The 144,179-nt window shown below is 29.3% G+C and overlaps 5 protein-coding genes and 1 long non-coding RNA gene across 6 annotated transcripts; 3 read left to right on the forward strand and 3 right to left on the reverse strand.

Moving 5' to 3' along the window:
- Positions 1 to 1,959: 1,959 nt before the first annotated feature.
- LOC123294084 (polycystic kidney disease 2-like 2 protein) lies at positions 1,960 to 8,860 on the forward strand. Its single transcript, XM_044875165.1, has 9 exons — positions 1,960 to 2,097; positions 4,002 to 4,100; positions 4,830 to 4,996; positions 5,183 to 5,413; positions 5,639 to 5,867; positions 7,365 to 7,467; positions 8,366 to 8,470; positions 8,568 to 8,664; positions 8,764 to 8,860. The coding sequence occupies exons 1-9, from the start codon at positions 1,960 to 1,962 to the stop codon at positions 8,858 to 8,860; spliced, it is 1,266 nt and encodes a 421-aa protein (XP_044731100.1).
- A 483-nt stretch (positions 8,861 to 9,343) lies between these two features.
- On the reverse strand, positions 9,344 to 14,961 carry LOC123294094 (polycystin-2-like). Its single transcript, XM_044875176.1, has 9 exons — positions 14,948 to 14,961; positions 14,502 to 14,625; positions 14,042 to 14,284; positions 13,723 to 13,812; positions 13,487 to 13,639; positions 12,226 to 12,419; positions 10,402 to 10,541; positions 9,902 to 9,983; positions 9,344 to 9,437 (listed from the first exon to the last, which is right to left on the reverse strand). Exons 1-9 carry the CDS (start codon positions 14,959 to 14,961, stop codon positions 9,344 to 9,346), a joined length of 1,134 nt encoding a protein of 377 aa, XP_044731111.1.
- Positions 14,962 to 16,134: 1,173 nt separating this feature from the next.
- Positions 16,135 to 18,087, reverse strand: LOC123294100. Its single transcript, XM_044875189.1, has 4 exons — positions 17,763 to 18,087; positions 16,989 to 17,102; positions 16,769 to 16,923; positions 16,135 to 16,149 (listed from the first exon to the last, which is right to left on the reverse strand). The coding sequence occupies exons 1-4, from the start codon at positions 18,085 to 18,087 to the stop codon at positions 16,135 to 16,137; spliced, it is 609 nt and encodes a 202-aa protein (XP_044731124.1).
- An 835-nt stretch (positions 18,088 to 18,922) lies between these two features.
- LOC123303479 lies at positions 18,923 to 23,575 on the forward strand. Its single transcript, XM_044886284.1, has 7 exons — positions 18,923 to 19,061; positions 19,217 to 19,482; positions 19,691 to 19,926; positions 20,504 to 20,729; positions 21,570 to 22,287; positions 22,478 to 22,697; positions 23,487 to 23,575. Exons 1-7 carry the CDS (start codon positions 19,022 to 19,024, stop codon positions 23,545 to 23,547), a joined length of 1,767 nt encoding a protein of 588 aa, XP_044742219.1. The 5' UTR covers positions 18,923 to 19,021; the 3' UTR covers positions 23,548 to 23,575.
- Positions 23,576 to 30,075: 6,500 nt separating this feature from the next.
- Positions 30,076 to 30,683, forward strand: LOC123306143. Its single transcript, XR_006536888.1, has 3 exons — positions 30,076 to 30,236; positions 30,341 to 30,504; positions 30,593 to 30,683. It is a non-coding gene; the product is annotated as an uncharacterized LOC123306143 (long non-coding RNA).
- Positions 30,684 to 41,980: 11,297 nt separating this feature from the next.
- Positions 41,981 to 100,296, reverse strand: LOC123294110. The gene is made up of 2 exons (XM_044875201.1): positions 100,132 to 100,296; positions 41,981 to 42,829 (listed from the first exon to the last, which is right to left on the reverse strand). Exons 1-2 carry the CDS (start codon positions 100,294 to 100,296, stop codon positions 41,981 to 41,983), a joined length of 1,014 nt encoding a protein of 337 aa, XP_044731136.1.
- Positions 100,297 to 144,179: the final 43,883 nt, after the last annotated feature.

Raw genomic sequence — 144,179 nt, forward strand, 5'->3', positions numbered from 1 at the left:
GAAAAGAATTAGCTCAAAAAGGACTATCACCAAAATTACGTGATTGCATCCATGAAAATAAATCGACAGATCCTTCAAATGCATTACAAAATCGATGTCGTAAAATTACTACCCCTACAAAATTAAATCAATCTGCTTGTGTATCAGCTAAAAAAAATTTAACCAACCAAAAAAAATGTATTAGTAAACAATTTTCATTTGAAACAACCACACGAAAATCTGATCAGTCTTCAAATACATGTCCTTGTAGTAGAGCAAATTGTATAAAATTCAAACAAATAACGTGACCATCATATTTATTTTCTTATAATAAAAGAAAAACAAAGGATAACTTTTCTTGATTCATGTCTCATTCGAAGTATTGAATACATAATTGCCAACATAATTAGAATGTGAAAAAATTCACGGCAATTTGGCTCAAAAAATTGTATTTGTATAAACAATCACATATATGTGTTCTGATGCACCAAGCATTAAAAAGGCAGAATTACGGTTTGTGGGACTCTAACTAAAAATACATAATCAAAAGAAGGATCTCAGTTTGAGTCTAAATTCATCCTTCCATCATTTTATTAATATTAAGAAGAAAAAATAACTTTTAAATGGTATGAAATCTACAGTTCATGGTAAGGATTTGGTGAAGAAGTTAGCAAGTAAGAAAATAATGAAATGGGATAATTGAGCGAAAACAAATCGTAAACAATCCACATTAGAGATAATATATACTCAATAATAATTATACTAAAAGAATAAATAATGAAAATTAAAAAAATTGATCTTGTAATTCGTATAAACACGACATTTGATACTTTAAGAAATATCATAAGCATGTTAAAATATTCTCATATAAATTCAGGAAAATATGAACTTAAAATAATTGATAGTTTTATTTTGCTATTTTTTCCACAATTTGTTTCTCAAATAATGTACCCGCGTTAACAGAACAGTGCTGTTGTTTTTTGTAAGCAAATAAATAAATAAAATTTGTGTATTTGATTTTTTAAGTTCATTTATTATATGTTTGCAATCGTACTTGAATCATAACCAAGAACACTCTCGATCAAATTACTTTTTAAAGAAAGAAAAAATCAAAATCTGTTCATCCGTTTAAGACCTACGATACCACAGACAGGTACACAAACACGTTAAGCTTATAACGCCCCTCTTTTTAGTCGGGGGTTAAATATATTTTATTGAGAATTTTAAGGAAATTCATATATTAGCTTTGTTTCAAGGAAGCATTTGCAAACAGAATTTTTATTCATCCATGTCTTGTAGTTGAAGGAGTTAATTTGAATAGACTTTTTTCACATTTTTTTTTCTTTATTTTAAATGAAAGTAAATGTCTTGATAAATGGGCAAATTTTTTCCCCCGATTTTTTTGAAGCCATTTGACCGAGAAAACAGACAATGAAAATCATTAAAATTCAAATTGGCGAAAACGATCCGGAAACGCACGATGTTACACGAAGGTTAGTTTGACGTCATTTAAAGTTGATAATAGTGATATATTAATACAACTGTTGACACTGTTTTATTGTCATTGCTTGTCGGATTGACATCACAGATCTCGTGTGCGGTGAAGCCAAAAAAAAAATCGTTTTAAAATATTTCAAATATTGTGACTTTTTAACAATTTTTTTCATAGTGTTTTTATTGTTAAAAATGCGTAATATTTAAGTTACAGGCTCTACTCGACCTATATTTTTCATATAAAATTATCAAAAAGCATTTCTGTTTTTCATGAAAAAGTTCTATTCACAGATTATAATTTTTATTTATGTAATAAACTTATAATCTGTGTTTGAATTTTAATTACGCGCATAATTGGTCCATTTTTTATAGGTACAGGCTGTATTTAGATCTAGATATCGTCGATTTTTCAACGAATTTCCGCATTCTTATCAAAATGCCTAGTAACACAAAATATTTGCATTGAAAAATAAATTTCTTTTGACAATGGCTGATGAATCTGAAAACCAGGATGAATCTAAAGATAAAATGGAAGTAGATGATAGTTCTCTAACTTCCACAGACGAAAGCTTTTCAATTGAGTCTGACAAACCATCGTACAAGGAAAAACCAACACAACGTTCTGTAAAAAATAGTAGGTGACAGTTAATAAGACATTTTATAGAATATTAAGTACCTATTCTTTTTTTGAGGTGATAATAATTGAGCTTTTGTTTTCTTTTTTGCAGTTTTTTGGCCCACAGACCAAATTGGGTTATCATATGAAATTGATGGTGCTCTATTGAAAACACATTTGACTGCGTTTTTTCTAGTAGGAATATTCATGATTGTTTTAATATATGGTAAATGTTTACTAATAAGTATTATCAAAGATAATAAATCCGAGCTCTAGAATTTTTCGAAATAAGTTTCGATTTTTGCCCCAGTTTCCTAGATCTTTTTTTAAAATTATTATCGGTATGAGTTAGCTAATCGTAATTACTTTTATGGATAGCGTATGTTACTCAGTGTTTATTTGGTGACCGTTTGGATAAGCTTATAGACCTTTTTCATGAAAAACAGAAATGCTTTTTGATATTTTTTATGAAAATATAGGTCGAGTAGAGCCTGTAACTCAAAAATTACGCTTTTTTAACAATAAAAACACAAATTGTTAAAAAGTCACAATATTTGAAATATTTTAAAACGATTTTTTTTGACTCCACCGAACACGTGATCTGTGATGACAATCCGACAAGCAATGACAATAAAACAGTGTCAACAGTTGTATTAATATATCACTATTATCAACTTTAAATGACGTCAAACCAACCTTCGTGTAACATCATGTGTTTCCGGATCGTTTTCGCCAATTTGAATTTTAATGATTTTCATTGTATATTTTCTCGGCTTCAAAAAAATAGGGGAAAAAAATTAGCCCATTTATCAAGACATTTACTTTCATTTAAAAAAAAGACAAAAAAAAATGGGAAAAAGGTCTATTCATACCGATGATGACTACTTGGTAGTCGAAATATGTATTTATATAATTAAAAAATTGATCTAGGAAATCGGAGCAATAATCCAAACACTTATTTCGTATACTAATGGAATGTTTGTGTATACAATCAAACCTCGTCAGTTACAGTTTTTATAACAAATATTTATAATTAATTGAATCTGTTGTAGTAATTCATTCAGAATTTAGTCAAGCAATGTATGATATGAATTCAGTAATGAACACTCGTTTTGGTTTAAAGAATTTTACAGTTGACAATGAAATATACTTTCTGAAAGATGTTGCAATTTTTGACCATGTTTATTTGGTAATATAATTAAATTTAACTTGTTTACGTTTACTATTCACACCGTGCGAGAGTTTTATAGGAGGCGTTTCCATGGTCACGATACACTGCTTTAATTATACAATTGTATGGATGCATATATAATTGTATGGATTGCATTTATGACTTACATTGAAAATTTAATATTATTGTCTCACAAATTTAAATAAATAATTATGATAATTTACATTTAAAAAATAATATTTGTGCAATTTGATTTCTTCTTTTCACAATTTTTAATGCATTAAGTTTAATTAATTAATGTTTTTCAATAATTTTTTTATTTGACATTTTCTATAACATTAACATGTAAAGAACAGCAAATTAGTCATAACAGCCTCCTTTATCGCCAAAATTTTTCACTGGAAGCACTGGCATCGATTTTATTGTCCCTACCATGACTACGCACACAACAAATAGCGCAGTAAAAATAAAAATAGGGGGAGGGAGGGAAAATGTTCATTAATTTAAGTATGCAATTTTCAAATGTTACAAAGGGACGTTATAACTTTTGTGGAGACCTTTCTGTAAAACACTGCACATTTTCTAAAAAAGTTGATTTTCTTACTTTTTGAAGTGGGTCATTGCTCCGAGCTTGAGTATATCCACTGCTGAAATTTTAATTCTTTTTAATTTCGAAAACCAATAAATTTACACCATTATTTTAAATAATAATAATCTAATATTCCTTATTTCTACATTTAGTATTTGTCTAAAATATTGGAAGAAGGACCATGGCTAGATTTGCGTGTAAAAAAGAAAGATCCCATAATTTATTTAATGGGTATATTAGAACTACGTCAGGTAAAATCTTAATAATAAGTTCTTATTATTAATTTTATTTATTATAGTCTGGTTTAGATAGAATTGATATCTATAACCTCCTCTATCTCCGAATATGAAAGGAATTTTAAAAAGTCTCGAGAATTTGATCTACAATTCTCTCTAATTTCTTTAGTTTTTGGCCCCGCTCTAAAATATATAAAAATCTGCACCCTGCTTGATTTAGTTTCAATTTTTTTGCTATTATTTATTGGTTTATTTATTGGCTATTATATGTTGGTGTACCCTAAAGGCGATGAGATTCAATTTGCTAGCCAACAAAAGCACTAATTAATTTTCGTACAAATTGAAGATACTTCTTGAAATGTCAAAAGGAACCACTTTTAATGATTATGCATATGTCAACGTAATATTGTAATTTCCGCCAGATTGTAAACTGGTTACAAAAAACTACTCCACCTAGCGTTAACTCAACATCTTTTCACGAAAATATACTCATTGCGTTATGTTTAGTTGGTCTGAGACGATTTAGCACGGCTTTTGGCGGTTTGTGACCCTTCTTTGACACTTATATTTAAGATTGTACTTGAAAGATGCGAGACTTAAAAATGTTACTCGTAACGCCCTTAGAATCTTCATACTGAATATGGTTCGGATTACCTCTGAGTGAATTTGTCCAATGAAGTGGTTTGCAATTATTTCGGAATACCATACATCGTTCAAAAATATAACAGTTTATATTATTAACAGGTACGAATACAAGATGAGACTTGTGAAATTGACGAGCGAATTCAAAACTCAACTGGTTTGATAAAATGCTTCGGAGAATTTGAATTAAAATATGAAGAAACGCATGATGTGCCCATAAAGGATCTAGAAATAAACGATCAACAAATATCTGACAATTATGATTTACCGTAAATTTCACTTTTATTGTAATTTATTATTAATCTAGGCGTTTGACGATTGGTGATAAAGCCTCTTTTCGTAGCCTTTGGATGCCCATGACTGCATCAAAGTTTTTTTAACGATTTATAACGTTTTGGAGCCAATTTTCTATTGACTCTAAAATAATATAAAAAATTTAATCCTTTTTGTTTTAGATTTAAATATCAAGAACAAAACCCAAATATTCCATTATATCAAGGAAAATTTGCTACATATCCACCTGGAGGATATGTTCTAACTCTACCACGGGCTCACTGGGCACAGAAAGCTGCTGTGGATAAATTGCTTTTCCTAAAGCGAAATAATTGGTTAAATCGTAAAACCCGGGCTGTCTTTCTTGATGCAGTTATATATTGCCCAAATACAAATTTAATGAGTTCTGTCAAGTAAGTCGATTTTACTCTTGTAAGTAACATTCCATAACGTTATTGTATTTGCAATAAAATCAGCGGCTCTAGAATTTGTTTTCTCTAAATCCATATCTCTACTGCCAGAATTTCAACAGCTGTGTCTAGAAAAGGACGCTTTCGTAGCTGTTATAACTTGGCCCTCCTGTTGAACTTGAACCATCTTTGTGTATTTAAATTCTTATACGTTTCATTTATCTGCAGATTAGTTTTTGAAGTATCACCAGCCGGTGGAGTGACAGCCCTCTTATATGTACGAACTGCACAAATTTTTTTATTTGTTAACGCATCTGATTACATTAATTTGGCATGCATTGTTTTCTTAACAATTTGCGTTGTTTACTTCATTGTTGAAGAAGTTCGAGAACTGTTTTACTTTAAATTAGACTATTTTTATTATTTTTCTTCCGTAATTGATTTGGGCCTAATTTTTGTAAGTATTTTAATTTATTTGTACTATTCCACGTATTCAAAAATATGGGATAACTCAAAACTATCGTAGTAGAATGATATAGACTAGAAAATTCTTAGAAGAAATATAACATATAATTACTTGTCGAAAAATTCTATATTTTAGAACATTGCGAACGAATATTTATTTTTTATTTTTTGCAATTTTGTTTATAATATAAACTTCAATTAGAGAAGACTATTTATCGTTTTTTATCTTTTGAAAAAAAAGGATATATAAATTTAAACTACCTCGAATAAAAACTTTAATAATTTTACAGCTATATGTATAAAAAGGAAAAGAAAAAGGAAATATTAAAACTTTTATAACTTAAAAAATATTTATAATTTTAGAGCTATATTATGAGCATTTTCTACTTTGCACAAGTTGCAGCGCAAGTAAATCAACGTGTGCAAGAAGTAGTGGAGTATGAACACTATATACCATTCGAAGATATTATAATTAGTAAACAATTTCATAGTCATTGCTTACTAGTTACATTGTTTTTTGCGATATTAAAAATAACAAGATATTTTCCACGGTTTGGAATTCTACATTTATTTACAAAATCTGTCAAACAGGTATACAAATTTATTTTCAATGTCTAGTTCATGTTGTCAATGTAAGCTTGATATATGTGTTCGGCACCCATTCGGATATTTTAGGGAATAAGGGAGTTCGTCAAACATGACACAATGCAGGAGCGAGTAGGTATACCCTTTTATACAGAAAAAAATAATCAATTTTTTACAGTCTGTCAATGAAAAAAGTCAATTTCCGAGAAAAGCTTTTCACTTGTTTAAAAATTCGTATCAAAGGATGTAGATTCTAAAAAAATGAAGAAATAATTCCAGAAATTACTATATAAATGTTTCTGCTTTTTAAAACTTATCAAATTTATTAAAAAGTAATGCAAGCACTCCATTGTTTATTTTAACTTGTTTTTATATATTTTCAGTCGAAAAAGATACTTATTTGGTCAGGATTTCTTTTTTTCTTCTTTAATTGGGTTTTTATACATACTGGATTCATTCTTTTTGGAAGTTTTGTAAGTAATTCTTTATAGTATTTTATTTTCACCTAAAATCACCGTGGAGCGAAAATTGAGTGGAACAAAAAAAAACACGCTTCTTTTACTGTTTTTGCTATATACGTGGCAAGTGGCCTATCGAAAACAGGAATTGGCAAGTGATCTACGAGACAAAACAGTTTGGGAACCACAGATCTAAATAAATGGACAGTATGGAGATCGTAGAGATCAATTCGCGAAATTTAATACCAAATAACGTCAACTCAAAATTTTGCATCTCTTAATTTGAGGAATCTCTCTTTGCTCTCATTTGCTCTGACAACTTTAGCTAGTATAACGTTCGAGTCAAGATCCATTAACAGCAGACCAAGCTCGCATAGTTGAAAGTTGGTGAATTTTTGAGTACATTAATCTCGCTGATAATATGAACTGTTCTTTAATTTTTTTAGCTAGAAGAATATTCATCATTATACAATACATGTATTACACTCATACGATATTTCATGTTTTTGGGTGATTATAGATTACTATGGCAACATAATCCGTTGGTTGGTAAATTATATTTTTTTTCATTTATCAGCTTGAACTATTGGTTGCAAGGAGTAAGTCTAAAATTTTCAGTTTAAGAAGTGTAAAATTTTACATTTCTATGCTAATTCACCTCATTTACAAAGCGTTCACGAAATATCTCACACAAATAGTATTTTCTTTATTTTACAGAAATTTTTATTAATTATTATATATCAATCGTATCTGGTATTCCACACAAGATTATTTTCTGTTCGGGGTATGGTTTTATATCGTTTATTGTGTGGTCTATGTGTTCATTTTTGTCATAAACGTAAATTGGATAAATTAATTGCGAGCATGTGTATACCGAAAGAACATTTAACATTCGAAGATGTCAATACCGTTTTAAAAGTGTATGTAATTTTAATAGCTATTTCTATGAAGGTAGGAATTTAAATTGGGCAAAGTATTTTATCGACCTTTTCACTGAGGAACAGTTTATAATTTATTACATTAGACTATAACCCAAATAGGATAGGGATTGTTCGCTTCTTACCACAAAACAAGCGAATGTTCGACTAGACTATTATTTGACTTGCATCGACATGAAACTTTATATGAAACACAAAGTGTTCGTCAATTGGCGAAAACTAGACGAATGCTCGAGTATTCATTATTCGATGTTCTCGAAATATGGAATATGTGACGCGTCCTTAAACAAAGTTTTAAGATGTATTTATATAAGAGCTGTACAAGCTGCAGCTACAGTCTAAATCCGTTTGCCAGCCTTACACTTTCCATTGCTATCTTCACTGATATTTCGAGGTTGTTTTCCAGCTTTCTCCCAAAGGAGAACTTGGAAACAATTTATTGTGTAACAGAAGAATTGTCAAGTAACACAATTCTAATTAATTTTTCAGGTTTGGTTTTACAAAATTAGAAAGAAATTTATTATTTAAGATGTACACACTTGATTTAAAACAAACAGTAAATGCTAATGAATTGCCGCTATTAATTTCTAATATAATTAAAACACAAGTTGAAGGTATTAATTAACTTTAATCGATCGGGCGATTACAGTCCATTTTGAACATGTCCTAATACAAAAAATCATAATTCTAATTTAATAATTATGACCGTAGATTATGAGAAACATGCAACAGCTAAAGAATCCGAAGACAAGCAAAAACTTTTGATGGAACGTGACGACGAATATACGCCAAAACTTGGTGTAGAAGTGTAAGTCATAGTTTCAAAACTGCTATGAGACCAAAACATTTCATTGTTAACTCCAGCTAATTTTAGTTTGAGTGAAATTAATAAGTTTTATTGCTTTAGTATTGCAACGGAACTTAATCGTCTTGAAACGTACATGGATAAGTTAGAAGAGCAAGTTGAAGCATTGGATTGCCATTTCTTTGAGCGAAATAGATGAGCATGATTATATAGACAAAATCAGAATGTTTAATCTTAATTAAATAATAATAAAAAGTTAATTTTATAATAAAACTTGAATTTTTTTTAAATTATGTAATTGATTTTACAAAGGGTCTGTGTTTCACCTGTATGCATGTTTCTATACGCATGATTTTCACAGAAACATTTTTGGTAAGGTAATCACTATATTTAGTAGAATGTTTTAGAATAAAATAAATCAACTTCAAATCAAACAAGGTTCTATTTTTTTTTTTTTTTTTTTTTAATCTTAAGGTTTAATAAGACACCGTGCATGAGATTTATTTCAGAAGTTTCAATGGTAATGACACACTAAAGTAATTAAAGTAGGTAATCCACTCTATATTTATTATATTTTTTTTAATAAAATATTAAATAAAAATATAATAAAATAAAAATAAAAGTAAAATATAAAATATTAAATACGATAAATAAAAAAATTAAATACGATTCATTTTTGATATTATTTATCCAATTTTAATGGATCTGGACATTCTTCTTTGATAACCTGTCGTGGTTGTAACATACATTTACCAATACGTGCTGTTGCTAAAGTTCTTGTAGTTTTTTCAAATAAAATTTCTGCTTGAATTTCTAAGTTTTTCATTTGTTTCACTAACCTAAAATAAGATTTTCATTTTATTATTTTGATTCCTCCATCGAAATCATTATTTCGATCACATGGGTTCACAGTAGCACTTATTATTTACAAAGAGAGTCAGTCTTCTCTCTAAAGTTAATTAATAATAAAAAACTTAACACTAAAGTCTGACTGGAAAAGATAAATAGTAGAGTTTTCAGCATCTTAGCCCTTTAGCGACTTGATTTGAGTTATCCTTATTTGACTTAAGAAACAAAAATTAAAATTACGATCACACCGATCAAACGCAAGACACTGTTCCAATCCTCTACAAAAAGGTGGAGACAGCTGCGGCAATTTTCAATCTGACAACAATTGTTAACAGACTTTGCACGTTCATACATTTAAGATTATGGAAAATTGATTAAGCTTTTAACTTACGCATTATATTGTTTAGTATATAATGGCTTTCGTTTTTCATTTTTGTTACAATCATCTAATTCAGCTCCACGTAACTCGTCATCTGTTAAATACAAGCATTAATTGGATATTTCAATTCTCTCAAATATATTCGATATAAGTATATTACATAGGAGAGAAGGAGGGGGGCAAATTCAGGTAACAAAATCTTATGAATATTCATAGAAAAAAACAGTACAGAATTAGCCCCGTATAAAGAGTACACCTGCCTAAGCGTAAAAAAAATTTTTGATTATAGAACGTTCATACACGATAAAAAGACTGGCAATGGATTAACCATGCCTAAAAATATATGATGGAATGCGTTGACTTGAAAAAAGAAAGGTGAAAGATTTAGGTAAAATTTTTAATTGCGGTCATAGCAGATAAATGCAGAGGCGGAGTTTCACGAAGGCTAAAAACGGGGCTTCTAGATTCTCCTCACCTATTGGGATTGAAATAAAAGTTAATAAATAAAATACCATTTTTCTTGACATCAGTTTGAATTTCTTCAATTACATTCCACAATATTTTGGAGACATACTCTGGGTCACTGGTTTGCTTTTCATTTAATTTATATTTAATTTGAAATAAATCTATTTCAGGATCAGTAAAGTTTAAACTAAAAAAAATTTATTTTATTTTAAAAAATGTTTTAAATACTCCTCTGATTAAATAGCATTATCGCCGGCATTTAATAAAAATTATGGTTTTTTTAAGGAGGATCCCTCACCAGTAATAGAAAAAAATAAATTAGTAAAAAATGATCCAAATTTTTAGTATGTTGTAGTTAACGATACATATTATTAAATAAAGAAAAAATTTGGATATCTTATCGATCAATTAAGAGAGTAATTCTTAATTAAAAATACACTAAATAACATAATCATCCTCATATCATGCTATGTTATTTAGTGTATTTTTAATTAATTAATTACTCTCTTAATTGATCGATAAGATACCCAATTTTTTTTTTGATTTAATAATATGTATTATTAAATCAAATATTATTTTTTTCTATTACTGGTGAGGGATCCTCCTTAATCATATTTTTTAAAAGAAAAAAAGCTTTATAAGATATTTTTTGCATAGGACTATTGAGGTTACTTAAAATGCATAGGACTATTTAGGTTACTATGGCGGCTTATTAACCAATTAGCTGAAAATATTTATGTGCAATGAGATTACTTAATTGAATTCAAAACAGTATTCAAAAAAAAACACATTTTTGTTGCCGTTCACGCAAAGCAATGGCGTATCCCTATACTTTATGCCGGTTCTGGACTTAAGTAACTATTCGTTGTGTGCGTAGTCATGGTAGGGACAATAAAATCGATGCCAGCACTTCCAGTGAAAAATTTTGGCGTTAAAGGGGGCTGTTATGACTAATTTGCAGTTCTTTACATGTTAGTGTTATAGAAATGTCAAATTAAAATTATTGTAAAACACGAATTAATTAAACTTAATGCATTAAAAATTGTGAAAATAAGAAATCAAATTGCACAAATATTATTTTTCTAATGCAAATTATCATAATTATTTATTTAAATTTGAGAGACAATAATATTAAATTTTCAATGAAAGTCATAAATGCAATCCATACAATTATATATGCATCCATACAATTCTATAATTAAAGTAGTGTATCGTTACCATGGAAACGAAACTCACGCACGGAGCGAATAGTAACAAAAAACATTTGATTATGTAAAATAACAAGTGAAAACAAACAATTGACTGAGTTAATTGTTGAAATACCATGCATAGTCAGTGTTGATTTCTTTATCACATTACACATACAAACATGTGACACATAACATAACTGATAATCAAGTATAGTACATATTATAAAATTTCCGCCTAATTGGCGCCCTCACGGGTAAACAGTGATGTTTACGAAAAAATGTTTCAAACAAAAGTTGTTTAATTTTTGATAAGGAACATTTTTTACATTTAAACTTTTGTTCTATCTCTAACGGTTTACAAGATGACCCAATTGACCTATGATGCTCATTTACGAACTTGACCTCACTTTACGTACGTCCTGAGTACGCTGTAAAAATTTCAGCTCGATATCTTTTTTCGTTTTTAAGTTATCGTGTCCACAGATGGACGGACGGACGGACGGACAACCGGAAATGGACTAATTAGGTGATTTTATGAACACCTATGACAAAATTTTTTTCCTAGCATCATTATTTTTAAGCGTTACAAACTTGGGACTAAACTTAATACACTATGTATATTTCATATATACATGTATATAAATGTAATGGTATAAAAATAATGAGACCAAATTCACTTACATGTCCAAGGAATCCAACAGTTCATCCGTTGTAATATTATCAACAGGTAAAACTTTTTTCTTTTTTCGGCTAAAATAATGTTTTAATCGCGTACACCAAGAACAACACATTCCACCAGCAGTTGGCCCACGTTTAATAACAACTTCCGATTCATTTATTGTATAGAAATTAAATAGAATGGCTAATAAAAGTGCCTGTCCAAAAAAAAAACACAAAACATTAAAATTTAAAACTAAACACAAAGCACTAACATATTTTTATTATATTAAATTAAATTTTTACATTTATTTCAAATTTTTGTGTACTTATAAGTCAAAGTCCCTCATATATGATACTTTTAATATCTTTTGCTATCTCAACACATTATACCACTTAACTTATGAGGGTGAGAATGTACACTTCAATGGAAAACGCACATTACGTTATTCATTTGAACAAACAGAAAGAAACGAAAAAATTTTACAGAAGTCGTGTCTCGGAACCCAAGTCTTCTAAATATCCGGACTAGCATGTAGCCAACTTTGTCACTCCTGTTCTGCCTGTTCTATTGATATTCTGACTAAAACAGCAGTGATGGAATTGGCTATGTCCTAGATCGGATAACTAAATGACCCGGGTTCGAATACCGGCTTCTGTGTAATTTTTTATTTTTTCGTATCTTTCTATTTGTTCAAAAAAAAAACAAAAAAAAAAACAAAAAAAAAAACAAAACATTTGATTTGTGTTTTTCTTTACAAATATGTATTTTCTCAGTAGGTCTTATTAATTTTGACAAAGCTGTCAAAAACTACTTTTGTTATTATGTAATTAGTAAATGAAATTTGGTTATTAATTTTTTCGATTTTTTTTTTAGTGAAAGCGAAAGGCCTATACCTACTGTACCTACCCCCCTGACAACGTTGCTTCCTTCTAAGATCTGTGCACCGCGATAGTAAAAAATGTACTTTTCACTAGGTCACCCAGCTGATCATTTTCATTGAATTAAAAGATTATAAAACGATTATAGAATGCGTTAATATATTTAGTTATTTTGTATTATTGTGTTTAAAGCGTGATTTTGAGTTTTGACAGCTGATTCCTTTGTAGAGTTCGTTCAACTTCAAACCAAAGTGACACTGAACAAGAGAGAGTGTAGATACGGGTGCACATTATATAATTTGCAATTTACTGTTAAGTGTTTTTCTTGTAAATTTTGTACTTTGATCGCGTTGTGTGTTTTTAAAATTAAATTTGAAAATTGATCAAACTAGAAATAACTTACCATCATATAGCCGACCATGTAAAATAAGAGAAGTAGCACGTACAAAAGACCTAATTTACCACGTATATTGATTAATTCTTCAAAGTCAATGTATCCAAAATTGAAACGAACTATAGCCAAACAGGATGCATAAAAAGTGGAATAGGATTCATGCTTAAATAAAATAGACAATTAAATTTATTGAGTAACAATTGATGTTTTGAATTTTTACAAAAATAAAATTATATGGAACTTACATATGTTCCAAATAACAAGTATCCAAATTGGGCAAATGCAATAAAAGCAGTTCCATATCGAAATGCAAATGCAATTAATGTACTTCCTGCCTAAGAATTATAATATAAATGAAAAATTAAGAAGAAATGTAACAATGTTTGAATCCCCTACATGTAACAAGTCTTAGTTAAGTGTTGCATGTTTATAATAATATGTTATCGAAAAATTAAGAAGTTTCTATTCGCATAAGTTTTTCAAATTATACCATTTTATAAGGTCTTGTTGTTATAACTCGAACCAGCCAGTAAAATAACATATTATAAACGAAAAGTGACATACCTGACCTAATGTACGCGAGAATCGATCATTATGACCAAAATATATTGAGTAACGAATTATTTTTAAACAGCTAAAAAACAACAACCAGCACATAGATTCATCGTATGCTAATTCACTTCTAACTACATTATCTAATCGGAAAACTGCTCCAGGGAAATATGAAGGCGTACTAAAATATTCATCTGTACGATATTTTAATTCGCTCATTCCATTGAATAGATTCACTTGTGCAGCAATTCCAGACTGTACAACAAAAAAGTTTAATTCAATGTAATAAAAAAAAAAACGTTATGACATCCATAATTTTGAGACCAACTCAAAACCATATTATGCTTTAAAAATTTGCAATACATACTATAATAATTGCTATATCAACCCATGACCAAAATTTAATTATATATTTCCAACCAAAAAATGCAATTTCTCGTATTTCTTGAATTATAAATATGATCAAAAATGCACAAATTGCAATCATTAAACCCAGCATAAAGTAATCTTTGGCAGTTTGCAAATGATACACACGTATTATATTCAATTGCAAAGATGGCAATATTCCACCTTCTGGGAGATATTCAAATATTATTCTGAAAATTGTAAATATATAAATTGCTAAAAATATTTTTGATCTGATGTACCATTACGAAATATAAGGCAATTAAAAAAAATCATCAACCCTATCATCAATAAAATAACACAGCGACTTACATACTAAAAATATAATAAAACTAACTTTAATGAGTAGGAGAACATCTAAGCCATATGTATATTTTTTTACAGATAGGGTCACAGTAATTCGGCAACTTCTATACTTAAAACATAATTTTAATGAAAGGGAGAATATCTTTAGCAAGATTAAATTTTAAAAAAGCTATAAAAAAAAAAATATTTTTTACTTCACAAACTTACTTGGCTTGTCCCATCATTCGAACGCTTGGATTATAATTTAATAGTTCAATAATTACAGCACGACTTTCTCTTCGAATCCAACCACTCGCATGTAGTATAGCATTCAAATATGTATTATGATCTTCAGCGGTCAAATTTACACCTGTCGTTGATGATTCAAAGGCACTTATATAATTTGTACAAAAACCACCACTTCCTGGATAATTTGATCTTATACCATGGACAGGATTATTGTATTCATTATCAGGCTCCGTATATTCAAATCTATTACATAAAAAAAGCAAAGTTGACAAAATTTAAAACAGAAACTGTATGGAAAATAATTTTTGGTACATTTCCATATGATTTTCAGTCACCTTACGGTCGCTATCTCGCGCTATTAAGGGGGGGGGGGTAAAAGACTTAATGGGTAGTATCAGATTAGATGGTATGGTTCGGCGGATTTCCACCGTGGATGAATAATCGAAATGCTTCGTAGTCTAGAGGTCAGAGTTTCACAGTTGCTTACAAAAAAATAGTAAAAATTTAGTTACATACGGTTCTATTCTAAATGCTGCAAATGTTGTCGCAGTTAATGCTTCGTAGCGTGGTTTAATCATACGTTTATCACTTTTTGATTCAGTATACTCTCCATAACATTTATTCATATGCAACACTTTTTTAAATATCTCAGGAACAGTACAAGAATCATTGGGCATTCTAAACTATAACATCAATTAAAGAAATACTATTTTTACAGTGCCACAGTGCATAATGGTTCTATTAAGCGATGTCTTTGGCGAACGCATTCTATTCCGAAAAAAAATTCCATACCTCCATTTTCACTGGATCAAGCGTTCTTTTTCTTTTGAGACAATTTAAAGACTGTTTCTTTCGGAACAATTTAAGGAAAGTGTGTAAGCATATATAATCATAAGGTATAGATCTCGCTCATATTTTCCCCGATTTTTTGATAATTCCTATTGTTTAGGTATAATTCGAAAATATCGATAATAGCTAATGAAAAATTTACTTAACGAATAATTAATTTTTTTTAAATTTCACTGTACCTGACGAAGTTGTATGCCTCCTATAATGTGATTAAAGTCTCTGATATGCAGAGCTCGTTTCTCATATGCTCGTTTATAGAAATAATCCATAAACTCGGAAAATATAAATGTATCATTTAAAAACTAAAAAGATAATTATTAGAATTCATCAGTCTGTTGTAAAAATTAAAATTTAAGCAGCAATTTTTTATCTTTTTACTCCCTCCTTGCTCCTTTAAAATAATTCGAGATTATATACCAAAAAGTAGTTTTATATCCAAATCGAATGATTCAAATGTGAAAGAATGGATAGGATTTTAAAATCTCATTTTCTCTTTATTAAAAGGAAAAGATATGTCACTTATTTCTACATATTTTTAACAAACAAGATCGTAGATAGCGTTTTTAATAATTTTCAGTAGTTCCGCAGCTTCTCTGTAAATGCTCTAGTTGAAATTTGGGACATGTAAATGAGTTAGTTACAAGGCCTAAAAACGGGCGTGTTTAGCACTTATAAATGAATTTTATTAAGAACGGGAGCAGATTAAAAAATTTTAAAAATAGCAAGTGTATCACGTGATGCTAAAGTTAGCGATCTTGTTTGATAGTTAAATTCCCGATTGAAACGTAAAATATTCGTACGGAACCCAACCCATGTTAGTTAAAGTATTTTGGTCTGAGAAGCGAATCCGACTTCACCAATTTTTTTTAAATTTTGTAAACACTTCAATTTTCAAATGAGCATCCCTGTATATATTAAAACCAGAATAATTGCGGCAGTGATTATATTTACCCGAAACATTTGTTTCTGGGTAAAAATTTGGTCAAAACTTTCTATTTTCTCTGAAGAAGAAAGTCCATGTCTATAATTTTGTGGTCTTCCAATCAGATTACGTCTTAAATATTGTCCATAATGGTATTTTCCGTGCACATTCAAGTTTACTATAACTGAAATTTAATAAAAAACTTTTTTCAAACCATGCAATTCAAAAATGGGCTGAATTTTTACTAACCGATAAGTATAACAATTACGAACAATGTATAGATCAATAGTTCTCCCAAAGCCGTTTCAACTGCCTTTTGTGTTCGTGGAAACAAACTTGCTATTTCTGTAGTTAACCATGAAACTAAATCGAAAAAATTGTAAAATGTACGTATTTTAGTTTTAAAATTTATAACGATGGACTAAAAAAGTAGCCCTTTTCATGTGCCCTACAATACAAGTTACTTTCGCCTGCAATGATGGCCCTATAGTGTGCCTCTAACTGAATTTGAAAAAGCAACCTCCACATAGCCAAAGTAAAAATGTCAATTGGTCTGATAATTTTACATAAGTTTATGAGAGCCTAAATATAACTTATCATTGACCCGATGAAAAATAATGCCATTAAACGTTTTGGAGCTCAACTTTTAACCTGTGAAAAATCGGGTTATCCCCCGAAACGATTATCTCTACAAAAATGTTACAAGTATGTATTCTATATTGCCTATATCGATTTCGATTTTTGATAATAGACCTTTTCATCATGTCATATGCGCAAGTACAGAGTTTATTTTTTCGTACTGACAGCAATAAGTAGGACTAAGATAGAAGATATTTGTTATGCATTTTATCACATTGGTTATAAATCATTTAGTACGAAACAAATGTGAATCGTGATTTTAAAATGAAAAGCCCTATACAAATAACATGTGTTTTTAGAGATTCATTGTACTCATATTATGGACGACCTTACACTTAAACGAAATTCGAAGAAATTTTGCGAATCTATCATTATTTAATCTACCTCCCCTAAATTGTTGTTTAGGTGTTTCTAAATGCTGGTATTGAGGTCCAGCCATGAAAGATCCAAATGAAGCTTCTCCAGCCATTCTTAATTTGCACGATTTTTTCTTCTTTCGTATACGTTGTACTTTAGTTGTTGTTTCAGTTTTAACAGTGTAAACATCAACCTCTTGTTGAGGGATTATCCTTCGAACAAAAGAAACTGATGATTGCGTCCGGTTTGCACTAGCTGTCGCAATTGTGCTAGTACCTTCTCCAAAGCGTTCGATTCTTGATAAGGATTTTTCCTCATTGTTTCTTATTTTCCTTGATGGGGGCCGAGACATTTCACTATGTTTTTTATTCAAAATATTCAAAAATGAAATATTATTTGTTAAATTCTATAAAAACTTTATACTTTTACAGTTATAAAAATTAGTCAACATATTTCAAAAATCAATAAAATATCAATATTATACAATGATTGTATTTTTTTTTTTAAATCAAGTAAGCTATTTCCGGTATCTGACATGTTAGTTCATCGTTTATAAATGATGGGTCATAAAATTCAAATTTTGAAATAAAATAAAATAAAAAATTTTAATTTTGATCCTTTTGGATTGAATTTTTCCAAAAATTACGCTCAAATTCGTATAACGTATTTCCAATTGTATAGATTTCATAATAAAAAATCGATAGATTTCATAATAAAACAATCTACTGGTATTCGAGCTCGAGATCTATGTGGGAATTTTCAAAAACTTTCAATTAATACAACCCTCAGTGTCAATGTTGTTGGTTTTTAAAAGGCAATTTGTATTCTTAGCTCAGGCATGATATTTGAATGATCCAGGTCTTTTCGTTTGAGAAAAATGATCATCATATTTGGTTGGACAATATCACCTCTCTATTACATATATTGAGTTAAAGAAGCATCTGCCATAGCCATTATACCAAACAAAATTAAATGTCATAGTTGTTTTTATTTACTTACTGAAATTTAACATATGCAATAATTTACTCATAGATGGGTAAATAAACACTTGATGATAATTTGTATTTAATATTCTCCTCCCTACCGTATTATAAGTGATACGGCCATGATGCTCATGGAATATTTGATTAACATTAAGATCGACTATCAACATGTGCTGCCAACTATGTGTAATGTCAAACTATACTTTAAACGTCAGGGTCTATTAACCAATTTATAATTTTTAAATAAATTATAATAACTTTGCTTATGTATTTTTATGTTAAAAATTACTTTAAACAATCATCATGTGGAAGTGCCATAAATGTGGCAAGCCAGTTTATTTTGGTACGTAATAATTTAAAAATTACTTTCATTCTTTCAAAAGATCATTCACCTCTTTATTTGTTTCATTTTGAATGCTTTATCAACTGTTTGAATTTTAATTGAAATTAATGCAAACATAGAACGTAGAAAAAATAATGATTTATGTTAAATTTTAGCTGAACGAAAACAGTCGTTAGGATATGATTGGCATCCAGAATGTTTACGCTGTGAGGAGTGCGGTAAACGTTTAAATCCTGGACAACATGCAGAGCATAAAGGTGTACCGTACTGTCATGTACCATGTTATGGTGCTTTATTTGGTCCACAATTATTTGGGCATGGTACTCGAGTCGAATCTCATAAAAGTTTTGGGCAAAATAAATTTACGCGTGCTAATACTGGACCAATATTGCCTAGGAGTCATTTAGAATCTAAATTAAAGGTATTGTAAGATATTAAATTTAAAACGTAAAAGTCTGTTAATATAAAGGATAATTTGTACTCAAAAAAACTCGATTTGATCATTTAATATACAGTTTTCGAGATATCACAGAGAAAATTTTAAGACCACGGTTATTTGATTATCTATTTAACCCTTAAGGTCGTTACATAAATGTGTTCTTTTACAATGTTTTTTCATTTTGTGTTAGGTATTTAATCAATTTTATGATGGTCGAGCTTTAGAAATACGTAGTCGTGAAGTAAATGGTCGATTGGTGTTAGAAGGTGCTTTAAGAATACATTGGGGTGTACGTGGCCTTATACATTTAAAAGAAGATGACGATCAACGTACAGTTGTTACTGTACGTAAACGAAACTCATGTCGAATTTCAACTAATATGGGAAATGACGCAGATGTACCAATTTTCAATTCCAATAACGAAAAGTATGAGTTTTCCAACAATAAGTCTTTTATATACAGAATGGGGTAAAGCTCTATCAGTACACTGGAAATAATATTTCAATTTTTGATTTAGCTAAACTTACCTTACTTAGTCTGCTCTGTTTGGAAGCTAGGTGAGCCTTAAGCTGAAATTTAGAAGTTGATTTTTTTTAATAATTTAAAATGGTGTACGCGATTTTGATTCTTAGATAATACCAGGAATAATTGAATATTATTTTACGTGGCCCACGTCATATATTGTACCTTCTTCCCATGAGCTCACTAAATTTAAATTTCATATTTATAATCCTTTTATTTTTATTGGCGTACAAATTTAGATAGCCTTAGTACTAAGATCCCCCCACATTCTACGCCAATGAATTTACATTAATCATGATAAAATTTAACAAATACATAATTTCAATTTTACGACCGCTTAGGTCCTAAACGGAGCAACTCTACAACAAGTTAAGTTAGGCTAAATCAATTTATTTGAACGTGCACTAAAACGGTAGAGCAATGTCCCAACCTTTTAGAAGCATCCTGTATAATTTTTAATACTAATTTATTTTTCATTTAGATCGAATTTAGAAAATAAGGAAATCACAATCAATAATTTAGATCAAGATATTGCCGATCTGTCAATTGCACAAGATACGGAAGATAATTCATCAGTTACAACGGATGCAACAGATACAGCAGATACATCGTTAGATACATCATCTAATTGTGTAAAAAGTTATACGTTACCACCAAAATTGGATATTAAAAATATGGAATGGGATGAACTAGATGATCTTTTACAAGTATGTCTTTAAAATATTTCACGTCCCGAAAGAATTTTTAATTTTTTAATTGCCTTGATGGCTAGGCGGAGAACACGTTGAACGACTACCAGTCTCAACTTCTTTGTCACTATTCAGTTCTTACCATATTTGGACTACTTTGAGTCAGCCGTTCTTTGACGGCCTCTCCGTCCGTTAACGCCAAAGCAGTCTCGCTGTTCTTAAATAGCTTTTTTTTTATCAGGGGTTAATTAAATCAACAGTGTTCTTATTTATATTTCAAAGAAATCGATTCAGTTTGGAGAGAACTACAAGGAAAAAACCGAATTTGTCAGAGGTTTTTTTAAATTTTGTAAATTTTTTCTTGTGGCTAGTTTATAAGCGTATTCGTTGTGTGCGTAGTCATCGTAGAGACAATAAAATCGATGCCAGCGCTTCCAGTGGAAAATTTTGGCGATAAAGGACGCTGTTATGACTAATTCACATGCAATTCTTTACATGTTAATGTTATAGCAAATGTCAAATAAAATTATTGAAAAACACTAATTAATCAAACTTAATGCATTAAAAATTGTGAAAATAAGAAATCAAATTGCACAAATATTATTTTTCAAATGTAAATTATCATAATTATTTCTTTAAATTTGTGGGACAATAATATTAAATTTTCAATGAAAGTCATAAATGCAATCCATACAATTATATATGCATTCATACAATTCTATAATTAAAGTAGTGTATCGTTACCATGGAAACGCCTCCAATAAAACTCACGCACGGTGCGAATAAGAGACTTATGTGGTGTTCGCATCAGATTTTGTTTAATATAAAATATAAATTTAATGAATCATTTTAATTTAGGTTGAACGTAAAGTCGAAACATCATCAAAATTGTATCAAACAATGCCCGTATTAAAGTCATCATCACAGTCTTCCAATTGTTCACCAACACAAAGCAGTTCATTTGAATCACCAACAATAAGCAGTGATTTAAGTGATGACATTAGTCCTAGTGATCAGAGTTCCAGTTTATTGGAACTTAACGGATGTGGTACATTAAAACGTATCAAAAATTATGAGAAAAAAATTGAAAAACAGAATTCATTGGACGGTGGCGTAGGCACAATCGCATATCAAAAATTAGATAATATCAATATGTCAATTAGTCAAGATGATAGTTGGATCGAAAAAGGATTGAATCGTTCAATGTCGGGACCAGATTGTTTGGAGCGTAGTCGAACTCAACAAGATTCTGATACGGATTGCGATGAGAGTTTATCACAGGAAACAGTTAGTTTGAATAATGAACATATTTCAAAACCACGACACGGATCAACTGCAATTCGTAGACGGCCCGGGGCACGTCGTTCACGTACGAAATTAAAACGACGTTGTTCAATTAATGGGCATTTTTATGATCGTGAAACGAGTATATTTACACCGCCACATGGAAGTCAAATGAGTGTGTGGGTTACATCGTTAGTAAATACACAAGAAGTTATTAACTTGATGTTGGAAAAATACAAGGTTGATAGTGATCCGGAAAATTTTGCTCTGTTTGTCGTTAGAGATAATGGAGGTGAGTTTATAATTTTGTTTTTGGCTAATCTATCTATTTTCTTGGGCCATAATAGTGGCAAACAAAGTTTCCAAGACACGGTGGGTACTAAATTAGTGTGCTTAATTACCTATAATATGTAATAACTCGAAGGTGACCCTTTCGAAGGTGACTAAAACTTATATTATTTAATTTAAATTTCTTTTTATAGAACAACGTCGCTTAAAAGATGATGAATATCCGTTGCTTGTAAGAGTTTTGTTGGGACCACATGAAGATGTTGCAAAATTATTTATATTCGATAGGCATAATTCGGATGAAGTGAGTTCTGAAGTCGCACAATTTTTAAATTTATCTGTAGTTGAATGTCGTGCAATTCTACAACAATATCGTGTACAAGAAGAACGTGAAATTCAGCGAATAATTTCCAAGTAAGTATAATCGATTTTCTATTACCCACCATACACTATGATTTGTAGTAAACCATCAATAAATAGACGAAAATTAATTGAATCGAAGAAACTTTCAACCAGCTTTTATCTATACATCTGAAAATAACAGAATTTTGAAAATAGGGAATATTCATGAAATTTAAATTTGGTTCAAATATTTTTCTTCCGTAACTTTAATGACTGGACATTTCAACTAAACCATTATTTTAGTAATTAATATCTTTTTAATTACTTAAAATTAATTAATAAATGTACAAATTCAGTGAGAGCATTTAAAAATTTCTAAAACGAAAATTCAAATTTTTATACGGACGTGACATCAAAGTACGTGAAATGTCGATTTTTGACAGTTCAACGTCATCAACAGAGAGCGCCAAAAAACTGCGTTTAAATATCTCAAAATTATAATGTATTTTAAAAATTTTTTTATACTTAAATACAGCATTTTTAAGCAGTATTTATATTTTTGACATTGTTATAATGATGTAAACAATGAATTAAAAATATAAAAAAAATACATGAATATTCCCTATTGATTGATGTTGGGATTGATGTTGTTTTTGTCGTCGCCCTCTCAAATAAACGGCTTCTTTTTTGTCTTAAATAATTTTGCTTCCCCTTGTGATGTCTTTCTCGTACAAATTTGTCTTTCCTCTCTTTCCCCGAGGCCCCTAGTAGCAAGTTAAGTAGCCACATAGACAGTTGCCTAAAACCATACACCGTTCCAACCCCTTGAATTCAAATTAAATTATAATAATTTTATTTTAGATATCAAGAAACTAAGAAACGTATCAAACAGAGGATGGAAGAATTAAAAGTGAGATTGTGATTTAACTCAAATGAATTACATTATAAGACTTGATAATTTTCATTAATTTTTTTTAAAAATAATTATATAATATGAAAATTCCCGAAATATAGATGGTATATATTTAGTATTTTTAAGAATTAAGAATAACTAAAGGAAAATGGAATAATTAACAAAGTAATAAATTTTTTACAGTAACGTCATTTGTAAAAAAAAATAAATATTTTTTTACATCACTAATAAAATTTTTTGATAATTTTATAGTCTTGAGATATAATAATGAGCTTTTCTCTCAATAGAGAATTTTTGTTCTACTTATAAAATGCTTTACATGCAAATGGAAATGTTTGTATAATGTCTAGGAAAATATGTGGCGCAGTTAAAAAAATTTTTAAATTTCAAACAGATATTCCTCAGCGAAAAACGATTGGATCTTAATGAAATATGTATCATCCGATAGCTTGTAATTTCTAGTTTTTGAATAATATTTCAAACATTTTTATTATTCCTTAATATTGTCATTTAACATTTGGACAGATATTTTTCGATTTAACGTCAAAAATCGATCCAACATGACGTTTTTCTCCGACTGCCCCAATCGCCAAATGAACCCGATTTTTGAATTTTATGGGTCAAAGTTACCTTATAAACTGAGTTTTATCAAATTCCGAAACAAAAAAATTTTTTAATAATTTTTCGATTTTTTCTAAGGGGTAACCCTTAAAAAAATCCCAAAAAATCGACATTAATTTTTCGTTTCCAATTACGATAAAACTCATTATATAAAATAATTTTGGCCCAAAAAATCGGGTTCATTTAACATTTGGACAGATATTTTTCGATTTAACGTCAAAAATCGATCCAAAATACGACGGATATATATTTCATTCAGTTTCAATCAATGTTCGCCAAGATATACCTTTTTTTTAAGTGCGCCACTTTTTTTTTGTGGAACAGTATATAGTCACAAATACAAATCCAAAGTAATAGTTAAGGTTATACAGGCACTACCGTCTTTTATCGATAAGAATCTAAATTTTAATATTATTAATGAATAATGAATACATCAAATTATATTTTTGAGATAGATCTGACCTTTAGTTATAGTAAAAGTAATTATTAACAATTGAATAATATTTAACATATAGTAAATAGGAAGTATCGTATGAAACGCACATTTTTCATCAATTTTTACCATAAGTGCTATAAATAATAGTTTTTAGGCTCAAATTTACCTTAATCAACTATCTTAGAATCTATAAAAATTATAAAAAATGTATTCTAAAGTTTAGGTTTAAGGATATTCTGATATAGATAGTTGAAAATTCGTATATTCGCATAGTTTATGGTAGAAATATAATTACCTAGGCCTTATTTCGACTTAGTGATTAAATAACCACTTTGCTTTAAAAATATCGTACAACTTTAAAAATCTGAATAATACTTTTTGGCTACTCTTTAATAAATATGACTGTAGTGTCCGTATAATTTAAACTTTAAAGTATCAACCGATATCTTCGATTTCGAAAATCTTTCGATATTGATTTCAACTAAAATCGGATAATTTCTCATTTATTTTTAAACATTATTTTGGTACTATAACAGATGTCTATTTTTCAGGAGGTAATTTAATAACGGTAAATAAAAAAAATCAAGATACATTTTACAGTTAAAAGTCTTTCATTGAATGCTATTTTGTTATTTTATTTATTGGAATTCAATTTCTATAATAATTCTTTAGGCAAAAAATATCTGGAATTATTAATATGAACGATTAAACGATTTTTATACGCGCTCTGTTCTTCGGTATCTACTTCAAAGAATTTTATTTTATACAGTTACGGAAACAACAAAAAGTCAAATGGGGCTAAACATGAATATGATGATTCATCGATGATATTCGTGCGTTTTTGCCTTAATGAACTGTTTTTCTGTGCCATGTTAAAAAAAAACCCGAAATTGTTTTTTCATAGTAGTTTCAACCGTATGTCATTCGAGAACGATTTTCATGGTGAACCGATCAACGACTATCGAAGAAAACTATGACAGTTATTTCGACTTTTAAGTAACTCATTTGATGTCGTTTTTTCCAATACTATTTAACTCTTCGCAAACTCGTGAAACGTAAATAAACTGATTCAGAAGACGTTTCTAATGTTAGCAAATCGGCTCACGAAGTTGTCAAGGAAAAAATCGTTACAAACATATAAGGTGTAATAATATAGCCAGACGTTATAATCAAAATTGTTTTCAAATCGCACTCATAGGCATGACAATGGGTATTACCTCCATTTTTGAAAAAACGTCATTTTTATCGTTTTATAAACCAAAACCAACTACTAATACAGTAAAATACCCTAGTAAAAGTTATTAATTTACGAAAAAGAATTCCGATACTTGTTTGATAAGATAATTTTGATAGTATTGCTAAATAAAATTTTCTTAACAGTAAAATGTGTACTGATTTTTCTAAAATTAATTAACAACTAATAAATTGGGGTGCTAGTTGTTCTTAAACACAATAAAATCGTATAGTAATGAATATATGTAGAAAATTGAAAACACTGACCACTAATAGTGTATGTCAATCGAATATAATACTAAACCCAATCATGTAAACACTTAGTTTTTAATAAGCAATGTAACTGATGAGAATTGTAAGAAAAATCACAAATTTTACAAACAAAAAAGAAAAAAGAAATTTTTTTAAATTTTATATATAATTTTAAGAAAGTTGTACATTGTAGGGTATTTATGTTAGAAATTTTCTACAGCCCTCTAGAATTTAGATAAATAATGTAAATTTGAATAGATTTTGTGTCTAGATAATTTACGTGTCGCGTCCCTACGTGTTGCTCCTTTCTTTGTTTTTAAAATATGTTCAACATTTTGTTTCAAAACTGAAATGAAAATTTACTCCATTGTATGTGTAGGGTAAAAAAGTTTGAACTTAAACTTTAGGTTACAAAATAATTGTATATAATTTATATGTATTAACTATTATGTATCAATAACCTGTTGCAAAATGAATGTCTCAATTAATTTTTGTTTTTATCTTTTAAATGAGATGTTGGGCTAAGACGAACTTACAAATAGACCTTTTTCACATTTTTTTTTTTTTAAATGGAAGTAAATGTCTTGATTAATGGGCTAATTTTTTTTCCCGATTTTTTTGAAGCCATATGACCGAGAAAACAGACAATGAAAATCATTAAAATTCAAATTGGCGAAAACGCTCCGGAAACACACGATGTTACACGAAGGTTGGTTTGACGTCATTTAAAGTTGATAATAGTGATATATTAATACAACTGTTGACACTGTTTTATTGTCATTGCTTGTCGGATTGACCTCACAGATCACGTGTGCGGTGGAGCCAAAAAAAATCAAATTTCAAATATTTCTAATACTTTTTAACAATTTTTTTCATAGTGTTTTTATTGTTAAAAATGTGTTATTTTTGAGTTACAGGCTCTACTCGACCTATATTTTCATAAAAAATTATCAAAAAGCATTTCTGTTTTTCATGAAAAAGGTCTATTGCTTGTATAGAAACTTCCATTTTTATCAAATTTTACAATACTATCGGTACAAGGCATAGAAGTCGGTTAAAAAAAAGTTATATTAGTACCATTTCTGCCAACGTGAATACATATTAATCGGTGTGACTATTCGTACGTACGCGGGCATGGGTAACTCGTGGATCTCGGGGTGAATGCAAGGCCCAAAAAATCCGCAGACCCGTACTAGCTCGACCCCGTGTAAACGGGTACGTGCGAATAGTCACTCCGATGATTAATTCTTAAAACTTGTGCTCTGAGTAAAATCAATTTCAGTTCATTAAAGCAGCCTCTAGTCAACTTTGAATATCTGTTCTCTACAATGTACAACTATGTTAACCATAAAATTGGAGTATAATTTTGCATTGTGATCAAGTGGAGGGGATCATCTCACACGATATTCGATATATTTTAATTTTTTTGCTTTATTTTTAATGCAATTGTTATTTTGTAATAGCATTTTCAAAATTTTTGAATTTTGCTTTTATTTCGATTAATACATTACCTACAATATAATTTTTATATAAACTTCAAAAAAACTGATGTTAATTGTTATGTTACAAAAAGTTGAAAATAAAAACTAAAATATTTTTAAACTTTTTTAAATGTTTTTTATTTGTTTTAAATTAATTCTTAGCAAATTGATGTAAATTTCAGCGCGCAAAGAGACCTCAAAGAGACTTGCAATTTCGTTACAAATCTAAATGTAGGTATTCAACAAACTAGACAAGTAGTGATGTACCGGATCAGCAAAATTGTAAAACCGTGTATATGCACACGAATTTTGTTTCAAAGTTTCTTTATTTCAAAACTATATAATTTCAAAAATCAATATGGATATTGATCTTTTATTTGTGGCATATATCCGCGGACAGGGATACGAACTTCCGACACATCACTACCTAAAAGCAATTAGACTAAACTCCAGAGTAAACGAATTATGTTGGTATAACAAAGGGTAATTTTCTAAAGCTAAATCATCTATTGATAACTGGGAGTTGCAACCCGACAACTGGCGATAGTAATTCGTACTAATTAAAATAGAAAGTGGGCCCGTTTTCAGTAGTTCCAATTTACACTGCTAGATGGCAAGATTTGTACTTACCATTTTTAAAGGACATTCAAAATATTCAAATTCAAATTAGATAAATCCCGCCAACTAGCGATACATTCGCACTAATTAAAACGGGAAGTGAGTCGCTTTTTCAGTATTTCTGATTTAGACCACCAGGTCACTTGCCATTTATCAATAGGCAACAATTAAATTTTTATATAAACACGTATAGCATAGTCTGGCGTAAAAGAAAATTATTTTTCGGAGAACTATTTCTTTTCGAGTAACGATTGAAACCATTTTATAATTTGTTCTAACAATAAATGTTGAATACAATAGATGGCGCAATACTTGTAAGTGAAATCAAAAAATATAGAAACATATGCCACAATATAGTTAGCGTGGAATATTAATAAAATTTATTAAATCATATATCAAAAAATTGCTCTCTAAATGCTCCATCAGATTCCAAAATTGCTCCAATTATTAAATTATCAATTAATTAAATATTTGCAATTAAAAATACAAAATTTTATTTTCCAATATCTCAGTAAATTGATAGTTTTTCCTAACGTTTTTGCTATCAATAAATTGCTCCCGTTTATTTCTTTCGGGATATAACAATAACGATTTATAAATATCTATTATTTTTGCATAATTAATTAAAATTAATAATTGCAATTCAAACAGGTATGTGATGACGTCATTCACAAGGGGAATGTCATAAACTGGGGGGAGCGGGAAGGGAAAGAAAAACAAAAAAGAAATAATAATAGAAAGTAAATAATTAGATGTATCAGTGAAAAATATCAAAAAATTGCTCCGTAAATACTCTTTCAGATTCCAAAGTTGCTCCAGTCATATAATTAATATGTAATTAAATATTTTCAATTAAAAATACAAAATTTTACATACACAAAGGGGATGGGGGGGAAGCATGAAAATATATAACAATAGATTGTAGTTATTATCTATGGTAATGGTATTTGTTTTATTTAATTAAATATTAAAAGAAAATAAACTATCATATGTATCAGCGGAAAGTATCAAAAAATTGCTCCGTAAATACTCTTTCAGATTCCAAAGTTGCTCCAGTTATATAATTAATATGTAATTAAATATTTTCAATTAAAAATACAAAATTTTACATACACAAGGGGAATGGGGGGAAGCATGAACATATATTACAATAGATTGTAGTTATTATCTATGGTTATGATATTTGTTTTATTTAATTAAATATTAAAAGAAAATAAACAATCATATGTATCAGCGGAAAGTATCAAAAAATTGCTCCGTAAATACTCTTTCAGATTCCAAAGTTGCTCCAGTTATATAATTAATATGTAATTAAATATTTTCAATTAAAAATACAAAATTTTACATACACAAAGGGGATGGGGGGGAAGCATGAAAATATATAACAATAGATTGTAGTTATTATCTATGGTAATGGTATTTGTTTTATTTAATTAAATATTAAAAGAAAATAAACTATCATATGTATCAGCGGAAAGTATCAAAAAATTGCTCCGTAAATACTCTTTCAGATTCCAAAGTTGCTCCAGTTATATAATTAATATGTAATTAAATATTTTTAATTAAAAATACAAAATTTTACATACACAAGGGGAATGGGGGGAAGCATGAACATATATTACAATAGATTGTAGTTATTATCTATGGTTATGATATTTGTTTTATTTAATTAAATATTAAAAGAAAATAAACAATCATATGTATCAGCGGAAAGTATTAAAAAATTGCTCCGTAAATACTCTTTCAGATTCCAAAGTTGCTCCAGTTATATAATTAATATGTAATTGAATATTTTCAATTAAAAATACAAAATTTTACATAAACAAGGGGAATGGGGGGAAGCATGAAAATATATAACGATGGATTGTAGTTATCATAGAATATATAATGGTAGTTATTATCTATGGCTGTGATATTTGTTTATTTAATTTTTTTTTTGAGGTTAATTATATCATTTTTATTCCCCGTTGTATTTTGATTAAAACATTTTTAATTTAAATAATGTTTCAATAAGTTACTTGAAGAATAATTATTTATTGTAAAGATGGTTGTAAAAGGTGAGTCGACAAACCTTTATTTGTTTACATAAATTATCGACGTCTTAGGTTACTTGTTTATAAACTCATTTTATTTATATATAATAATATTGTTGAATTTTCAGTTTTCAGATACAAATATTGGCAAGCAGTTGGACTAAAATTATATTTCTAAAAAGAGATCAATCATCGAGATGATATTGAATCCGGACAATTCCTATAACTCGCCGATGTACCTATTAATCCGAATGTTGAATGGAAACCTATGGAAATATCTGACCAAGGCATTGTAATTACTAATTTCTCATGTTTTCTATCATTAGTATGTTTTATTGCGTAGAATTAGTTTTAATTTTTATTATTATTACTTTTTTCAGTTATGAAAATACTGATTCGCCAAAACACTTACGGAATAGCTGACCGAGCACTTTTTATGGATTTTCAATGTTTTATTAAATAAATTAAAGGTGGAAATAATATTATATAAATCTATTGAAAATAAATTATTTTTATTTTAGAAGTAAATTATTTATGTACATATCAAGTGAAAACAAATAAACATATTATTAATAAACAAACATATTAATTACATTTTACATTTTTTTACATTAAATTTTACATTTCGGTCCGCTCAAAATAATAATAATGCTTTTGCGAGAACTTATTCAAAGTCTCGGAAGTGCCAAAGTTGAGATAATTAACGCTATATATACATAAAAAACGATTTTTGCCCAATATTTCAACACCAACTGGATGAAAAAAAGGTTCCATCAAAATTGTCGAAAATTTTTTTTCCTAAGTAAAATTTAGAATAAAAAATTGTGACATCTCAAGTCATTTTAATATTTAATTAAATAAAACAAATACCATAACCATAGATAATAACTACAATCTAATGTTATATATTTTCATGTTTCCCCCCATTCCCCTTGTGTATGTAAAATTTTGTATTTTTAATTGAAAATATTTAATTACATATTAATTATATAACTGGAGCAACTTTGGAATCTGAAAGAGTATTTACGGAGCAATTTTTTGATACTTTCCGCTGATACATATGATTGTTTATTTTCTTTTAATATTTAATTAAATAAAACAAATATCATAACCATAGATAATAACTACAATCTATCGTAATATATGTTCATGTTACCCCCCCATTCCCCTTGTTTATGTAAAATTTTGTATTTTTAATTGAAAATATTTAATTACATATTAATTATATAACTGGAGCAACTTTGGAATCTGAAAGAGTATTTACGGAGCAATTTTTTGATACTTTCCGCTGATACATATGATAGTTTATTTTCTTTTAATATTTAATTAAATAAAACAAATACCATTACCATAGATAATAACTACAATCTATTGTTATATATTTTCATGCTTCCCCCCCATCCCCTTTGTGTATGTAAAATTTTGTATTTTTAATTGAAAATATTTAATTACATATTAATTATATGACTGGAGCAACTTTGGAATCTGAAAGAGTATTTACGGAGCAATTTTTTGATATTTTTCACTGATACATCTAATTATTTACTTTCTATTATTATTTCTTTTTTGTTTTTCTTTCCCTTCCCGCTCCCCCCAGTTTATGACATTCCCCTTGTGAATGACGTCATCACATACCTGTTTGAATTGCAATTATTAATTTTAATTAATTATGCAAAAATAATAGATATTTATAAATCGTTATTGTTATATCCCGAAAGAAATAAACGGGAGCAATTTATTGATAGCAAAAACGTTAGGAAAAACTATCAATTTACTGAGATATTGGAAAATAAAATTTTGTATTTTTAATTGCAAATATTTAATTAATTGATAATTTAATAATTGGAGCAATTTTGGAATCTGATGGAGCATTTAGAGAGCAATTTTTTGATATATGATTTAATAAATTTTATTAATATTCCACGCTAACTATATTGTGGTGAAACATATAGAAAATCACTATTCCATTGTTCGTGTCTCTACAATTTGTGAAAACCAGAAGGCAATAGTAGGTACTTAAACAAATAAATGTTGTTTTTAGATTCCTTTCAATTAGATATGAATTATAATATATATTATAATTAGATATGAAGTTAATTATTATTTAATTTTGTAATATAAATTAATTATCAAGTTTCATGAGTGAAATAATAATAAAATTATCAATTTTGTAAAATGCCAACAGATGGCTTTCACAATAATTGTTATTGGAATCAAATAGAATCGCAGAGTACTAACTAACTGTAACCGGTCTGTTAAGGTCGCCTCAAAATACGAAATAAATTAATACATATATCTAATTGTAAGTTTCAAAGATTTAGCGTAAATATCACAGCTATCAACTATTTTAGAAATATCTTTTTTATAGAAGAGGATTTAAAAATTGAAAATTTTCAGGGGTGCATTTTTGAAAAATAAGTTTCTTATCAAAGTTTGGTCACTTGGAGGGAAAAATATATTATGGATATCAGTTTTTACGCTTCTTTCTTTCTTTCTCTTAATGAAGCTATTGTTTGAAAACTTTTTTCAAATTCCCATTTTTTTAATTTTTAATATCTTAATATGAGGAAACTTACAACTTGATTTAATTTCGAAAAATTTAGATTATTTAAGATTTCGAGTATTAATGTAAACTTACCTCTATTTTTTCCTTTATGACGATTAAATTTGGATGGAGTAGGTATCATTTATTCAGGAAATAAAAAAACCACAATTAGAAACAAATTTTACAAATGTTTTTATTAATATTCATTAAGTATTATTAATAAATTGGATACAATAATTATTTCATTTTAACAATGGAAACAATAATCAATTTTAAAAATATTTTTTGTAAATTAAAATAATTTGCATTTTTTTTTTAATAAAATTATCATATAATATGAATTAATTAATAATATATTATAAAAATATCTTTTTTTTTATTTTTTCCATAAACATTTTCAAATTAGAAATGAGATCATTATTTTTATAAACTTTACATAGGCTATAGGTACAATTAGTACAGGCGCTAATAGCGGTTCAACGGGCACTAAAAAGGGATTATTCGTGATATACATATAATTTTCAACTAGTATAATCAATTTTTGATAGTTTTAGACTCGTCTGCTCGGTCAATCACTTCACTCTTTGTTAAATCAAAAGTTCACAGAAGAATGTTTTTCCTAAATGAAGCCGTTTTTGAGATATAAACTGTAGAATTACATTAGACTGCCTCTTACAAAATTTTTTTGGTGAAATATTTCGTTTCCCTGGGTAGTTATATATGATTCTATCTTGCTTAGAATTAACAAGCAAAAAATACATTTTTTTAAATTTTGGGATGAGATATATCGAAAATGACTTAATTTAGGAATAAATCCTTCTGAGAACTCTCGATTTAATATACTGTCAGATATTGACAGAAAAAAATAATCCATTTTTTACAGTCTGCCAATCCAATAGGATGAAGGGACTTTTTGCAATCTCCGAAAAAGTCATAGGAAAACCACAAAAATCGATTCTACGGGATCAAGACATACAGTTACTGGTTTTTACCTCGAGAAAACTTGCTAGTATCCATAGAATCGCTACTAGCGTCTGGAGTAATAAGGTTGTAGTGTGATATTAACAATTATTTTAGAGTTAATTAGGGTTCAATTACATAATGGTTTGTAAATGTTAAGCTGCACACATTTTCATAACAATTAACAAGTAGGTATTTTATTATAAACAATAAGCTTTACAGTTTAATATTACAAACGGGCTTTACAAAGTGGTAATATACAAAAATTTTATGTACAACTTGGAACATATAGAAGCACGTTTTAAAACGATTTTAACATGAATACTTAGTTTTAATTTTATACAATAAACATCTTTTAATTGTTTATATTTAAATATTAAATAAACTTAAAACGTTCAAATTTAAAAAAAATATTTAACTAAAAACTTAATTTTTAAAAAATATTTTAATCTCAATAAATATCTATTAATTAATAAGTAGGGACATGGATGCACACTTTAGTAAAGTCTTTTTTCTATGTCTATGAGGTCATTACAAACCTTATATTACTGTAAAAAATTATACGAAATATTTCTTAGGCCAATTTCCATGCCTCTGGTAATAAACGTGAAAAACAAGTCTTACCTTGTCTTAACTTAAATCGCAAAGTCAACCAAAATTTTGCGTCTTTTGACTATTTACCGTAATTAAGATGAGAAATAAAAACTTTTCATGCAGTATTTTGACGATATCTCAAAAATTATCCGCTTAATCAATAAATTAATCCGATTTGTGCACTTTTTGTGTTAAAATTACCCCGTGAAAGAAAGTTTCGTTAAATTCCAAAAAAAATTTTTTTGGTAATTTTTCGATTTTTCCATAGGGGTGCCTCTAAAATTGCAAAAAAATCGGTGGAAAATGTTTTCGACTTGGATGTAAATCACTCAATTTTAATTGATCGCGTGTGGTTACTTTATTTAACTTCTATTAGTATTAGGCTATTATCAGCATTATTATTTTTATAATCTTTTCAATTTAGAAAATAACTAGATTCATCGGAATGTAGTAAATTCCAATATTTACCAGAATTTTATACAAAAAATTTTTACTTACACAACAATATCAATGCATTATTATTGAATACACAGCCATAAAAACGAATTCAATTATTAGCTTAAATTTTTATTCAAACATTTATGATTGTAGACATTTTCATTATAAATTACGATTTCGTTTTGTTTTATCCAGAATGTTAAGATAGTATAGCAGTATCGAGGGTTATAGTTAAGAGCACAGTTCCCTTAGTTAAGAAAAAATTAGATTTTTGGTATCCACGTTTGAGATAAATTTAATTAAAATTATGCAAAATACAAGAGTTCTGATGATGGTCTTTGTTCATTGTTTAGCGTACTTTTACCGGTGTATGTATGCCCAATTGCCAAAGTATATCCCATTGTAAACAAGTGAAAACAAACAATTGACTGAGTTACTTGCTGAAATAACATGTATAGACAGTTTTGATGACGTAATCGTTTGTTTTTTTGTTGTCACGTAAATAAAGAAAGATTTTCACTCTTAAATAGCCACACACACATAACTGATATTCCCATACTACAAAATTTTCACCTAATTAGCTCCCTCGTGGGTAAACAGTGATGTATACAAGAAAATGTTTCGAACAAAAGTTGTTTATTTTTTATAAGGGACATTTTTTACATTTAAACATTTGTTTTATCTCTAACGGTTTACAAAATGGGTCCATTGCTCATTTACAAACTCGACCTCACTTTTTACATCTTAAGCACACTATAAAAATTTCAGCTTGATATCTTTTTTCGTTTTTGAGTAATCGTGATGACAGACGGACAGACAGGCAGACAACAGACAGACATTCGGAAATGGACTAATTAGGTGATTCTATGAACACCTAAACCAAAATTTTTTTCGTAACTTCAATATTTTTAAGCGTTACAAACTTAGGACTAAACTTAATATACTATGTATATTTCATATACATGGTATAATTTTATAATAGATGAAAATATTTTTGCTGATTTGATTAGAGTAACATGACTTCGATACTGCTATATTACCTTAAGAAATTACTATAATAAAAAAAAAACCAAGTATGATGTTAAGAAATTACTATAATAAAAAAATACCAAAAATGATGTTAAGAAATTACTATAATAAAAAAAAATACCAAGTATTTTTTATCTTTGTTAAACACGCTATTTCACAAAGATATAAAAGATATTTCGCACTTTTTACTAGAATATCTTTGTGATATTCTGTCCGTATTTAATTTAACAGGAACGAATCGTCATTTAATAAGAAAAGGATTCCTTATTTAAACAAAACTTGCGAATAATATGTATAGAGACAATACTATAGAGCTGCAAAGTCACCGCCAAACGGTTGATCGCAGTAGAGAGAGACAGATAAAGTAGGCGTGTATAGCTGTAGAGAGCTATGCGCGACAGTTATCTTCGTCTCTCTTATACGCCTACAATTTCTGCTTCTTTCTAGCTCTCTCACTGAGGTCAATAATTCACTTATTGCATTTCATATGTCTACACAGCTCTATGGTATTATCTCTATGATAATTTGCCTATTTTTGTATGTCACAGCCTTCTAAAATCCAAACTATTAAAAAAGCCTAGCCTAGAATCTTGAATACCAAATTTGGTTTTTATAAATGATGCAGCCAATGAATAAATTTTTTCCTGTTTGTTTATTGCCATACTGTGATGATATTTTAATGTTGACAATAAACAAACGTAAGCCTTAAAAATTATCTGATACCCGCCCACTTCGATTGACAGTTTTATGAGCATCCGCATTGTAGGTTTTATGAGCATCCTCATTGAAGAAGCAGGTAGCATTTATTTTTAATTATCTACTAAATTTTACTATTTGTTACATTTGAATGACTTTCTGTAAGCATAAATTGCATTAAAATGTTCGCACGATCGAAATCTGTATTGTCTTTATTCAAAATTCAAAGATTATTTCTGGTAAGAAAATTTTATACGGTGATATTTCTTATAAAGGTATTTTTTCATAGCTAGAACCTCAGTGAAAACTGTTTAATATTTAAAAAATTATTTTTTTAAGCGCCATGCGTAGGGCCGGATTAAACATTTGAGGGACCCTGGATGGAAAATCATAGGGGCCTCTATGGTAATTATCTTTACAGTAAATTTTATTTTTATTTGTTATAAGCCCCCTGATTTATGTAGGTTTGGATATCTACGATTGCAGATCGCATGCTCGCTTATTCTATCAGCCATTTGCTGATTGATTTTTTTACATTTGATTGCTGGGGGCCCCCAGAACACTCGGAGGCCCTGGGTCTACGCCCAGTCGTGCCCATGCATTAGTGCCCTGGCTATGCGTGAAAACATTTCGTTGGTATATTTTATTAGCTTCTTTTTGCAATACAATTTTAGCGCAGTGATAGTTTTGACAGAGCTATTGTTTTTACAGGTTCTGTAATGTTAACACGGACTTTATTGTATTCGATGAAAACAGATTACATAACTATTCCTTTAAAATAAACTAACTGGAACTATGAAATGCAACAATTCTGATGCATTCAAAGTGATTACTAAGTTACTATATCTTTTCAAGGTTTATTTCAGATACATAAATTTCAGAAAGTGTAAAAGAGCTTTCAATATTTTTGTTGACATACCTTCATGTACATACACAAAAAAATTACATTTTCTGACATTAATTAAAAAGATAGTTCCGAAATGAATCTGAAAAAGATTAAATATTATAATGTTTTTGTTAACAAATATCCTATTTTCATTGAAAATGTCATGTGTCGTAAGGGTAGGAATGAATATGTATTAAATATGATACACAGGTACAATCTGACTCTCAAGGGATATTATCAAAAAAACAAACTTTTGATAAACATTTTTTCATTAGTACAAACAACGGCTGTATAATATTTGTATACCTATATATTAAATTTGACATTTCTTGTAAAAAATATGTAATTTATGATAAAAATCATTGAAGAAAATACTAGGTGTGTTCGATCAAAAATACTGGCCAGTAAAGAAAATTTAATATATTTTTTGTAACTGAACGAGGGTTCGGTTTCGGCAAAAAAATAGTTAGAAGAATTAAACCACTAGTTTTAGTGGTAAAACCACTGAGTTGGCAACACTGCGATTGCATCGAATTTTCAAACACACCCTTAGTAGAAAATACGTAAATACATGCAAAATTTTTAATTTATTTCCCGCGTGTTTTCTTTTTGCGACCGAATTCCGTCCCAAATAAACGGCGTCCATCCTCTGCTAAAGGTTCTAGTAGAGCTATAAAGGAAATGGGGGCTGTGCTTAAAGGCTTTTTAAACATATTCATATTTATTTTTAGAAACGAAAACCAATATGTTTTCCTCGCTCCATCTAAGGACAAAAACAAAAAGAGAAGAAGTTATGTCAGATACAAAATTACACATTATTAAAAGCTGACAACTGTTGCTTTATTCTTTACAAAGCTTTTGATAAAAAAAAAACAGAGCACTAACATAAATCACATACGAAAATGAAGTTGACTTTTAACAATGTTATTATGAACACAATAATTTGAAACTCATTGAAATTAGAATACAAAATTTAAATACGAAAATCTGAATTAAGTAGCTAAAACGACATTTTGCCTTCAGGAAAAAAAACTTACAAATTTCTTCCAGAATTTACACTTAGTGTTTTATTATCTTTAACAAGTATGTATTCCATAAAACTTAATTCTTTGTTTTCCTACAATGTTGTAAAAATGTTTTGTTTGAACTATGTGCACGGTAAGAGTATACAAGTTTGTAGTGAAATAATGTGTAATTTTAACTCTAACTAGTTAGATAATCGAGAAATATTTTTGAATTTATGGCAATTTTTTTAGGCTTTTGTGTAGTTTGAATTTTTGACAGTTTATTAATTCAAAAGTTAAAAAGGGGTAGCTGTTACTTTTTTCGTAGTATAAATTTCATTTCTTTCTTAGCATGTATCGATTTATCAACCGATTAGCTAATTTAATTTACCCGGTTGACCTAAGCAAATTATCTCAGATGGTGGCATACTTCAGATTTTTTAATATACAGCCTAATACCATGTGTTACAAAATCTACGATGCATGCAAATTTCAATGTATTTAGCATAATGTACAGATATTACTCGAAGGAATACTGCCGCACAGATGTATAATCATATGCAAATTTAACATAATAGAATAAATTTTAACATATAATAAATTAGGTCTCCATCGAAGCACATATTTCGTCAAAATTTGATATTTTATTGGTTCAAAACAAACAGAGCTCATACAAAAAAGTAGTTTTTAATAAATAAAATAACAAAATTAAAGATTTTAAAAATCAATTTTAAAGATTTACTACGAAATTCACTGAGCATTCATAAAGAGGAATGTTGTGTCCGTTTAATGGTGATGAATTCACAAAAGACCGATAGGTGACAAGCGACGGGGGTAATCGAAAATTTTTTTAAGGAAATCACGATTGAATCATAGATTTGTCAATACTCAATATACTTCATATGCCAAGTTCATTCTACAATCTTTGTCGTTTAACGTTAGTCGTTCTTCGGTGTTAATCCAGCATTATTATACGCCTATGAAGCATGCAGCTAGTAAAATTATTAATAAGTTGCAGACATTTACAAAAAAATGTCATTTTATGTTTTTTTACAAGAAAAATCTGGAAATGACGATTAATTATGTAAAATATGTTCGATTAGTTATATGTAAACTATTATGTCTACTTAGAATTAAGTATTTACATTTTTTTTTTCAAATACTTAGAAAAATTCTTACGATAATCATCATTTTTTTTTATGATTAGGTATTAATAAATTAAATATTAATTTAGTTACGTAATGTGTTCATTTATTACCGCCATATAATCGTTATAATCGTGAATATTTTAAGATTAAATTGATTAATAATCGCTTTATGTTTATTACGTACTTTTTGATCTGAACAAATAAAAAAACGAAAAAAGTTATACAAAAGCCGGGATTCAAACTCGGGTCCTCTACTCCACCATTTCTGTTCAATGTAAGTGTCTCAAATTATATAACTCAAAGCTGTTTGTTAAGTTTAAGTTTTGTAATTTATTCGTGTGTGGTGTGGTTAGATTGTATGATTTGTGCAGACCAAAACGCTCAAATCAATCTCCATCTTAATCCTCATTTTCCTCATACATTTTCGTTAAAATTTTCAAAAAAGTGTTATCAAGGTGAAAATCGATGATTATAAATTACTTCTAACGTTATAAAACAGTTACGATTTTTCAAATGGAGAAACATAAATTTTGTAAATAGCTTGAAAACTACAAAAGTAAATTTATTTCGCTTCGTGGAAACCCTAATTATAGCTAAAAGGTTGTAGGAGATGTAAACTACTTTAGTAGGAGACTATGATTGGAAACAGTCATCTGCGGTTTCAACGTAATCGATTCTAATAATTGTGTACCTAATTACTAAAACCAGTTTTTACTAGAATGTAAAAGATTTTGTTTCGTTATAAAATTAAAATAAAAGTTTAAATAACTTAGATTATTTAATTATTCAACTGCGGTTATTAAAAGTTTAAATGATTGAAATAGAATTATACAAAAAATTTTTGCATACTTTTCGCAACGATTAAAATTAGCGAGCTGTTTGAAAAATATTATAATTCTTTATTTCTTGCTAACTTATTAATTGCTTATTTCGCCATAAATACACGTGCCTTGGCTGTGAATCACAAAAAGTTGAAGAGTTATTTGCGCACATTCTCAGTAGAAATATTTATTATTGTATGTCTAACGAAAATCAGTTCAAACTAAGGAGTTGACTAGTTTATATTAGTGACAAAAGGTCAATGCTGAAAATAGATTCGACTTTTGAATGATAAATGGTAATCTTTCTAAACCTATAGTGAAGACAAACTTCACAACTGAAAAGGTTGCAAGTGCAGTTCTAAAATAGAACGCTTAACAAAATTATCCGCATAAATATATGTACCTATGGCCAGGTTAGATACTATAGTTCAGAAAAGTTGTCTAAAAACAAAGAGAGCGAGGTTTTGGTTAAATCGTAAAACGCAGCACTTAAGGGTCCTCCCTCCGAGATAGCAAGGGGCACAATCTTCCTCCAAAATAAATACTTTTTGATAGGTAGTAACATTTCTTCACTTTAATAACAATTTTCTAATCGAATGCGAAAAGTACCTCTGAATAATGATCTAGGCATTCGTAAAATCAAACTAATGCTAACTTTTTTTTTCAAACTCCATAATTCAAAATATCTTCAAGAAAAAAAGTTGTTAAGAGTTATTTTTCTTAATATTTTTGGCCATATTCATCTTTCATGAAAAATCAATATTCACAGAGACAATTGGCTGCGCTTTTAAAATTTAATGTAGCGGGCTACTTTAAAAAAAATTTATTCGGTATTCGATGTATCGCAATCAAGAAGACTAGAAAAGAAAAAAGATAACTCTACGGTTTGAGTGGGCCCATGTGCTCCCCGCACTTGTAAGTTCGCTATCATTATGATAGATATCATCATGATATTTATTTAATATCTACGTCGTGAGATACAATCAGCGCCGCCAAATTCAGATACGCGAACTTACAAGTGCCAGGCGTATATGGGCACATCGAATGCATTGCCCGAAATTCAGAGTTAACTCTCCTCTTTTCTAGTCTTCTTAAATAATTGTATCTTCTCAAATGATGCTTGGAAATATTCTACTATACGCAGTTCTATACGCCGATATCATGGATTTTCACTATTTACACCCTGTGTAGTCTGAATGTTAGTGTAGGATATTTTACACTTAAACAAGTGAAATTTACAAAATTTAAAAAGCCCCTGACAAATATTTTGGGTGTGGAACCCTAAACTCGCACTTGAAGCATAGCTAAGAACACACTCCATTAAATTGCTTTTCAAACAAAACAGAAAAATAAAAAATCGGTTCATCCGTTTAGGAGCTACGATGCCACAGACAAACAGACATATACTCATAGAGGTCAAACTTATAACACCCCTTTAACAAGGGTTAAAAAGAACAGATTATGCCATAACCTGTAAAAAGACAGCGCTTTCTTAATGCACTTTGATACACTGGATTAAAACTGTAAATCTGTAGGTACATGTACTTTATCTTGTCAAAAAGAACATGGCCTAAAATTCCAGTTTTGACAGTAGTAGGAATAATTTATGCTTATATACATTAATTAAATTATACAATCCAAAAACAATTAAATAATAGTTCGATTTAATTCACCCATATATTTCACTAAATCTGTTGAACTAAATTCAGCTTCATCTAAATCTTGTAAACTAGAATTACTTATTGTATTTGCACTATTATTACCGCTATCACCACCATTGGTAACACTAATCGTATGCTGTGGTGTAATATTTAAGCCATGCTCACACTGTTGCGAATGTGTATGAAATATCGAACGTAAATGATGGGCTAACGTTACAAAACTAATCGGTGATTTCCTCTTCTTCAATAATTGTCGGTTGGACTTTTTTTTTACTACAATACTGCTCAATGGTCGACCAAATTTTGTCACTTTTATAATATCTGTTGTACTTGTACCACTTGGTTCCATCATTAGCGTGGTTGATTGATATGTGGGTATTTTACTCATTGTGGTTATAGATGTCGCACGTGATAATGTTTCTGAATTGTGCCGTTGTAAACTAGCGCTGCTTGTATTAACTATGGTACTACACTTGGTTAAACGACGATGTTCGGGCATTGAATGTAATTGAAATAGTAAATCTTCTTTACTAGATGTTGTTGTCTCAGAACGTGATAATGGTTGATTGAATTCGGAGAGATTATCTGTGTTATGATGTCGATGTAATGGATGATGGTGATGATTATGATTCATTGATTGTAATCGTATTGAATTATCGTGTTCGAGTATCATTACTGGTTCAGAATGTACGGAATGATTCTCTTTTGATATTGAATTATTTTGGTGTCGTCGTAAAGATGAGGCTTGATAACGATGAAGTGAACTGTATGTAGGACGTCGAGTTGTGTAATGACCGCCACGATGACGTCGATCACATAATTGAGACAAAGTGTTCTGAAACAAATTAGAGAAAAATATTATTAGATAGTTCGATTGTATAATCAATTTTCATACAAATTTTATGATATGATGCCAGTCTATAAAATCTTATTTGATGTATTGGAAGTAAATAAAACAAAACGTTTAAATTCATTTTTATTAAAGATAAAAAGCCATGAGCAGTAAAGCTCTGCCACTAAAGTCATATTTCCCTCTCATTATATATTCCTTCTTAAAAGATGCCTTTCAATGAAATGAAATTTATTAGGAAACATCAACAAAAGGTACATCCTTGAAATTCATCCTTCATACCGTTTTTCAATTTTCTAGTTCAAATGCATAAAATTATCGAAAAAAACGGGTTTTCTTCTGACAAACTTCTCCTCTATCCAATAGGGTATTCTACTATGTTTGAAAAAGTACTTCAAAATGTTGATTTTCCTAATAAAAAGCCACAAAAAAATATATTTCGGCAAAATAAACACGCTTTCTTGCCATAGAATTAAATTAACTTTTAAATCTCTTCTATTATCGCAAAAACGTTATCAGTCATTTTTGTGATGTAATATTGGTAAAAACAACAATCGTGCATGTAATTATTATACCTATGTATAAATAAAGTTGATGGTAATATAATCTCCAAACACTATGAAAGCCATCAACAAATTAGTATTTAATGTATATTATTTTTGCCTATATGATGTCACATCATGGCGGCTTGTGTTTGGTCACGTGATATACAGATTAAAAATTACGACTTTTACATTGAATAATATAAAACAATAATGTGCTTTTATGACCCAAAATCAGAATATTTAAGTATATTTTTACATAAATAATTTTTATAAAATTTCATAATTTATTTTTCACAAAATTTTTCTTTTTTGTTTTTTAACTATTGTAATAAAATACAAGTATTATTCTTTTTTGTTGTTGCCTATACATAATTTTGATGAACTGAAGTGGATGAAAAAAAGTTGAATATCATTTATTTTACTAAAGCTCTTACATTTACTTAGAATTATTTGAGGACATACTTAAGTTATACATATACAGTAGAATCTCGATAAGTTAAAGTCCAAGGGAAACACAAAATATTTTAAGTTATAGAGGTTTTAAGTTATCAAGTGTCTATGTTAGGTAAAGGTTAATATAGAGGTATGTACATGTTTCTATGTACCCTAGTTAATATAGAGGTATGTACATGTTTCTATGTAGTTACTGAGGGCCTATACAGAGATTATTTATTTAAGTTATAGAGGTTGCGTATTTTAAGTTATAGAGGTTTTGGGCTCTGATGGGAAGGGAACATAGTATTTTTTGAAGTAACAGAGGTTTTTATGTTACCGAGGTTTAAGTTATCGAGATTCTACTGTAATCGAAAATCATATTTCAATATCTATAATTAAATTATCCAATTTGAAAAAAAATTCAGAAATTGAGTGGGTTGAAATGGTTATATGAAGAAATTCTATATTTTAGTATAAAAAAAAACCACTCAATTTTACTTCTTTTAAAAAAAAATCGTTTACAAAGAAAATAATTCCATCAGAAAAATCATTTTTTGTAGTATTTCATATACCTAAGAAAATTTTGGTATAACGTCATACAAGTGTCGATTTTAACGAATGTTTTCTGCAACGCAAGGCCAAGGGCATCTGGGCCAGTCTGTCTATTTTAAGCCCAATGTTAATTTTCCGTAATCAATATACAGGAAACCAAGACATATAAAAATCGAATTCCTTCATAAAAGGATGATTAATTGATAAATAAAATTTCAAATCATTTTCAATTTACCATATCGAAATACGTTAAAGAGTTGAAATGAAAATTACAAAAAAAGTTTCTAAAAGTAGGCAATTAATCATTCTTTTATACCGTTTTTGTGAAAAATTCATATCGATTCTCTGTACGGTTTATGAGAAATGTACCCTTTTTTGATAAAAAAATACTTTGACTGAAAAATACTAGACTTTGATAGTTAATTTCTCCTAAATCGTTCAGAAAATCGATATAAATTTTTCACAAAGACGTATAAAACGATTATCAATTATAAAATTTCATATTTTTTGGATCATTTTCATTTTTTCGATATCGAAATACCTTAATAAGCCAAAGAAAAACGATTATTCAAATTTGAAAAACATTGAAAAATTTATGTAAAAATTAATTTTTTTTTCAATTCTATATTAATTCATAAAACCATACGTTTTTATAAACATTTTCGGGCTTAAAACTTTTTTTCGATATTTGCCATAACATCGTTTATTATTATACTCTGATACAAAGTTTTATATTGGAACAAAACAGAATTTTATTAATCAAACGTTTTTTTTTGGCGATATTATCCGAAATTTCGCTCTTAAAAAGTCAAGTAAAACAGTATTTTAGCTACTAAAGTATATTTTTTAAATTGTACTATTATTGTTGTTGTGATAAAACTGTTTTATTAAAAAAAAAAAAATCCAATTTATTGAATGAAAAACTAGAACGCCATTTGCTATAAAACCTAGGGCTCCAAAAATAGAATAAAAAAATAAATTTAGATCGTTTTCCAAGAACTAATTGTAAATATAACTACTATATTAAAATAAATACATAAATTTGTCATATTGTATTTTATCGAATAAACTGATTTAACCATCTTCCAATGACAAATATAAATGAATTTGTTGTCGATAAACAAATTATCATATACGAATTGATGTTATTATCCACTTGGGAACATATGAACATGTGCATGTTACCACCAGTAAATGAGTTCATATCACGCATATTGGGAGTACTAAAACGCACACACTAATAACATAGTGATTAGTGTATTAGTGATGTATATAGGGAAAATAATTTTTATGTAGAAATTAGAAAATTACTAAGAAGTTTTTCTACATACTACTATTTCATTATTTCATATTTATATAGCTCAGTTGGCTAAGGCGTAACCAACTCCGTCCGCGGTATGCTTAGAGTAGCGGGCTCGATTTCCGCCGTCGCAACAAAATTAATTTAATTAATAGTTGTGATGGGCTGGTGTAGTGCATGGTATATGCATGAAGGAGGTGCACTCAGCTTCTGAAATTGAGGAGCTGGTAAATGAAATTATCAGCGGATAGGAGGTAAAACACATATATGGTATCACAATGGGCTCTGTAGCCTAAGTGTGTCCTTCATGGACAGCTAATATAACCTATACTAACCTAAGCATCATGTAAAAGCTTATTAATTTACATAAAGTCATAAAGTTAAAATATTCGATTTTTTGGATAATACTGGCAAATTTGATACGATCTTTTTGGAATTTTTTTTGAAATCTATTAATTTTGGATCATTCTTTTCAGCTGTGATGTCAATTTTTTGCTAGCTATCACTTATGTGCATAATTCCGGGTCCAGGACTCCACATACTTGAAACCAATCACAGCTAGGTTAATTTTGAGAACAAATTTGAAAATTACGATCCAAATTTAGTATAATTACATACTTGTTTTATCAAAATTGGATAAAATATGGATGTAATAGAGTAAAATTAAATTTTATAGATTCTGATGACGTCATGAAGTTAATAAATTCGATTTCTTTGATAATACAGACAAATCCGATTTTATTGGAATTTTTTTTGAAACCCACTAATTTTGGGTCATTTTTTCAGCTGCGATGTCAGTTTTTCGTTAACTATCATTTATGTGCTTAATTCCGAGACTAGGACTCCCCATTCTTGAAACCAATTAGAGCTAGGCTAATTTTGATAACAAATTTGAAAAGAATGAACCAAATTTAATAGGATTATATACTTGGTTTATCAAAATTGGTTAAAATTTGGATGTGATCGAGTAAAATTAAATTTTTTGGATTCTGATGACGTCATGAAGTTAATAAATTCGATTTCTTTGATAACACAGGCAAATTTGATCCGATCTTATTGGAATTTTTTTTGAAACCCACTAATTTTGTGTCATTCTTTTCAGTTGCGATGTTGGTTTTTCGTTAGCTATCATTTATGCGCTTAATTTCGAGACTAGGACTTCACATTCTTGAAACAAATTAGAGTTAAGTTAATTTTGATCACATATTTGAAAAGTATGACCCAAATTTAGTAGAATTACATGCTTGGTTTATCAAAATTGGTTAAAATTGGGATGTGATAGAGCAAAAGTCAATTTTTTGGATTCTGATGACGTCATAAAGTTAAAAAATTCGATTTCTTTGATAACACAGGCAAATTTGATTCGATTTTATTGTAATTTTTTTTGAAACCCTCTAATTTTAGGTCACTCTTTTCAGCTGTGATGTCAAATTTTCGTTAGTTATCACTTATGTGTTTAGCCGTGACCAGAACTCCACATTCTTGTGATTTTGATTACAAATTTGAAAAGAATGGCCCAAATTTAGTAGTATTACATACTTGGCTTATCAAAATTGTAAATTTTTTTTTCAATTATGGTACCTATATTCGATTTTGCTAAATGAACACCGTGTAGATAATATAATATGTGGGTATCAAATATATATATACTGGGTGTTCCAAACCACCCGTCCAGGCTGATTATTCTGAATAGTTTTCAAAAAAAATTGAAACGAAAAAACACGTATCAAATATTTTTTGAAACTCTATCTAACCATACCAAAAACACCCTCCACCCTCAACCCCTGTTAGGGGTAGGGGGTGTAACTTGAAAAAATCAAATGGTAACCCCTATTTTTTTCTGCAGATTTGAATTCTTCAGAAGAAAAGACAAACATTTTGTCTAAGAAATTTTTCCCGATTTTCGGTAGATCACGCTACAATCGACAAAAATCGTTCTTTTAGATTTGGCATTAGAATTGCAGTTCAAGTGAAGGCGAGAAAAGTTTTTTGAGTCGAGAATAGTTATTTTCAATTTTGTTTTTGTTTTTTTGAAGAAAAGACTATTCTGTTTTGTTTTTCATATTTTATTATGATTTAGAAAAATTATTTTTGTAAAAATGTTTTTTTTTATTTTGGAAAGTCTGAAAAAAAATTAAATCTAAAATGATTCATATCTAATTCTTTCTAAGAGCTTTATTTAGCATCCTCCCAATTGTCTAGTGGTTTACCTCAATTACCGCAATTCGACATTTTCGCTTCTCTTTTATTTTCGTTGAATTTCTAACTTTTGTGTTGCTTTTGTTTTGTTTTTGTTTTGGTTCTGTGTGTTTGTGTTTTTATTTTTTTTTTTACTTTTTCGTTTTGATTTTTGTCATTGAACGGCGCAATTCTTATGCCAAATCTAAAAGAACGATTTTTGTCGATTGTAGCGCGATCTGCCGAAAATCGGGAAAAATTTCTTAGACAAAATGTTTGTCTTTTCTTCTGATGAATCCAAATCTGCAGAAAAAAATAGGGGTTTCCATTTGATTTTTTCAAGTTACACCCCCTACCCCTAACAGGGGTTGAGGGTGGAGGGTGTTTTTGGTATGGTTAGATAGAGTTTCAAAAAATATTTGATACGTGTTTTTTCGTTTCAATTTTTTTTAAAAACTATTCAGAATAATCAGCCTGGACGGGTGGTTTGGAACACCCAGTATATATAATATAGTTTGGTTACTACAAATGAAATAAAATTTTATGTGATAATGCAATAAATCTAACATAATAAATAAATGTAGGGATAGTAAGTATACCTACTATATGTTTTTATTGTTAATGAAAATTAATAACAATTTGTTTGCAACTATTTTATTCGATTTGTACAATAATATATAACGTCAATATTTATGGCTTTACCTTTTATTAGATAAAAGTTAAAATTGATTGTAGGTACTTAAAAAATACCAACAATATATATAGTTATTGCATTAGAGCAGGTTTACTTAGTTTCAAATTATAGTTTTTAAAATTAAAAAAAAAATTACAAAATTATATTTTTATTGCAACGCAAGTAAAGTTTTGTGCTGAATAAAACATAAAACAAGTGAAAACAAACAATTGACTGAGTGAATTGTTGAAATACCATGTAGAGACAGTGTTGATTACTTTGTCACATTACACATACATACATGTCACACACAAATAACTGATATAGCCATAATATACATACTATACAATTTTCGTTCTCACGGGTAAACAAAAACGAAAAAATGTTTCAAACAAAAGTTGTTTATTTTTTTATAGTGAACATTTTTTACATTTAAACTTTTGTTCTATCTCTAACGGCTTACAAGATGAGTCCTACGGACCCAATACCCAATTGACCTATGTTGCTCATTTACGAACTTGATCTCACTTTTTCCGTCCTCAGCACGCTATAAAAATTTCAGCTTGATATCTCTTTTCGTTTTTGAGTGATGACAGACGGACAGACAGACAGACAGACAACCGGAAATGGACTAATTAGGTGATTCTATGAACACCTATACCAAAATTTTTTTCGAAGCATCAATATTTTTAAGCGTTACAAACTTGGGACTAAACTTAACATAGTATGTATATTTCATATATACTTGGTATAAAAAGGGACGTACCTAAACGAGAAACTTTTTTTTCATTATAACTCTAACTTTCGTTAATTTTCGTGCAAATGACTAGAAACTTTCTTGATTTTCAAAGTTTTTCATAGTACTTTAAAAAGTATATAAAATACTTTTTTCAAAAAACAAAAGTTAGAGTTATCCAATTTTTCAGTTATTTAACGTTAAATACGCCTAATTTCCATCGCCAATAACTTGGACGTATTGACATTTTCAAATATTTTTCCACCCCTAGAAGGGGTCGTTATCACTCCCTGGACAAAAGCATCACTAGGCACCATATAACTTTTGATGATAGAGCGTTTTCTCATAAGTAAACTACCATTTTTTATTTAAGACATTATTTCGAAAAGCTTTAGCTTTCGGAGGCTTACAAATTATACAACTATGAAATTATTAGAAATAAATTTTTAAATTATTTAGATTATCCTTGAATTTCTTTGATAAGAATTGTATAAATTACAATACCTATAATGCCAAAGTGATCGAAAAACCAATTTCCATATAAAACGTGTCCCGATCTTTTTAAATGGATAAAAATATTACCAGTGAGAAAATAGTCTGAATCAAATCCGTATGTAATCTAGAAAGTGCTTGGCAAAAGATTCGATATGTGAAATTAAATTAAAGTTTTTTTAATTTTTTTGTATTATTTTCTTATTTTCCATAGAAAATAAATATATAGATTTGTTCTGGATTATTATTATCAGACGAAAATAATAAAAAGTATATTACATATGGATAAAAATAAGAAAATTGACTTGAAGGCGGCAAATATTATTTACTCATATTATATTTGTTTAAATCAGGATCAATAGGAAAAAACAATCACTCTTTGTAAATATACTAGTCGCCCTATTAGCTAAGTTGGTTACCTGGTTAAGGCGTAACCAATTCCGTCCGCGGTATGCTTAGGGTAGCGGGTTCGTTTCTCGCCGTCGCAACAAAATTAATTTAATTAATAGTTGTGATAGGCTAGTGTAGTGCATGGTATATGCATGAAGGAGGTGCACTCAGCCTCTGAAATTGAAGAGTTGATAAATGAAATTATCAGCGGAAAGGTGGTAAAACACATATATCATTATGGTATCACAATGAGCTTTATAGCCTAAGTGTATCCTTCATGGGCAGCCAATATAACCTAACCTAACCTTATAAATATACTATGAAGCCAGGACAATATAAGAACAAGGTCAAGAAAACGTTGTTCTTTGATGTTGCGCCAGGGTAATTTTGGATAAAAAGCTTGATTTTTTTTTTTTATATGAGGTTGTACTAAGTCTAAAACTCAGATTATTTAAATAAATAAATGACTTCAAAAGTAGGTATATTTAACATTGGTGATATGGGAAAACGGTAGATGGAGGTTATATTTTCATAGATTTCTCCAAAACTAGTCGGTGGAAATTAAAAAACTATTTTAATTAAAGTTAAAACCTTAATAAATTATTGAAAACAAAAAAACCAGTCGTGACCGACTAATTAAGGATGTATAAACACGGTCGTGGGAACACAAATTTAAAAAAATATAATTTTTCAATCTTGGTGGTGAATTATGTTATTTGAGGAAACTGTAAGCATTTGAGATAGGGTAAAGCGTGTGTATCATCATAGCGTGCTTTCATACAAGAATAAGAGATTTGATTTTTTTTTGTGGGGTTTTCATTATTTTCCGTATGAGTTTGTATACATGACCGCTTAACAATTTTTATTACTGAATAAAACTAAAAAGGATTTTTCCATCGTTTAATAAAGTATGAAAGTATTTCTACATATTGGTTATTTTTCCTGTGAATGAAAAGTTCTATACATATAGGTACTTTATTTTACATACAAAGCGTAACAGAATTAAAGGCGGTGGTAGAAATCGATTTCGAGTTAAAAATACTTCGAAAGTATCGAAAAGGGAGTTTCTAAATCAAGAACAAGTAGCCCAATAATCTTAAAATTATGAGCCAGGAATCAACTAACAAAAGAGGATTCCATTGCAGACAGGAAAAGCGGAGCTTTCTATCTACATTGGGTCTCCGATATCGTTGACAATAATTAGATAAATCTAACCTGAGATTCACAGCAAAATGTGGTCATAAAAATTATCATTTATAAAATTTTATAAATTTAATCTTATGCTTATAAAATTTTCAAAGAATAAAAAAAAACTTTTAACAAAAAGAAAACCGACTTCAAAAGAAAAACTTTTCCAAAACAAATTAAAATGCACTAAAAAGTAAAAAATAACGATAATATAATGTAGTTAAAATTATTGTTATTTTTGGAGTCGGTGTCAGCCAAAGAAACAACTCTGACAGAGCATTTTGCTACATTAGCTTGGCTGACACCGACTCCAAAAATAACAATAATTTTAACTACATTATATTATCGTTATTTTTTACTTTTTAGTGCATTTTAATTTGTTTTGGAAAAGTTTTTCTTTTGAAGTCGGTTTTCTTTTTGTTTTTTATTTTGTGATTTTTAGAGAACCTGAAATGCACTAACTAATTTATCACTAAAAAAAGAATCATCGAAATCGGTTGTTGTGATATTGAGTTATTCATCCTCTTGTCGTGGCATACTGAATGCAAATTTAAGACTTTTATCATTTTCTCATGGATACCATTATCAGAACTCGACCAAATTGAAATGGGACCACACGGGAAGCACGAGCTTTCAAATAGATAAAGAATCATCAAAATCGGTTCACCCAGTCAAAAGTTCTGAGGAAACAAACATAAAAAAAAAAAATACAGTCGAATTGAGAACCTCTTTCTTTTTGGTTTGAGGTCGGTTAAAAATATAAAATCAGGTCTGATCGATTCGTTTGTGGTATCTTAGTACCCAATCGGATAAACGTATTTTTTTTTTAGTTGAATCTCTTTTGTAGTTGTCACCGGGCACACGGAACTTTAAATTCGTACTTTAAACATAGCTAACATTAACGCAGAAAGGCACATCTATACATAGACACGATAAATTTATAACATCCCACTTTTAGTCGGAGGTTATCGTCTCTTAAACTGATCGGAATTAATGAAGCACCGGAAGTGAGTGTACCATGAGATTTGATACGGTTTTGGTAAAGTGCACTGTAGTACAATAAATATTCTGAAACTTTCTTTTATAGATACCTCCAGTTTTCACAGTCTGGCTTTTAGTGCGTCAGCACTCTCGTCAACTTTTGGATAATCTTTAGTCCCTTTTCCAAAACTGTTTAATTTTATTTTTGCGGTATTTTTTTTTATTCGTATATTACGCATAGGTACCTCCAAATTTAAACCAAAATTGTTATTACAATATACAATAAAAAAAAGCTACTGATTTATTTGGAAGCTATAACGAGGGATCATAACAGTTCAAGTTTATTACATTTTGCTTGAATTTTTTGTGATACTCTGTATGCATCAGTGATAACAGCTAGATTGGATATGCTGGAATATAAACACCAGTTGATTATATTTTATATATTATCTGATGACTTTTTTCCGCCATACTGTCTTTTAAAAACTCATATTGAATTTATGATATTAGGTTCTTGTGAATATTACACGCTCCATGTTGTTTTTACATGTTGTGAATAACATAACTTATATGAAAATGTATTTATAATAAGGTACCTGTGCCTAAGATGGCGCTATTCCTAAGATGGCTCACTTTTAAAATCTTATACATGTAAATATTCGAATAAGTTTAAATTTCGCGTTCATGTGCGATTAGTGTCATAGACAAAACTACAAGTTTATATCAAAGGCAGGGAATCGCCATCTTTGTAATTTGGGCTTTGTTTGACATTTTGGCAGTTACTGTTCAAATTGTCTTGGTTTTTCAAGCACTGCATCTAAACGAAAGAAAGTTTTCGAATTTTTAATGGTAGAGTATTTTTACCTGCCCTAGGACTATAGAAATTTTTCTTATTCTACTATATCTGGGAGTGAAAAATGAAAATTAACAGGATTTTCGAAAAATAAAAGTACTCAGAGCAGGTAGACTATTAATACCAATAACATACCTGTCCGAATTTCAAAGCAAAAGAGTAAAGAGTATAATCGTAATACTTGAAGTTCAATTGTAACCACTCTGAAAAACCGCTTTTCTTAAAAAATTTTTGTTTCCACCAATGAATTTTTTGGAGAATTCTTAAAGAATTTATAAAGCTTTACGTCAATCAAATAATGATTAAAATTTGTACATAATGGCCTAAATTGTTTTTATTTAGAACTTTTGGTTTCTAGAATTGGTTTCGTAGGTAGACTAAGTTTAGGTTAATAAATGCTCATTTAGCTAAAGTTTGACGAAATACCATCTTTTTTGTCAACTCCCGAACTAAGAGAAAGGGGTGTCTACCAGTCTGTGGAATCGTAGCGCCTAAACGGATGAACCGATTTTCATTTTATTTGTTTCGTTTGAAAGGTAATTTAATGGAGAGTGTTCTAAAGTATGTTTTAAGTGCCAGTTTAGAGTTCTGTACCGGAAAAAAACTAAAAAATTGGCGATTATCTTCAAAATTGGCTCAGCTTGGAAAAGGCTTTAAAGAAAAACGTAATTTAATGAAGAATGTCTTTAGATATGCTTCAAGTGCAAGTTCGAATTTAGTAAATTTCACTTGTTTTTGATATTTTTTAAAAACCAAACATGAGAAAACCAAAGATTGTTTTTTTATTTAATCTGTTGATTTTATTTGCAAATAAATGAGGAATATTGTCATAAAGTTTGTTTTCATCAATTATTTATAACTTTTTGTATTGAAAGTATTGAAAAAAATGGGCCATAAAAGGCGCACATACCTTATTGTTAATATATAGGAGACTTTCTATAGATATAGATAGATAGTCACTCATCACGATATCTCTGAAACTATAAGACCTAGAGACTTGAAATTTGGCAGGAATATTCCTTTTGCCAAGTAGAGGTCAGCTAAGAACGGATTTTACGAAATTCCACCCACAAGGGGGGTTGCGGGGGTGTTCATGAATAAAAAATTCATATTTTTCAATTATGGCTTTTAATAGTTCAAAACTTGCTTAGAATGTTTTAAATTACATTTAGAAATTTTTTTAACCTTCGGAGGGTAGAAAGGTGTAGCGAGAAAGTGGGAAGGAAATATCGAATATTTACAAATATACCTAAGTGGGGTATCAAATAAAAGAGCATGACGTGTACATTACAAAACTGTTATCCAACGCAAGGAAATGTGGAGGGAGGGGTGCAAGTAGGGATGTTGCCCAGCAAAGCGGGTAGTTCCCAGCTAGTTGTTAATATAAATAAAGAAATAAATGCATTTTCTATGTTCTTTAAAATATCAATGTAATACAAAAATGAGATCTAGGTATATATTTGTTTTCTTTTATTGTACAATATTTTCTCAAACAGTAGTAGGTACATATGAGTATGAACTTTTTTCATTCATCGAATCGTCGCGTTCGTACTGAATATTAAATTTAACCTATGAACTTTATAAGACATTCGTAATAATAATTCTAGGTACACATAGCATGGTATTATTCTTTATTAAAAACATTTCATTTCATGTCAGATTATTATTGTTGAGAAACCATGTTGTTTTTAAAGAATGACAATAAATTAATGTAATATTTATAAATTTTTAACCGACTTCAAACAAAAACGGAGGAGGTTATCAATTCGGCTGATTTTTTTTTTATGTTTGTTACCTTAGAACTTTCGACTGGGTGAACCGATTTTTATGATTCTTTATCTATTTGAAAGCTCGTACTTCCCGTGTGGTCCCATTTCATTTTGGTCGAGTTGTGACAACGGCATCCATGAGAAAACCATAAAAATCTTAAATTTGCTTTAAGTATGAACGACAAGAAGACGAATAACTCAATATCACGCCAACCGATTTCGATGATTCTTTTTTCAGTGACAAATTAGTTAATGTACTTTAGATTCACTAAAAAACACTAAATAAAAAAAACTTTTAACAAAAAGAAAACCGACTTCAAAAGAAAAACTTTTCCAAAACAAATTAATATGCTCTAAAAAGTAAAAAAATAATTTATAATATAATGTAGTTTAAATTATTGTTATTTTTGGAGTCGGTGTCAGCCAAGGAAACAACTCTGACAGAATAGTTTGCTACATTAGCTTGACTGACACCGACTCCAAAAATAACAATAATTTAAACTACATTATATTATAAATTATTTTTTTACTTTTTAGTGCATATTAATTTGTTTTGGAAAAGTTTTTCTTTTGAAGTCGATTTTCTTTTTGTTAAAAGTTTTCTTTATTTATTAGATTTTTCATAAATAATGCATACAAATTTTTCATAATTTCCATTTCATAATGCGAGAAAACGCATAAAGAAAGAACTGGAAACTGTAGGAAAATGTTTGGTACATAACAAAATCAAAAATATTTTCTGGAATATTAGCATAGAATTAATTAAAATCAAATGATTAATTTATTTATTTTCTCCATAAAAGATTGGGAGTTGAAAATTTGCAAGTAGCTTCAACTATAGTGGTCTTGTGAATCATTCTGGAAAAACAAAAAAGTTCTGGAAAATAATTTGACGGAAAGTTTCGAAATTTTTGAAAACCAGTGATGTTTACGAAAAATTGGTTTATTTCAACATTCCAAACCAAAGTTGTTTATTTTTTTATAAGGAACACTTTTTACAAGTCTTTGTGCATTCTCTAACGATATACAAGATGAAATTTTGCGTAAAATCGTGAAACTTGACAAATAAACAAACTTTGAAAAGCTGTATCTTTAACATTCTTTAAAAAATACAATTTTTGATGAAAAACCAGCTTTTCCGGGTCAAAATCGGCAAAAACTGAAATAAAGTCAAAATTTTCGAGGTTTTTCTTATTTTTTTCGGCATGATCCGGTCGTCGTTTTCCGGGGTCGAAAACTTTAATTTAAGATAGGTATCTACATTGCAAACAACATATCAAAAAAAAAACAGAAATACCTGACTTGATTCGTCATTAGGATTATAATCGTTTTTACCTTTATTTATAGAAATTTACTTTATCGATTTTACTGTCTTTTTCAGAATTTTTATTTTGAATTCTTTTAAAACAGACACAAAAATGGTGTCCATTATTATATTTATTATGTTAATGCAAACCTAAAAATTAATTAGGAAATTAAATTAGAGCTATCATTTTGTGTTTATTGTTGTAAATATTTCGCTTTTGTATATTTATGTTTATACAAAATTTTTTTCATAATTTCCTGTTATTCATTCATATTCAAAACGAAAAACGAAAAAAAAAAAAAACAACATAAATTTAATAATAAATTAGTGAAGAGAATTTATAAATTGTATTTATCTTTTTATGCCTCTATTTAAAAAAAAAACATACACACGTATACACATGTACACACAAATGAAAATGAGATAAAAATTAGACGTTGAAAAATTATATGTTTTACATCTATGTATTAGACCTGGAGTCAAACGTAGTTTTAATCAGAAAGCCTGAAAATTTCATTAAGTGAGTCAGCGTCCTCACCGCGTCCTCATTCATAAGCTCATTTCGCGTTCTCAAAATGGCCCAAAATAGAGTGTAATCGTATTGGGGATGGGTTAAGCTAGATCTGTTGCGAACTAAATATGTTGGTTCTGTCTCCTCAGAAAAAAAGAATAGTTTTGAACAGCTTTCTCTCAGCTTTCTCTCATATTGTAGCAAATTTAGTCTACTTTTTCAAATAGTATCAAAAGATGCTTAAAAAAACTAGCTCTTTAGGAGTATAATCGCCAAAATCTGAAAAAAGGCCGAACATCATATACAAGTCTGCTAAAAATCAGAACTACCAAATTTGACGTAAGCTTCCGATGTATAAAGTAAAAAGTTACGTTGATAAACTTTCGAATTTGACGTAAGCTTTAATGTTTAAAGTTACGTTGATAAACTTTGAAAGGTTTTACTTCGGAAAATATTACATTTAACTAGTCCATTTTAATTCAAAATTGAAGAAAATTTAGTCTACTTGAAAAACGTTTTAAAAGATACTATCAAAAACAAGTCCTTAAACCTTATAATCGCCAAAATTTGAAATTTTTACGGATTTTTCGATTTTTGACAAAGTGCGTTCGGCGTTCGAGGTCACAAACTTGGATTATTCATAAGACCAACATAAAAAACAAGTCTGCAAAAAATCAGAACTACTAAATTTGACGTAAACTGCCCCATAATTTCAGACGACAAGTTTACTGTATAATTTATTATATATTATAAAGGTTGTATGATTAGTCACGATGAATTTCTCAAGTTAAAATAATTCAAAAATAATTTACTTCAATGACCCTTAACGAGATAAGGCTTCACTAATTTTTGAATTCCAAAATTTCTCGATTAAAATTGAAATTTTTGAAATTAAAAAAGTTTTTGTCGTCTGTCGTCTATCCGTCTATCATAACGATTACTGAAAAACGATACCAAGCTGAAATTTTTATAGCGAGCTTAGGACGTAAAAAGTGAGGTCAAGTTCGTAAATGAGCAACATAGGTAAATTGGGACTTGGGTTGAGATAGAACAAAAGTTTAAATATAAAAAATGTTTCTCATAAAAAAATAAACAACTTTTGTTTGCAACATTTTTTCGTAGACACCACTGTTTACCCGTGAGAGCGCAAATTATGCGCAAATTATATAGTATGTATTATATGGTAATATCAGTTATGTATGTGTGATATGTATGTATGTGTGATGTGACAGAGTAATTAACACTGACTATACATGGTATTTCAACAATTAAATCAATCAATTGTTTGTTTTCACTTGTTTAAAATATTCTAATTTTGGGTTAGAAGTCTTATTAAAGGCTAGCAAGGTGAGAGGTAAGAACGAGATCAAATTTTATAATTTGGAGTTGAAATTCGTAATCCTTGCACTCGAAAACCCTTAAAACCGCAATATTGAATAAAATATATTAATTTTATTTCAAAAGTCTCAGATGAGGAGGTTATTGTCAGATCCTGAGTGAGTACGGATTCCGAAAACTTTAATACACTTATTTTCGATTTTTCTGTTTATTTTTCTAGATTTTAACTATATAGAGATCATACGTGAGTGTTTCTTATTTTATACATTTTTATTGTATCTCTACGGCGATCACCAGAAAAATATATTCATGGATAAAAAAAAATTTATTATTATCGTATTAAGTCAGCATTGAATTTTGTTATGGAATATTTCTTCGCATAAATTTTTACGATAGAATGTTTCTTTTTAAAAAATATTTATTATCATTATTATTAGGTAAAAAAAGAGAAAAATATACAATACACAATAAATATTGACAATTTATTATACAAGTCGAAAACTTTTTGAATCAAGTATACTCACGGACAAAAGAAACAGAATTTCCAAATGCCTTAAGGAAAGTTAAAAAACAAATTTTACACAAAAAAATATACATACATAGTGATATAAAGCTCAGTATTGATATATGGGAAATATTTAGGCCACATCGAAAAGAAGGCGGAAGAAAAACAGCTAAAAAATCTACACGACATCCTTGATAAGGAAAATAAGATTTCTAAATATTAAAACAGGATGTAGGAAACGATTTAGAAATCTTTGTCCGTGAGAAGAACAATAAATCTAATGAACCATAGATACCCACTATGGTATGCAAGCTATAAGCCTTTAGAAACTACGAGGGTGAAGAAAAATACAGCGCAGGTTGTGCTAGAGATAATTTTAAATCTACCAACACTGGAGCGTTAAGTATAAGGACAGTTAACAACTGTGGAAACAAAACCAGGAAACTGAGGGCTAGCTTTCTAGTCAGATGTGTCCGAAACACAAGATTCGAGTATATTGAAGAGAGGCTGAAGTATCCTTCCGGTGAAAATCTAGGCAAAATCAATGAGCTCAAAAAGAGCAAGCTCATGAGCACTAGTACTCAATGGAACATATCACTTAGAGTGACTGAAAGAACCTGCAACGTCATAGTATTTCGAGGTAGCTAGGCTTAAAAAAATGGCATTGTGTCATAGAAGTGTACGTTGAGTTCTTGGGCACTAAGATGTTTGGAGAAATATGAATCTGAATAGACTGACAAAACTTGAAGTAGTAAACGATCATGTAGAGATTTTAAATTCATAACTTTTTGATGAAGAAACTGAATCATAAGAAAACTTTGTCTTCATAGCCAGTGCTTCTTAAATCTCAAAAGTGAGGGATCTCAAATGATAACTACCGTCGAGAATGCATCGAAAAAAAAGAAACGATAGAACATCTCTTGTGTGGATGTTTGGTACTAGAAAACCGATGTTGGTTTTAAATATTGTAGTAAGTTTTTTATATGCTCTGCAAGAAGTGACGAAAAAGGGCATTAAGATAATTATGAGCCGCGCTAAAAGCTTAAAATGCCTCAAAGACAACGTGAATATATACATAATGCAAAATTACATGCAAAATCATACCAAAAAAAAATCCTCCGGGTGAAATGACTCACCGGGAATCATGTTGAAAGAGATGTTCTTATACGTAAAGGTAAGTTTAAGCTCCATGGCGTCAGTTTTGCGCGGTACAGGTCAGCGCAGGTGAAATTATGAATGTTACATCCCTTGGTGCACCAGCAAATGTCGCCTCTGCACCAGCAAATGTGTACAGCGCTACTGGATACAAACTCTGCATAAATATTTGAAAAGAATTACATAAATGCCGTACAGAAATAAATTCAGTAATTTCGTAACCGAAAGTTAAAAAAATGTTTGATCTCTCGTCAATTTCCGAAGCCCTACGTGATTTATTTCTGTACGGTATTTATGTAATTTGCTTCGAATACTTATGCAGAGTATACAGCAACGTCCAACATACACAGCTGGTGCAAGGGTGAGACGCCCAGGGGTGTGACATTAATATTCTGTACTGACCTGTACCGCGCAAAACTGACGCCATGGAGCTTAAACTTACCTTTACATATAGGAACATCTTTTACAACAATATTCCTGGTGGGTCATTTAACTCAAAGATTTTTTCGTCTGATCTTCAAAAGCCATATCCATCCACCACGGCTTGTTCCTTTTGTGATAATTTTCTACGATAAAACCTAGCCCATGTGTTCGTTTCCAGAAAGCAATGGTTTTTGGTAACAAAATAAATGTATCCAATATTGAAAAACATCTTACATGTATTTGAATTGAATTTGACGACACTTTTTCGTGTTACAGCTGTTTTAAATCTTATGCCTAAGGGGGAGTATTTATTTCCGTTTGAACAAAAACAGTTTTTTTTTCTGTTTTCAGTTTTTAACAATTAAATAAATAACAAAAAAAAAAAAAAAACATGCTTTTTTATATCTTTTATCCCGAAGACATTAAAATGATGAGGTTTTTTTCTATGTCTATAAGTGTAGGTGTATATATAGAAAATGAAACTTGAAGAAATGCAACACACACAAATTGTTGTATACCGAAGTAAATGTACAGGATATATGACAGAGAAGTATGCGATTTTGAAAATGCTGTAAAACGAAAACATACCAATTTTATCAAATAATTTAGTAATCAATTTCGTACGGGCATGCATAGGGTAGCGAGTTCGATTTCCACCGGCACAACAACATTAAAAGTTGTGATGGGTTGGTGAAGTTTAAGGTATATGCATGAAGAAGCTGCACTAAGTCTCCACAAATAAATGAAATTATAAGCAGAGAAGGTGTTATATGGTATCACAATGAGTCTTATGGCCTAAGTGTGTCTTTCGTGGACAATCAATATAACCTAATCTAACCTACCAAATAAAATTCTTAAATAAAAAGGGATTTAAGGATGTTCCCAAAAAATCACGTTTACTTAGGACCATCTTTTAATCGTGAATATGCATTCACATTAATGCCCTTTATAAGCTGACAAACTTTTTATGCCATTTATATCGCACCGTGCGTGAGTTTTATTGGAGGCGTTTCCATGGTAACGATACACTACTTTAAGTATAGAATTGCATGGATGCATATATAATTGTATGGATTGCATTTATGACTGAAAATTTAATATTATTGTCTCACAAATTTAAATAAATAATTATGATAATTTACATTTGAAAAATAATATTTGTGCAATTTGATTTCTTATTTTCACAATTTTAATGCATTAAGTTTAATTAATGAGTGTTTTTCAATAATTTTAATTTGACATTTTCTATAACATTAACATGTAAAGAATTGCAAATTAGTCATAACAGCCTCCTTTATCGCCAAAATTTTTCACTGAAAACGCTGGCATCGATTTTATTGTCCCTACTATGACTACGCGCGCACATAACGAATATTGAAGTGTTTTTAAAGGTATTCTTTATTATGTAACAAGGTTAATTTTCTTAAGATTAATTTAGAAAACTAATATTCATTAGTTAAAGAGAATTGAAAAAAATACACTCGAACCAGGACTCGAACCCGGACCTCTTGGATTCATGTCAAGTGCCCTACCAATTAGGCTATTCGAGTTCTAGACACGAATGCAATTTTTTCAACTCAATGAATTTTTAATTTGTTTATCCACTTATTTATTTAAAATTATTACTTATTATTGTTGTTTACATTTACTCATGCACACAATATTTACATCATGGTCTCTTCGACTAATTTTGATATATAATATGTTACACATTCGTAAACTAAATTGACAAATATCTTGCCTAGTAATCTTAGTTAAAGAGAATTGAAAAACATATTATATATCAAAATTAGTCGAAAAGACCATGATGTAAATATTGTGTGCATGATTAAATGTAAACAACAATAATAAGTAATAATTTTAAATAAATAAGTGGATAAACAAATTAAAAATTCATTGAGTTGAAAAAATTGCATTCGTGTCTAGAACTCGAATAGCCTAATTGGTAGGGCACTTGACATGAATCCAAGAGGTCCGGGTTCGAGTCCTGGTTCGAGTGTATTTTTTTCAATTCTCTTTAACTAAGATTACTAGGCAAGATATTTGTCAATTTAGTTTACGAATGTGTAACATATTATATATCAAAATTAGTCGAAAACACCATGATGTAAATATTGTGTGCATGATTAAATGTAAACAACAATAATAAGTAATAATTTTAAATAAATAAGTGGATAAACAAATTAAAAATTCATTGAGTTGAAAAAATTGCATTCGTGTGTAGAACTCGAATAGCCTAATTGGTAGGGCACTTGACATGAATCCAAGAGGTCCGGGTTCGAGTCCTGGTTCGAGTGTATTTTTTTCAATTCTCTTTAACTAAGATTACTAGGCAAGATATTTGTCAATTTAGTTTACGAATGTGTAACATATTATATATCAAAATTAGTCGAAAAGACCATGATGTAAATATTGTGTGCATGATTAAATGTAAACAACAATAATAAGTAATAATTTTAATATTCATTAGTTAAAAGCATGGCAAATATTTTTCTATAAAGAAAACTATGACAAGCGATACTCGTTTTTCCATAAAATACATTTAAAGTGTTGAGATGAATAGAATTTGTGTGTTATTTCTTCTATTAGTGATTTTCTCTGAATCTTTTAGGTCGTAAAAACAAAATTTAGAAAAATTGATGGGTTTATGTTGTACGTTAGTTAATCGCACACTTCTCTGTCCCATATAGATTGGTTATCTGACAATGAGAAAATTGATTTGCTTATACTTTGTTCAAATATTTATGTTTTTATCTTCATTGGGCTTGTATATACTCGTACAAACAATTTTTTCTTCTTTGATATATAAGTTATTTCCTTTTGCTGAAACTTCCACAACAAGAACAATGGTAAATGACTATGAAATAATTCGTATGTATATTTTATCAAACAATTCTGTGTAGGTAGGGCCGGATTCCAGAAAGATCTAAACAAAATAGAAAGTGTACGTGTAATAAAAATTTGAGCTTGGAAAGTATACTTTATATTTTGGTTTCTATTTGCTGTATTCGCTTCATTTGAGTGATAATTTTTATATCCCGTATATATGAAATATATATCATGGTATATTAATTTTAGTCCCAAGTTAGGAATGCATAGAAATATTGATGCTACGAACAAAATTTTGGTAACTTCATGAAGGTAGCTTCAACTAGTGGTATTGTGACATATTTACAAAAATTGAAAAAAATTCTAGAAAATAGTTTCGAAACTTTTCGAAATTTTTGACAAGCAAATAAATAGCGTCCGAAAAACCGCCGTAATTGTGTTGGTCTTTAAACTCTTCTGATTTATAAAACAAGCTCTGACATTCAACATTTTCTATACAGAGTATTTCAATAATTAACTCAGTCAATTGTTTGTTTTCACTTGTTTATTATACGTATCTCTGCGTCACAAAATGTGCACGTGTTTTACCATTCTAAGTAATATAGCTATAAAATATCATATAGTAATATCACTTAGAATGGTAAAACACGTGCACATTTTGTGGCGCAAAGATACGTTGACTGAGTAGCTAGGAAGTCATTCTGTATCGGTGGGTGCTAGGTCCGTCAGGTTATTGTCAGTTTCAAACAATAAATGCTTTGTTGGCAGCACACAAATGTACAAGCTATACACATGACTAAATTCTAGAGAAATCGATTCTTAAGCTGTAAACTCTAAAAAATTTTTTGCAGGCCTGTGATATTTTACTTGTCAATTGGTGAATCACGCCCTATTTCATTAAGACAATTTATAAAAATTCACACAGACAAATTGTGATTTTGTAAAATAAAGCGAAATTTAATATTGTTTTGTTCTTTTACATCATAAAAACATAACTAACTTTCTTTACACAACATTGTTTTAAAAATCAAAACCTATCCAAACTAATTTGTTTGAAGACAAGACTCAATCTTTATAAGTAAAAGAATTCCATTCCAATAAACTCATTCCATCAAGTGTGTAGGTAACTACAGAATATTTAGTTCCATAAGTATATAGTAGTCTAAAGTATTAAATTCAAAGGAGAAAAGTTCTAAAAAGTTCTTTCTAAGAAGTTTTCTTTTTATTGATGACAAACATTTTATTCAAAATATCATTTCAGTAAGTATCTACCTATATGATAAATACAGCGTGTTTTCTAGCTACAGCATTGAAAGCAATAGCTACAGCAGACTATTCTTTCGTAGCACACAGCAGACTATTCGCGACTCCAAAATATTGAGCTGATTTCTATTAATTTAAATACAAAATGTGAAGGTGGGTATAAAAATAAAAAGAAAATTTAAAAAAAAAAATGTCGAATTGGGATAATCTTTTTGCTATGTGATAATCTTTGCCTTAAAATAAGAACAACTATAACATGCTTAAACTGGGTTTCAGTAGGTGTTGAATGAATAGATGGGTATTAAGAAACCATAGTAATTAACAACCATATTGTTTAAATGTACTGTTATGAATGGAGGCCCCTAATAAAAATAGCCCACTCTTTTAACAGTCTAGTCATTTGATTGACAACTGATGTTTTTTGTTAAAGATTTATGCCTGCTTATGACTGCCATGTTGACTACTTGACGTCATTAGTGATTTTTCTAATAGAGAGAGCTTTGTCTGAGATACGGATTCGTTAGTCATTACTTTTAATGTTAAGAACTTGCATGAACTGGAATTGCATGTAGATGACACAAGACTCTTTGAAATCGAAGTTAGAACTGTATACAGTCGAACAAGCCAAGGCTTTGAGTCACAAACATGCTATTTTAAACAGTGAAGTGTCAATTACATCGTTCGTCTGGTAGAAGCCTTATTTATTCAACAGATATCTACAATATTTTTTTCAAAATAGAATCATGTGATAGAAATTCCAATTTTTCAGTAAAATTTAATTAAAATTCTAAATTATTTGATAAAACTTTACAGCAAAATGAAAAACATTGCCAACAATTTAGAGAAATAAATTATGATAATAACATAATTCTTTTTAGCAAATCCTTATCAAGGGAAAAATAAAAATAATACATTAAAAGCAGGTTTAATTGACCAATAAACAAAGTCGCGTAATAATATACTGTGGGCGTAAACGTGAATCATTATAAATGCAATTTTCTTCTTGAAGATCGCATATAATATAGTGAATAAGCCGGGAAAAAGTGTCGATGGTGGAAAAGTTGGGAAACAGCACGGATTTTAATGCAACCTTTTGTAACGTGTTTAAAGGACTCCAAGAAACAATCAGCCGACTTAACCTATTCATAAAAAGGCACAGGGCGCTGTCACACGGATTCTGTCACGTTTTTCGAAAATCTTGACATTATTGGCCAAGAATTTCACTTTTTCGGCACAAAAACACACTCACCTAATATCTTTTGGGAACAAAAAAATTAATTTGATTTTTAGTTACGGACAAAACTTGCAAGATTTTCGGGAGACGTGGCAGAATCTGCGTAATTCCACATCAGTAACACATTCGTAATCAGCGACCAAAAATACGTTCTAGAGCATAGTTTGGACGATACTCAGTTAGTCGTTTTTGTGTCAAAATTTTCGGTCAAAAATGGCACGATTGTCGACATACGTGACAGAATGCGTGTAATCTGACATCGGATTCGTATTCAGCAACCAAAATACGTACTAGATGATAATTTTATGCAAAAATAAGCACTTCAAAAACTTTTGGGCTACAAATTCCCCTCGCTTAGACCCTTTGTCCCCCGTACAATGATGTGTCAATCAACTTGTGAGCAACTTTCTACCCAACGAAAATTTGTATCACCTATAATTTGTCTTGCTTGTGCCTGGAAAATATTTAATTTCACGGTAATCATATATTAAAAATAATTAATAATGGCATGATTGAGGGCGGATATATTCAAATAAGCTTTTCAAGTGAGGAACACTTTGGCCCCTTTGGTTATCAACCAAAAATGGTGTTAATACATTATCCTTACTATCCTCCCAAGACCCATCGGACCCATTACAAGAATTGCCCAATAGGATGTTTGCCCGATAGCGGACCATTGTGGAATGTTGGATAAAATTTTGTGTGCATTTTTTTTACTTATTTTTTAATTTGAGTATCACCCTCCTTAATATTTACTAATTTAAAGCTTGTTGCGCAGTTAAAAAAAATTCATGGCCGTTTGAAAGAATAGCCGACTGAAAATTTTACAATAACCTCTCAAATTTTTAGACAACTTTGTTTGTCAAATACTACGTTTGATCCTTGTCTTAATAAAACAGTGCAAGCTGTTTGTTGCATTTGTAGGAGTAAATGAATCGAGTAAATGAATCTAAAAAAAGTATTTTTGTGTTGTGTGTTTAGTTACAATTCTATAGGGATTCTTTTGTAGCATATATTATTGCAGTATTTTTTTTGTGTTTTTACTTTTTTCATTTTTATATGTGATATGAAAAACAAATAAATTTTAATTTAGCATAAACAAATGCGCAAATGTATGAACATTTTGTTTAATGTAAAATTTATTTTATCTAAATTATCTAAAAATAAATCCAATATACATTAATGCATCCATTTTGAGTGTATTCAGGGTTAAGCATATTTTTCACATTTTATTAAATGCCATTTTGGTATTCACCGATTGGCCATTTATTTTCAATGAATGTTTTCTTACTTATTTTTTTCATATCAGATACTTTTTGACAGGAGCAAAATTAAGGAATCCCTATTTCGATTTCGATGAAACTGACAGAAACTTTAGGATAAGCTATAGTTTAGAAGGTGCTGGAGAATAATACGTATATTTTTTTATTGGTTTTATGATTTTTATAGTTCAGTTTCAGACCGGATTGAGCAAAGGTGAGGTCAAAAACAGCTCAAAATATGCTTGGAAATGCATATCATTGTCTGATTTTTGTGCTAAATAATTCAGGTGCCATTAGAAACTAACTGAAACAAAAACTGTAGAGTTTGATGGGGGACATCAAGTTCTGACATCAGATTGGACCAAGTTATTTGGGTTGCTTTAATAGCCAATTTAGATTCTAAACGGTAAGAGATAGAATAATATTTTCAATTAGAAGTTGATACTCATAAAAAAACTAACAATTTTTGTTTAAAACATTTTTTCGAAAACTTTAGATTTCGGTAAAAATACGACTTAAAAATATGTCATTATTGTATTTAATCTCTTACCGTTCAGGATCTAAATTGACTATTAAAGAACTATCCAATATGATGTCAGAACATGATGTCCTCCATCAAACTCTGCAGCTTTTGTTTATGTTATTCTTTGTTTGGTTAACTCCAAAACGAACTATTAGTCATTATAGATTAAAATGGTCCACCCTGTAAATTATGAACATATCCGATTACCTTGCTTGACCTGTGCAGGTTGGCCTGTGATAGCACTTTCTAAGCTAGCTTTGATTTCACAGATGAAAAGTTTCATTTTGGAGTTAAAACTAAGAATCGTCTGCAAATCAAAATTTGAAACCGACGGGAAAGAAAACCCAATGGACAAATTTTACAGTTTTCTATATTTCCAGAATTTTGAGGCCATAATATAAATAAGAACGTTTGAAAATCTATCAAAGTTCACAAGTACCCGTGGATTGACGTTCAAAACCAGTTCTCGATTCAATAAAAAAAAATTGAAGCTCTATTGCATGTTTCGCTGAATGAGCCCTTTTAATATAAAAAAAAAATTAAAAACGTTCATTAAAAATCATTATTTAGTATTTTAAATACAATTTATTTATAATAAATAATTCATAATCCACCATTTGATTTTCGAATGGTTGAAAATATACCGTATAAAAAATAAACGGTCATCATAGACATTTGAATTATGAAAATAGACGGATAGAGCTTTACGAAAAAGTCTCAGGCAAGTAGTTTATTATTGATACGTGGATCGTATGGTATGAATTTCCTTAAATGCTGATAATAATTAACCCGTCAGCCACCTGTTATGAGCATTTTATATTAAAAATTTTTCAGATTTTTTCAATTTATCAACAGTTTTTATACCATGCATATATGTAATATGCAAGGTATACTAAGTTTAGTCCCAAGTTTGTAACGCTTAAAAATATTGATGCCACGCACAAAATTTTGCTATAGGTGTTCATAGAACCACCTAATTAGTCCATTTCCGGTTGTCCGTCCTCAAAAAATGTTCCTTATCAAAAAATAAACAACTTTTGAAATTTTATAATATGTACCATACTTGAATATCAGTTATGTATATGTGTCACATGTATGTATGTATATGTTATGTGATAAAGAAATCAACACTGACTTTGCATGGTATTTCAACAATTAATTCAGTCAATTGCTTGTTTTCACTTGTTTAAAATATATTTTTTCAAGTCCTTCAGACGCTGTGAGAAGTTCTCCCAGCAAGTGAGTAAAGGTGTTAGTAAAAAAAAAAAAAATAACTTTGGAAAATTTTGAGCCTGATCGTATACTTTTGTTAGTTTAATATAAGTCGTACTCAGTAAATATAAAAAAACCCTGAGAAATATGGTGAAATTAGTTAAAAATGAATTTATTTACTTAGATTATTTCTCTACCTACTTAAATATTTTACCTCTGAATGTATCATTTAATAATAATACGTCATCAGACTAATTTTTATTAGCTAGTGCATTAAAAAATAAATTTATATAACATTATGTAGAGGTTATGATTTATAAAATTAAAGAATAATTGACGTGCGAGTGCATTAAGTAAATTGGTTTCAAAACTTTTTTAGACTTTTTTTGGCTAGAATTTATCCATAATGTTTCTTTAGCATTCTACAAAGTTATTTTTATTTAATTAAAAAATTTATGTGAAAAATATAGTTACATCAGAAGTTTAAAAAAAATGATCGCAATATAGATAATTTTAATCTACTACGGTGTCCTTTTGTTAAAAATTTACTTTGTGTGAAATAAAAACATCTAATTTATATAACTATCTTAATTTATGGTAATATAACAAACAAAATTTGTTGGAAGAAGTTCAGCACATTTCTTAGAATATATTTTTAGTTACCAATACAAGGATTGTAAGTTGTACATGCTTCAAATTCTTTTTCCATAAAAATATTATTTGAATTAATTTTCTTGTTCTAACAAGAAAAAATTCTTATGAACATGTTTTGCATATAGAATTTGTTTCTAGTGTTGTAAAACTAATATAGAAATAATAATAACTTAATGCTACAAACAAATGCAAGAATATAAAGTATTAGCTGAATTCGCGACTTCGCATGCGAGGTTTCATTACATTCGTAAAGAATTCAGTTTTCAACGCTTTTATTAGTTTCTATCAGACAAGTAGTCTTTGTAGTTTGAGTTTGGCTTTGTCTATAAATACTAGTTAATTAGAACGACTTGTATATGGAGTGGGTTCAAACCACCCCATTAGTAGACTCTATGAATTTAAAGGTTTAAAGTATCCCATTAACTTGACGAAGTGAATCCTGACCCATTAAGTTGACTTATCAGAGTTGCTCACTCGTCTGGCCAACTTGACAGTCTGGCTTATCGTATAAAAAATATTATAATAACTATCATACGTTATTCGTCAGTCACCACAGTTTTATATTGTCCATATATGTATTAGTTGCGGTAAGAAAACACTCAAAACAGTCAAAGTTCAAACTTTGACTGTTTAAGTGTTTCGATTAAGCGACTAAGCATGTGAACATAAATGTCAGAAAGTATTATGAAGGCCTTAATAATTCAAGGTCACATAGTCTACTCGTTTACCAGGCATCTATTGTGAAACATTTTCTCGACCAAAACTTCTTTTTCAATTATTCGTTTAATCGAATTTAATTTATTTTTCTATCATTTCCTATTGAAATATTACTATACCATAGGGACAAATTTTTGTCGGTTGTTAAAAATGGAAAGATTTTCTATTGACTGGAACGTTTTACAGTCAAACCTGGTAAGCGAGAGTTCGAGGGAGCATAATCTCATTCTCGCTTATAGAGGTTTCTCACTAAACCTGAGTTTCTCGCTAATGCAGGTATGAATGTAGTAAATATGTTATATGATAAAATTATGTGCATAATATGCACAACATATATTATGTACATATATATCGCTCGACTGTCGCTTATAGAGGTATAGATAAGAAGCAGCCTCACTTAGGTACGGAGGTCCATGAGGGAAAAACGACTCTCTCTTAAAGAGGATTCTGTTTCTCGCTACTAGAGGTTTTGGGAGCTTAAAATGATGGGACCTGGCTATTACTCTTACTTATAGTGTTTTCTCATTTATCCAGTTCCCGCTTACCCAGGTTTGACTGTAGTTACTAAAGAGAAAACAAGAAGAAATACATCTTACAACATGCGGTTTAAATTTATAATACATTATTATAAAAGAAAAAGAAAATTCTTTATTTTTCTTATACGTAAGAAAATTCCATTCGGTTTTAATACACATTGGCACAAAGTTTTCCTGACAACTTTTTTAACATGATATGCTTAATATGATCCGAATTCAATCTTCTTTACTTGTCTATTTTAATATATTCACTGTTTATAAATTTATTCAAATTTATTTAATTTGGTGGATTTTCATTTGAAAAAAACATACACAAACAAATTGAAAATAAAGGAAGAAGACGAAGCCTCTAAAGTTTTTATATTTATCATTAATTTGTCAAAACTTTAATACAGAAAATTTAAATCCGGAAGTTAGTTTGGTACTCTAAATAATGAAACTTATTGGAATCCTTGCTTTGGTTTTATTACCTACCAATCTTTCTTTATTCTACGTTTTACCTATTCACACGATAGCGTAAAAATAATTTATTATTTTTCATGCATGAATTATTGGTCTAAGAGACGGTATAAGGTCGATCTTCACCCATCTGATAACCAGATGAGACATATTTTTCTATCGAAAAGTGGTCATGGCTATTTTTTAAATTAAATCAATTTTTTCCATGAACGGTTTTCCCAGGCAAGACCATTATTTTCGTAATTAAATTATCTTTCTTCGGATACCAATTTCGATTGGTTAACAGATCGGTGTAGTTACCTATATGGACTTACTGGTTTATGTAGTATGGACAGATTTACATCGATCTGCTAACCAATCGAAATTGGTATCAGACGGAAGATAATTTAATTACGAAAATAATGGTTTAAGCTTGCCTGAAAAAAAAGCTCATGGAAAAAATTGCTTAAAATTAATTTAAATAAAAATAGATATGAACACTTTTCGATAGAATTCAGGACTTTTTAAAAAAAAATCTGTTACAGGGCGGCAACGTAGGTCACAGGTCTCCGAGTGAATATCAGCACTGTCGACTGAGTTCATCAGAACTTAACATAACACAAATTAGCGTAGCGTTTGACGAGATAAAGTTTCTTAAAAACAAACTATGAGTAATAAAATTTGAACAATTTAATTTAATTTATTATTTTTTATAATAAATTCTTCATTTGATCATAAAATTTATATCAGTGCACGTATAATTTTTACGATTTTTAATACAAAAATGTTATATATTTATACAGGCTGTTTCAGAATTGCTGAGCATAATTTAAGGTGTATATTTTCTAGAAGAAACGTTCGAAAATAATTTGATACCGAGATACTTAAGGGTTAAGATTTATTTTTCTAAAGACATATGTTAACCAAATAGCCGTAGTATAAGAAGCTTTAATTTCCTAGATCAATTTTGTTTTATCGAGCGTCTTCAAATTAGCAACAAGTAACATACACAATTTATAAGAGTAATTACGATTAGCTAATTCACATTGATGATAACTACATGGTAGTAGAACTACTTATCAATACATAGTATAAAACAACGTCGGTTCCCGCTGTTTGTCCATATATCCCTATGTATGCTTAGATCTTTAAAACTACGCTACGCATTTTGATGCAATTTTTTCTAATATATAGAGTGATTCAAGAGGAAGGTTTATATGTGTAATACATGGATAATATAGTAGGGAAACACGGATAATTTAAAAGGTTGAACGAAATTGTGAACAAAAGGAAGGTAAGTGACGGCATATGAAGTGAAGGCTATAACATAATTATCTTTATGTTTAAAATTGAAGTTACCCTGCGAAGCGGGTAGTTCACAGCTAGTTTATACATGTAATACAAAATTGGTAACGGAAGTGGGCTAAAAATCGTATCTGTGTATCTGTGTGCCTGCCTGTGTCATCGTACCTCCTAAATAGATGAACCAATTTTGATTATTTTTTTTTGAAAAGTGATTTGATCGAGAGTGAAGAGGTGATGACCACCTTGTAGCGAATGAGTAGATTTTCTTGAAACATAGCTAAAAACATTCTCCATCATCCGTAACTGATTTTGTGGAATCGTAGCTCCTAAACAGATTAACCGATTTTGATTTTTTGTTTGCTTGAAAGGTAGTTTGTTGTGTTCTTCGCGATGTTTCAAGTGCGAGTTCAGGATTCCCTACCAACCAAAAATAACAACTGGAAAAGAAACAATGATCTCCAAACGACTGAACTACTTTGTTTTGAAACATAGCCGACACTCTCGATAAAATTACCTTTTAAACGAAGGAAAAAAAATCAAAGTAATCAAAATCTCAAACCTCAAACGAATCGCTCAGACTTGATTTAATGTTGGAGGTTTCTTTAAATTAGTAAGGAGGTTTTAATTTAGTATTACGTTCATATGAACTGTTTTGACCATATAGAATACACGCCTAAAATAATGCCGTACAATTCTGAAACACCTTATACATAGAACGCTACACTATATACTCTGGAATACTTTTTCCTTACTATAAAAATAATCATCACACATAACTTATATACAATATATTATAATACCCTGTGGGTAGTTTTAAAAGTAGTAAATTTTTATTGTAGATAACTGATAAATCTCATGATTTACGAGTTATGAAACGATATTTAAGAATGTTATATATTACGAATTATATTTTTTGAATAATATTATCATAATTTTCATTATATATTATTCTTATAATCTACAATTTTAATATATTTCCGTTTTTTTTTTAAAATATTTTTATATTTAAAATTCCTATTCCACTTGTAAGAACGTAAACCTATATTGAAGCGAAGTTTTTGTGATTATTTTTGTCTGCCGTTTGCAGGATAAGAACTGTGAATTTAAAATACGCGAAAAAAATTAGGAAGTTATCAACTACAGGAAGGGTTTAAAAATGGAGTATAATTCTAATATTTTAAACCTTTTGCTAGCTGGTAAGCTTCCTGCAATTCTACAACTTTTCCCTCCTCCCTCGAGGGGTGTCCCTAGAGTTTAACTTGTCTGTGTTTTTGAGAATCTGTGTGCCTGCCTGTGGCATCTTAGCTCCTAAACAGATGAACCATGTTTTCTTGAAAGATTATTTGGGTTATTTTTTGAAAGGTGAGGATTAAGAGAGGAAACCTAAAATTTTCCGGGTACCATTTTTGAACTTATCCGTCGATATCTAAATCGACGTGCTTTGGACACACCAGGACAAAAGTTATTAAGTGTGGATACCTTCCATCTTCTGTGTAGACTATCTTGAGAATCAATCGATCGATTTCCTTTTTCTTATCATAATGAATAGAGAATTTATGCCCTTTCAAATGATGTATAACAAGGTAGGGGTGAAACTTTAGGTACCATTTTTGAACTTCCCCCTCGATATCTAAATCGACGTGTTTTCTTTCCAAACAATAAACACATCAAGTCATGAGTTATTAAGGGTGGATACATTTAAAATGATCACACTGTATATCACTGGAGTCAAGATTAACACCTCATTTTTCTTTATTACCAAAGTGGCAGACAAAAGGAATCATTGAAATTTTGTTTCATAATGGGATGACGGTCTGTTTATATTTTGTAAAAGAAAGTAAATTATGACAGAAATTGTTTTATGTCGCTTATTATAAAATGTATACGAAAAATTTTTAGTTATTACTTTTGTTGATGTAGAAATATTATTAGTTATTACTCTTATGGATGTAAAGTCCTTCAATAGTTAAATAAATCAAGGCTGTTTCTTCGTACTAAACTGGGTATATATAATATATTTTCTCACTCGATCCCATTCAAATCATCATAAAGACAATCTCTTGCTTCCACGCAAATACATGTATTTAAAGCTAACAGCTTACATCATGAGCTGTTGAAACGGATAAAGCGAGTAAATAAAAATTTGGAAAACGGTTGACCCTGCAGGTCATCCCTGTAACTTCCCGCTAAGTATTGACTCATAACGTGTAAAAATTTTTATCTATTCTGATGTTATATCCACTCGCATTTTATTGTAATTAGATGTGATCTTAGACTAAAATCTGATTTGAGCTTCTAGCTCAAAAATTTCATAGACGTTTGATAAAACACTATTTTTTAAATTTTCAAATCGCGATAACTTTAGAATGAATAAATCGATTTTCACGCGGTTGGTGACCTTCGACGCAGTTTTTGAAGCTTCATGAAGAATCTGTAAATTTCAATTGATAGAACAAAAAATTTTGAGGTTATTCCGAAAAAACGCTTTTTTGGGTTTTCTTTCGTCAACGATAACTCACGAACGAATCAACCGATTTTGACCGGACTGGTGGTGATCGGTTTTTTGATGTTGAGAGCTGATTAGTTTTTGGAATTGATCGATACAGCCGTTTAAAAGTTATTAAAAAAAACCACTTGAAAAAAATTTTTTTTCTTCAGTTTTTTTGAGATTTCTTGAAATCTATCGGTTCGAATCGGTCCATCTAAGTTTCGGCCTCAAAATCTAAGTTTGGTCAAGCCCTTTCGAATGGCACCAACCGCGATCAAATCGGACAAGCCGTTCAAAAGTTATGAGAGGTTTACATACACACACACACACACACACACGCACACACACACACACACTCATACATACATACAGCCATACAGACACCCTCGCGGAAGTAGTCAGGGAAGCTTCCTGACACCTTAAAACGTCGAGATCTGATGAAAACTCGATTTTGGCTAAACACAGTGAAACATGCTTAGGTCCTTATCTCTATAACTGAGACAGTGAGTGAATTTTATATGCAAAAACCTCTGTAACTGAGAACTGAGATATCATCGTTGTTTGTTTCCTTACTTATTCTTATTCTATTTGCAAGTTCCGCACTTTACCAATGATGAGCCTCAATGACCTTCCATTTTAGTATTGCTTTACTATCATACGAATGCTTCTTTGGAAAATGCCAAAACGAAGGCTTAATTCGTTATCAGTATGTGAAAACTGAAGTTAATATAATTTATAAATGTGGGAATACACGCGATGGAGTCTGTGTCGAATTTAATATGCCAAAATCTACTCTTTGTAGAATAATTCAGACTAAAGATAAAATTCAATCACAATGGTCTGATGAATGACTATTATTTATATGAATATTTTTATGTAATACTTTTATTATCTTTTTTAATTCCCAAAAAGATTAAAACTCACGTTATTTTATCTAATAATAGCACCTCTATAAATGAAATAACATATATTCTGACTATTATTAATGGAACCCTCTGTAAATGAGACAGACATTTATTTATACCTAGATATCTGAGACATTGGGTAAATGGAATACCTCTATAGGTGTGACAAATTTGAGGGTCCCTTGAAAACAAAAAATTGCAACTAAGCTGAAATCGGAACTAAGGTTTTTTGAATACTTGAGTTTAAACTTTTTGATTTCTTACTACAGGAAAATTAACTATTAGTTAGAAAGTTCGATTTTACATGTCATTGTATCATTTGAGAGGTGAAAGCCCGAGATATTTTAATATTATTTTTTGAACAACTTATTTGACAAATTACTCGTTGTAATTAATAATAATTCGTACAAATTTAATTAATAACAAATTTAATCTATTTTAAATATACATAATCTATAATTAATGTATTCAATTTATTATTAATAGTGATATTATATTATTTAGTAAGTAAATAAAACTACTTTCAGTGTATGAAGCTAGCACTCCCTCAATGCAAATTTGCCGAAAATTGCCAAACAAGTTCTATCAGTATAAGCAGCTTTTCAAGTTCAAGTAAAAATGATTAGACACAAGTGAATGAGTCTTCTTATGGTGAGAGCTGAACCCAGGAAGCCAATGTTTGCAGTCCTACCACTGAACCAAGATTCATCTTGAAAAAAATTAAATTTTTTGTATTAGTTTATGCACAGAGGGAATGAGAAAAAGTTGTTTCCACTATTTTGGTAGCAATTTTCACGTTTATCCCTCAACAAGAACCTTTCTGGTTCCTTATTCGAAAATATGAAAAAAATTAGCCAACTTAGCTGCATTTAGCAACACATTTGGTGATTCATTTTTATTTATATAGATTTCAATAAGTTCGAACTTTATACTGAAGGGCATTTCGACGAGAACGAGTATTTAAATTTATATCTCATGAAGTATAAATAAGCTAAAATGAAATAGATGGAGTTACACTGACACGGTCACTAAGAGAACATTAATTGACATCTTTATAAAAATTTATATGTGTATGACACTTTTGACCAAAAACAGTTTCTTCAAGCCGATTTTCGAATTTTTTTAAAAATTGTATTCATTTTAATTAACTTATAATTAATTAATTGCTCGGTATTTTTATACCATGTATATATGAAATATACATAGTATATTAAGTTTAGTCCAAAGTTTGTAACGCCTAAAAATATTCATGCTAGGAAAAAAATTTTGGTATAGGTGTTCATAGAATCACCTAATTAGTCCATTTCCGGTTGTCCGTCCGTCCGTCCGTCCGCTTGTGGACACGATAACTCAAAAACGAAAAGAGATATCAAGATGAAATCGTTATAGCGTACTCAGGACCTAAAAACTGAGATCAAGTAGGTAAATGAGCAATATGGGTAAATTGGGTCTTGGGTCCGTAGGTCCCATCTTGTAAACCGGTAGAGATAGAACAAAAGTTTAAATGTAAAAAATGTTCTTTATAAAAAAATAAACAACTTTTGTTTGAAACATTTTTTTGTCAACATCACTGTTTACCCACGAGGGCGCTTATTAGGTGCAAATTTTATAGTATACATTAATATGGGAATATCAGTGTGTGTGTAGCTATTTAAAAGTGAATATCTTTTTTTATTAACGTGACGTCAAAAAACAAACGATTGCTTTATCAACACTGTCTATACATGGTATTTCAACAATTAACTCAGTCAATTGTTTGTTTTCACTTGTTTGAGTTAATATAAGATCGTTTAAAATATCTCCACACAAATACCAATTTGAATGTCCCGAGAACGTATTTTATTTCGTTAACTACGATATACACCAATAGATGTCAGGAAGAGTCATATTTTGCAGTTTATGTTTCAGTTTTTCCTGAAAACACTGATAAAACGAGGTTTTTTTATAAATGAAACCTATCTAGATCGACTTTTTGCCTCAAAAACTCCCTGCATATCCAATTTCATGAAAACCGTTGAAACCAGTTCCGTGATCGTTGATGTATATAGATATACAAGAATTACTCGTTTAAATATATAAGATACATAGCTTTTAAAAAAGTTTTCTTGGCTAATTTCAATTTTATTTTCAACAAAAATATATCTGATATATATATGAAATAATATATCAAAAAACCCAATTATCGAGAAAATATTCGGAAAATTTGCGTTTGGAAGGTGCTAACTTTAGATATTAGTTTATATTATTGTTTCGTAAATTAGTAAACATGGCTTAATTATCTATCATATATTACTCTTGTTATGTATATTCATAAACCGTTATCTATTATATTAACGCCCATTAATAAAATGCGTATACAAAACAATATTTTATCTGAATTAAATGATTTATATGAATGGACGAATTTAAATTATTTATGCATTTGCATACTTTTTGTGAAATTATGTATGATAATATCTAATGTATTAAATTTTGCTGTTTTTGTTTATTGTAACACCTACACGGTGAGTTATTAGTCTGGTCATAAAGTTTGATACATCGCACATACTGTGCAATACTGAAATAAATCTAACAAGTATAATTTGAGAGTAGAAACTTCTAAAATTTTAAAAATTGATATGAAATAAAATTCATTCGAAAGTTCACTTATTAGACGAACAAAGACTTTTTTTGGAAGTGAAAACTTCTTTAGGAACGTTGAGCACTTTTTAGGTGAACAAAAATCATGGAACTCTCGTTACCGTAACGGTTTATAACTATCACATTGAAAACAATGGTTCTCGCCTGATCACTGAAGTTAAGCAGCATTGAGCACACTTAGTTTTATAATGGGTGACCGCTTGATAATACTGTGTGATTTTTAAAAAATTATTTATAATAGTTTTTAACCCCCGATACAAAAAAGTGGGTTAAAAATTTTGCCTGCTATTTCTGTACGTCTGTGGCATTGTAGCGCCTAAACGGATGAACCGATTTGGATTATTTTTGTTTCGTTTGAAAGGTAATTTAATGAGGAGTGTTCTTAGCTATGTTTCAAATGCAAGCTTAGGGTTCCAAACCCGAAAAATTTGTCGGGAGTTTTTAAAATTTTGTAAATTTCACTTGAATTATGCAATATTTAATCAAATCTTTAAAAAAATAGAATTTTGTTAGTGAAAAACACTGCTCTGGGAAAAATATTCCTTCTTATAGAAAGTCCCCCTCTTCTTATCACGATGGTGACATACAAGTTCCCTTAAAGACAGAATCTTCGAAGATAATCTTTTATTTCTCAAATTGTCAATGCATTGTGTGTATTAAGACGTTTTACTGTAATTTTGAAGGGTATTGAACGCTCATTAGATGAGATAAAAATAAACAAAACGATACACGTAAGAATATATTTTGAAAAACAGCAGGAATTAATATAATCTTTTATAATTAATTAACTGAAAATTGTTTTTTAATTAGCTAAAAATAAACAAAACAGTATATTGTGTGACCATTATATAAACATTTATCATAACATCATTAGTCATTATAGTCATTAAATAACCATTCAATTGATATTTTGTTATATTATTAAAGTATCTCTGTTACCGGTGTCATTAAAGAAATTTCGAGACTGTTTGTTTACAAGTATGGCATAAGAGTAACGTCATGAAAAAATAAATTATTCAAGACGACTGGATTTTGGATATTTTCTTCACATGGATACTACGTAGGGATGGAGAACTACCTGGGCTAATAAAACTGGGCTCTAATACCGGAGCTAAAAAAGCTGTTAAAATTGCTAATTGTAAGGAAGTTTTTTCAAATAATGTTTTTCGTGCCCTTAAGGTAGTACGAGCGTCAAGGCAAGTTAAAACTTGTTGTTGAAATTATTTGTACCTTATTTTCAACTTTGATGATGAATAATGTTATTACTTTATAAACGTATTTTTCGATATCTGCCTTGGTTTTCAAAATATCGAAAGAAAATAATTAAACAGAATTTTCAACTTGAGATCAAGTGTTAAAAACTGAGGTCGAGTTCGTTAATGAGAAACATAGGTCAACTAGGTCATGGATCCCTAGGACCCATCTTGTAAGCCGTTAAAGATAGAACAAAAGTTTAAAAGTAAAAAATATTCCTTATAAAAAATAACCAACTTTTGTTTGAAAAGTTATTTCGTAAACATCACTGTTTACCCTTGAGGGTGCAAATCAGGTGCTAATTAAATAGTATGTATTATATGGGAATATCAGAATATCAGTAATAAAACAAACGATTGCGTAAACAACACTGTCTATACATGGTATTTCAACAATTAATTCAGTCAACTGTTTGTTTTCACTTTTTTTTTTCCTATTCTTATTTTCAAGAGTTACATTGTATGCAAAAATATTATGATAACTGAGGCAATGGAGTCACTTCTATTTTATTACATATAAACAGGAATTCTCAGTCTCAGAATATAAAGTATAAAGCAGGGATGTATTTATTTTGCGTGCCAGGAATAATTCTGTAAAATTTTTAAACAACTTACAATTAAGTAGGTATATAATTTTAGTATCAAAATGAATACCTAAACTTAGGTTGCGGGTTCGACTCCAGGCAGCGGCAGTGTGAATAATTTATAATTAATGGGAGTGCAGAATTGATCACATTGCCGTCGCTTGGATAAGAACGAAGTAACCGACTCCACCCACATCAAAAATGTAATTGTAAATATGTTTGTAGTTGAATAAATAAAGATTAACAAATAATGATGTGGGTGGCCTCTGTGATAAGGCGTATGCTATAAAAACGGGAGTTAAACCCCCCATTATTATTATTATTATCATCTGTAATAATTTTTCATACATTTGTTTTTAAAGGTCGGAAAAACGGGAGCTCTAAGTCAGGAATATCTCCGAAATTTAAATAAAAATTAAACCGAAAAGCATTTTATCATTTATTACAATATATTAAAAATTCAAGTTGCAGATATTCTTCTTTTATGTATAATGGAATATTAAACAATTTGATCAAAATCCATTTTTAATCGACAAAAAAAAGGAGGAGGTTATCAATTTAACCATTTTTTTGTCTGTTTTTGTTACGCGATTTCATCGCTGATTATGAATGAACCGATTTTATTCATCTATAAGGTTGGTGGTTAGTATTAATAACAGATTAAAGCTTTTGAAGTGTCCTCCTTTTAATTTGAACATATGAGTTTTGAATCGAAACCCAACCTAATATGGAAATCAATTCATTGATGTCAACTTCAAAATGAAATTATTTTTGAATTTGGCCTTTTTTTAAGTCTGTTTTATTTTTTGTAATAAAGTTTTTATTTATTATAGATTCTATAAAGATAGTGCGCATATATTTTACATTGTTCAGAAAAAAGATAATCCAGAGTAGGAAAATATCCTGTAACCGTTAAAAATTGAATAATTGAATTGATGAATATAAATTGCGTTTAAAGATTTTTTAATGGAATAACAAAAATACTTTGTTTAATGTATTTATACTGTTTCACCATATGTTACATGAGGTTCTGTTCGAACTTAATATACACTTCGTAAAATTAAAATGCGACATTTTTTTTTTCCTTAAAACTAATTTATCTTTCATCCACTTCATGAATTTTTTTTAAATTCACAATTTGAAAAAACCATGATAGAAAAGAAAAGTAAAAAGCTATAAAGCAAACATTATTCTTATTTCTTACTATTGCGTACAATTATCTTTATAATTCATTAACGTAGATGCAAAGACCTCATTTTTCATTACTGAGCAAAAATCGTGCTCATTTTTTCTTTGGAAAATTGATAGCTCTAATGAACAATTCATAGAGACTAAATAAATTTATATACAAATTTTCTACATTCTATCCCCGTTTAGAAGGCTTTTAAAACGTAGAAAAAAAGTGTTTTTCCTCTAGGAATCTCTCAAAACTGAACATATTTTGTTTTTATTCGTTGTGTGCGTAGTCATGGTAGGGACAATAAAATCGATGCCAGCGCTTCTAGTGAAAAATTTTGGCGATAAAGGATGCTGTTATGATTAATTTGCAATTTTTTACATGTTAATGTTAAAGAAAATGTCCAAATAAAATTATTGAAAAACACTTATTAATTAAACTTAATGCATTAAAAATTGTAAAAATAAGAAATCAAATTGCACAAATATTATTTTTCAAATGTAAATTATCATAATTATTTATTTAAATTTGTGAGACAATAATATTAAATTTTCAATGTAAGTCATAAATGTAATCCGTACAAAATTATATGCATACATACAATTCTATAATTAAAGTATGTGTATCGTTACCTAGAACTCAAGAACAATGAACTGAACAAAATCAATCTCGACAAAGTCACCTTTCAAAAAAAAAAAAAAATAAATAAATAAATAAATAAATAAATTAAAAACAAAATCGGTTCAACCGTTTGGAACTTGTGACACCTAAAAGAGGCACAGAAATAAATACACACGTCAATCAAACAAATATATTTCTCTCTGGTTGAGTTGAAAAGAAATTCAAAACGTAAATTTACTCTTTTCAAAGTTTTCCAGCTCTAATTTTCCTTTATTTATAAAACTAAAAGATAGTGATGAGATGATATGTATGTAAATTTTCTCAATATTTATTTTTTCTGTCAGAATTGATTAAGGTACAATAAAATTATAATTTCTTTATCAATAAAAATAATGTTATCAACATCATGCCAAAATAAATTTCAATTTTACTGAGGAAATATTGTAAATATTAGATCGACATATTATAAGGAAATGGTGTAGTATCCATAATCAAAATGTATGTGTTTTTTAAAATATCACAAGAGAAAATATATATATATTTTTTGAGAGTTTAAATATTAAACAAACATCGATAAATACGTGTGAATCATGGTAGATGAGGTGTAGGCCATGATACATTACCATAATATACCATGGAACATACTCTAATGCACCTAGAATCATCTCCATTGATTGCACTTTAAGCTCTCTATAATATTGACATTTTAATGCCTCTGATTGAAACCTAAAAGTACGTATAAGTTTCCCTTACAGGCATGAATTCAGAAAATTATCGATTAAAAACCTAATCAACCATGCGATAACGTTTAATATTAGGTGACATAAAAATTGCTTCGCAAATTGTGTCATGGATAGATTTATGTATATTTATTTTATATGTACTCTATTTGTTTGTAAAGATTTTTATTTCTTATACGTTTGACATCTCAGTTGAATTGATAATAAATAATACATTGAAATTTAAATTATATAGGTTTCAATTTTAAAAATGAATTTTTTTATTTTATCACATATCTATTCAATTGGGAAAATCTTTTAGTTTGATTTATGTAATTGACTGTTTAGAATTTTATATATTTCAACTAAGTAGATACCATATGTATTCCACATCCTTAACCGAATCACTATATATGAGTGATACTTGGGAGGTACCCGATCATTAGTATTCTACCTATGTTTTCCAATGGTTTTCCATTAGATTTACACAAAGGGGTGGTTTCTAATAAAGCCACAGCCATAGCAGTTTACCTTCCCCTTCCTTTTATTTTCCTCATCCCATTTTAAGAAATGTTGCACAATGTTTGTATTGAAAAAAAAATAAATAAATTGAAATTTTATACAAGACTAGCCTGATACCCGCCCGTTTCACTGGGCTTAAAAGTAAAAAACCTCCGTTTTATAGCATCCACTCTCTCTTAATATACACAGTTTTCAATTTTGTTAAATGTAAAATAGTCATAATTCATTGAGTATATCAGAAAAGTTGGCCTTGAATGGTTTGGCCATTTATTATTTTAAATTTTTACAGAATACTTTAATTTATGGTTCAAAATGATGATCATCGATCTGATCCATCTTTAATCATCATTTTGAATCATAAAAAAAAGATTTCTGTAAAAATTTAAAAAATGGTAAATGTCAAATTAAATTAAATTTTCTTATTTAAAAAAAAATATATCTTTATAAATTATAGCTCATGTGTTTCTGAAGTATGAGATATATTGCTGTACAGTTTCAATAAAAACCATTCGCTAGTTTTAGCAAGAAAGCGTAACAAACAAACAAACTTGCTTACCTTCACATTTATAATATATATATATATATATATATATATATATAGGGATAATATTTTTCATGGAAATATTTTACCTATGTTTATTTACTTTTAATGTACATACTTGTATATAAACTGTAAATATAATACGGTAATAACAAAATTTACACAGTTTTATTAATTTTATGTCTATCAACAAGCGTGAGAAATTCAAGATGTTTTTAAATAAATATTCTTTCGCGTAAATAGTATTCCAATAGGTTGATTTTACGCAGTTTTTTCTGTGTAAATTACATATATTTGTTCATTGAAAAATATTAACGCCATGGGTGTGACATTTGAGGTTCAGACCAGCAATTTCCTTACATATATTTTTATACCATGTATATATGAAATATACATAGGAAAATATTTTGGTATAGATGTTTATAAAATCACCTAATTAGTCCATTTTCGGTTGTCTGCCCGTCTGTCTGTCTGTCAACACGATAATTCAAAAACGAAAAATGAGATCAAGCTGAAATTTTTACAGCTTGGTCACGACATAAAAAGTGAGGTCGAGCTCGTTAATGGACAACATAGGTCAAAAAGGTCTTGGGTCCGTAGGACCCATTTTGTAAACCGTTAGAGATATAACAAAAGTTTAATTGTAAAAAGAGTTCCTTATAAAAAATAAACAGCTTAACCAGTGTGAGCGCAAATTAGGCGCAACTTATATAGTATGTATTAGATGGGAATATCAGTTATGTATGTGTGACATGTATGAATGAGTAATGTCACAGTGTAATGAACACAGTCTATACATGGTATTTTAATAATTCACTCACTCAATTGTTTCCTTTCATTTGTTTTAAATAATATATATACATACAAAAATTTAAAATATTATCACCTTTTTTCTCGTTGTTATCGGGTACTGAGTTCTAAAATCGCTCTTGAAACACAGCTACGAACACTCTCGATTAAATTATTTTTCAAACGGAAAAAATCAAAATCAATTCGCCCGTTTAGGAATTTTGATGCCATAGACAGACACGCTGATACAAAGACACGTTAAACTTATCACACTCCTCTTGTTAGTCAGGGATTATAAATAATAAATTGAGTTAACATTCAAAAATAATTCGGCGGCACATCGGCTATCGATTCATATGCAAATGCATTTTAAAATTGTTATTTTAGCATTGTGAAGACCATGAAACGATCCCTTGTTAGAGTATAAAATATTTTCAGTTTGAAAACATTAACTTTCTGTCAGGAACATAATGTATGTTTTCCCAAATACGCATTTGAAATAAAACCATAAATTACCTTTATTTGATAATAAATTGAATGAACAAATATAAAGATGTAAGGGGGTTTCTTCGAAAATCGTCTACATTTACTACTGAGTAAATATAAACCTATAAATTTATTCAACAAATCGATAAAAAAAAGATTATAATTTTTTCTTTAAAAAGTTTTCAGTTTTTTTAAAGCATTCTTAAAAACGGTTTTTAAGATGCATACGAAACTATACATGTTTTTTATACTTTATCGACTTTTGTGTTGCATATGTTAATTATGAGCATTTCAATTATAAATATCTACACAATCGATTGAAACATTTCATTTATTTATTTTTTACAAATTAAATACACCTAGAATCTAGATTTTAATTTAATCCAATTCTTAAGAAAAGTAAATTTACGATCCAACAACCTTAAGGACTGATGAAAAAATGCTAGCCCTTAACATGTAATTATAAGAGTTAGAGACGTCCTTTAAACTGGAAAGTAGTTCATGACAAAGTTGTTGGATACATTTTTTCGAAAAACAGGTACACATGTTGACTTAGGACCACTTTTTTAGCTCTACAATTTTTGTTAATTTCTGATATAAAATCCTTTTGTTTCGAGTAGAAGATCAGTCTCAAGTTAAATGAGATACCCTGTATTACAATACCTAAGCCTATTGCCTTAAAAATTTGTTATGTTCCGTATCAAAAGTAGTAAACAGACAATCAATTTCTTCATGAAGAAGATATGTACCTAATATATAAGGTAATAAAATATTTCCCACAAAATAGACATTAAAACTGGAAGTAATTATTTTAACTTAAATTATTTGCTACAATTCATTTAAAGAGTATATATGTCGCAGATAGATTGCCGAATCAACTGTTGTACACCGTGAACTAAAATGTCAGATAAAAGTTTGTCAAAATCAATAAATAAACCAAATAGTATGACCTAAAATAAAAACTGCATCTCAAATAAAAACAGTAATTTTGAGGACAATTTAAATAAAAAAGTTGTCAGAGTTTTGGGAAAGTGAGTGCTGGACCCTAAAATTTAATCGCTAATATAAGAACTGTTTAAAATGTCTCCACACAAATATCAATTGGAATGTCCCGGTAATGTACTCTATTTTGTTGACAATAGATGCCAGGAAGAGTCATATTTTGCAATGTTTCAGTTTTTCCTGAAAACACGGATAAAACGACGTTTTCTAAAAATAAAACCTAGCTAAATTAATTTCGATTTTTGCACCAATTTCCTAGATCAGTTTTTTGTGAAACAGGACCAAAAACCTAATTAGAAAAAATTGTACAAAAATAATAAAAAATTCCAAACCACACAACAGTCAAGATACCCATAAGTTGAAATTGGAAACTTATAAGTTCCACTTAATGATGACAAAAAATTTAAATAATTTTGAATACGATAACTGGCTCAATTGGTTTAGACAAATTCAAATAGTTATAAAACATAAACTCAGAACAAAAACAACAAAATTGTACAAAAAACTAAAAATGCTAAAAAACAAAAATAAAAAACCAGAATCAATATTCCAAGATCAACAGCTCGTCCATAACACAACCAATATCAAATTCTCAGATGATGAGATTAACCTATTAAACAAAGGATTGAACTTTTCAATCCAGAAAAACGAATGTCTGTCCGTAAATATAGCTGTGGATATTGAAACAGGAATCAAATGATTAGATGAAGCAACCAAAAACTAAATTAGATTAAAAATTGTACAAAAATAATAAAAAATTCCAAACCACACAACAGTCAAGATACCCATAAGTACAAAAAACTGATCTAGGAAATTGGGGCAAAAATCGAAATTAATTTCGATATATCCTAGAGTTTTCATTTATTATCTTCGATAATATTTATATTAAAACCTAGCTAGATCGATTTTTCGCCCTAATTTTCATGAAATAGCCGTTATAGCCGTTGCCGCGATTACTGATATATATATAGAAGAATTGCTCGTTTAAATATATAAGATTTTCTTTAGGTTTTGTAACCTAAAAAATACCGTTTTCTATTCTCATAATTGCTTTTGGCTAAACTTGGGTAATAATTTTGAAAACATAGAGAAATGACAATCCAGCTGAACGTCATTCAGCGGTTTGGTATAACAGAACTGTTTTGTAAAACAACTAATGGTTTTGTAAAACAAATGTTTTGGCAATCTAGCTGCGACATATATATAATATAAAGGTACTATACTTTCAAAACTAAGTATTTATGTTAGTTTTTATGTGGTACGTTAAAAAAATTTAACTTTTTTATGGACTTTTTTTACGATTATATCGCTTACAATTATTTTACTTCTGCTATAGTTTAAATTAAATTGGATGAAATGCTTTTAGAGTAGGCTGAAGTAGTGCGACCTTATTATCTTATGTCCTTATTTTAATCCTAATTTTTAATCCAATTCATATAAATACTATTATTTTCATAAATTATGAATTGATCTTTTTAATTTTTCTCAAATAAAAATGATACATTGCGTTTTTAATAATACTCGGACACTATTTTTGATATCTTCTGCCTTTTGAGCAAATAACAATGAAATTATGTCAGTTTTTAATGCCTCTTCTCGCTTTAACTCAAGAAAGGGACAAATTCCAAAAAGGTGAAAAGTTCCATAGTTCAATAAAGCCTTTGGCTCAGAGGGAGCAAAACAGGAATTTGCATAAATACAACATTATTTTGGCTTACATACATATTTGGCTAACTAAATCAATGATAAGGTAAAGGGGAGGGGGCAACTGCCTTCGTACATTAAGGCGTGTACTTTTATATATTCTAGAAAGTCACAATTAAAGTAAAAAAAAAGCGTTGGAAATACTTTCCATATGTATGTTCCACTATAACCTAGTCTATGTTATATAGGTCATTTAGATGTTGAGATAAAAATTGATTAAACTCAAAAAACATATACAATATACATGGTTTTTTTTTTTTAATTTGAGGGCCAAGGTTTTTTGGTTTCCATATAATGGTGGCTATTTACAGCATTTACTCTTTTGGATGATGTTGAAACTATGTTCAAACTCATTATACATATACTGCAAAAATACTGATAAACTTTGACTACCTCATCATGGTATGTAATGTTATAGTAACAGCACTTAGAATGTATTAACTGGTACAATTTTTGACAGAGTAGTCAGAAAATTATTACTGTATTGATAAATGGTATAAGTAATCAGGTGGTCTAAATTGGAACTACTGAAAAAGAGTCCACTTCCTGTTTAATAGTACAATTTTTTATCGCCAGTTGGCGGGATTTATCTGATTTGAATTTGAATATTTTTATTGGCCTTAAAAAATGGTAAGTCCAAGTGTTGCCATCTGGTAGTCGAAATTGTAACTACCGAATTCGGGGCTTCTTCTGATTTTAATTAGTACGAATCATTATCGCCAGTTGGCAAATTGCAAATCCCAGTTATCAATAACCGATACAACAACATTCTGTGAGAGATGAGATACAAACTTTTAACTCAGAAGGGCGGTAATCGGATAAAATAGACTCGAATAAAAGAGACCGAAAATTTTATAGATCCGAAATATTGTTGTAATTACGAGTTGGTTGGGTTGTTTTGTCGACTTTAGATGAGTTTGTTGGTTTCGGAAGCTTTTAGCCCTTGCGTTCAAAAATAGGACAATACTGCAGAAATTTTTTTTGGGTCTTTCTTTTCCTAAATCTCAGGAAGGCAGCCTGATAACGGTTTGGGTAAAATAAATAGCTGTGGAAAATCAACTATTTTAGATTATGTGCCAATGTTAGATAATTATATTGTTTTTCGATTTCTGATGTTGACTACCGCCTGACAATGTCAGCTCGTCTAATCTTGAATTTGACATATCTGATTTCAATAATATAATTAATATCAATATTCTCCAATGGCTTGTCAATTATCTAATATTCAATGATATGCAAATGTTCCATTATTTACTCACACAAAGAAAGACCTTCCGGCTATTGAAAATAACAACTTTAACTTATACCTACACTAGTCAATGACAATTTTTTTTCGTTCAAATTTTATAAATTAATAACAGGCAGCGACATGGTGGAAATGTTATTTTGGGGTGTACCTATGTAACATAATAGAAAACAATTAAACTCGAGTTTCTTGGAAATGGGGGTTAATTTTAGGGGTTGAAACCGTTCTTTTGCGATTAAGGGCGACAAATGACCTCATAGCGAAAAACTATCAGCAGAAAAGTTCTTGATAATAAAAAATTGAAAAACTTTTGTAGGTACGGGACTTTTTTCAATATAATCTCAACTTTCATGAAACTTGGTGAAAGTCCTTTTTTATTACATGTGAGATTATGTGAGTTTTTTCAAATTTTCTTTTGATTTTCATACTCTGCCCGGGCTCATTTTAACCGTTGAAATGTCTATTTTAAAATGATCTATCTACGTGTATGAATTTTTTTTCCATTAAACCGCTTAAAATCTAGAAACACGATAATTCAAAAACGAAAATAGATATCAAGCTGAAATTTTTATTGCGTACTTACTTAACGTGAAAAGTGAGTTTGAGTTCGTAAATGAGCAACATAGGTCAATTGGATCTTGACACCCAATTAAAATGTCCGTTATTAGACACCCAAAAATAATATCCGTTGGATTTGTGGGTGACAACTATATAGATATTATACTTATAGTTATCATGAATGTTTGTCAATTTACATTGATCACCTGAAAGTTTTGTGGTTCAAGTGCATTCAATAGGATGGTTTTAATTAGTGTCAAACAATTTCTTGACAAACTAGTAACAACATATCATAATTTAGTAAATTGACAATATTTGTTTTGCTTCTGGCATTATTCGACCAATCAACAAGCATCAAACATCTTTAGGGTATATGTTAAAAGTATTGTGTAAACTTGCAATTGACGGGTGTCAATAATGTAGCAACATCAAAGTGAATAAATCTTCTTCTTCTATATATATAAATATAAGCGATTTACCACTGACTGACTCATCACGAAATCTCCGAAACTATCGGTCCGATTAACTTCACATTTCGCATACTTACCTCTTTCGTGACATAGACGTCCACTAAGAACGGATTATACGGAATTCTTATTCCAACGGATTTTCTGTAGTTTATAAGTATGTAGATACAGTCATAGAGGTAGAAGATACTGTTCACTATCCTGTTAAGTTTCTACACACACTCAACCCACCGGAAATACCACCTCATATTCTTCATGTAAAAATCGGTGCACCAATAATGTTATTGCGTAATTTAAATCCCCCAAAATTGTGTAATGGCACCAGACTACGAGTAAAAACCATGCAAAGAAACGTTAGCAACAATTTTTACAGGAAAGTATGAGGGTGAAAGTGTATTCATTCCAAGAATCCCTCTGATTCCATCGGGCTATCATTTTGAATTTAAGCTGCGTTTTCAAATAAGCATGATGAAATCATATTTGAGTTATCTTTTTGAAAAATCACAGCAGGGTATTTGTCGGACACTGATGACCAATTGATAACATTAATAATTATTGAATAATTCAGCAAAATTGAAACATGCACGTATTCAAAAACAAAAATACTTAAGTACAGCGTGTTCGAGGTGGTATATAAGCTCATCGATGTAGTATTTTTGTTGAACAAAATATTTTATTGTTTCATAATTATGAATGTTATCCAGTGGGCATAGTGTCCTACAAATTTCCTGCTTTGTTTTTTCAGAACGATAATTCAAATATGACGTCATCATGTTCATCCGCAATCGCAGTCTTTTCAAAAAAAAATCGTAAAGAAAATTTGGTATAGACTCGCCAAAAGGAATAAACTCATCGAGTATGTATTTATCATCTACAAAAACCTGTGGTGTCCCACGGTCTAAGATCCTTACACAAATTGAAAAAGAGTGGAAATTATTGAGTTTCGAGAAAACCTTTCATGATCGAAGAAAGTTTTTAAAGAAAACTTTATTTAAATTTGCGTTTGTTTTCTTCACTAATGGGAAAATGAGCATATTATAAAAAATATTGCCATGACCTTCTATAATTCTCAGATTCTCTGTTGTTTATTAATGAATTTATTTCTTAGCATTTTCCACATGAATAAAGGAGAAAATAATTTTCTTGTATTTTAAAGACAATAAATTTCATAGGCAGGTATGTTTTCACATTAACCTTTTATGTCCCCCGACAATTATGTAAATTCAAATATATTACTATTCAAATAGAAAATATATTTTGCACGCGCACTCAATGTTTACGTATACAGGGTGAGGCAGCAAAGTGTGTGACTTTAATAACGTCGTGAAACAAAAGCTCATTATTTTTTCAATATAATCGGTTTACCATCTTAAAATACATAAAAAAGTATTTCAGAAAATATAAATTGTATTTTTAAGTGAATTATAAATCGTGTTCTTTAGTAAATTCAATGTAAGTTCCGTTTTTTGTTCTTTAATGCTTCAACTGTTGGTGTTGTGTTATCCTGTTACAGTTTCTCTCTCTTGGTAGGTACTATTTAATTCAGGTAAGCTCATAAGCAAAAGTTGCCAGTAGTAGTAGTAGATTCGACTAATTTATATTTTTACTTAATTAATTATTTTATTTAGTTAAAAATACAATTTACAATTTACATAAACATTTAATCTTCTTTACAAAATTTAATTTCTTTTTCTTTTTAAGTATTTTAAGATGTTAAAAATGTTGTTTGGGAAATTTTATGGGCTTTGGTTTTACAACACGAAGGATAGAAGGGTAAACTTACAAAAAAATATTCGGCATTAACTAAAGTAACGTCTGTAACACAATCTTTAATTGTTCCTGTCTTACAGTTGGATGATGGCGTATTTAATCGTTCCTTCTTATTAGCCAGATGTCGTCGCTCTAAATCTGTTCTTTTTAATAGGGTAGTGAAAAATAAAATATGAAATTTTATAAAAGTTAAAATTTATGTAGAAATATACTTAAATATTCTGATTTTGAGTCATAAAAGCACATTATTGTTTTATTATATTAAAAGTAAAAGTAATTTTTAGTCTATATATCACGTAACCTAAAACACGAGCCGCCATTATGTGACATCATATATGTGACATGCATCGACTTTATTTATAAACATATAATAATTCCACGACTGTTGATTTTACCAATAATACGTCACCAAAATGGCTGACAGCGTTTTTGCGAGAATAAAAAGTTTTAAAATTTAATTTAATTTTATGGCAAGAAAGCGTGTTTATTTTGCCGAAATATATTTTTTGTGGAGAGGAAGACGAGTTGAAAAGACTACTCCCATAGTTTCAAACTCATTTTGTAATTATATCAGGTATTCTTTAAAAGACAATTTCAAGAAAATAAGCTTCCACTTCTTTCTTTCATTTCTTTAATTTTTGAAGAAGCAGCAGCTTATAGATTAGCGAGAGAAAAAAATTGCTTAAAAACTTTCCACATTCATGCACGAGTCTGGACTATTATTTCATTTATTTATTTATTTATTAAAAAAAGTAAAAAAAAAAATATATATATATATATATATATATATAAATAATAAAAGTAAATTTGAAATATTTTTTGAGAATCTATTCAAATAATATAGCTTTTAGGAATTAATCCTATTGAGAAACATTCGATTGATTTTTGTTGTATTATCTAAAACTATTACTAGAAGGTATATGAAGGACATGTTTGGTATATATAACGGATAATAACGGTATATTACGCTATATTTGTACAGGTTGGATATACATAAAATAGGAAAATGGTCATATCTTCTAAATTAAAAAATACCTGAAATTAAAAATAAATGTATATTATGGATTTCTGTTTTTTGAAATTTATTGGAATATTAAGCACAAACTTTTCGAATTTTTCATTTTAATTAATTTTTAAGATGTTATGATTGTGTCTTGATATTTGGGAGGTACCAGCAAAAGAGTTTAAAGTATAAAATTTTCCTGTCCGATTTGGTTTTTCAACGGAATATACTTTGGAAATAAATCGAAATGTAGGAAGTTGTTTAAAAAAACTCGGAAAGAACTACGAAAATTTACGAAAAAATACGGTTTTATCGCGAAAATATCGCGTTTTTCGCCGATTAATTTCTCGGATTGCATAACTCCTAGGAAATCCGCTCTAAAGTTTTGCGAAAATACAAAAATAGGTGGATCGAAGAAGCCGTGCGCGGTCGGAAACAGAGTTACCGAATTACTGGAGCTACTCTTAATGAGAGATACTCAAAAACCCCTGCATAGTTATAAATTTCATAGACGTATTATGAAACTATGAAAACGCAAAAAAGGGCATTTTAACCTTCATTAAGAGTTACCCTAAAACCTCCTCAAAGTTATTAATCTCGTAGATGCATATGAAACTGTGAAAACGCAAAGAAAACTGGGAATATAAAATGTTCCTTAGGTATATAAAATTAACAACTTTTGTTTGAAATATTTTTCCGTAAACATCACTGTTTACCCCAAAAGGGTGGAAATTAGGTCAAAACTTTGGTTTCTATTTTCTTCGAGAAGAAAATTTTCTTCAAGAAGATAAAAGATTGGGAGTTGAAAATTTGAAGGTAGCTTCTCTTATACGGCCGAAAAGCCACCATAATTGTATTGGTTTTTTAAACTTTTCTAATTTATAAAAAATAATCAAGCACTGGCATTTAACACTACTATACAGGATATTTCAACAATTAACTCAGTCAATTGTATACATTTTAATATCATTTTTCATGTCCTTAAAACAATATAAATTGTAATAGTAACTTCTAGATTTTTAGTTTCTTTATCTTTTGGGTAATTTAATTTAAGAAATACCTGTATTTAAGGTAGGATCAATTTAATTCCATTTATTATAGAGTATCCTAATTCAACAAAAATTGTTTTTTCGTGGGTATCTTGGGTTCTATTTCAAGTTTTGAATTTTACTTCAGTAGATGAAATATTTTTTTAAGCTGGTATTATTTGACGTTATGTACACACTGTAAAATTTATCTTAAACAAAAAATAAATCTTGTAGAAAGAAAATTTATTGGACCACATAGAGTATTATACAGGTACAGTTTACGAAATATCTAGTTATGAATTGGTGTTTGGATAATTGATTCCTCTGAAAGGAATTGATATGACGAAGGTTTACATCATAGGAACAAATATATTTCTATTCAATAAAGTTATATCAAAAATATCAGGGTATACAGATTAATTTGTGTTCAGATTTTACCATTTTCTAGAAAAAATATTGGAATTACGTTCAAGGTCCACATAGAGATACGTTAAGTGTGTTTTGAGCAAATTTTTTCATGGTCTGGTTGTACAAAATTTAATATAAAAACAAGTGAAAACAAACAATTGACTGAGTTAATTGTTGAAATACCATGCATAGTCAGTGTTGATTTCTTTATCACATACAAACATGTGACACATACATAACTGTTAATCAAGTATAGTACATATTATAAAATTTCCGCCTAATTGGCGCCCTCACAGGTAAACAGTGATGTTTACGAAAAAATGTTTCAAACAAAAGTTGTTTAATTTTTGATAAGGAACATTTTTTACAATTTTTGTTCTATCTCTAACGGTCTACAAGATGGGTCCTACGGACCCAAGACCCAATTGACCTATGATGCTCATTTACGAACTTGACCTCACTTTTTACGTCCTAAGTACGCTGTAAAAATTTCAGCTCGATATCATTTTTCGTTTTTGAGTTATCGTGTCCACAGACGGACGGACGGACAACCGGAAATGGACTACTTAGGAGATTTTATGAACAGCTATGACAAAATTTTTTTCCTAGCATCATTATTTTTAAGCGTTACAAACTTGGGACTAAACTTAATATACTATGTATATTTCATAAATACATGGTATAATAAAACACATTTAGGGGTTAACACTAATATTCTTCATAGTCCAATCATCTTAGGTTTTCACCTGGGAATCTTACGAAATAAGCTGAATATTTGTACCAACCTTTAATTTGATAGTACAAATGTTGTCTCAAAAGTCACTTGTCAGCGTTCTTTGATATTTAAGGTCAAAAGTCGCAAAAATAATTGTTTCAGGCTCTAGACTATCTCTGTACCAAATTTCATTTAAATCGGTTCATGAGTTTAGGCGTTATTACGAAATACACAGACAGACAGACAGACACACGGTCAAACTTATAACACTCCTTTTTTGGGTTCGAGGGTTAAATATTAAAACAATCGGGCAAGAAATACAGATGATATAAGCAAGAACTCCATGCTAAATTCTGTTAAGATTCCAGAAAGATATACAAACAAATTTTTGAAGCCTTGTTTTTTTATAGTTATTCGAAAAATAATTTTTCTTTGCTGTTTGATACATGAATGAGATTTTAATAAAGTTAAAAAAAAACATATCGATATTCCCTATTGCTAAAAAAAACTATCTTAGATTTGTTTATTTTGATTATGCCGTAGGGAGTTTTATAACAGGTATACTTAAATGATATCTCGAAATATATATAATGATTGATTCTGGATGTGATTTAAGAGAGACAAACTTATTCAACATAAATTCGTGACCGATTTATCAGCGTTTCCGATAACAGTATACGTGTATAGTACCACCAGGAGCTCAAAAGAACATATCTTCCAACCTATATTTACACAGACACATGATGTCCTATTATAATTTATGGATTTAATCAAGAATTATAGACCCTAAAAAGTTATTGAGGCACCAATACGAGATTGACTTGCCCTAACGATGTCTATTAAAAGTCAATCTTCCATATTACTGGTAAACGATACATACTTTAAATTGGAAAGTGGTTCGTCTTAAAAAGCTACTACAATTTTTGTTTTAAAATACGCAATTTGAAAAAAAAATTACAATTTTTCATTTTTCAACCTCGAACTTAAGAATGTTGCTCCGCTACAATATTGTCAAAAAGTTTTGTATTATAAGAGTAGAACTGCTTGAAGTGAAGATAAGGTTAGGTTATATTGGCTGTCCACGAAGGACACACTTAGGCTATAGTGCCTATTGTGATACCATATATGTGTTTTACTACCTTTCCGCTGATAATATCATTTATCAGTTCCTCAATTTCAGAGGCTGAGTGCACCTCCTTCATGCATATACCGCATGCACTACACCAGCCCATCACAACTATTAATTAAACTAATTTTGTTGCGACGCCGGGAACCGAACCCGATACCCAAAGGATACCGCGGACGGAATTGGTTACGCCTTAACCAACTGAACTAAAAGGCCGACAGCTTGAATTGAAATGACGTATAATTTTTGTCGACTACTGCACCAGCAGAGGCATCATACACACAATACGTGTTGGTTTTCATTAATTTCTAGCAAAATTCGGTGAGAAGCTTAACGTCGAATTTAAAGCCACCATTGCGAGCGAAATTTTGCAACTTTAGGCCATTTCTTTTCTGTCATTATTTTACAAAATTCAGAAGCAGTTTCGAACTTTTTGAACATTCTGTATATATTCTGTTAACAGATAATTTGGTACATGTTACATGATATTGATGGAATTGATGGAACGGGGTGAGGACATGTAAGTTATCATCTTGTTCATATGAAGGAAGTAATAGTTTACGTAAAAAAAAATAAAAATAAAATTACTTACAAAAAACTACTATCATATTATATTCAATGAAAAATCATATCTTGAAGGAAAATATTTATACTCTCTTCTTTCGATGTTTATTTATATGTTATCTCCAGATATATGTATAGTGAAATTTATATTTGCTTTTATAAAAATAGACCAGTATTTATCCCGAAAAAGATGTCGTAGATCCTAATATTACTCACATCAATAGGATGCTTTTGGTAGTGAAAAGTAAATTATGAAATTTGATAAAAATTAAAACTTATATAGAAATTTACTTAAATTTTCTAATTTTGAGTCATAAAAACTCATTATTGTTTTAGTATATTAAAATTAAAAGTGGTATTTTTTAATCCGTATATCACGTGACCTAAAACACGAGCTGCCATGATGTGACATGATATAGGCAAAAATAATATTCATTAATTACTAATATTTTGATGTATTTATAGTAATTGTAGGTTAAATGTTACCATCAATTTTATTTATACATATAATAATTACATACACGACTGTTGTTTTACCAATATTACGTCACCAAAATGGCTGATAGTGTTCTTGCGAGAATAAAAAGGTTTGAAATTTAATTTAATTTTATAGCAAGAAAACGTGTTTATTTTGCTGAAATATACTTTTTTCAAACAAATTAGAATACCCAATCGTATTTTTCGCCGTGTATATCAATGTTACCAAGGATTTTATATATTGTAGGACAAGAGACACGGTTAAGTAAGCGTATAAGTACAGATTGATCTAAAAAATATCTCTAATTTGAAATAAAAGCAAAACGCTTTGAGCATCTTGGTGTTCTTATTTAAAAATGAATGTACACCATTAGCAGAAAGCAATGCTATTTTATTTTGCAAAAAATATTTCCCGTCCCAAACATGATTAATTGAACTGCATTCTAAACTCAACATTCTTAATGAAATATTGGATTAGCTTGAACATAAAAATTCCCGATTTTGAAGATAAAAATCCCATACGCCTCTTCACAATAATACATGCTCGTGAATCACTTTAACGGCCATAAAAATTAACTGCTTATTGTTTTGTTTGAAACTAGCTTTTATTTTTACCTCGAACAGGCGTTCATTTACATAAAATCGTTTTAAAGTAAAATTCCATGACCGAATGACTAAAAAATTAAAAAACACTCATATTGATGATATCTTATACCGTTTTGATTTATCTCAATTTAAAAATGTATAACTCTTATCTATCGGATCATATTTTAGATTAAATTCCCGATCCTTTTTAAAATTCGGTTCAAATTCACAGATGAAATTCTTTAAATTTTTGGACAACATATACTGGTCTTTAAGGAAATGCAATCTCTATTTTTCATTTTAGTTATTTCTTTCTTTTCTTTTTTTGTTAGGAAGTATATTTATTAGTTTGATTGAATATGTATATTAAATTCGCTTCATAACTGATAAATTTTGAAGACATATTACAGTAGAACCTCGATAAGTTAAAAACCAAGATAAAGTTATTAATTTTTTGTTTTGATCTTGTATATAATTTTTAACATCAAAGCCATTCGGTTATAATTGATATTTTGAAAATACGATAATGCGTATTTTTTCCAGCCATTATATCATTAAAAACATCAATTATAAACAAATGGCTTTGACATCAAGTTGTATATAAGATCTAGTTAACAAAACATAAATAATAAATAAATAAGTTCATGTTGACAAACAAATAAAAAAATCGATAAGTTGATTAAATTACACTCTGTGTGTATAGTGGAACTGACTAAGGCGCTTGGCATGAATCAAAGAGGCCACACAAGAACTACGTTCGATTATGAATAAAAAGAAATATGCTTTAAGTCAGGGCTTCTTAAACTTTTGTAATTCACGACCCCATTTATGATTTCGAGTTTCTTGACGACCCCATACAAATATAAAAGAAAAATAAATTAATATTTTTTGATGATTTATTTATTAGGTAACAATAAACATATACATATGAAAATATATAAGTTTAGAATTCGTTTTGAAACCTACAAAAATCTAAAATTAAAAATTGCACAAAAAATTATAAAATTGTATTTATTATAGTTTCAAAATAAAAGTGGATTCTGACCGTCTTAATTCTCTCGAATATATTCAAGTAGTTGCGTGGTAAGTATTAAAGTATAAGTTAAAAATTTGATGAGATGGATGTGCCTGTTTTTTATTGCATAACAAATTAAATCTTGGTGGAATGTTTGAAACTGCTGGACGTAAGACCTCTTCAACATTTTTTATCGCTGAACGATATTGGGATTTAATATGTGTTAAAGCTGTTTCTTCAGCAATAATACCTAGAAATTTTGTTGATAATTATTTCTCGGGATTATTTCGGCTTTTAGAGATTGACAAAAATAAATGTATATTTTTTATTAATTCCAATAACATTTCATAATTCATAGTAAATGTTATTCAAGTTATTATAATACTCTTAATAGAAATGCACGTACAAACAATCTTTCCGAACTAGAAGATTTTATGATATATATCTACGATAATTGTTATTTTATCTTTATAACAATAATTTTACAAGTTAAAAAACATTTTCTGTCAAATTGTATTTTTACCTCTCGCGACCCCAGAATTTTGCTACGTGACCCCAAATGGGGTCGCGACCCATAGTTTAAGAAGCACTGCTTTAAGTTATTGAGGTAATCAAAACATTACTCGAAGTTAGTGAGATTTAATACCTAAATAGTTCATTTAATTTATAGAGCTTTAGTATTTTGTATAATTTTAAGGTCTGAGAGGATGGGGAAAACTTATTAATTTATAAAGAATTTGACGTTACCGAGGTTCTACTGTATGTATTATATTATTATTCGTACCGTCCATATTTTTAAAATTGGTTTTACGAATTTTGTTCATATACTCAAAAAAAATAACTTTCGACGTTATTACATTTTTAATAATAAGTTTACGCTAACAATAAGAAATGAAACATGGATTTAATAAATTGTTATTCCATAATGGTCTAGGTGCTCGTACTATATAAGAGATTTTTAAATGACCGATCACATTCAGATAAAATAACTACAGGGTATCTTAAAACAAATACTAAAATCAATAATACATATACTTTACGGTAGTAGCCTAAACAATCAACTTCTAATTCTTTTTGGTTATAACTAGACAAATTTTTTGCAATAATGTTAGACGCAGTAACTTATCGAAAAAGTTGGTTTCAAGACGACTGAATTTTGGATATTTCTTTTCTTATTGAAATTAGATAAGGACGAAGTTTTCCTGGCACCTGGCAGGCTTTACTAGTGAGCATTCCTGGAAAAAGCTTTGAAAATTGCCAGGCAGTTTTGCCGTTCCTTACAAGATATTATTCTAATAATTAAAAAAAAAAAGTATAATTGTAACTTTAATATGATTTAGTTTTATAATTAAATAAAATAATTTGAATTTGACTGACAGAAGGTTGCTGGCTTTACTAAGGAGTATCCAGTACGAGACGTAGAATTTCATGGCTACTTAAGTTAAAGAAATATCTGAAATCGAGGCGTCTTAAAACAAACTCTTGAAAACGTTGCTAGATCTGGAACCATTACTAAAGTTTAATTTCCTATACTTAAATAAATTTTTTCTATTATCTAAAAAAATAAAAAGAACACACAAGAAATACATACCTTGAACGCATCTCGAAATTTATTTGACATTATGTTATACAATAATGGATTTACAGTTGTCGACATGAAATATAAAACACCAGACATATAATTTAAAACTTGATATGTAGTTATAAGAAATTGGCCAGGCGTTTGTTTCTTTGCAAATTCCGCTTTAATATACATGGCTAATAGCCGTTGCGCATGAAATGGTGCCCAACATATAAAAAATGCTACCACCACTGCAACTGTAAGCAAAAGAGAAAAAGAAAAATATATTATACAAAGATTTTTATAAAAGTAATAATTATTTACAATAGAAAGGCAAGAAGGCGTGGATATGACACTTATAGATCAGATTATTAATTTTCTCTTAGAAGAGCATTTCACGCAGTCAATATTATTGATTGGAAATATCATAAAACAAGTGAAAACAAACAATTGACTGAGTTGAAATATCATGTATAGACAGTGTTGATTACTCTGTCACGTTACACTTACATACATGTCACACATATATGTATAATTGATATACACTCTCACGGGTAAACAGTGATGTTTACGAAAAAGTGTTTCAAACAAAAGTTGTTTATTTTTTTATAAGAAATATTTTTTACATTTGATTTTTTGTTTTATCTCTAACGCTTTACAAGATGGGTCCTACGGACCCAAGACCCAATTGACCTATGTTGCTCATTTACGAACTCGACCTCACTTTTTACGTCATGAGTGCGCTGAAAAAATTTCAGCTTGATATCTTTTTTCATTTTTGAGTTATCGTGTTCACAGAGGGGTGGACGGACGGACGGACAACCGAAAATGAACTAATTAGATGATTCTATGAACACCTTCACCAAAATTTTGTTGGTAGCAGCAATAATTTTAAGCGTTACAATCTTGGGACTAAACTTAATATACTATGTATATTTCTTTTATACATGGTATAAAACGCAAACTTTAACAACTCAAATTTTTAAATTTAACAACGTAAATTGGATTAAAAAAATTACCTTTTTATTAGGGGCATTCATGAGAATGCATGCACAAGATTTAAAGGCTCTTTTTTTTTCTATCAAAGTGGGTAAAATGATCCTTTTCGATAAATATTGAATGAATTCTAAAAAAATGTACAAATTTAAAACAAATTGCGTGCTAAATATTGCAGTATTCGCATAAAGAAGTCAAATCCATTTCGGCATCATGCATAACTTGAATATGTCTAGCTAAAAATTGTTGGAAATAAATTTTTTTTAGAAGAATCATCGAACCATTTTTGAAATGTTCCTTTGAGGTATTTGAATTTTAGGAGGAAATAGAAAATTTTAAAGTAAATATATTTTCTTTTAAATTTTTGTTTGAATAGTTACGGTGTAGGGGAGCGGAGGCTAATACCGTACAGCGGCTAATTCCGTACATCACTGTTTATCCTGAAGTAATTGAGCTGCGTACGTTTGCTTGGTGTCAATCATTAGCGCAGTAGTGTTCGTGTAGCCTCTTAAGTTACTGTGTTATTAAGGGTAATAATTTTGGTATAAATAGGTGTTATATGATTTGGCGCTCGTTTTTATAACTTTTAAACATCCAAAAATAAGATGTAAGTACCTATTTTTATTAAATTTTATAATGAAATTATTATATTTCGGACTATAAATACCTTTATAATAAGATTTTGATCAAAGAATCCCTTTATTGAATTTTTTTTTTAGGTAAATACTCATTCTTGAAATTTGAATTCGGTTTCGGGAATTTCCGTACACTGTACGGTATTACCCGCAATGAAGCATTGCATGAAATTATTTCTCCAGAAGCAGCAGTAAATGCAGAATCAGAGATATCACATGAACTCATTTCACCAGTAGAAGCAGTAAATTTAGAATCAGAAATATGAGGAGCTCATGAATTGTGTGTAATATGTAATGAATTTGGTAAGGATATAGAATTATGGTACAGATGTATGTCATGTGACAAATGGGCACATGCTTTGTGTAGTGGCGTCTGCGGACGATTATATCTGTGTATTTTGTGAATAAATAAAAGATTACCCACAGTTAATTAAAATTATTATTTTTATTTGTGAAAAAATACCTTTTTTCAGGCTTTTTAGGTTCTTAAAATTATGTACGGAATTAGACGCAAGTCTCGGGTAATTCCGTACAAATAACTTTATAGAATAATTTGATTTTGACACTGTCATATTGGACACTGCCAATTATGGATTATTTATATAAAACTAGACTAAATTTATGATGGCTTGATACATAAAGCATTGTATTCTATTAAGTAGGTTCGAAGAAATACATGTTTAAAGTTAGGTGTACTCCATTACCCTCCGCTCCCCTACTAAGTGAATTATTGTCTGAAAAATATAGACGTAGCCCACAAAAGCCATATCCACCACGGCTTGTTATACCATGTATGAAATATACATAGTATATTAAGTTTCGTCCCAAGTTTGTAACGCTTAAAAATATTGATGCTACGAACAAAATTTTGGTATAGGTGTTCATAGAATCACCTAATTAATCCATTTCCGGTTGTCCGTCCGTCCGTCCGTCCGTCCGTCCGTCTGTGGACACGATAACTCAAAAACGAAAAAAGATATAGATCTGAAATTTTTACAGCGTACTCAGGACGTAAAAAGTGAGGTCAAGTTCGTAAATGAGCATCATAGGTCAATTAGGTCTTGGGTCCGTAGGACCCATCTTGTAAACCGTTAGAGATAGAACAAAAGTTTAAATGTAAAAAATGTGGCTTATAAAAAAATAAAAAACTTTTGTTTGAAACATTTTTTTGTAAACATCACTGTTTACCCACGAGGGCGTTAATTAGGTGCAAATTTTATAGTATGTATTAATATAGGAATATCAAAGTGAATATCTTTTGTTATTTACGTGACGTCAAAAAACAAACGATTGCGCATCAACTCTTGCGCATTATATGAGAATATCAGTTAAATATGTCATATGTGAAATGTGACAGAGTTATCAACACTGCCTATACATGGTATTTCAACAATTAACTCAGTCAATTGTTTGTTTTCACTTGTTATATTTTATAATGAAGGCGTTATGTTTCTATATTGACTTATCAAAGAGCTTTTCAATTTTGTTAAAATATCATTAATAATTCTTTTTTTGTAAATGTTACTCTGAATAATTAGTTTTTGTCAAGAGCAGAACATAAATATTTTAATTAAAATTTTTTCCATTTTTGTTTGCATACAAATTACCTATATGACATAAAAATACATTTTTTTTTATCACTCCAGTAATTTTTCAGTTGATTAAGCAAATCTCTCAAAAGTCACAAACAAGTTTCAGATGAATACAATAAACAAAATGAGATGTATCCAATAAACAGCGGTCGAAAGAGGCGAGACTTGATAGAGGCGAGAATTGCACAGCAATTTTTACAATAAATGCTCGTTTTTAAGAAATTTGAACAATTTGAACTCTGAAGAAGTTCAAAATAGAGCAAGTATTGTTATGAATGTCTCCATCTATACGTTCTTCTTTAACAATGATAGCTCGAGACCGAGAAAGATCTTTATTGATAGATTTTTATTATGGGAGGCGCTAATTTTTGAAACTACATACGGGCCCAAAATTTATTAGTCCGGCTCTGAGCACACCTTACCTTTTACTTATATCATGGATAAATATCTGTATAAATAAGCGTTCACCGATGGCATATTCGTTAATATTGACTTTACTAATAATAATTATTGTAGCACAAAAGGTTACTATTACCTTATAGATTTAATTTAATATAATGGACCGTGAGCCAATAGTAAAATGAAAATGAAAAGATTCTATTTAATTTCTTTCGAGAATTCGTAAATGTTAGTTAAATACTTAGAAAGGTTAAGTCATTTCTATGCTTGTCTTGTCTGTGTCGTACCGGTGCTGTGAAGTAGTGCCGTAACGGCAGCAATTTTATTTTCACACTTTTCACTTCTGAAGTTCACCTTATTCTTGAATCATATCGATATTTGGAAGTACACGGCCATTTTTCACGTAATGTGCTGCTAATGAATATTAACATACAGAGTGTTACAAGGAACTGTGAGATTTTAAAAACGCTGTAAAACAAAAACCCATTAGTTTTCCAAATTATTAAAATATATTTGAGAGAGTAAATTGAATTATTCAGTAAATTGTAGTTAAATACAGCATAAGCGGCAAGTTATAAATTAATCGAATCTAATAACTTATGACCTTTACATGTGATTTCTCCCAAAAAATAGAGTAACAGGAGAGAGAAAACTGAACCAGAGTAGCAGACCACCAACATTTAATACTCTAAGAAGAAGGAAACTAAAAATAGGAGGCTCAAATCTTGTAAAATGTGATGCCAAACTTGGTCATTTGACTATTTTTGAACTCAGTTATACATTTAGTTTGTTTTCTTGAATGCTTTTTATATAATTTCACGATTTAAATTTTTAAAAACACTATCTATAATTTACCGAAAAAGAATTAAATAGATTACCAAACGATCTTTAAGAATCCTTCGAGACTCACATGAATGGCATTTTCACTTATTATGAGCCACCGATCTATATCATAAAAATTAAAGATACAAAATATTTCCCCAAAGTTAATATAAATAGATTTTGTGAAATGAAAATGTATCCAGCTAGACCTAAACCTAGCTTATTTGAAATTTTACGATTGATATTTTTCTGGGTACTAAAAAAAAGGTAAAAATGGATTGATTTAAAGTTTTCCCAAATGGCAAAACGTTTATTTTTGAAAGAAAAGTTCTTTCGTATGTATAATACATTGAAACGTCTACTTGGCGATTGCTGATCCTTTCAGAAAATGAAATGGTTCTAACAATAGGGAATATTCATGATTTAATTTTGCTTTTTATGTAACCTTTATGTAACAAATAGTAGACAAAAATTATTTTTCCAAAAACTATAAAAGCAACCAAGATAAAAGTCATCTAAGATTTGTTTATTTCTCTTTCTAACAAGACAGAATTTAGTTTGGAGTCCTTATGGCCAACATATATAAATTCGGTTGCGTTAATAACACGCATCTCGTGTTATTTAACGGCACTGCTCGCAGTTACAAGACGTTATTTCATTCGTAGGTACTTAAGCTCAATAAGGAGAGAAATATCTGTAATTCAGTCGAGTTGAAAAACAAACTAGTTTAAAATAAATTGGTATCTTCAATAATTTTCTGACACTCTGTATATTAAATTTAACTATAATGTGTTATAAAAATATCTAACAGAAATTAAACCATTAATACTATCTTCGTTAGTAACTCATACCAATAGTACCCTTTATATGTACCTACGTGACGTGTATACGTAATATACTTAGGTACATACTTTTACTATTTACAGTATTATCCACGACCCATGTATTACCATAAATTGTAACCAATTTCTTAGGCGTTATAATACAAATTAATTATATATTTTTAACCCTTGCCTAAAAAAAATTGCTAATTTAACAGGTTTATATAACTGTGTGTCTGTCTGTGGCATCGTACCTAATAAACTCCGTAGCTTGGAAGAACCGATTTTGATTTTTTGTTTGTTTGAAAGGTAGTTTGACCTAGGTAGTTTGAGTTTATGAGGCCTACGAGTAGAACTGCTTTACTTGGAGCAGTTTTTTTTTTTAAATCCCTTTTTTGTAGAGAATTTCAGCTGGTTTGTTTTAAAAGTGAACACTAGGTATACTTTTTATGAATCTAAAATAGGAAAATTTAAAAAAGCATCTGTTGTAGACATGATGAAATTTTCAAGGTAGATCACATTTCACAACGCTGGGTTCATTAAATTACGAAAGTTTTTAAAATTTTTCATCAATAACGCTTTATTAATTAATTAACAAGAATTACTGTATAAAATAAAAAATTTTTTAATCCATAAAGTGTGATCCAGATACAGACAGAAGAATACCAGAAATTGTACGTCGAATTTTATTTTGTAGTAGTTTTTAGATAGTTGGTAATTTTGAAATCTTAAAATTTCTCGATGAACAATAATCAAATCAACACTTAAAGACATTTTTCGGAGAAAATTCTAAAGGAAATTTATGAAGAACGTCATAAATGTCATCTGAACTAATCTGGTAGACCTCGCAAATACAGTGAGTTCAATTAAGTAGGTACTCTATAGAAAACTTTTTAACTATTTGTTTTATGAAAAAACGTTTGTTTTTATAAAAAGTTCTGCATGGCCATGAGTCTTTCTTGAACGACTAATTTTATCTCGAGGAAACCATTATATAACACTCTATCGTACTTTCCTATTGATATCTCGACAAACCTCATATACGAATGAAAAAAATTGACATCTGATTTTACGTTTTAAGCATGCAAACCTTTTTATCAAAAATAGCTTTTTTACATAAAAAAAATAATAATAAAAACTTGTCTACATGATGTCGACTTGGACACATTGTATTTTATCAATCTGATTGAAAACTTTTTTCTCTCGTAAAACCAGTAAATGAACCACAAAATATGGCGTTACCAAATTATTTTATCTTTTTTTTAACTATAATATAATTAATGTTAATGATTTTATAAATATATAAACGTGTTAATGGCTTCACAAAATACGAGTAGGTATAATATCAGAATGGTTAAAATTTATATATTCATGTTGACCACTAATTTCAAAATAAACTGTAATGCAATTTCCATATTAAAATTATGTTGGCATTATAAAATTGCACAATTATATGACTATTAAATTGCAAAATTTATAACATTTTATATGCACATTAAGATTTTTTATTTATTTTTTGACTATCATATGAAAATAAAATTTGTTTATGTAAATGTTAGTTTAAAAACCAGTGGACATTTTTTTGTAATTATTTGTAACAACAACAAAACATTTGAAGGTTTGGTGTTAAAATTGTCCGATTTTACTGAGAAAGGATGCTTTAGCTGTGCTATTTAGATAAAAAAAAATACTCATCGTACGAGTGCTGACGAGTTAATTTTAGGAAGTGGTCATAGTGACGGATAAATTCTTTGCTGCGTTTTTTTCAGACCGATAGCTTAAATATGACGTTATCATGCTTATTTGAAAACGCAATACTTTCGAAAAAAGTCGTATAGAGAGAAAGTTTGGTAAACTCGCTAAAAAGAAGTCACTCACGAAGTTTCAAGTATGTATTGATCATTTAACAAAAAGGGTGCTGTCCAGCGGTCTAATAACTACTTTATATTATCAAAAAAATATTTATCAATACTTAAAACCATCTTTTCGTCTATTATACAAAGATATATAAGTAATGGTATTCGCTTAGTTTACGTCGCAGTTTTCTAGTACGATCGAAAAACAAAGAATATTTATGTATGACTTTCTAAAAAACTTGATCAGATTACTTGTTTCATAAAATCGACACATAATTATGATTATGCTTCGACAAATCAAAATAATGATACGGAAAACAAATTCAGCAGTCTTACTGGAGCCTAGAAAATAAAATTTTTGTAAAATATACAATACATATTTTAAATACAAAAAAAAAAAATTACATTATCAACAACAACCAACTTATATTCGAGTTCACACCATTAAGTTTGTATATAACGAGATTTTCAAATATTTCAAACGATAAAGCATTAACTTTCTATCTAAACACATCGAAATAATAATAATAATAATAACACGTGTTAATATAAAGTAAAGTTATCGAAAAGAAAAGACTTGAAAACATAAAAAGCATATATAGAGAAAAACGTAAGCCGGAAAATGGTTTTATCTATGTACATTAATAATAATCACTCTAAAAACTAAAACGAAAGAGGTCTCTTTTTAAATATAGAAATATATATTTTTTATTTTCGATGAGTTTGCTTACATTTACAATGTATCTAAAAAGCCACATGGGCACTACGCTTGAAGATTCATCGAATCGCTTAGCTTTATCTTCCAGGTAGCTCAGTTGGTTAAGGCGTGACCAATTCCGTCCACGGTATACATAGGGTAGCGGGTTCGATTCCCGCCGTTGCAACAAAAATTAATTTAATTAATAGTTGTGATGAGCTGGTGTTTGCATGGTATTTGCATGAAGGAGGTGCACTCAGCCTCTGAAATTGAAGAGCTGATAAATGAAATTATCAGCGGAAAGGTGGTAAAACACATATATGGCATCACAATGGGCTCTATAGCCTAAGTGTGTCTTTCGGGGATAGCCAATATAACATAACCTGACCTTGGCTTTATCTCAACTTACTCTGCATGACCACAATAGTTGACGCAGAAATACAACAGTCCTGATTGCAAACATTAGAAAATTGTATTATTTAACCGAACAATTAGAAAATTGCAATGTTTCCATCCATAATTATGGTCGAAAGGCCGCCATTCAACTGGATTTCGAAAATTTCGAAAATATTCGGGTATTTTCTAAAATTTTTGTTATGTTTTTAATCGAGAATCTTTCACAAGAGCACGAGGTGAAGCTACCTGAAAATTTTCAACTCTTTATGATTTATAGTTTTGGAATAAATGGATACAAAAAATTTGTTCTAATTTGCGCCCTCACGAGTATACAGTGGCGTCTACAAAAAATTTTTGAAACAATAGTTGATAATTTTTTTTAAGGAACATTTATTATATTTAAACTTTTGTTATATCTCCAACGGTTTACAAGACAGGTTCTACGGACTCAAGACCCAATTGACCAATGTTGCTCATTTACGAACTTCACTATTTTCGTCCTGCGCACGCTATAAAATTTCAGCTTGATATCTCTTTTCTTTTTTGAGCTATCGTTTGACAGACGGACAGACCGACGGACAGACGAACGACTGGAATAATTAGGTGATTTTATGAACATGTATACCAAAATTTTGTGCGTAGCATCAATATTTTTAAGCGTTACAAACTTGGGACTAAATTTAGTATACCTAGATATACATTACATATATACAGGGTATAAAAATATTTTTTTAAATTATTGTATGATGTAAATGTTAGTCATTTATCATTTTCCTTACGATAACCGTGACGATAAGTCGATAATTTGATTTTTTAAAATTAATTAAAAGTTTATGTGATTCACTACAAAACAAAAGTTTTTTTCGAGGAATTATTTTATGTTAAGAAGATTTTTTTAAATTTTAATACGTTTATATGATGAACTAAAAAAATAATGTTTTTTTCGTGTAATTATTTTTTATTTAAAAAAATTTTAATACGTTTAAATGATAAACTAAAAAAATAATGTTTTTTTCGTGTAATTATTTTTTGTTCTAGAAGAAAAGTTTTTTTGTTCTAAGAATAATATAATTATTTATATTAAATGAAAAAAAAAAACCGGTAAAATAAACTTCATAGTTTATTAACGAGTAATATTCGCCCTTAAGGAATATTTAAGGATGTACAAGCGCCAGGGCAATTTTGGATAACAGGCTTGATTTTTTTCTCTCTTGAAGTCTTAATCAGCTAAATCAGTTCTGAAAATGTGAAGGGGGGTTGTCCGCTTATTGAAATAAATAAATGACTCCATAGTTGGCATGTTTAACATTGTTGTTATGGGAAAACGGTAGATGGATGATATATTTTAAGTTTTAAAAAAAAAAAAAAATATTTTTGTAGTTTTTGATATAAATTTTAACGATGGTCATTTTTGACACCATTAGGTAGTATCGATAAACATTTGAAGAAATTTTTTTCAAAATTCTATCATCAGTACAAAAGCAACAGCTCCCTCCATTTCCTTCGGAAATTCGCTAACAACTGTGTACCTACTCGTAGTAAAGGTTATTTATATTTTAGTCGAAGTTTATAAAGTAAAAAGCAAAATTAAAAATAATTTACAGGTTCTTTGATGAAAGTTAATGGGAAATTTTATAAACTAACTTTCCTTCATTGTTAAACATAATTTTTTTAATTATTTAGTTTTTCCGACTTTTATTCAGTTTTACTTTTTTTCAGAACTTTTATGAGGAATGTAAATTTCCAAGTATTTATATTGAATGTAAGATTTCAATCATAGCCTCTCAGTATCGTTTAGTCTTCTGCGAGTATTAAAACAACACAACGAGTGGAAATAAAAATTAAACACCGAAAAATAATTTCAGTTCAGTCAACTTTGATAGCCGTTAAAAATTTGTCGAACTTATTTCTTCAATTATTTCTTTAACTTCCCAGGGGAAGTTAATGTAATGGGGCCGATTTTGAAAATCTCCAGTTTTACATATTTCCACAGTTTCAAGGCCGCAATATCAAACCTTTTCAATGTGATGTCTGTGTGTGTGTGTGTGTGTGTACGTATGTGCCTATGTGCGTATGTTCGTTTGGATTATTTTGTCTCGATTATCTCGCGAACCAGTTATGACATTAACACGTGACTGGGATTATTCGAAGCGTAATCGTATTTAAGAACTGAAAGAGTTTCAGCAGAATTAGTTGAGCTGTTTTTTAATGGTAATAAAAAAAACTAGAAAAAACTGAATAAATCGAATCTGAAAAGTGCCATAAAACATATCATTTATCTATGGAGATAATGATCGTTCCAGCATAAGCTGCAGTACGTGTTCGAAGAATAATCTATGAAAGTTAATAAGACCTTTTTTTGTAATGTTCTCCCCCCTCTGGGAAGTTAGTCGTGTGGACTACAGGGATCGCAATCACACGACTTCAGTACCACACCGGCTATGTACTGCCAATTTATCTTCACTTTTTTTTTCTTTGATAAATTTTGTAACTTATTGTATTGAAATCCTATAAACAAAATTTATATCACATTTAAACCAAAATAAAACAAGCCAAATGCTAAGAAGATTGTGCATGTAAGTTTTAAATATAGATAGATGTATTATTTTTATAGCAATGCGAATGAAGTTTTATAGGCCTGTTTTCTATGTAGGTTTAAGTTTATTGCTGTTCCTGTGTTCAGTTAAATATCTTGATCGTGGGTAAATACTACGAGAGATTTTGTGTTCACAAGAAAGTCATGAAATCAAATATATCTTCGATGATAATATCAGAAAATAGAATTTATTTAATTTTAATTTTTTTTCTTTTTTTAATTTTTTTTTTTCAGTGTTTTGTGTAATGCATCGTGTTATTTGAGTTTCTACGATCACCCATCCTCATATTTGATTTTATGTATTCCTGTATCCGTAGGACAAACAAAAGTGGGTCAAACATTTTTTAAATGAAAAAAAAAAAAACTATATTATTATTGTCACAGATGCGAGCGTTTGTTTAACTGATTATTTTGTGATAATTATAAAATTTTTGTAAAAAATAATGACAGAAACTTTTTTTATGTGTAAAAATATTAAAATATGATGGATAGTAATGGGGACTGTCGACAGAAGAATAAATTTAAAACTTTGGCATAACTGTGTTTTTTTGAATTTCAAATTAATTATTATGAGTATTATGAATAATTAACATTTCATAATTTGCAAATTGAAATTATGAACATACTAGCTAATCCCAGGCACATGGATTTATCTGACATTAATTTGACATGATATTGATTCCCGTGAAAACTTCGGTATGCAAAGAGCCTATGTATAAACACTCTTGCGTATTAATGCAATGAACTGCCAAAATTACGAGTCCATCCATCGACCACTTTTCGAGTTTTACGGCCAACAACATACGGAAGCTAATTTTTTATACACAGGCTAATTTTTTATTTTAATCTATACTCTTAAATATCTTGTTTTGTAGTTAACCAGTCAAAAAATAACTTCAACAAAAGTTGCAGAATTTGATGGGGGACATCGTGTGTTGACATCAGATTGGACCTAGTTCTTCGAGTTTCTTTAATAGCCAATAAAAATCCTAGAAGGTTTAGGATAGCATTAACACTTAAAATTAGAAAATTGATCCTTTAAAAAAACTAACAATTTTTGTTTAAAACATTTTATAAACAAGTGAAAACAAACAATTGACTGAGTTAATTGTTTGAAATACCATGCATAGTCAGTGTTGATTTCTTTATCACATTACATATACAAACATGTGACACATACATAACTGATAATCAAGTATAGTACATATTACAAAATTTCCGCCTAATTGGCGCCCTCACGGGTAAACAGTGATGTTTACGAAAAAATATTTCAAACAAATGTGGTTTAATATTTGATAAGGTTACATTTTTTACATTTAAACTTTTGTTCTATCTATAACGGTTTACAAGATGGGTCCTACGGACCCAAGACCCAATTGACCTATGATGCTCATTTACGAACTTGACTTCACTTTTTACGTCCTGGTACGCTGTAAAATTTCAGCTCGATATCTTTTTTCGTTTTTGAGTTATCGTGTCCACAGACGGACGGACGGACAACCGGAAATGGACTAATTAGGTGATTTAGTGAAAACCTATGACAAAATTTTTTTCCTAGCATCATTATTTTTTAGCGTTACAAACTTGGGACTAAACTTAATATACTATGTATATTTCATATATACATGGTATAAAAAACGTTAGCTTTCGGAGGAAATACGACTTAAAAATATATCATTATTGCATTTAATCGAAAGAAAATATAAGCGTGCATTCAACCAAGAATATTTTTGTATATTTGTTTGTAAAAGCCCTTTTTGTAAATTTCGGCTCAGTCTCAAGTTTACTGGGACACCTTTCATATTTGAAATGACTAGTTCATATGACAAAGCAGCTCTAAAGCTCTAATCCTTGGTACAATTAATATTATTTGTAAGAGCATTACACTAATTATGTCTCGACTATCTGTTCATGGAGTTATTTCACACATAATAAATTATGTCATTAACGGCATATAAATGTCATAAATTAAACGATTTATTATACAAGGTGGTACAAAATGAACGTTGATGCTTGAATTTTTTGTTTTGAATTATTATAAAGGATGATTTAACTTTAGTTTCCTAACTTTAATTAAAAAAGAAAAAGAAATATACAAAATGTAATATTATCTTAGTTATATTTTTATGTTAGCCATAAAAAAAGTCAGCCAAAAGGCGGTCTCTGGGCCTTCTACAGCAGTTTACTCGATCGAGATAATTTTTATGACTTTCCTAACTTTTGTGGAACTATTTCGGGTATACTTGGGGGATGTTTTTAGTTGCTTCAACGTTGCAGATTCGTTAATATAAACGTGACTCTTAAGAAAATTTCATTAAAAAAATACCATGATTTGAATTGTTCGCTCACTAGAGCGATTTAAACTGGTCAAAATGTTCCCGTAAAAGTCTATATACTTACATAGTTAACAGAACTATTAGTTCTGCAGAACAAGTGAACAATTTGAGTTTTAAACTAACATTTAACGTATGAAACAAGTAAAAGTATTCACAGCATTCTAATTTACAGAGTGGGAAAGATTCTAAATTACAAAGTTGCAACATAGGAAACAGAAATTGAAACACCCTTTACTTCTTTTATTTATAATGAATTGATAATTTTCGAATTTCGATTCTTCAAAATCTTTATTTACTTAAATTGATCATTACATTTTCTTAGTACAAATATTTAAATTTTTCTGTTAAGATGATAACAAACATAATAATCCTTACTATTATCTAAGAAAAGCAAATAAATGTTTTCTTTTAGTCATCACATAATTTAACGAGATAGGAATACACTTTAAATGATAATAAAAAAATTACACACGTTTCATGGGCGAACATGAAACTTAATAACTAGTTTGTTATTACAAAAAAAAAGTTATAAAGAATAACAAGACCGTTTAGGATTGCATGCCGGGTGTCTAAAACTACCTTAACAAAAATCTTAACTGATATAATATAAATGCGACAGTCACTCTGTTTGCCTGTTACGTTTTCATGTCTAAACCACAAAATCATTTTTGAAGAATTTTGGCATATAGTTAGATTGGACTTTGGCAAAAGAGGTTTGCTAAAAAAAGTCCATAAAATGCTAGAATATAAGGATTTTTCTAGAATTTTCCATTAGACACCTAATAAAGTTAAAATAACAGAATATTTTGAAAAATTATAAAATCTACATCACAACGCTTAGAAAATGAGGAAAACAATTCCCAAAATTACCTTTCCTCATCTTTACATGCTAGTACGAGATAATTTTTTGACTTCGACAAAATTTTTTGACACTTATGTTAAGCAGCTCATCTCCCCTCTACGAAAATCGAAACAACATTCCTGAAAATTATTTCATATAATATTTTTATCTGTGATCTAACTGTCTGGTGGAAAATTTTTTTGAATTTTTCGAGCTAGAATGATCTTACTGGTTAAATGTTTTCTCGTTATCGGTATAAAAATTTTCTCGATTTCCTTTATATTTTTAAGGGTTAACTCTTTGAAAAAATCTCAAATAAAGCTCAATTTGTAAGGTTATTTTAACCCATAAAAACTCAAACAATCACTGCAATGGCCGATTGGAAAAATGGTTTCTTTCCACGATATTGCTTAAATTCCTACGATACTTAAAGGGATTTTATGTTTATCAAAAGCTACTCATTTTATTGGCTAAAGCAACTCATTTTTTTTTTTGGGTATCGTTAAACTAAAAAAATTTTCTTTTTGTAAAGACTATCTTTCTACAGATGGACAAAATGAAGAAAACAACTGAAAAAGTTATACGAATTGAGATGACAGAATACTTTTACATACTGGGACAATACAAGAAACATAATGAGAGACACATAATTGTAATCGTTTCAGTACTGATAATTTACGGAATAAGATTAAATTATTTATTCAAAGAATATATCTTTTTGTAAAAAGTGTAAAAAGTGTGGGTGGTTGCTGTTAGATACCCGGTGTATAGGTATTTATTGAGATATACAAATCAGATTACTGTAGAAGGAAAATATGAAAATAAAGAAAATTATGCAAACGCTCATATATTTCTCCTTTAAACATACGATTTTTTTTTTTGACATTTAATTATATTAAATATTATATTTTATCTTTAAGTATTATCCGAAAGTATGACAAGAAAAAAATATTTTTTTCATATAGAATTAGGTACTAAAGCAATTTATTTAAAATGCATGAATGATGAAACAGTAAATCGTTTAAAAAATCAAACGTTCGAAAAATCAAAGGTATATTCTATGTTTTGATCAATATTTTGTTGTATTGATAAGCATATTATCTTATTTCCATTATATTTCAAATATTATTATACCATGTATATGAAATATACCAAGGTATACTAAGTTTAGTCCAAAGTTTGTAACGCTTAAAAATATTGATACTATGAACAAAATTTTGATATAGGTGTTTATAAAATTACCTAATTAGTCCATTTCCGGTTGTCTGTCTGTCTGTCTGTCGTCTGTCATCTGTCTGTCTGTCGAGGTCGAGTTCGTAAATGAGCAACATAGGTCAATTGGGTCTTGGGTATGAAGGACCCATCTTGTAAACCGTTAGAGATAGAACAAATATTTAAAAGTAACAAATGTTCCTTGTAGAAAAATAAACAACTTTTGTTTGAAACATTCTTTCGTTAACATCACTGTTTACCCATGAGAGCGCAAATTATGCCCAAATTGTATAGTATGTATTATATGGGAATATCAGTTATATATGTGTGACATGTATGTATGTGTAATGTGACAGAGTAATCAACACTGTCTATACATGGTATTTCAACAATTAACTCCGTCAACTGTTTGTTTTCACTTGTTTAGTTTATATTTATGTTTTACTGGATTGACATAATATTAAATTAAAAATTGAAAAAAAAACATAACATCTGGTCCGATCGATCCGTTTGTGATATCGTAGCTCCCAAACAGATGACACGATATTGAATTTAATTTGTTTAATTGAAAGGTTTTTTGATCGAGAATATTTTTAGGTAAGTTTCAAGAAAATCTACTCAGCCGTTTGCAGACCACTGACTCTTTTCTAGTTGTTATCGGGTACGGAATTCTTAACGAGAACTTAAAACATAGCTTAGAACACTCTCGATCAAATTACCTTCATCATCATCAAAATTCGTTTTTTTAATGTGGAATTTTTTATTGTATTTTAAATTTTCAATGTAATATTATTCTAATTTAAAGATAAACACTTATCCAATACAAAATATAAAAAAAAATTTCATTTCGGTTGATATTAAATACCAAGATATAACCAAAAATTTGTATTGAGATGAGACGGCGAATAATTTCGTCTAATAAAATTTGAATGAGATATTTGCCATTCAGCAATATTTTTCGTCGTAGGTGGTGACAACATAAAAATAAAAAAAAACACATCATGTTTTATTAGGTTCTCGATAGTCAAATCAATTCAATATCCATAAATTTTTTTTTAAGGTAAGTACAGGATATTACTATTTTTATGCCTAGTTCACATAATAGTGAGTTCTTTCTGTAAAACCTCGTTATATAATTTGAAGTAATAAGTTTATTTTTTATGTTTGTTTACTAAATCATTATACAATAATAATTGTATACAAATTTAAAAGCCAAAGTCTTTCGATTATTATTGATGTTTTCTATGATACCATGGCATAAACTAACTTGTCGAGTTAATCTTAACTAAAAGGAATAAGTGCAATAAATTTACATCGGCCTCGCAAAGTAGATAGCAAACGCAAGGGAGTATGACTTAAGCACGACCGATGATCACTAAAATATTATAAATCGTGCGCAGAAAGGGTGCTTTGTTAAATGATTAATATGTACTTGAATTTTCGGGAGTGTCTTCCTATCGGCGAGTCTACCAAACTTCTATCTTCGACTTTAACAAAGAATCCTTTCTGTTCCTTGGTCTATTAGCAAATCATTTCAAGGAAGTCTTAGAAATTTATTAACTATCAATAAAACGTTATAATTTTTTTTGCTTGCAGTTAAAATACATTTGAAGGGATTCTGACAGTTAAAGGGATTTTACTTAACTTCAAAAGTAAGTAAATTTTTAATATTGGTCTTATGGCAAAGTGACTGATAGAAGGGATATTTTGGTAATTTCTTCCAGGCTTGACAGAAGAAAATAAAAAAACAACAAATCTTATTAAAAGACCAAATTAAAAACTACAAAACCGTGTTGTCTGACTTATACGATCAGTCTTGAAGTAATTTTAGGTATAATAGTTAAAAAAATATATTTATAAAATAGTTATATTTGCAATTTTGATGATGAATTTAATATAATAACTACGAAATCCGATCAATCCGATGAAAAGACTAAAATTTTTCGATATTTGACTTAATTTTAGAAATATTGAGTTTGAAACTTTCGGGTGAATTATTCAGCCTTCGGTATTTCGAAAGTTAAGACAGATTTCCAAAAATAATATTCCTCATTTTCGTCTGAATTCATCAAGTTAGAACAAAATTGATCATCGAAGTTGAAAATTTAATTGAATAACCCACCTGTCTTACTTATTCTATCCTGCACATGTCTCCTTAATGCGTGTGATTAATGGTAAATATTAGGAAAATAAAAACTAGACATTCGAAAGTTTACGTGAATATGAAAAAGGTAAAAACTACCCACATAAATATTTAACGGATGAATGACAGACATCACGTGGCGTAAGTAAGTATTCGAATTCCAACATATGTAAATATTATTTACTGTTGAATAAAATTACGTACAGATAATCGAATATTCGACAATAGACTCACAGGCACGTAAAATTTACCTTTTTTTTTATACCATGCATGTATGTAATATGCAAGGTATACTAAGTTTAGTCCCAAGTTTGTAACGCTTAAAAATATTGATGCTATGAACAAAATTTTGGTATAGGTATTCATAAAATCACCTAATTAGTCTATTTCCGGTTGTCCGTCCGTCCGTCTGTGGGCACGATAACTCAAAAACGAAAAAAGATATCAAGCTGAAATTTTTACAGCGTACTCAGGATGTAAAAAGTGAGGTCGAGTTCGTAAATGAGCAACATAGATCGATTGGGTCTTGACCTATGGGTCCGTAGGACCCATCTTCTAAACCGTGAGAGATAGAACAAAAGTTTAAATGTAAAAAGTCTTCCTTATCAAAAAATAAACAACTTTTGTTTGAAACAATTTTTCGTAAACAGCAGTAGCACTGTTTACCCGTGAGGGAGCAAATTAAGCGTAAATTGTATAGTATGTATTATATAAATTGTATATGTATGTGCAATGTGATAGAGTAATCAACAATATTTAAGCATGGTATTTCAACAATTAACTCAGTCAATTGTTTGTTTTCACTTGTTTTTTTTTTAAATATCAAGGTATGTTAAATTCAAACACGGCGTCTTCTCTTTTCTAGCACATCGAAATTAATTTTCATTATTTTCATTTAGAATGACTTTAAAAATTAAATTTTTACTTAAAAAATAACAGTATTAGGTTAAAAATAATTACTATAGAGACTACATAAAACAAAAAGCTTTATGGTATTTTTTCCTCCTGTTGAATCTTTTTCTCTAATGGTTTTTATCCGGTTCATTTTTCTTTGAGAATGCAGAAAATATAAATGTATACTCATATTACAGCCTATTTTATAGAACTTACTGAGCATTTTATTCACTAAGCATCTCGCTTTGGGCTTTTTCTGTTTCCTAAAAAATGTTTCGCCACCTCTTCAAATGAATCTCAAGCGTTCTCTTGGGTTTTTATTCATGATTTTTTTAAACTTAATATCTTGAATTAACTTCCTTATCGCGGGGCCAACAAAATTACCTTCTTGATCTTTGCATCCAATAAATGCTTAAATTTGCCTTTACAAATCAACTAGCGTTTTTTTTACATTATTTTTGGTTCCAACCTTTTTGATCCAATGTTGAGAGGATTAACCATGACTAAAGAGAGTAGATGAATATTTAAATATCATAAAACGCATTGTTATTAAAGAAATTGGAAATTAACGCTAGTAGTACGCGGTAATACTAAGAAGAGTGAAAACAGTAATTTTCTCAGAAAATAGGATGGTGATAAAGAAAATACTTTTAGTTCCTCGTCACTTCGCTGTGAAGGAATTGAATTGAATTGAAAGTATTTGCTTGACATCCTAACTGCATGGTATCAATAACCAAACAAACCTTTAGTTAGAATTTAATTACAATCCCCTCCAACAGCTTTTTTCCATTAAGAACTTTTAAACTTCTGATCGATGCATTCCCTTTCAAGTGTAGAAGAATCAAAAGTCTTAGTACCAACTATCGTACCAACCATAAAATAGAATTTTTACATAAAAATGCATGTCAACTCTTTAACTATATTACGTCATACTTTTCTATACTTGTGCTCATTATAAAACAAACTATATACATACATTCAAATAACCAGAGACTCGTTTTTAACAAATTTGTTGGTCTCTTGAAAATTACATCAAATACATTATATGTATAATTATGGCTATAAAGTAACCATTATAGATAAATCCATCGACAATTTATAATGGACGTGCCTTGGTATCGTTGTAATAAATACTTATTTAGAAAAGCGTTGTAAAAAGCATATTGTATGAATTTGCCATCGACCATATATAAAGGGATAAGGGGAAGGGTGGTTTGGAGAATCAAAACTTTAATTTCTGTGGTTTTTTAAAACCATTTTCGAAAATATTTTACCTTTAATTTGAAACTTTTAAAAGTATTGTACGTATCTAACCGTTCATCTCTTGAAAAAACTTTCATTTTGGATTATAAAGTGAAAAAAAAAATTAAAACAAGCTCTTACTACAGCTCAAATGAATAACTGAACTGCGAAAAATAGTTTAAGTTTTAAAGTTAAATCTGTTAAAATCAGTTCTAAAAATGTTCGTTTTTCATGAAAACGTACACAGTTAGCTATAGAAAAGTTGATGGTATTTGATAGTTAACAATTACAATTATCATTTAAAGCTTGTAAATGTTTAGTCTTAATTTTGGGATAACCTGTATACGTAATTAAATTATTCACAGTTGCGACAAAAAACTCAATCGATTAGTAGTCTCCAAGTTAAATTTGGTTTGAAAAACTGATCTAAGCTTTGAGAAATTATACATTAAAATTGATACTATAATTTGTTTTGATCGTAAAACCTGAAAAATAAAATATTAAACAGGATGTTCCGTTTGAAAAAAAATACAACTTTAATACATTCCGTGTTTCTGGTCACTCGGTATATTACGAAAATAATTTTAAAATTTACAGCCCATGACTCTACATCCTTGTTCGTCAGTAACACCATAGCTTGAGAACGGATTGGCCGATTTGGTTGATGGTATATGTTTTTGATATTTGTTTATAAAATTGGAATAGTTTATCGCATCCAGCGGGTAACGTCCAGATTGAAATAAAATCAATGAACAAGAAACGAAAATAAATTAAAGGAAATATGTATGACTACACGTGCGTCAAAATAATGACACTAAAATGATATAAGAATACAGTAGGAAAAAAACCTTTTTAGATTTTCTTAAAATACGGTCAGAAAAATTTGTGTTTAGAATATGTAATTTTTTGTCCGCCCATATGTTATACTGACGGAAGTAATAAAAAAAATGATCAAGTGCGTATCTTACACACAAAATTTTAGGGTTCCGAGGCAAACTGTAATTTAAATTCATCATGTTTGCTTAATAAATTAAAGGACGAATTTCTGTTCATAAAATTGAAGAAAGGTTGTTTATTTTCTCTTGACTTATTTTCTATGTGTAACATAGGAGACTGATTCTATTATGCGGTTTTTTTTACTTAATTATTCATTAAATACTACTTAAATAATTATTTAATACCTTACATTTATACAAAAAGAGTTTCAGACAAAATTTGTGGAGAATTTTATCCTTTATAACTTTTATAATAAATGTAAAAATACGATTGAAGGCAAAGAAAATGAGATTTTATCAAAAAATTGATTTTTGCGACCATTGACCTTGAATATCTAAGACTTTTGAGGCAACATTTGTACTATAAAAATAAAAAGTTTGTACAAAAATTCAGCTTATTCCGTTTGATTCCAAGGTGAAAACCTAAGATGATTGGAGTATTGTAGGTACTATTTTGTTACCGTCTTGATGAGTTGCTGTAAATAATGAATATCAAACTAAATATTTAAACAAGTTCTACGCAAATAAATAATACATATTGATATAATAATTACTGAATAAAATCATTATATGAGAGATAGAACTGGCGTTCAAATCTTTGGAAGTAAATATCTTAGAGATGTTTGTGTTTATTTTCATATCAAATACTACGTTATCGATATATGTATGTTAATATACATAACCACTAAACTAAAACATCAGAGGTTTTAGAGTAGTAAAGGATGATCGATATTAATTTGAAATACAACACAAAACGTTATAAGATAACAGATAACAAAATGATTTTAGGTATTTCAATATGAACATTTTTATATAAAAATGATTTCATTTAAATGAATGAAATTCTAAGGGACTTCTAGACATGATGGAACGATGCGACATTCGACGAGGAATAGCTTGAAACCTTGCTGGTAAATCTCCAAAGATTACGTTTTTCTTTTCTATGCACGCTGAAAAGATGAGATTTTCACCAATCGACCTTTTTCTTTAGAGCCTTCTCTAAACTGAACCAATTTTGAGGATCAAAGCCTACTTCTGGATACGGAACCCTAAACTCGCACTTGAAACATAGGTAGGTACACTCTCCATTAAATGACTTTTCAAACGAAACAAAGAAAATTAACATGCCACAGACAGACAGACAGACATACATATATATAGCGGTCATCTTATAACACCTCTTTTTTGGATCGGTGGTTAAAAATGCCAAATAATAAATCAGTTTAAAAAAAAATATTTTGTCGAAGATTATATTTATGAAAGATGTGTAGGTAGTCGTAATTTTTTACAAAGAAAAATAGTTTTACAAAAAAAAAAAAAAAATTATGAAATGTACGAATTACATGCAACAAAACTAACGCTAACGACAAACAGTAAAATAAGAATATCAGATTTCTTTTCATATTTTGTATTTATTACAATGATAGAATACCTTGAAAATATTACATAAAAGGATATGTTGTGTAATTGTAACGGTGAGCATGAGAACGGCTGTGAAAAACTACTTTGTCTACATAAATTCATACATAATATGTATAGTAAAAATCTTTTTTATAGTTCAATTACGGAATTTAATAATTTTGACACAATCATTTTAGTTATAGTACAAGAGACGGTACAAGGTCAATCTTCATACATCTGTTAATCAGACGAGACATTTTTTTAAAGAAATTTTAATGATTTTTAAACCCTCCTATTAAAGTTTTTCTATCGAAAAGTGTTTATGGTTATTTTAAATTTAATTAATTATAAGTACCAGTAAGAATCCTTTCAATAAAAATTATAATATAAATAAATCATAAAAAAAATACTTAAAACAACGTCATTGTATTTATTAAAGTTTTTATTAAAATTAATTAATAATTATTAATTATTATCATTAAATTTATTACACAAATAAATATTATGACAATATAAAATAAATATAAAATCTTCATTTTTAATGTGCAAAATTAATTCAATAAATATTTACAATATAGTTATTGAATAAGATTATGATTATTTTGATTTTTGTTCTAAAATTATTCACTTATCCAAATTCGTACTCAGTCAAATTAAAGAATATTTAACGCGCGAAATATTTGACGCATGTGTAGAATGCGTCAGCAAATCTCTCAACACGAGACTAAAGATAAACGAACGATTGACGGGAGTGCTGACGGGTTAAATTAAAGCCAAATATTCAAGAATAATTTTCGTGAAAAATGATAATAAATGATAATAATTTCATATAAAAATAAAATTTTAACATGAATATTCATAAATAAAAAAGATGTTAAAAGCTTTTGCAAACTACTTCACACACTAGTTATTCACAAAAAAGCTCATAGCAGCGTAATTTGACCGGCCATCATTCATAATACGATTAAGCATCATTATTTTTAATCAACTAGATGTTAAAAGACTATATTTCTGTTATGTTTATGCTAAGATTAAACATATTTACGTACCTTACAGTACTAGTACAGTAGAAGATGATACAAATAAAGGAAAATGAAACAAACCGCTCGCATTTTGCTAAAACTTCATGGAATGTGAGTCTTAGGTGTCAAGTATCATAAGTAAGGTATGCATTAGTGTTGCAAATGTTTCTATTTGTCAAAAACAATAAACTGTTAATTCAATGAAACGGTTAATAAATTTCGATTTTTGCCCCAATTCCTATTCAAATACTCGAATGGGCTTGCGCACAAGTATCATGCTCATTGGCCAGACTAGTCAACTGATGGCAGTTGATTGGCTAGCGCCACTGACACTACAATTTGACAGATACTGTGAACAGTATAAATTGTAAAAACACGAAAGTAACAGTGTGCAGTCCGCCACCAAAATAGCAAAGAGTAATATTCACTAGCTAATTCTTACTGATGATGACTACTTGGTAGTTGAAAATACGTATTTTAAAAATACAAAAAAAATTGATCTAGGAATTGGGGCAAAAATCGAAATTTATTTCGACATATCCTAGAGTTCTCATTTATTATCTTCGATAATATTTATATTGAAACGGTTAATGTTATAGTTGACTTACAAAATTAATAAATAGGCAACTTGAATTACGTATACGTTATACATGTATAATAGTTTTCGATTATTTGACAAACACTTAACATTTACGTCATACAAGTTGCCTATTTACCAATTTTTTAAGTGAACTTAAACATTGATCGTTTCATTGAATTAAAAATTTCTTGTTTATGAACAAATAGAAACATTTGCGCCACGAACTCATGCCTTACTAATGATGTTTGACACCTAAGAAATACATTCCTTGAGGTTTTAGCCAAATGAGAGCGGTTTCTTTCATTTTCCCTTATTCGCCGATTTTTGTAACATCTTTTACTGTAATATAAGAATTAGACCACATTAAATATCACTGGTACTAAACAAAGTTTGTTGTTTCGTATACTACATTAAAATATATGTTACTAGGTCGACTAACGCTATTCCTTTAATAAAGATCTGTGCTAGTGTAGCCTGGTAGTAGATTTATCTATGCTATTTTAGAGCTTTTTATGATGGCTAGTATAAAAAAAATAGTGAAAAAAGTTAACAACAACACATTCAAACATGTATGTTTATTAGGGTATAAACCATTCTAACCGCAACGTATTACGAAAAAGGAGATTTTAGGTACTATATAAAGAAGGTATTTAGTACAGTGCCTTCAATGATTTGTTTCAAACAAATAAAATATGAAAAATTCAGTAGCTTGGAAGCGAATCTCGAGTTACGAAGAAGACATTATGAAAATGTGATAAAATAAATGCAAAGAGTAAACTAAAGATTCCGTTGCAATACTTCCTGAAACATAAATAACAAAAACATATGATTTGTATACGTTAAAGTGCCATTTGGTATAAAACTTTGTATAGTCATGAAAGCGTTGACCTTAAGAAAGCTGGATTTTAGTACCTGCAAACAGTTGTGTTTATTGCGCATTCCCCAAAAAAGCTATGAAAATTGCTGATTATTCCATGTATATATGAAATATATCAAGGTATAATAAGTTTAGTCCCAAGTTTGTAACGCTTAAAAATGTTGATGCTACGAACAAATTTTGGCAAAGGTTTTCATAAAATCATCTAATTAGTTCATTTCCGGTTGTCTATCCGTCTGTCTGTCTGTAAGCACGATAACTCAAAAACGAAAAGAGAGGTCAAGCTGAAATTTTCATAGCGTGCTCCGGACGTAAAAATTGAGATCGATTTCATAAGTGAGCAACATAGGTCAATTAGATTTTGAGTCCGTAGGACCCATCTTGTTAACTGTTAGAGATAAAACAAAAGTTGCAAAATGTAAAAAGTTGCTAATGTAAAAAATGTTCCTAATGTAAAAATAAACAACTTTTATTTTAAATTTTTTCCCAAACATCATCCTAACCGGATTTAGCGCAATCCTTAGAGCAATTAGGGACATAGGCGTCCCTACGTAGGGGCACGGGGGGGGCACGTGCCCCCCCAATAAATTTAATATGTCTCAAAATATAACACCACAAAAAACCAATAATTTTAATGTGTTAAAATATAACACCACAAAAACAAAAAATTAACTAATAATTTTTATGTCTTAAAATATAACACCACAAAAACCAATAATTTTAATATGTCTTATAATTTAACACCACAAAAACGAAAAATTAACTAATAATTTTTATGTCTTAAAATTAAAATATAACACCACAAATACAAATTTCATACACATTCAAATGAATCATTATCTACAAATAAGATGGATATTATTCGACTTGTTTCGACAACTATTATTTGACTAGTTACAACAAATAAATGCAACAATGCGTAAAAGTAGGAATGTGTTATTATTACATTAGTCTTTTACGATTGCAACTATTATGAATGAGTATAAGAGCTAGCAAAAATATTTGTTTATGAAATTTTTCAAATTACGACTAAGGACTGTTTAATAAAGGCCATCGTTTTTAAAGTGTATGTTTGTATTAGAACATTGAAAGTTTCTGGATTATTTTTTGTTCAGTTTTAATTAAAGATTTGTTTATATCATTTTTGAAATGACGAATTAGGATTGTTTAATTTAAATCGCAGTTTTTAAAGTTCGTATTAGAGTATTGAAAGTTTCGAGATTATCTTTTCCTCACTTTATTAATTATTTTTAATTCAAAAGTAATTTATATGTGTGTGTGTGTGCATTTTGGATATTTTAAATAGGACTTGAATTAACAGTTTTTTTCCACCATAAATTAAAATGTCGAAACAGTTTTCTTTGTTCAAATATTTTAAAAAAACGGAAAACTCTGGAAATATGAATGAGTGTACTCCATCGACTAGTTCTGAGTCGACTAAGAGTCCACCTGAGTCGAAATTGTTGGATTCATCCGAAGAGGAGTTAAATAAAAAGTATAATGAATCTTCAACATTTGCATTAAATGACCCTGGACATGGTATCAACGCTATCGATATCACGGTAGGTCCATACCAACCAGTGGTTGACTTCCCAACAATAAAAATAGGAGGAAAATCACGCAGTTTTAAGGCTAAATGGTACAAAGAGTTTCCATGGCTTGAATATAGCAAAAAACTAGACGCAGCTTTTTGTTTTCCATGCAGATTTTTTTTTCAAAATAAATCAGGAAAAGGAGAAGATAATCTTACATTGATTGGGGTCAAAAGTTGGAAAAAAGCTTTGGAAAAATTTCGCAAACACGAAAACACTGAAGTGCATCAAAAGGCTAAACAGTTTTGGCACGAATACAGGCATACAGGTGAGACAGTTTGCGACAAAATTTCCTCTGTCCATACTATACAAGTTGACCAGAATAGAAAATATTTAAAATTTATATTTGAGTCGATTCTATTTCTGGGAAAACAGGGCTTGTCTTTAAGAGGCCATGATGAAAAAGAAAACTCTTTTAACAGAGGTAATTTGTTAGAACTATTGACATTAAGGGCAAAAGACAAAAAAGAAACATACGAAGGTTTGCTTAAGTCAAAACTTAATTACACCAGTGCTCGAACACAAAATGAAATTATTGGGATCATTAAAACCAAAATTATTCAAGACATTGTTGAAGAAATCAACACATCCTCGTCATTTTCCTTAATTTGTGACGAAACAACCGACATAGCCACTAAGGAGCAACTATCTATTTGTGTACGATACCCCTTTCAAACCAATAATAAAGATTTTAAAATAAAAGAGCGATTTTTAGGATTTGTGGATGTAAAGGATACACTTGCTACAACATTGTTTTCAACCATCAAAGAATACCTTGAAAATACAGGTATTGATTTGAAGAAAATGCGAGGCCAAGCTTACGATGGTGCCTCAAATATGAGTGGCAAATTTAATGGTGTCTCAGCCAAGTTTAAATCAATTGAACCGAGAGCAATATATACTCATTGTCATGCTCACTTATTAGATTTGGCTATTGTCAGATTTTGCGAAAGCGTAAAAGGTCTCAGGAATGTTTTGAACATTACTAATAGCCTGTATAATATTATAATGTGTTCGTCAAAAAGGTATGCAATTTTTGAAACTGTTAGGAATGAACGTGGTAATGATTCCGTTCATTCTAAACTATTTTCGCTGTCCAAAACGAGATGGACTATTCGCCACCGGGCATTAAAAGTGGTTTTAGATAATTTTATAGAGATTTTGAAAACGCTAGACAAAATTTCAGACGATAATGCCAACGTCAAAGTGGCAGCAGATGCTGATGGCGTGCTGAAACAAATTTGCAATTTTGAATTTATATTTTGTCTAAAGTTTTTGTATCATATTTTAAGTATGACAGATATATTATCAAAAGAATTGCAAAGAGAAGACTTAAATATAACCACTCTCTTTCAAAAAATCATTGGTGAATTGTTTTACTGATGAAAGAAATGAAATAGAATTTAATAAATTATGGAACGAGACCAAGCAAATGTGTGAGGGAATAAGCGTAGAGGGATTTAATATTAGCTCCCCAAAGGTGCAAAGAAGAAGAAAAGTTCCTAGAAAATTAGATGACAACCCTAATACCGCATTTTATGAAACGTCAAGTAAAGAAGATTTGAAAGTGAATATTTTCTATGCTGGGCTGGACGTTTGCATAACCAACCTCAACCATCGATTTTCAGAAAACGATTACACGAAAATTAAAGACATTATAGATGTATTATTAGAGCTAGAAAAACCTATTGATGAAACAAAATCATCACATTAGATGCATTTTATGAATTAAATGGCAAATTACCAAATGAGTACAAAATGTATAGAGCCTTTGCAATTACCAACTTTATCAACTCTCAAGTTAACATTGAAAAACCGTCCCTTAGCAAGTATGCAAGTCTATTTTTAAAATATGATCTAAGTAAAAGTCTTCCATGCATACTACATTTTTTTGAGATTAATTAGCCAGTCTTTCCTGGCTAATTACCACTGCAACGGCTGAAAGGTCGTTTTCCTCACTCAGGCGTCTAAAAACCTATCTTAGGAGTAAAATGGGCGAGGATCGGCTAGTAGGATTAGCTTTGATGGCCATTGAGAGAGAAAAGACAGCTGAGCTGATGTCGGATGTAGGACTCGATATGTTGGTCGAAAAATTTGCTAGTATGCATGGTAGAAAAGTTAGTTTGTATTAAGATGGGCAGATTTTTTATCACAATTTAAATAAAGTCGTATCTTTATTCTAAGTATTAATATTACAATTTTAAAGAAAGATTGATTTTTTAAAGAAAAGACTGTTTTTTATTAATAATTTTTGTTGAGTTTTTAACATTTTAAGAAAAGGTTGATGTTTTTTGTATTTTTATTAATTATTATAATTTTTAAGAGTGTCAAATTTTTTTTTTTTTTTTTTTTTTCAATAATTTTTTGTTTGATACCTATAAATAAATACTTAAAATTTATAACGTGTTTATTTAACTACAACTTTTTCTTCAATTAACAATTTTTTTTTTTATACTATTGGTGCCCCCCCAATAATTTCGTCCTCGGGGCGCCTATGATTAGGGATAGATAGAGAAAGAAAGAATCACACACAGCATTTGTACAAACGCTTGATTATGCCTTCAATATGTGTATTTTAGCAATACATCTCTGAAGACTCAATACAAAGCGAGATTATCACCGTACCATTTGTATGATAATATTTTGTAATTTTACGACAATTTATCTACATAGGTATATACATTTATGTGTATTGTGGTATGTAGAAAAAGGGATTTATATATGTTATTTTTCCTCTTTTTTCGTTTCTATCTGAAAAATTATCTAAATTATATTTTAAATAAAGTGAATAAAATGTTTTATTTTAATTTATAATGAATTGTTAAATATCTCAGTGAGAAAAATTTATAAGACCTTTTTTGACAGTGGAAACATGTAATTATATTTCTAAATTAAATAAAAAATCTAATAAAAAAAATCGCATTTTATCTATATATATATATATATATATATATATATATATATATATATATATATATATATTAAAACAAAGTAATTAAATATAAAATACAATTATTTTTCAATCTAGTTTTGAATCAAATTTTTTATTTTATTAAAAAATAAAATAAAATATTATTATATTTACTATTTATTTATTTTTTTGTTGCAATGTTGATTGATTTTAGTGAAACTCTCAATAATTATTTAAAAATTACTTTTTTACGTGACTATTGAAAGTAAAGTTTTGATAACGAGAAAATATCCATTTTTAAATTGCACAAAAACGCCCTAAAATTTTTACATATAAGTTAGATAAGCAGCTGAAAAGTTACGTACAGTATTAGAACACAACTCTGTAAAACAAGTAAAATTTACAAAATTTAAAAAAATTTCCGGAAAATTTTTTGAGTACGGAACCCTAAACTCGCATTTGAAACATATCTAAGAACACTCTCCATTAAATTGGCTTTTTCCTGAAAGTCTTCCCTTAACTGAGCCGATTTGGAAGATCATTGCCAATTTTTAGTTTGTTCGGGTACAAAAACCATAAATTCGCACTTGAAGCATAGCTAAAAACACTCTCCATTAAATTATCATTCAAACAAAACGAAAAAAATCATAATCGGTTCATTCGTTTAGGCACTACGATGCCACAAACAGACAGATAGACAGACACACATACATAGCGGTCAAACTTATAACACCCCTTTTTGTAGTTCGGGGGTCAAAAATGAAAACATTAAGAAATTGTTCCTAGAAACGATAATTTTTCCATCGTGTTTGTACTGTAAACATGTCAATAATCTCAATTTTTTAATAAACAACCGAGATAATACAGTTTTTTTTAAATAAATATCGTTGCATATGTGCTTTGGTCCTTTGTAATCGTAATAATATTCTGTGTACGCTTTGAGCTATTTTTGGTATAACATATTAATTAGAACGATTCACTCGAATGGACATCATTTGTATTAAATAATATCTACGGGTTGTTTTCTAAAGCATTTCGAGCGGAGCATCAATGTTAAATAAATAAATAAAATATTTACTACTAGAGTGATACCCACCCGCTTCGCTGGGTTTAAAAGTAAGGATTGATAAAGATTGCTCTCGCTTATCCCCTTTCTATAACACTCGAAATATTGGTAAGGATTGTTTTACACAGGTAAAATATATGTATGGTTTTCTATTTTTTTTAAATGTATAATAGTCGTAATTATTAATTGAGTATTTCAGAGGAGATGGAAATAGTTTATATTGCCTATTTTTACAGAAATATATAATTTATGGTAATGTCAATTTAAATTAATTTTTATTTTTTATTTATTTTTTTTTTCTTTCTTTCTTTTTTTTTTTTTTATTTTATTAATATATCTTTACAAATTATATCTCATGTGTTATTCTGAAGTATGAGCTATATTGCTGTACAGTTTCATTAAAAACCATTCGCTAGTTTTAACGTGAAAGCGTAACAAACAAACAAACAAACAAACATGCTTACTTTCGCATTTATAATATATAGAGATAAAACTATATACATGCATACATATAAATATACGCTTAAGGCTTGTGATGTATGATTGGATTGGGCCAGTAATGAAACAAGCTAGTAGTCGGTGAAACAAAACACTAAAAATGATCTAAGTCCAAGTTTGGGGTTGCTGAACACAAATATCGCGTTAGACTTGGCCTCTGAGTCCAGGAAAAACGGTATCCCGAGCTTTCGAGAAATTCTTTATATAATCGGTCCAAGCTCGTTACTCGGAGGTTTTTGTGCTCGCTTAGCACGAATATCACGACAAATATTAATGTATAAGTGACTCGTAAGAAAAATTCTGTTTTAAATATGGTGGAAGCGATGGGAAAATCTGGGTATATTTACCATTTTAAAAATGCATTGTCATCCAATTTATATATAAAAGAAAGATTTGATAAAAAAAACGGACAATTTCTTGTGGACACTATTTAGAAATAATATAATTTTGTAAATTAAAATACAAAATTTTAATTTATATTAGTAATTAATCAAGACTTTCTTTGAGTGTCGAGTCTCGTCAAACCTAGCCACGCCTTGTCTCGTCTCGGTGTGGTTTTTTAATGAAACCTATATTACCGATATTAATGTCAGTCTCGTCTGAAGCTTTAATTTCTATGAATAGAGTAAATATCTTTAATTATATCATTATAATTATGTATACTCCTACATTCAAAAATCTTCTTTTGTTTTTTAATGATTACTTTAATATTAAATTACCTTAAATTAAACAAAAAAGCTTTATAGAAAAATTCATCAAACCAGTCAGCGATTTAGATAAACATTCGAGATGTTATGAAAATAAAAGTACCGAAATAGCACGAATATTTTTTGTCTTTTAACCAGCTTTCCAATCTTAATTGTTATTATGAGAATTTCGTAGAAAAATTTACTTCATTTCAAGCATTGATCAAATTTCAAATTCAATTTCTACGTAGTTTTTTGTGCTATGAAAACATGTTTCGAACAAATGTAACATCAACACGGATAACTGCAGTATGCTTTTGTTAAAGCGTACTAAACGAAATACCAAATTTTTATTATATCACATTTTAAATATATTTAATTCAATTTTCCAGGAATTTTCTTCGTAGCATTTGTGTGCATGTAATATTTGTGTAAATATACACAAACATTTATTTGTGGAAATACATATTACATTTTCTGCGAATGCGAACAATATTTCTGCGAATGCATAGTTCAGGGACCGTAACAAACATAGAAAGTGTAAAGCTAATGTTAAAGGTTCGTTATTTAAAAAGTTGAAATGCATTCTAATTTTGTTAAAAATTACTGAATATTAGGAATTATATTTGGGAAAAATTCTCAATATGGCAGTTTTGAAATCCTATAAAGTTAAGTGGTTAAGAATTATTATTAGTTTATCATATGAAATCAACTTCGTTTCTGTTTTTTTTCGTAAATGAACCGCTAATTTGTGAATTTCGTAGTGAAACATTTATGAAGAAAATAAGTAGTTAGGTAAAATACGAGGATAAGTGATTGTCTCGAGCCAACTGAAGCTCAGACGTTTTCGCCCGGGCCAATAGCGTAACCTCTTGCTTGACTTTAACTACTTATTCCCGCCATATTTTTTTATATCAGGAACCTTTGTTGGGTCTCATAGGAGGATAAGAGTTCCATGTACGATAAGGTGATTGAGAATAGTAAATTTCTAGGAAACTTAAGGATGTACCAGCGCCAGGGCGATTTAGATTAAGGGCTTGATTTTTTCTTTTATATGAAGTTGGACCAAATAAAATTTTTCGGTATCTGTAGTAGGTAATTTTCGAAATATCGAAAATTGAAAATTTTATTTAGTTATTTAGCATTCGATATTTCGATAACCAAGGCCAATACCGAAAAATTTTATTATTTTTTTCGTCTACATTCATGAAGATGTAATAAATTCATCGTTAAAGTTGAAAATAAGGTACAAATAATTTCAACCACAAGTCAAAACTTGCCTTGACGCTCACACTACCTAAGATTAAAAATATACTTAAATTTTACCTTGCCGACTCGTAGTTTTTTTTTTTTTAATTTTGTTTAATTTTTACATCTCGCGGCTCTCTGAAAAATCTTCCTTTCAACAATTTGTGGTAGCTTATTTATTTAAAACAAATATTGGAATCAATGTGGTAAAAATTCAAAACACCTCCATATATACAGGTGACCCATTTGAATCGAGTCAAGCATTATTATTCCATTTCCTACACAATTTGCGTCATACGGAGAATTCTCGAGATACAATCTCGATATCAGAAAGTTTCATAGTCAAATGAAGGTTTTAAAAAATACCTGACTAAAAAATACAACCTATAAGCACGGTAATTTTTAACTTATCTCTGCATGGTGGTTATTCCCCACGAAAAAATTTTCAATTTTGTAGACTTTTTTAATTGTTTGCTTACCTTTCATTAATTTAAATATTTGATTAATATATATTTATTTCAATAGAAACTTGAGAATAATATTAAACTAAAAAATTTACAGAAACCCCCGACATAAAATCAGGTCTGGTCGATTCGTTTGTGGAATCGTACTTCTTAAATGGATTATCATTTTTTGTTTTTTGTTTGAAAGGTATTTTGATCGAGAGTGCTCTTAACTATATTTCAATAAAATCTGCTCATCTGTTAGAAGATCATCACCTATTTTCTAGTTATTATTGGAAACGAAACCTTAAATTCGAACTTGAAACATACCTTCCAAACCGAATTAAAATTGGTTCATTCGATCAGGAATTACCATGTCACAGACAGAGACACAGATACAAAGACAAGTTGAACTTATAACATCCCTCTTTTTAGTCGGGGATTAAAAATCACAACATATAGAAGAATAAACATTTATTTAAAACACTTTTTATTATTATTAATTATTTAAAATGTGTAAATACATAAGTCTCCTGTACCTAGTAATATAAATATTATCATATCATATCATAATGTTATTCGATAACTTTCGATTCTTAGAAACGTTAAGAAAATATTTAGAAAACGTGATTCTATTATTTACAATTCACATATCACTTTATATACTTGCTTCGGTTTTTAATAAGAACATATAGGTAGATGCTCTCTGAATGACTAAGGTGCAAAATTATGTAATTAAATATTTTTTGTCGTTCCTCTATCATATTAGGTTAGGTTAGGTTATATTGGCTGTCCACGAAGGACACACTATAGAGCCCAGTGTGATACCATACGTGTGTTTTACCACCTTTTCCGTTGATAATTTCATTTATCGGCTAGTCAATTGTTTTCAGAGGCTGAGTGAACTTTCTTCATGCATATACCATGCACTACACCAGCCTATCACAACCATTAATTAAATTAATTTTTGTTGTGACGACGGGAATCGATTTTTGCAGATGTTCACGTGATTAGCGAAAATGACGGTTTACTGCAGAGGTAATGGAGTTAAGAATGTTATTAATCATGTTTTCATCCATAAAATAACAATTTAGTGTGCTTTGTGACATAAAATAAAAGTGCAAAATTTTTTTCGATAAAAATAGCATCGTTTTACTGCATGTTTAAATAAAAATGCCGTTAGCCAATATTTAAAATTAAAAAAATAAAATTTATAAATACAATATGATATTAATAAAACTTAATAGAAAATATTTGCCAACAATTTGTTTTACCAGACATCCCTTTGTTTATCATCATTTTTGTTTTACAATACAAAAAGTTATATAATTTTATCGCTTAAGCAAACATAATCTCTTTCATGTGTACTCTTCTCTGATTATTAAATATGTATATCGAAAAAATTTTCATAATACAAAACCACTTATACAATATTGTTTTTGGTTTACTCGATATACGCAACACATGTTAAAAACAAGTGAAAATAAACAATTGACTGAGTTAATTGTTGAAATGCCATATATAGTCAGTATTGATTACGCAATTTTTACTAAGTCATGTAAGTAAAGAAAGATAGTCACTCTTGGAAAGCCACAGTCGTGTATATATATAAGACGACTATGTAGCGACTATAAAATGTTTCTAACCTAATTCGTGCCTGCCTTCACGGGGATGTTTAGGGAAAAATGTTGCAAACAAAAGTTTATAAGGAACATTTTTTACATTTAAACTTTTGTTCTATCTTTAACGATTTACAAGATGGGTCCTGCGGACTCAGGATCAATCAGCGTTACAACCTTGGTACTAAATTCAACATACTCTGATATATTTCATATATAAGGGGTGATTTCTAAAGAAAAATTGGGAACAAACAAACATGATCTCTTTCATTATACAAAAAAATATTCATAATACAAAAACACTTATCCGATACAGTTTTTGGTTTACTCGATAGGCGAAAACATATTTTAAAAATATCTAGAAAAAATTGACTTCAAGATGAAAATTTTTACTATGATGAGAAATTGAAAACAAATATGGTGTGAACGCTTCTTTAACTTCTGTGTATAAAGTAAATTGTATAAAAATAAATTCTATTTTTACTTCAAAACATTTCTATTTTTAGTTTTACTCCAAAAAATTTATATTCTACAATTTTATATCCTGTATATATCAAATATTTATCAAGGTATACTAATTTTAGTCCCAACACGTAGAAATATTCAGGATATGAACCAAATTTTGGTATATGTCCGTTCGTCATCACGAAAAAAGATACCAAGCGGAAATTTTTTTAGCGTGCTTATAGGATGCAAAAAATGAGTTTCACTTCGAGCAACATATAGGTCTATTGGGTCTAGGGTCCGCAAAATCCATCTTGTAAATTGTAATAGATAGATCAAAAGCTTAAACTTTTGTTTGTAACATTTTTTCGTAAATATCTTTGTTTACCCGTGGCACAAATAAGGCTAGAATAGAAAGTTTTCATTTTCCACAAAGCTGTACAAAATAGAAGGTTAAAAATTTGTAGGTATTTGTTAGTAATTTAAACAAAGCAAATAGAAATTTTTACAAAATTTCAAAAGGATGGCTAGAATGTCACTATTAAAAACAAATTTTAACTAAGGTATAGAAGCAAAGTTTATGTAAACATTTGATTAAGCTTTTCAAACAATTTTACACACAAAAAATACTTTTTCTACACTAGTGAACTTCAAATAAATTCTTCTGTATAGAGGCTAAAAAAGGAACCCCTTTTTTTATTGATAAATAAAAACACTTTTGCTACTTTGTTTTTATACTTTTTATATATTTTTTGGAAATTTATATGTATACGAGTAATGCGTCTCTTTGTAAATAAATAATATATACCCTTCGGTATGTAATAAAATTTATCAACTACGTATTCGAACTCAAAATATCCAGAAAAAATATTCCGTTGACATAATAAAACTGTACACTCAATTCTAAAAAAAAAAATTTGGAAAACGGTTGACCCTGCAGGTCATCCCTGTAACTTCCCGCTAAGTATTGACTCAACTTTTCATTGTTTAGCGAAAAACAATGAAAAATAAACGGTTGGTGACATTCGACGCAGTTTTTGAAGCTTCATGAAGAATCTTTAAGTTTCAATTGATAGAACAAAAAACTTTGAGGTTATTCCGGAAAAACGCTTTTTTGGGTTTTCTTTCGTCAACGATAACTCACGAACGAATCAACCGATTTTGACCGGACTGGTGGTGATCGACGTGGTTTTTTGATGTTGAGAGCTGATTAGTTTCTGGAATTGATCGATACAGCCGTTTAAAAGTTATAAAAAAAAAAAACACTTTTTGCCAACTGCAAAAAATTTTTTTTTGCAGTTTTTTTGAGATTTCTCGAATCGGTTCGAATCGGTCCAAACAGGCCTCTAAGTTTGGTTAAGCCCTTTCGAATGGCACCAACCGCGATCAAATCGGACAAACCGTTCAAAAGTTATGCAAGGTTTACATACATACACACACACACACACACACACACACACACTCATACATACATACAGCCATACAGACACCCTCGCGGAAGTAGTCAGGGAAGCTTCCTGACACCTTAAAACGTCGAGATCTGATGAAAATTCGATTTTGGCAAAACGGGGTGAAAACAATAACTTCCCTATTTTCTTAGCGGGAAATTAAAAAAAATGATATTGTTATTTTTAATCCCCGACTAACAAAAAAGGGTTTAGTTTTGTGTGTCTTTGTATCTGTGAATTTGTGTCATCGTAGCTTATAAGCGTTTTGTCTGAAAGGATCAAAAATTTGATCGTCCAGCTCAAGTATGAGGTAAGGGTTCCTTACTGTCTAACAGCTAAAACACAGGGGATAATTTTCAAACGATTGAGGTGATGTTTTTAAATAGCAAAGAACATACTTTCGATTAAATTACCTTTCAAACAAGCAAACAAAAATCAAAGAAAATTCATCTGTTTAGGAACTACGATTCCACAAACGAATCAATCAAATGATACATTGATACAAAAAAAAAAAAAAAATTGATACATTGCAATCTATTATTAGACATTTGTACAAATATCTCCATTCTTCGAATTCCATTATATCACATAAAGAAAAAAAAAATGTTTTAATTTTTAAAACTAATTAATTTTTTCATGTCAAATTCTTTAAATTTAAGGTTTGCATGATGAAAATATAGAGAACCTACTTTATAAATCACATTAATAATATATGTTTAATGCCCGTTAGATAAGAACTACTTTCATATTTATAATAAACTAGCAGATACCCACCCGCTTTGCTGGGTCATTTCTCCTTTTTAAAACAAAGACTATTACGTTATAGCCCTCACTTATCATTAAATTTATCTGATTTTTATACTTTTCGGATCAAAATTACCCCATCCACCCAGTTTCATCAAATTCATACCGCTTGGGAGAAGACCGATTATTTTTTTAACATTGTAAATATTGTATGTATATTAAGAAAACCTTGGTAACATAATAACATACGTTGATCTATATTTGTCTATAAAATTATCAACATACAGCCCCCTAGGGGATGAATTTCCAAAAATCCTTTGTTAGTGCGTTACTTAAGGAACGTGTGTACAAGGCTTCTAGATATACAATATAGATAGCGATATTCAACCCTATCTCAAAATAAACTAAATTATTTCTTCGAATTTTCACTTTACAAAGTAAATATTTAGGCCAAAACTAAAAACTGGTACACAACACTATCGACTTTCCGCTATAAACCCTAATTATATTATTTCCCTTCAAAAAACATTTTAATATTTGAAACACCAGATGAAAGCAAAATAAACAATACAGAACTATCTAAGTATAACATCATTAAATCCCAATGGTATTTCTAAATGGATGGATGCTGTGATTAAATTCGTAGTAGGTACTTTAATAGAGAAGTAGTTGAAAACAAAATGTCTCTATTTTTTTTTTTAATAAAGTGAGTAAGATTTACATTTACATTATGCAAATGTAATTTATATAAATTGTTGTTATGTACATGAGGACATAAGGTTTTTATGTATGCGTACAGCTTTGTACAATTTAATTGAATCTTATAGATCTAATCATTTGTTTTAATATATTAGCACTCTTATAAATAACTAGCAGATACCCGCCCGGTTTGCTGGGCAAATTCTTCTTTAGACTATCACGTTATAGCTTTCACTTATCCACCCTCTTGTTCACAATTTTATAGCTTTAACTTTTTTGAATATGAGGTGTTGCCAATGATACTCGCTGACATTGTAACTTTCTATAGGTCCAATCATTAAATTAACCTGATTTTAATACTTTTTGGATCAAAATTACCCCAACCACCGAGTTTCGTCAAATTCCAAAACAAATTTTTTTTTGCGATTTTATCAATGGGGTACCCCTTAAAAAAATTGCAAAAAATCGAGAAATTTTTGTATCTCCAATTTTGATAAAACTCAGTATATAATGTAATTTTGACCCAAAAAGTATAAAAATCGGGTACTATTGATGACTGGCTGAATAGTTTTTAAGATAAGGACTAAAATCGATCCAAATATTGCGATGTCTCTGAAACTCTGCTTCCAATCATTAAATTAACCTGATTTTTATACTTTTTGGATCAAAAAAACCCCATACACCGAGTTTCATCAAATTTCAAAACAAAATTTTTTTTTTCGATTTTCTCGATTTTATCAAAGGGGTGTACCCCTGAAAAAATTGCAAAAAATCGAGAAATTTTTGTGTCTCCAATTTTGATAAAACTCCGTATATAATGTAATTTTGACTCAAAAAGTATAGAAATCGGGTGAATTTGATGACTCGCTGAATAGTTTTTGAGATACGGACTAAAATCGATACAAATATTGCGATATCTCTGAAACTCTGCTTCCAATCATTAAATTAACCTGATTTTTATACTTTTTGTATCAAAAAAACCCCATACACCGAGTTTCATCAAATTTCAAAACAAATTTTTTTTTGCGATTTTATCGATTTTACCAAATAAAACTCCAATTTTGATAAAACTTAATATATAAGATAATTTTGACCCAAAAATACAAAAATCGGGTGCATTTGACGACTGGTATAATAGTTTGATTAAAATCGATCCAAAAAAATTACATTGTAAGAGAGGAGGTTTTAAAAACGCAGATATTTTTTCGCATTCAAGTTGGTTCATTATTTTGAAACAATTTCATAAACATTTTTTCTCATGTAAACTAGGAGACTTTTATATTAATGCTGCGTTTACTGTTTTTATGATTTTACAGGTAATAAATATGCAGAGATGGGAAACATATTTTTTTTAAAGTATTAAACTAATATTGCGAATTGAGTAGGCGAAATATGGAATAATTTCATCGGCTTAGAGTGTTTTGATGATTTACTAGTTAGATAAATAATAAATATCAAGTTTCCTTTTTGGATCGACCAAGTTAAATGTGTTGACCTTCTTGTGTCAATTTCATTTCAAATGTTTTGCATTGGTAGTCACAAATTCTTGTTATGATCTAGAAAAACTAGAAATTTTCTAGTACGCACCGAAAAAATTTATCAGCTGACCATTTGTTCAGGAATTAGTTTTGATATCCTAAATTTTTCATGAAAAGTTTAAAATCCCAGTTTGATGACAATATTTATATTATCAATTCATCGATCAAGAGTTCGATACTCTCTGGTTCTTTTTTCTTCCGAGTTTTCTTCCAAGAAAACATATTGTGTATATTTTTGCGAACGAATTTATTATCCAATAAATAGAAACACGTTTTATTTAATTTTATTTAAACAAAAAATTCAAGTTGTTCAACTTTAAATATGTAAAATTTTAGTACTTTATTTCACTTTATTTCATCTTCTGCACGAAAATATAGATAACTTTCGTGTAAAAGATGAAACTAATTCTTATATCTATAACATTCATCATTTACAATATAACACGTGCCTTACAAGAAAATATATACGATTTAAAATATTTTAATACAGACAGATAGATTGGAACAGAGAAGTGTGCGATTTGGTAAACGTAATAAAAAGAAATTCTATCAATTTTTTCAAAGCATTTAAAAAAATTGAGTAGTGGTGAAAATTGTGGCTTTGGTCGAATTTTATTGTGCTTCTAAGTAAATTCAGTTAATTTTGTAATAATTTGAAAGTTACATACAGTTTTCAAAAAGGAAACAAAAACACTCGAAGAAAAAATTTTCGTATAACATCGTTGTGACGTAATAATTTTAATTATGCTCAGCTAGAAACTTCGGTTAGCTTTTTATCACGCTTGAATGAGGGATTCCGAATTCCCCGTTGGTACGAATAAGACAGCTATATATGACCCGAATGGAAAACGTAACGCGCGTCCATTCCGTAAGGCGCGTAGCATGCATTCGAAAGCCACGCTTGTGCCCGACCTGAAATTTTATTAGATTTTATATATTAATTATTATTAATTTCATATATTAATACGTAGGCTTTTGTATTTTAACATTGTAACGTCACTTATTAGCAGACTTTGTCCAAATAGCGTTTGTAATCTGTGAATTCTTTTGTGTATTATACTCATTATAATTAAATTAAATTATGCATTGCTTTTAAAAAAGTTCAATATAATTTATGAGAGAATTTAAATAAATACAAAAATTGATGATTTTTTTTTTACTCAAAAGCTCAATTCCTGGTATTCAATATTGACACTATCCAATAGGATGGAATCCATCAAGCCTTAGACATTTATGTAGATGAGTCTCGAAATTTATCACCATATATCACAGTATTTTCACTATGCTTAAAAACACAATTAATTTTCTTCAGTACTCAGTTTTCTAAAATTATAATTTGGGTTGATTTGATTGAATTTCTATTTATAGTGTTTTCGAAATCACAGAGCTCTCTGCGTCACTCTGTGTGTATCTATTACTTTGAACGATATTCAGATTTCACCTACTTTAAAACTTTTATCCTTCATATTGAACAGCTTCCTTAAGGTGGTTTTTAAAATGTATTTATAAATGTGGTAATTTTAAAGTGTTATACTTTTAGAAAAAAATTTACATATCGAAAAACCAATTAATTCTCTTAAAACATCCCCCCTCCTCTATTACAAATTTGTAAATATAGAGAGCATTCAGTATGAATGTTTGTTTGGCTATTAGCGTGCTGTAAAATTATGAAGAGTCGATCGGAAAATTGTCCCCGAAATTGGGGATTGATTTTTAAAATTTGAAATAATATGTTAATTTGCACTGCGATAAAAAATCAATCCATATCTTTGGAGATTTGGCGCTTTAGTCAGATGAAAAGTGGGAAACAAACAGAGAAAACTACAAAAAAAAAGGCTGATTAATAAAAAAAGGCCATTGCTGAAGATAAACACAACGAATATAGAGAGATAGTTCATTAACAAGTGTAGAACGTTGAAATCTTTGTTCCCTTAGCGGGAACATTTCCACAGACTCAAAAATGAAAATAACAGTCTAACGTAAATGTCTACGATTTTAACTACTTAGCAACAAAAATAATAGATTAGAGCTAGTGATGGGAGACCAAGAAGCGTTGGCCTGAGCATGCGAGTACGAAGTTAGTTTAAGCGTGGTGACTGATGCATTCACATTATTGCGTTTTATGAATCTTGTGGCAATACTTGTTGTTGAAATACGACTAAGTAATTAATATAGCAAACACTTAATATACACAATCATAGCTTCGCTTTAAATCTAGCCGAGCTTCATATTTTCATAATATCTTAGATATCAAAATGAATCCTAATAAAGGTTGCTAAAATTTTTAAGTTGTCAAGTTGTTCTTCTGCTTGACTACTGTAAAAAATTTTTACAATAAACAAAATTTACCTAGGATTTCCCACTCAAACATTTTTCGTTTGAAGCATTTTCTTAGATTACATTTATTTATCGAGTTTCAAGCATGTGTCAACTTCATAAGCACCCTGTATATTTACATCTAGCTCCTAGACTACAAGAAGTTAGAATTGTTTGCATTGCTTGATTGTACGTAAACATTTTGCTGACATATGCTAAAACATGAAACTAAAGAGAACACTTTAAAAAATTTGGAATGTTAGTAACTTTAAACCGTACATTCTGTATTATTTTCACAATTAAATCTTATCATGTACTTTTTTTCATAGTAAACGAATGCTCTTTCTATTTGAGTCTTTACATTTTTATACCATGTATATATGTAATATGCAAGGTATACTAAGTTTAGTCCCAAGTTTGTAACGCTTAAAAATATTGATGCCACGCACAAAATCACCTAAAGGTGTTCATAGAATCACCTAATTAGTCCATTTCCGGTTGTCCATCCGTCCGTCCGTCTGTGGACACGATAACTCAAAAACGAAAAAAGATATCAAGCTGAAACACAGCGTACTCAGGGCGTAAAAAGTGAGGTCGAGTTCGTAAATGAGCATCATAAGTCAATTGGGTCTTGGGTCCGTAGGATCCATCTTGTAAACCGTTAGAGATAGAACAAAAGTTTAAATGTAAAAAATGTTCCTTATCAAAAAATAAACAACTTTTGCTTGAAACATTTTTTCGTAAACATCACTGTTTACCCGCGAGGGCGCAAATTAGGCGGAAATTTTATAGTATGTACTATACTTGAATACCAGGTATGTATGTGTAACATGTGTGTATGTGTTATGTGATAAAGAAATTAACACTGACTATGCATGGTATTTCAACAATTAATTCAGTCAATTGTTTGTTTGCACTTGTTGTATACAGATTTTTATGTAAGAAGTTGTTTAAATATAAAACTACGCATATTTAATGACTCAATTTAATTAATTAAAAATACAGTTGTAGTAGTAGAGCTTTGCATTTAGCGCTGTTTATTTCTTCATAAATTAGGTCAATTAAAAAGTTGTTTTGTTAGTGTTTTTGAACTATAAAGAAGATGTGTCATAGCCGACGCCGTTAATATTTTCAAGTATTGTTGTCAGTATTGCAATAATAATTCCTAAATCCGTTTTGACTAGTTTCTGCAAGACTTCTGTATGAACGGACCAGCAATGATGGTCGTTTTAACCAATAATCGTTATATAAAATATATATATTTCTATATTAAAGTGAAAGTATGTGCATACTTTTGAAAGTGTGTACTTGTTGGTCGTTATTGCTGATTGCTTCTAATGACAATTGGTTGCTATAAGCCATATATAAGCGTTAAGAACGTCCAGAACAAATTTAATAAGGCTCAAATTAAAGTTTTTAGGATTAAAATAGTATTATGATGTTGTTTTGTTTAACTGAAAAAGCATTTGTATACAGGGTGGGCCATTTTAATCTATACATCTAAATATCCTGTTTTGAAGTTAACCAACCCAAAACTAACCTAAACAAAAGTTGCAAAGTTTGACGGGGCATATCATGTTCTGTCATCAGATTGGACCTAGTTCTTCGGGTTTCTTTCATTGCCAATTTAGATCCTTAACGGTGAGACAGAATAACACTTTAAATTAGAAAGTTCATCCGCATAAAAAACTAACATTTTTCATCTAAATAATTTTTTTCGTAAAATCGTCAGCTTTTGAAGAAAAAGCGACTTAAAACTATGCCATTATTGAATTTAATCGAAAGAAGGCACGCTAATTACAAAAAAAATTCTTTATCCAAAAGTTATCAAGAGCAATAGAGGGCATTGTTAAATAATTATTCCAGAGACGGTATGAATATTGAATATAAAAAACATCAAATTTACATATCAATTATAAATGTCCAATATACCGTTTAACTCCAATTATCTTTAATTATCTCAATTATTAAAACACTAATATTATCTGACCACCGAAACATATTTATAGAAATCTCAATATATTAAAATTGTTGAAAACGAATAAACGTTGAAAACGGATTGAAACAATTATAACAAATTATAATAATTATAAATTGAAAAATAAAGTATTAAAATAAAACATTGAACCTCATGGGAGATATATCATTGCGTAGCAGAATGTAACTAATGCAACTTGAATTTAGGTACTTGTATATATGTAATATGCAAGGTATACTAAGTTTAGTCCCAAGTTTGTAACGCTTAAAAATATTGATGCTACCAAAAAAATTTTGGTATAGGTGTTCATAAAAACACCTAATTAGTCCATTTCCGAAAGTCCGTCCGTCCGTCCGTCTGTGGGCATGATAACTCAAAAACGAAAAAAGATATCAAGCTGAAATTTTTACCGCGTACTCAGGGCGTAAAAAGTTAGGTCGAGTTCGTAAATGAGCAAAATGTAGGTACTTGTATAATTATACCATGCATATATGT

Source organism: Chrysoperla carnea, chromosome 1 (assembly GCF_905475395.1).
Source record: "Chrysoperla carnea chromosome 1, inChrCarn1.1, whole genome shotgun sequence".
NCBI classification, from domain to species: domain Eukaryota; kingdom Metazoa; phylum Arthropoda; class Insecta; order Neuroptera; family Chrysopidae; genus Chrysoperla; species Chrysoperla carnea.

What these genes read in the sequence shown, in the direction of transcription:
- LOC123294110 (XM_044875201.1), bottom strand. Translation starts at nt 100,296, where the DNA reads ATGTATATTAAAGCGGAATTTGCAAAGAAACAAACGCCTGGCCAATTT. An exon ending in AATTTCGAGATGCGTTCAAG is followed by an intron (nt 42,830 to 100,131) that starts GTATGTATTTCT and finishes AATTTGTTTCAG; the next exon opens with AACACTTTGTCTCAATTATG.
- LOC123294100 (XM_044875189.1), bottom strand. Translation starts at nt 18,087, where the DNA reads ATGTCTCGGCCCCCATCAAGGAAAATAAGAAACAATGAGGAAAAATCC. An exon ending in TAAACAACAATTTAGGGGAG is followed by an intron (nt 17,103 to 17,762) that starts GTAGATTAAATA and finishes TTTTCGATTTAG; the next exon opens with TTTCATGGTTAACTACAGAA. An exon ending in CGTAATTGTTATACTTATCG is followed by an intron (nt 16,924 to 16,988) that starts GTTAGTAAAAAT and finishes ATTAAATTTCAG; the next exon opens with TTATAGTAAACTTGAATGTG.
- LOC123303479 (XM_044886284.1), top strand. Translation starts at nt 19,022, where the DNA reads ATGTGGAAGTGCCATAAATGTGGCAAGCCAGTTTATTTTG. An exon ending in ATTTAGAATCTAAATTAAAG is followed by an intron (nt 19,483 to 19,690) that starts GTATTGTAAGAT and finishes ATTTTGTGTTAG; the next exon opens with GTATTTAATCAATTTTATGA. An exon ending in TTCAATTCCAATAACGAAAA is followed by an intron (nt 19,927 to 20,503) that starts GTATGAGTTTTC and finishes TTTTTCATTTAG; the next exon opens with ATCGAATTTAGAAAATAAGG.
- LOC123294084 (XM_044875165.1), top strand. Translation starts at nt 1,960, where the DNA reads ATGGCTGATGAATCTGAAAACCAGGATGAATCTAAAGATAAAATGGAA. An exon ending in AATTAAAACACAAGTTGAAG is followed by an intron (nt 8,471 to 8,567) that starts GTATTAATTAAC and finishes TTATGACCGTAG; the next exon opens with ATTATGAGAAACATGCAACA. An exon ending in CCAAAACTTGGTGTAGAAGT is followed by an intron (nt 8,665 to 8,763) that starts GTAAGTCATAGT and finishes TTATTGCTTTAG; the next exon opens with TATTGCAACGGAACTTAATC.
- LOC123294094 (XM_044875176.1), bottom strand. An exon ending in CTGTTGGATTCCTTGGACAT is followed by an intron (nt 10,542 to 12,225) that starts GTAAGTGAATTT and finishes AATTTTTTTTAG; the next exon opens with TTTAAACTTTACTGATCCTG. An exon ending in TATACTAAACAATATAATGC is followed by an intron (nt 9,438 to 9,901) that starts GTAAGTTAAAAG and finishes AAAAACTACAAG; the next exon opens with AACTTTAGCAACAGCACGTA.